This window comes from Strix uralensis, chromosome 4, assembly GCF_047716275.1.
Source record: "Strix uralensis isolate ZFMK-TIS-50842 chromosome 4, bStrUra1, whole genome shotgun sequence".
In the NCBI taxonomy this organism is placed as follows: Eukaryota; Metazoa; Chordata; class Aves; order Strigiformes; family Strigidae; genus Strix; species Strix uralensis.
The window spans coordinates 125,761,662-125,903,733 of record NC_133975.1 but is presented as its reverse complement, the minus strand read 5'-3'; the positions used below and the strand labels follow the sequence as shown (position 1 = coordinate 125,903,733).

Below are 142,072 nucleotides of genomic sequence, written 5' to 3'. Positions count from 1 at the left end.
ACACATTTCTAAATATATATTTTATATTTCTTCTCCTGTGGGAGAGAATATGTGTTTTCCATCCCACAAAATTTCTAAGAGGTTATTTTTAAATATTTTTGCTCTGTACCAGAACAGATGTCTAATGAAAAGCTTGAGGGAGAAACTGCAGGCTAGAACAGCCTCATCCAATAGTAGAAGGACACACCTGACACATGGAAAACAAGACTAGGCCACGATGCTACTTAGGCATTAATATAACATGTGCCAGTCTAAGTGAAGAGCCTAAATAATAGCTGTGAACCTGCAGTTCAAGTGTCTGTCTCGGTAAGGCAGTGTAGGGCCATTCCACATAAGTGATCTAGTCCCTGGTCTATTGGTTAGTCCAGAAGAAGTAAATTTCTCGTCATAATTGTGCTGCAAAATTTCGTCCTTTAAAAAAACTGAACCACACATTGCAAGGGAAAATTGTATTCTTTTTGTCTAGCATAGATATATTTTTCAGAAAAACTTCCAAACCAGCACTAACATGTCAAATTTCTCCTCTTAACAATGATGAAAATATTCCCTCTCTGGTTTTCTTCTGTTATGTTTTCATTGATTCTTATTGACTATGACAAAGTCATTATTTCATCCTAAATTTTCCTCCTGATGCTAATGATTAGCATGTACAGAGAGTCTTACAGGTAAAATGATACTATTTCTTACCATGAGTTCATTTTGTTTCAAGACATTCCAACTGCATATTTTAAGTTTGAAGATCTAAGATCTGCTTTCCCAATCATGTAAAACCAACGATAAAAATAAATATATATATATATCATTAAAAAGATAAAATGAAATTAAGACTTGGTAGATATTTTAAATAAAAGCATTTCTCTTTGCTATACTTATTTCACAATGAGTCATAAATTAGGCTAGCTATATCTGAGAACAAAATGAGAGACGATGGAAAAAAAAAAAGACGTAAACACAATATATTAAAGATTCCAGAGTAACTCCCTTTAAAAGCAAAATTTCAGCAGCTTTTAGACTGTACTAAGTTATGTCTCCTGGTTGCTTTGCTACCCCTTTAGACAAAGAGGGTTGACATTCAAATCAATAATAATATTCACCTGCAGGTGTCAAAGCACTTCCCAAAATAAGTCAGTAAAACAATCTTCTCAGAAATGGTGCAATGAAAGCATCAAGAGGAAGGAAAAATAGTGACAGAACCAGGAATTACAGTCCAAGTCTCCCATCACCCAGCTGGGGCCTTTGTGTGCTAAACTACCCCACCTCTGACAAATGAGTTAGGCTTCTTAAGCTGAAATTTCAAAGTGATTTATCAATTTAGCAACGTGAAACCAGGCCACTCAGCACAGATACCACTTCTGCTAGTTGCTCTGATTACAGTCACCTTCTGCCACTGCTCTTGAGAGTGCAGTGCTCTGACTACTAAGCCTGTTTGGGGGGCTTCTCAGAGGTGGCAAACTGAGGCCATTTGTCAGGCTGGAGAAAACAGTCCTTCTTATTCTTCCTTGTTCTTGTTCTTCCTCTTTCTCCTCCTCCTCCGTCGTTCCATCAGGCATGCTCATAAAAGATTTTAATTCACTACAGTGAGCATCAATGATGTCCACCCTGTTAAAAAACGTCATGTTAATCTGCTTGACACAATGAAGCAAAGGAAATCAGGAGAAATGGGGACAGATTTGTAATGTTTCCGAGGTAAACCAGCAAGGAACCTTGACTCCTTTAGCAGAGAATATCCGCTCTTCCCCAGGGTAAAACAAATAACGTGCTTATACCCTCAGCACCTTGCACACCACATCATGTTTCTGTCTGGAGCGTGCACGCACACAACATGAATTGCATATGTCCAGGTGAAGCTCAGTGCTCCCTGGAAAGTTTGGCCCTATTACATAGGAATTACATGACTCTCTGCATCAGCTATAAAGCCAAGATGCTCAGGATGCACCCAGCTTCCAAGGCATGCACAAAACAATCACATGTGCATTTGTAGCAAATTTCATATTCTCAAGAAATACCGGACTCACTGGTTGTGTGTTGTAGATATGTGATGTAGCATTCATTAGATTGCCAGAACTCTGAAGATCCAGACAAATGAAGGCAATTCTCAAATTCTTATTTCCAGGCAGAAAAAGAAGACTTATGAGGGAAAGTCTTGCAGGAAGCCCTACATACACTTCAGCAGTGTTTTACAGTGGTCCTGTTTACATGAGTTATTACATTAAAAAGTAGTGTAGTGATACTGTTGTTAACCATGGCTTGATGGGAAATGGAATTCCTCTTGTATGGTGTTCCCAGTCTTGAAAGATTTTTGTTTATCATGAATGAGAAGAAAAGGTCCTATTTCTATTACAATTGAAATTATATTTAAAAGCACAATGTAGTAATAAAATTACTTTTTTGGAATAAAGGACGTCACTAATGTCTGATCAGAACTCTATTCAAAACCAAAAGTCAAGAAGAAATAAGAAATTGGAATGAATCATGAGAGGGAAAAAAATAAACATCCTATTTTGATTTTGAGAGGTTTCTATTAATTTCTGTTCAAATTTATGTTAAAGCATATTTCCTTTCCCCAGAAAACTTTTGAGTTTTAACAAAGCACTACAATGGGCTGTAACTGCTTTGCCATCAGTTAACCAAGAGTACTATCTCTGCAAGTTTCAGGCTCTCTCAGGTCTCTCAGAACCTATACTCCTGTTCCTCTTGAACTCCCATGTGAACCAAATCCTCAGTCTGATGGTCCCTCTCCCAGTGAGGAAGAGCTCGGTGCCTGACACCCTTCCTCATAGAACTACCAAATTGATTTATGCAGAGAAACAGCCCCTTACTTGGTAGTGAACCATTCTGAGAAGTCCGTCAGGGCATCACATGTGCGGGGTTGAGGGTCTCTACCCTGACAGTAGTGGTTCTGGGAGAGGTATTGAGCACTGTCCTTTGGTAAGGGCAGCAGCGTGCTGAGCAGTAGCGAGCGCTGGTGAACCATGCTGTTGATGAAAGGATGCTTGGCACGGACTTTTCTTGAAAGAAAACAAGTGCAGGTGTTACCTCAGTGTATTCGGACAGGTGAGGATCACTAAGGACTCACCAGTGTGTCAAATGTGTACCTCAGATATGGCAATCGCACCATATTTGCATCAGCAGTCTGGGCTCCTGGTTTCTGCAAGTCAACATTGTTCCTGTCTCTTAAGGCAGGACTGAACATGTCAGAGTAAAGAAGCCTGCTGATTTCTTTCCGAATCACTTGGAAGTGCTTCTGTCTGAACACAAGCCAAGCCACATAGCTGCAGAAGTTGTAGAAGCCCTAAATTGAAAACACCGATTCCCTTTTCACTGAGAAAAGGCCCAGAGTCCCACTACATCCCAGAGTGCAGGTTGGCATGACTCCACTAAAATGCCAGCAACCATTTGACATCAAACTTTACCACGCATGCATCAGTGAAGATTTGAAAGGACTGTTTTTTTAAAGGTATGCAGACAGATGAGTCTAGAAACAGAGTTAGCTCAGATGGATTTCATCTTGCTCAACTCTGACCAATCTGGCTTAGTGTTGCTGCTAGAAACTAAGGAGATAACCTGAGATCACCACTCAGTTTCCCTCAATAATCAATGGAAAGAAGCTGACGGGATGAGTCATTCTGTGGGGGTTCATATCGCACACATCTCTCTCAAGAGGCAACAATTCACCTTCTGGCTGAGCTTCTCTCTTCTGCAGTGGCTGTCAAGGCAGCCGAAAGGCATGGTCTGACTGGACAGCTGTTGTCTGGGCAGCTGCAGGTAGACAAGATGATCCCCACCCTGCATGACAGCATTACAATCACAGAAAATACTACCACCAAACATGAACCCATTGCATCTCACCTCCGCATGTCTGCTTGATTAAAAAAACCAAAATCTAGCTTTTCACTCCTATTTAACATTTGTGAGCCCTGACATAAGCTGAATCAACTCCCAATAAATCATATCTCTACTACATCTTGAAAAGATGGCATTGCTGGGACTGCTGTGTATCCTTGGAATTAAATCCACAGTTCCCCTCTTTCAAGGAAAGGCTTCCCAGTTTATGAAGTACAAAGTATAATTTGAGCCCAGCTGTTTTGTATTAATTTGCTGAAGCCCTACTACATAGTGAGTCTCATAAATGGCTGATGCAGCTGTATATTGCAGGCCAGAAGAGCTTATTGGCATCTAGAAATGTTGCCAACGGCAATGGAAATAAAAGAAGGCTGTAAAATTTCTTACCTACAGAGATGAACCTATGATGCCAATGATGAGAAGAAATCTATAGACTAGACTTCCCAGAGGGACCTCAGGCTGTGGTGGGAAGTGCCTGGGGTCTGAAAACCACAGAGGGACTGAAACTCCCTGGCTGAAGGCTCCAAGGAGAAAAGGCTTGGGCTGAAGGGCAAAGAGATGGTATTTTACAGGCACATCTAGGCCCTAGAGGTAAAATTTTATTCTAGGTACTCTGTCCTACAAGTAAACTACTGGAGAAACCAAAAAGGAAAGGAGCATTTGGACGTGCAAGGGAGGGACATGCTCTGGGCTGACTCTCAGTCACACTCTCCATTTATCTTTGTGTCTTTCTTACCTCAAAGAAGTCCGATCTTTCTGCAACGATGTTTTTCTCCTGAGGCAGTGAACAAGGGCACAAAATTAATAGCAGCAGTCGTCCTTTCAGTTCTCTGAACAGAGCATTGAATATGACTCATGGGGCTATGCCAAGCTGGCATTTCACCAGGGCAATAAAGTTGTTACTGGTAGATCCTCATTACTAGCATGTGGAGACCCACTGTCCAAAAGAAAGGCAGGACTTCTGCGTTGCCTCAGAAGGAGAAAATGCAAAATATCGTATGGCTCAGTTAATTAAATCTGACAGAGAACAAAGCTGGATGTGATGAGTGGGCGAGACTCCCCTGCTATGCTATCTAGACTGAGCTTTCTGCATGGGCCTCTCAAAAGTGGTCAGCACTGATCTAACCCAGTTCCCACTGAAGTCAATAAAAAACTCTTCCTGACATCACTGGAAGAGCAACAAGCAGAGTTACCAAGGGCACAAAGCCAGGCCAATGCTGAGACAATAAACTTGAAAACCAGGAAGGAGATGCCTGATATATCTCCAAGAAGAAATGTAAAACATGCCCAAGAATGACAAAGGGCCTTTGTTAAAGAAGCAGCAATTTGCCCAGTGGAAGCCTGAGGGATGCTCTCGCCACCCAGTTGAGCCAGGGGATTCTCACACAAAGCCAAATGACTGTCCATCATGTAAAGAGCCATTAAAGCAGAGGGTGATGCACACATCCCAGCAGCCACTCAGTTCTCCTGGAGATGGCACAACTCACCCTCATGGAAATGAAAGCAAACTTTCCCTGCTAGCCTATAGATCCCCACAGATCTGGCTTAGTCCTGCCAGACACACAGGAAAGCCTGTCTCCACATCAACTCACCAACTCCTGACATGTCCCTTATCTTCCTGATAATATCAAGTGTCCCACACATCTAGGGTATCCACAGCTGCCATCACTCCAGAAACATCAATGCAGAGCAGACCATGAAGATAATACCTTTCAGGCCTATAGCTCTATTTATCATCTTCTGACTTTTATTTCCTGATTTTTTGATTGAGAAGACCTGGATCTCACCAGCCATAATCCTGCTGACACTTCACATATTGTGCAAGGGAAGAGAAGCTTGACTCTGCAAGCATGGCATGGCTGTTTGCCAAAGCAGAACTCCCAGAACAACTCTGACGCTTTTGATTCCTTATGAAGTCTGGTAAAGCACAGTATTCTGTCTTCAGAGTACCAGATCAGGGAAACCTAAAGTGACCCCAGCTTCTTAAACCTAAATGTGAAACCCAGCTTCACCTTTTAACATTATACAGCTCGTGCAATGTCTTAGAACTAGTCCCTATTTTAGCAGAGAAACCTATGCAGAGGCCAGCAACAGAAAATAGTGCTAATAATTAGCGTGAAATAAGGACAGGGGTCTCCACCCTTCTTTCTCCCAGTGATTTCTTCCCTGAGGTGAGGTATTAAGTTAAGAGACCTGCTTGAAGTAAAGTTTCCTAAAATAAGTGTTGAACTAGGAGGCACCTCCCCTGTCTAAGGCACCGTTGCTAATTACCTAGGAAAATAAAAAAAGGGTCAGGAAAACTGATCAAACTTGCAACAAGCTTCAGGACAGAACTTGTAAGAAACGTGAAAGAGTGAGCAAAAAGCATCATGCCTTCGCATAATGTAGTAATGCTGATTTCTCAGAGCTCTGAGGGGGACAGGATGAGTTCACACGTAAAAGAGAAGGACAGCACAGCCAAGGGCAGACAGTGCAGTAAGCGTGGGGTTTGGATGCAAGATGATAGTGGCTTCAGACATCTACAAGAACTATTTTTGTGCACAGGGGTACATGGGGAAGAAATGCTTCCTGTGCCACTTAGCAGCAACCTCCACCACAGCTGTGACTCTAATTGCCCACGGATCAAGCCAGCTTCAAGGATCAGTAAGGGCTGGCTTGACTGTGTTTGTGGCATTGATGCATGCACCTTTGGGAACACGCTGTATTTTTCCCATTATGACAAAAGCCCATAAGGAAACTGGCACCACAAAAAGGTTGCACAATCCCCATCAACTTAAAAGGAGAAAGCCAGACACACCTATTCCTTCCTCAGCATTGGAGGCACAAAAGGACTAATGCTAACACACACAAATAACAGGTCTGGAGGAACTCTCTCAAATTCCCGTCTGGGATAGTATCAAGATAGGATTTTAATGCTGCATTTTACAAATCATGCAAATTGTTAAGATGAAGATATTCTCCGCCTAAGCCTCCCTTTTTAAAATTTCAGAGAAAAACTTTACATGAAAATTCAGTCATTTCATACGAACACATAGACATTTGGAAGGGAAGGCTTTCGATCTGGAAGGGAAAGAAGTTTACCAACATAGTATAAGATTTCATTAAAATGTTGCTATGGTGAATTAAGAGTGAAAAGCAAAAGCTTCAACACCATCATGAACCCATACTTGGGTTATAAGAAAATATAGTAAAACCGAGGGTGGTACATTATCAATAGTTTCTCAGCTTTTTAATCTAAACATTTTTCAGGTTAAAAAAAACCTCATCAGAAGTAACCTTCCCCACAGTTTCCATTCTGGTGAAGTACCTTTCCTATCCACAAACATGTGTGCTCAAAAAATTCCCAACCATCTTTTATAATTAAGAGTGTTAATCAGTTCTGTCCCAAGACCTAAAGGTCTTGTATTTGGCAGTTCATATAATGATCTGGGAGGATCCAGATAACATTTAAGGCTAAACTGAGTCAGCCTGGAAAAGATTATATTTATATAATTGCAGTATGGTATGGGAAGTGCCCTATATTATAACAAGCTCAGCATTAGCCTAACTCTGAAGTCAGCTGTAGTCAGCTACCGCCACCCTGCTATGAGTAACTCAGTGAGGTCTCTATTCATACAGCTCCTTACATCATGGAGGCTTTAAGACACAGCTCTTTTCTAGCCTTTCTTCTTTCACAGCCTTGACACTGACATCCCAACACACTGCCAGCCTCTAACCCCCGCTGTGATGGAAATACTAAAGCACATAGTTTCTTGTTTCAGCTCTTTGCTCTCACTCCCATGCTGGTATTTTTTTGCCACTAGACCTCTTGCTTGCCTCAATCCTGCACATTCCCATCCACCAGACAATACGAGCGAGTGAAGAGGCAGCAGAGCTAATTAACTGGGTATATGACAGGCTGTTTTATCCAGCTGCCTCCAGCTCTTGGATTCAAGTTACTTTCTGCAATAAGTTCTCCCAGCTGAGTCTCATAAGTGCAGACATTAGGGCCACCCAAGAGAAATAATGAAATGCTGTCAAGATGCTCCCTGTCCAACCAGCAAAAAGGTTAAGAGGATGCCTTTGCTCAGCAGGAATCTGGGAGCAGGGATTTGGCAGAGAAGGCTGCTCCCCGCAGTGCCCAGTGAAATGCTGATGTGCCAGGATGCAGAGGGAACACATTCTTAATTCTCAGGGTCCAGCACCTTGTGGAATGGAGCACACTAAAATGAAAGCCCTGTTTGGGACAGCAATTTCAGCTCTCCTTTGACTCCATCATTTCACAGTTTACCTTCTCCTCTTGATTAGAAGGAAAGCCAGGTTCCCCCACCCCAGCCAGGAGCAAGGCTGCCTGGAGCTGTGCTGCAGGAAGGCAGGTGAATGTTTGTGACTCCTCTGGGGGACTGGCAGCAGTTTCACATCAACTGATGGAAAAAATTTGCCTGAAACTGCTCTGAGAAGATCCCGTGGGACTGGGGTGCTGGGTGGGGACTGCCAGCTCCTTCCTACTGCCAGGGAAAGGAAACATTGTGCAGGAACATACATGGCTGAGGAAAAGGTCCCTAACACTAGCATGGTGTATGATCTCTGTGTCATTACATTCTCCTTCCACTAACCATTTTTTGTCATGCTTTGTTGCTGGCCACGGTTAAACCACAAGACCTTCATCTCCTGTTAAAACTCCCCTTTTCTTGTCCTCATCATTCCCTTGGTGTCTCTGTCTTTTCAAACACCCTTCCATTCTCTCCTGTCTTCTTCAGTTTCTTTTTCAATTCCCACTACAGGTTTCTCTCCCCTTTCACTTCATCTCTGGGACCATCACCTCTAAAGAGCAGTTGGTCTCCACCACTCTGAAAAAGCCATACAAAGTCTTTGCCACTCAGAACTAGGAGTCCTACACTCCCAGTGCACAAGCACCTCTTCTTGTCTCTACTCCCTTCACTTGCTGCCCTTCGGGAACATGGTCGTCTTCAGTTGCTAGACTAGCTTTATGCTATCTCAGACTTGGCATAGGAAGAAATTCATGCAGGGATCAGTGGCAACCAGCAGGTACATAACCATTTGCTTTCAAGATTTATTTAAGTGGAAGTGGCAGGGATAAGATCCAGGGCTGGCACTGATTTTTGCCCTGTTGACTTTCATGTTGAACCCATTAAAGGTTCCTGCTCTGCATATCTAGCAAGGCTTACATGCACCAGGGCTAGAGCTTTCCCGACGAGTATCCAGAGCTCTGCTGCAACTCATTGTGTCCAGCTGGCAACAGCTCACCAAAAACACTTCTGGGGTTGGTTATGAGATGAGACAGAGCTGCAGGGAGATCAGGACACTTCTCTGTCTCATGGTCCCTTAGCCCTCTGTGACTCCTTGGTTCACAGGACATTTATTACCCTGGGCATTCACTTGTGTCACTCAACAGAGGCCTTGGCCCTGAGCTGCTGTGGCCCTTGACATAGCGAGTGTCCCCAGAAGGGATTGGCTTACTTTCCACTAGGCATGTGGTACTGCTGTGCCATGCCTCGACTGAGGATAAGGTTGCAGTACACCTTGGCAAGGTGAATCCTGGCCACCGCTATCTTCACCAACACATAGTCCATTTCTTTATTCTTTAAAAATATCATAGTCCTGTTTAAAACAAAAAGGGAAAAGTTTTTGGGGAAGGTGCTCTGAACAGAAGGGATGCTAGAAAGAGTGACTGTTCCTGAGAAGTAAGGGTGGTTTTCAGGCACGCAAACCAACACGCTTCGTGACACCACCGTCAGGGGACCCCTCAGTAGCAAGGCTGGGCTCAGACACTTCCAGAACAGCTTGGCAATGCCAGGGGGGCCACAGGGCCTGGGGCTTGGGCCCAGGCAGTCTCTCTTGCCCCACACAACTTACAGGCTGCATGCCCACAGCCCGTCAGGTTGCCGTCTTTGATCCCGCATAGCTTATGAACCCTTTTTGCAGCCTGCATAAAAACCCTGGAGGTGCATTTAGATCTCTCCGGGTGCAGACTCTGTCACTGCCTGGAGCAGTGGGTCTGGCTCATTCAGACAGCACTTATTCCTCTTCAAAAAGGCACACAAAGTGCTTTTGGGACTGCCTCTAAACAGGAACGGCTGATACCGCAAGCCTGTATTTTAAACCAATTCAGATCAAACACTAAGGAAATGCCAAACCAAAGAGCTTTCTATTTCCTCTGCTTCCCCTGTAATCCACCCGACTGTCTGCCAGTGCCTGGGAGCGCTGCTGGCCTAAAAGTTACCAGTGTCCTTTCACACTCAGGAGAGTTGGTTTTATCTGTCCTATCCCTGATAGCCTCCAGCTCTAAAGCTTCCTACACAACCCACCTTTAATAAATTAGGGCAATTACTCTGGGCTTCTCAAGGATAATTGCTAATAAAATTCAGCAGATTTTCCCCAAAAGACATGAAAGGGTTGGAAGCAGAAACAAAGTAAAGGGGAAAGAAAATGCAGGACAAATAATAGCCCTTGTTCCATTCATGTCTCATCCACCGCTGGTGAGTTTTTGTTCTTAGAGTCACATATTTCAGAGGTGAATACTCCCAAGCTGTCTCCAGTGGGGGAATGCCTCATGCCCGCTGCTTTGGAAAACTGGTCACTTGGTTTTGAAGTTAGTTACAAGATCTTCCTGAACCTAGAAAAAGCCAGGAAATCCTCAGGCTTGGATTTACAAAGAATCAGCACGGCATCAACAAAACACGAAGTCACACGAAGTCAAAGATGCCCAGATTCATCCTGACTTTCTCTCATAGGAACCCCTTCCAATACTTTCTTTCCTGAAGAAAGTTTAATGCACAGAAGCAATGACTTCGTAAGCCAGGATGGTCTTAGCTGTTCTCTTGAGGCACTGTGGACACTGATACTTCTACGTGGTCTAGGTTCAAGACAGTTAAGGAGCTATTCAGACCATCAGGCCTGGCTCCCTGTGGACAAAAGTAGACCCAACAGATGAGTTAGGCATCTCTCATAGGCAGCCCAAATGGCAGGAACCCCAAAACACATCAGCTAGGAGCAGGAATATCCAGCATTGTTTTCTGTGTTACTATCTCACAGGGTCTACAAGAAGAGCAGCTTGAGGACTGCAGAGCCATTGGATGTGTCTGTCATATAGGAACACGAGGCTGATAAAGGACTAGGCGAGCCACCAAGCCCTGTCTCCAAGTAAGCTGTCAGTTTAACTGGGAGCAAATTATAGGTATCACTAACAAGAAACATGAAATAGTTCCAGCATGTCTTGCCTCCAGTCTGTCTCTACTTGTGGCACATAGCCAGTACTATATAGGAAAACAAAAAAGCCTCTGAAACTAAATTATATCTTGGAGGAAGGGGGAGGGAGTTTTCTTCCTGAGCAGGCCACTAGCAACATCCCTGAGCATGGGATTTATGTGGGATAGATATAGGAAAACAAATGGCTATGCAATCTTCTTTCATATTCTCTCAAATACATCAGCGTATCACAAACCCAAGGATTCTTATCACAAGTGTTATTTTATGTCATTATGATTCTATTGTGTAGTTATAAAATCCCTTTCACAAGCTCACAGAGCTCCACCTTCAGAAAAAAAGTAGTTTTCTTGCCTGCCCCCACTACTTCCTAGTGGAAGACCATTCCAGAACTTTACTCCACAGGAGAGAAAAGACAGTCCTTGCTACATTTGATTTTAAATATAGCACATACCAAGTTTGGAATTAGACAAGGTGGATAACAGAGGAAATGGGAGGTCCTGGACAGGGAAAGAAGATGCAATATCAGAAAGCTCTTCACCCTGTGATTAATATCCTTCAAGTCAGCTGAGATGCTAAAACAATTAAGGATGAACTTCAACATTAAATAGGACCTAAAATTGCCTTTTGTCATTTTATTTTCCTTCCTTGTATTTATACTTCAGCAGATCAATATTCTGAATTCCGGCTTCTGCATAGTAAGTGTCTCTTCTTTAAGCTTCTCTGATGCTAACACTGCCTGCTGGTAATCCAGACAAGCAAGCCACTTCCCTTCAGGGGAGGTAATGAATCTAAATAAAACAGTGTTGTAGAAGTGGAGACTCAGTATATGTTTCCCTTTAAAAGGCAGGACTCACTTTGGGATCACTGCATGACAGAACACACCAAAAAGTCTCTCCTGGCAAGGTTTATCCAGTACTTATAGCTGATACCTACTAAGCAGAGCCCCCTTGACCCAGTAAACATCACCCTATATTGCATAGGTCCAAACTCCTCTTTGTTTCAGTCTGTTTCTGTATTTGCCACACCAGTAGACAACATGAGCCATATTGAGATGTCATGACCCATGGAGTGGCCTCCTCGTCCTTTACCAGGCAAGAGCGAGGGGACCATTTTCTAAATTGCAGCCCAGAGCACCTCAACTGAATCTATGACCTTTGTGTATGAAACTAGGCTGATAGTTTTCTTTATTTATGAATTATTCCTTGCACAATGAAAGAAACAGTTGTCAATCTATGGCTGTAGAACAAATCAATTCCTTAAGGCCAGCAACCCTCCAACAGTCTTTTCTTCAATCCAGATAAATCGGCCCCTCTTTATATCAAGGATTCATGAATTGTGAAGTAATTAATCATTAAGTGTTTTAAGAAAATAGTCAATCAATTCTCAGAGACTATTATAGACTCCAGAAAATCATTGAAGTTCCTTACAATCATGGTATGTATCTCTGCAATGCTTCCTCCCAAGGCATACAGCCCTCTGACACAGCAGCTCCTAAACTGTTCCCCTGGCACCCCCACTTCCACTCTGCAAGGTAGCAAGTGTGGTCACACACCCTTACCTGGGAACTGCTTTCCTAGCATATAGTCCTCGTGTTGTAACATGTTTCTAGCACCTAGGAGTCATCTGAACCTGCTTTGCAAAGTATTTAGAAATGAAGTCTTATAGTGATGTGACCCACAGCACAAATTAACACCCAGTAGACTCAGCTGCAACTATTTGCTGCTCTGTATTGCAAGCAGAAATGACTGGATGCTAATGTTATTAATGGGAAATGGCATTAAGGGATGGTAATTCGATCCAGGGCACTCAGATTTGGTGGTAGCAGTAATGATTTATTCAAATTGCAGCATTACCTTGAGGAGCCAAATTATTTCGTGACCCCATTGCAGCAGGACTGGATCCAGCCACCATCTTGAAAGGGAGACTATGGTGATGCCATGCCACATGAACAACTGCTCAGGGCAAGGCTGGGGCAAAGCGGAGTTCAAACCCTCCCAGAAAATCATGTTTCTCTACATAGTCAGAAGACCCTATGTCCTGGAGAGCACAGAGGACAAGGGGATGGGAGACAAATGGTGAGACCAAGGGGTTTTTCTCCTTTAGGATTCCATATATAGACTGGGCCAGGACAGCAAGCAGTCCTTGCTCATATGCAGAATCCCACGGATTCTGACATGAAAGACTGCCCTGTGATTCCAGATTTGCTGGGGCAAGCTCTGTGTATCTACACCCCTAAAGTCTTGTACTCACAAAATCAAGGATCTGCATTTCTTTTCCAGGGCAATTTTTTCCAGGTAAAAAGATAGGTAGAAGAGCAGGACCATGAGGAACTCATCTAGTTTCTCATTCCTAAATGGAAGGTAGAAAGGTCACTGTGAAGTCTGCAGATTTGCAGGTATAGACATCACCATTATGAAAACAAGTCTCTCCTCAGGGGCCTGCATTATACCAAATATTAGCTATATGGTTGCGACCTATTGGTAGCAAGCACTCCACCCTACACTAAGACTTTGAAGGCTTTTAGAGAATCACAAACAGTCCAATAAACATGCTGAAGGGTGGATTGAATTGGATATCACCAGACATACTTCCAAGCAGTATGTTTTCTGCACTGAACATGCTGGAAGAGTGGCATTCATATTCAAAGGAAAAGGGACAACTCGGACACCTCTCCCCTTCTGAAAGGACAGTATGGCTAAGGCTCGACAAGGTCTACAGATACATTCCTGAGTCAAAGGCAATGCAGACACTGTACAGCCCTGGTGATCTCAGGGATATGCCTTTGAGATATGCTCCGCCTGCTGCCTCCTCACTTTTAGCCTATAGAGAAGTAATGCTGGAAAGGGAGAGCAGCAAATAATGAGCCCTGTAGCTCTGACGGGAACAGCAGCAGCACAGGAAGGCAGCCCAGATTTCCAGTCGTGTCAGCACTCCTGGTGCACACAGCGTTGTGATGCACTGGTTAACATGGAATTTAAGTTCTTGGCTTGCTTTAGGTAAAAGAAAGGAAAGCTTTCAAACAGGTGGTAGGGTTATTCCTCTGCACATGTCGAGGACAACATGCATTTGGTATTGTTTCCCACTGAACTTCATAGTTGAGACATTTTAAAACTCTGATATTTCATACTCTATTTCTCATATACCCTGGTCCCTCCACTACCAGCATAATTCTTGAAACAAACTTTAAATGACATACCTCATAACTGCTGCAAATGATAACATGTGATGTGACTTACTTTATTCTTTCAAAAGCAAAGCAGCATCTGAAAACATACAGAGGACAAAAACAGTATTTCCTAAAAAAAATTGCTAGTATTAGTAGAAATAGCTTTCTAACTTGTATGGGTGATGACTTGCTGATACGAAATACCAGCAATTACTCACATTTGACATCATCCAGTGTCACATATTCATGTTGTATCCACTTGGACAGCCCATGTAGTTTTCCTTCTTTGTCAGCCAGTCCTTTTTCAGGGAGCGTTGCACTGCAATCATCTCGGAAGATGCTAGTGTTTGACCAACATGTAACATTTAAGGACACAGTGTTAATTCCAGTCTGAGAATATTAAGATTATCTACCTGGTATGTACTCTCTTCATTGCACTCTATTTCAAAGGGACAAGTAGTAAAATGTGTTTGGTAGGTATCCTGAACTAACTTTCAACTATTATAACCACAAAACAGGCTGGGGATGTTGAGAGAAATAGGACATTTCACCTCTAAGGTTGCGTCTGAAGTTGCTCTTTTAGTTGTTAATATAATAAATTGCGACTATATTATTTAGATCAAAGAGGTTTTAAGTAATGGATGAAAGGCAGCTATACCATGTTGTGATTTTATAAAATTAATAATAGTAATAATAATACTACTGCTTTAATCTTTGAAGTGCCTTACACAGATGAATTAATTACCTCACAATACTCTTTAGAGTAGATGAGAATTACCTCGTTCTGAGCGATCTGGAAACAGCAACAAAGATGCTGAACAACTTTACCAAAGTCATACCAGGCTGGTGCCTGAGCTAGCATTCGACACCAGGCATGTCTGGCTCTGTTTTTATGCTCAGGCCACTCATCCGCACTGCTGAAATGACAGCTGGCTTCCTGTTTAACGTACTTTGTTCAGACATGATCCTCCAACAATGGATGAAAATATTCCCGCCCGAATAATCTTGTTTCTTTTAGAGCTAGACTAGTCGAATTGAAATACCTCTTTAATGTCTTGACACGCACTTCTTGCAAGTGAATATTTCTTCCTTCCTTAAGGTTTTCCTCAGCTGCTGGATTGGATCTGAAATATATAGCATGAGCATGCAGTAGTATGAGTTTAAATTACTAGCAGCAGTACAAATAGGTCAACATCCCTTGATACAAAGGCATATCTATTTTGGCCTCTAACTGACACTAAGAAAACATCTGGGTTGTGGTGGGGTCAACGTGAGACATTGCTTTCAAGAGCACAGAAGCAAAGAGTAAAGGGACTTCCCCGGGTCCTCCTGCTCTGTCTCCTGCCACCATATGCACTGCAACCCTCCAAGAAATCAGTGTCTCAGGTAGCTGTAGGAAGATTTTAAATGTAAACTGCTCTATTCCAGAGCTTTTCTTTGGGATCGTTGAGGGTAGAGACAGGCAGAGGTCACCAGGAAGCTCACACCTCTCCCTGGAGAGCTACCTGGCAGAGTCAGCAGCGTTCCCAAGCCCAGCGGAGAAGCTGGCCGGAGCTGCTGAGACACAGACCATGAAAGACGCCTGTAGTAGCTGTGTGACCAGGAGAGAGGTGAGCAGCCTCGCTCCACTGTGACAAAGGCTTGGGAAATGCCCAGCAGGGCAGGAGGCAGCAGCAGGCAGCGTGTGACTGACCCACCGCCGCCACGCTCCACCGCACTCCCTGCCCTGCACTTGAGAAGAGACCAGGGGGGTATACGTTGGGTGTGGAGGTTTTTGCCCCAGTGGTTTAGATGGCCTGATAAAGTCTTAATCCACAACTGCCACAGACGTTCAAAGCACAGTGAAGTGCACTTTGTCCCCTGCAGATCTGTGGCTTCCCTAAAGGTCTGCGGTCCTCTGGTGCTCACCATTGCATAGGGTCATACGTAACACCAGCAAGAGGGAACATCAGTCTGTGGACCTCCACCTATAGACACCTGGGGTGGCATTTGGCCCTCACGTCCAGCACTGCTGCTCCAGTGCGTGGTGCACATTTCTGACATGTGGCAGGACTCACCACACACTTTTAACCCTCTGTAGTGGGTTCACTTTGAGAGCAGTATGGAGTAAATGCATATTTCTGATTTTCTCCATTCACAGGATGCCACAGAGCAGCAGTTAAGGAGCTCCAGTCTCAACTGAAAAAAAAAAAAAAAAAAAGAAGTAAGAATTTGTCCTGTAGTTGATGTTTGGGTAAAACAACATTAGACTCTGATTTTACCTTACTTGGAACTGTTGCATCAAGGCCTAAACCTGCATAATTTGAAACTAAGCACCAATCTTTTACCTTGCAAATTCAAATGTGTTAGTATCATCCTTCCAGTACCACACGCCTGGAGTTAGTTTTATTGTCTGCAAGAAAACAGCATATAGATACGTGTCATAAATCTGTGCTCAATTTCTCAGCCCATCAAAGTATTTATAATGCAAGCACTGTGTATATGAGCCGCTTTCTATTTTTCTTCAATCTGCTTTTAACCCAGATGTTGTTTGTGTTATTTGAACAGAAGTTCTCTGAGATTAAAGTTTGCCAGCATAAGAAAGAAAAATGTGTATCTGTCCTTTTTTATGTCATTCAGGTTATGAATAAACAATTGAAAGTTTGCTAAGGAACATTAGTTCTTTGATGGCCAGTGAATCAATAAAGACAGAAATCAAATGGAACCATGTATTAAGTAACACATTGCTTTTATTTGTTGTTTTTTTTTTTTTTTATAATATTGATGTAATTCTAGAGACTAAGTATCAGGAGAAAGGAAACCTTTGTTTAAAAATTAGGTATGTTATGTACATTCCCGATATTCTGAGAACTTTTAAATAAACACCAAATAGACCCTTCAGGGGACACTGGACAATATGAGTAACAGCATTTTACAGTATCTATATATATTTTTTAAATCTATTTTAAAAAATCCCCTGGAAATAAATAAGATCTATTAAACCTTTCCTAATTAACAGGAGAGACTTGCAACCCTTAGCTATTATTTGGAGGTCACCTTTAAAGCAAAATTACTCTTATTGCTGAAATCCATCTGCCTACAAATTTAAACCGAGTGAAACTTTAAGGCTTTCTGTGACTTTTTGCCAGGTACCATTTAGCCAGCCAGCCACAAGGCTCTCCCAAATTCTTGCTCAATCTAATTTGGCAGTAGAGTTCTGGGTATGGGACACCAGAATAATTTCACGCCAGCAGCCAGCAGCCCATGGAATGGTTAGACCACAGAGATGAATATTAGGAAACCATGGCTCTAATCCTCTGACAAAAAGTGGTTATTTCAACTTGTCTGTTCTAGTCTTTGGTTCCAGCTTTCTAACACTGGTTTACAACTCTCAAATGAAAAGGGCCATGCAAATGCTGAACCTTTATGTTACACACAAGAGATAAAAACAGAAAAGGTGTTAGTACAGCATAGCAAGGCCTATTAGCGCATCACAGGAAGGAGAAAATACTCGCGTGTCTTCAAAATACATCTCTGCTGCTTCTCACTAATATGAATGGATGAATGACTATCCCTGGCCACCATGCTCCCTGAACAGGGCAGTGGGACAGGTCCCTGCCCACCCCATGGGGCCTCCCGTGGCCCCCGGATCTGCTGCAGAGGCAAACGTGAACAGCAGCAACAAGATAGATCTGGGAAAGGTGGGGCGACTCACAGATAGCACGGTGCTTGTCTGGGACACTGCCAGGAGAGAAGCGGGTAAGGCAGGCACTGTTTACGGCAGTATCCTGGTGACAGTCAGCTGTCCCCTAGAAACCACAGATTCCGGCACGTAAATGTCCCTTCAGCCTGCTCTGAGAATTGGGACTCATGGTCTGTGTGCTCAGCTCCTTCCCAGCTCTGCTAAGCAGCTTCCCTGGGTAACATTTTAGTCCACACAGGGAAATTAAGCACTTTCCATGTGATAACATCTCCGCAGTCACTCATTTGGGCTTACTGTGTTTTTGACGGTCAGGAGCTGCAGAGGTTTTCCTGGTTACAGGCCCAGGACTGGCAGCAGTGAAAGCAGCTGCACCTGGCCCCTCTGTTATGGGCATCGATGTCTGTACAGCACTCTGAATGTTAAACATACTTTAGCTTCAGACTTTACAAGATTTAAAAGTACATCTACCAGATCACAAGTCTGTGATACGACCTAGGTCCCTATGCGAGCAGTCAGCTCAAGATTTGCAAGTTGCCCCTGGAAATAATTCCTGTACACTAAGACAGGTCGCTTAAGGGCATGATTTTGAGGGAGGGGTTTTGATCTTTGGGATGTTGTGAAGCATTTGCTTTTGTAAGCAGAGAATCTCTCATACTAGTCATTCACAGTGGATCAGTGTCATGTATAACTGGTACTGCTTAGATCACACCCAAAACAGGTACAAGTTATATTGACAAAAGCACTTTTTGCCAATAGAAGTCAAGTCCCCATGAAGGGTGAGGTTTTATGTTACGGCTAAGCCAGCCTAATAGCTAGTTGTTGATGGAAGAGGCATTCTTGCTCCCATCAGAGTTTTCCCATCACTTATCTTTGTGTTGATTCTTTATCTTCTCTGTCCCCACAGCAAGGCGGCTCCCTAAACTGTCAAAAATATCAATCCAGCAAAAATAAATGAGAAGCTTTCTGTTGAGTTAGTATTTTACATCAGTTCATGGTGGAGACAGAGAAGGGCCAGTGGAGATGCAGATAAAGATAAGGGCACAGGGGAGAGACCGCACTTCTCAGTAGATCAGGTCAGCTATAAGGTGAAAACCAGCCACAGCCTAGGAAAATTTTACTAGTACAGCTGCACTAGGCCAGCATGTACTTTGAAGAGATGAAAATACTTGACCTAAGACTTTTAGACAAGTCAGTCCAGTAAGACAGAAGGAACATTTCCTGTGCTTTCTGCTCTTAAAGATGGCATCATTCATTTTGCAATAGCTCGAACTAGGGAAAAGACTCCTGAAAGCAACACTGAGATGTTCATGATCCCATGGAAGCACAAACGGACAATACAATGCAGGGAAAGAAAATTTCCATACAACGACCTGTCCCTAACCTCCCCCCATTTCCATAGCCTTCCAAACACTGCATCTTTTCTCCTGTAGGGACTCTTTAAAGGTTTATCCATGCAAACACAATCAGTCCACGGATAGCTGAGCAAGAATCTCAAATCAGCCTGAAAATTCAGCTCTGGCTCGGTTCTCTACAGCCACCTCTTTTTTTCTTCTTTTGACAATTGCATTGTGTACGTTGTGTTTCCAGTTGCTATTGCAGGCTGCCAAGTACATATCCATGACTTGGCAGCCAAGTTACATATTTAAAAGGATGAGAGAAGCAGGTTTGGGAACGACCTCAGATTTCATCCATGGCTGCCAGGCAGTACTATAGAAATAGGCTCCCCATCAGGGGAAAGGGGGAGGTATGGAACTTATGGCTCATCGACTATTTTTTATAGAGGGGGGGATGTCATCTGCCTCAGAACACCATCAGCCCATCTTGACTCCAGTAAAAGTCATGCCAGAAGAACTGATAAAAGTAAAGGATGTGTTGCAGATACTCAGGGCTACCTGTGTTAGCCTTTGCAGAGCAGGAGGCAGGGGAGACAAGCCTTCGGCTGTACTAGAGTTATGAGAAAATTGGCACAAAAAGCCCAGACAAAAGATGAGGAGAAACTACGACTGAGAACTACCTACAGGAAGAACAACTGTGAATGTAAAGATTGGGACTGAGACCTAAAGACGGAGTTGGCTAGGCAGGCAGGGAAGGCCTGGGAACCAGTGCAGCAGACAGGTGAACTAGGGGAAAATGAAGACAAATCCAGAAGAGATTTGTGGGGAGTGGGACAGAATTGGCTCTGGCCCAGCACAGCGGCCAGGACAGACAACAGTGTTAGGGGGAGCCCCAAGACTGACTGAGTTAGCAGGGCAGGAGGCTTAGGATACTCAGATGCAGCACTGTACTAGCCTTAGCCAAGTGCTTGCCGGAGGAGATAAGTTCAGCCCAAGTATTTAACGAGCTGAGGCCACAGAGGTGAGCACCAAACATCCCACCGGTGCTGATGACCCAAATAGGTATCAGTCTGGGAAAAAAAAAATTAAAACCTGACATTGTGTAGCAAAGGAGATTAGTGTCTGTTGGATCACTGCTTCAGCTGTTGCAAGAGTTGGAAGCTATAAAATGAGCCAGAAGATTACAAGAAGTGAAATTAAGGCGTAATGGTTGAAGCAGTTGAAGGCTACATGGGAAACTGATTTCCACATGGGCTTCAGTCACAGAGTGCCAGGTAAATCACTCCAACCCACATTCAACCCTAATGACCATTATTTGCATGCTCTTTTCTTTCTGAGCAAACAGCTTGGCTTCATCAAGTATGAAATGCAGGACTCAATATCCACAGCTGTGACCGAAGCCAATGGGAACTCTACTTTGAACAGTCCAAGAAGTGAATAATACTAAGCTGTCTGAAAAAACAGCTCCTTGGCATTTCCAGTGGAAGACTTCATAATAGACAGATGGCGTTTGGCTTTTGCTCATTTGTTTTACCACCTTCTTTCTGTGGGAATTATACACATCTCAGGGGTGAAAACTAAATGGATAATGTTGTGAAACACTCAAGATGTGATGGTGATGAGCTCCACAGGCAACATCCTAAGCAATAATTCTTCTCCAGAGCTGGGGCTGGACAGCACACAGTAAATAAGGTGTATAATGAACTGGGAAATATTACTTTCTTGGAGCATACGCTGCCCACTGTGTGCACTGATTGAGGCAGGTGACCTACAGAAGAAAAAATTTAAAAAAAACCTGTCACTGTGTAATTAAAAACTAGGTTATGAGGCATAAGCACAAAGAAAGCAAGAAATAGGCTTGCTCTGATCATCATACTTCTGAACAACTGACCTTGCAGCCCTAATAGGCTTCTTTTAATGTTGTTTCTTGTGGTGTCTGTGTGTCCATGTTCATCCCAGTAGCTGGGAACACTCAACAATATGTATATGTATCCATTCTTTAGGTATATCTAATGTTTAATTCAGATATCACACCCAGAAAATAAACACATGCATAAACTCAACAAAAATATCACTGACTCACCATCCAGTCATTCACCTCTTTTCTGCCTCTTGTTTCTTCTTGCTGTGTCAAGTCTCTGTCTTCCATACCCACCGTATTAATTTCCTCCTCTTTTCCCAGGGGCAGTTAAATGCCAGCCCTGGTTTCTCTGGGAATATTAGACTCTGTGTGTGCACACTGCTGTTTGTATTAGACGCACAAGTACAGAATTCAATTTCACAGTAGCTAATACTTAGTCCATGACTACGCCATTTACCTGCCAAGTACTTCTGCCTGCTCATTAAAAACAGGATCATGCTACATGAATGGAATAAATAGTGTCCTTAGGCGTAATACTATGAACACTGGTGTGGCTTTTGACTTCAGGTTTGTGTAAAATTGAAGCTCCTAATTCCTTGTTTTCAGCAATTTGCACTGTTTTCACATATCAACACTGCTGCATTTCAGTCCCATTCCTTCAATCCTCCAAAGCAACGGGTAGTTAGATAGCTGCACTGTAACTTCTGGAGAGGTACCGTGTCCACCTCACGTCCTCATCTGCCTGGGACACCAGCACCAGCCTTGCCCCAGATTCATAGCCCTGTGGCCTGGCTACCTGCCACCTTCAGTGGTGGCTACACCCACAGAGGCAAACTGGCTAAAGGTGTTTGATAGGCAAAGGCAGAATTAGCTACTGAGTCCAGACCGAAGGTCTAAGGGACAGGAGGCAATGATTGCCTAGCACCCCTTACAGGAACACAGGCTGCTTTTGGAAAGCCAGAAAAACCAGCTGCACATTCTTTTACTGAAATCCTCATGCAATTACTCCCTCTGCGTGGCTTTATCAGATGAGATTATTGAACATTAGCAGTTGTCAGCTATTTTCATGCAGCTAGGCATTTGCCTTGTGCTCCTAACAATCAACCTTTTGTTACTAACATGCTCTAACAGAAAGGAAGAAGTATTTAAATGTACCCCATACTCAATAGGTATTTTCAAAATTTTGATTTGATTCTGTATTCTGAGGTGCTCAGAAATCTCTAGAGTTTAACAAAAATGTCATAGTCTAGTTTCTAGTTCTTCTGTAGGATACAATAACCATCGCCCTGCTATAGAATTAGGGGGGGAAAAGTGAAAATTTAATATAGATGTACTATATACAAGATCTTCTCTATTCAGTTCTGTGAGTTTTGAAGGTAATTATTGCAGAGAACTTTTAGTTTTTAGTTTATTACAGAGACTTTTTAGCTTACTAGAATTTTTAGTTATCTTCCACATGTAGTGCTGGGGATAAGACTAAGGACTCACTAGCATCAGTTGTCTTTAACTAGGCTTTGTGAGTATGTTTGCAAACACGTGAATGAGGTCTGCAGCAAGAAAATAAGGAGTCTGCCAAATGAGAAATAAATACTGTTTTGAAAGAAATATGTTTATGTTTTTAGGTACAGCCTGGTAAAAGGAAATGTTGCTTTCACTATGACATGTGATTGCCAGACTGTCAGTTCAACGGTGCAACAGCTCTTACAGGGACTGCTAGAAAATATTTCATGATGCTTGCCAGTGAACAGCAAGGCAACCAAGAGGTTTTCTATAGAGTCCTGCTTGTAGTACATAGCATTGGCACTTCTGGAAGTGTTTTTGTCTCCTTAATCCTATTCAAAATAGATTTTTAACTGCTGACCTGCAATCATTTGGAGCAGTGACATTGTGAACTGCTCCAACAGATAGGGTACAGGTGCTGCTAACAGCTACCTAAGCACAAGCAAGAATGACCTCACGGTTCTTGGTCCAGGATGCAACAGTGATCTGTCAACTTCTGCACAGGTCAACACACAAAAAACAGTTCCTGAGTGGTGGGAGAGAGTATCTTCAGCAGTGGAAAAGGAATAAAAATTTCCTATACTGTTCTTGATTTTCCTTAAAAGAAAGACTACAAAAAATATGTTGGGTCTTAGAGGGAAATTTATCCCCTCTCTACAATTCCTGGCTGGTGCTGCTATTGGGATGACAAGAGGAACCAGCTTGTCTGTGTCTCCACCCTACTGATGCAGGAGAGAGTAAAGGCAAATGGGTCATGCAAGGGTGGATCAGGGGTTCTTAATACTGCTGTTTCATACATGGAAGTGAAATATGTTGTTGCATCTGGAAATGCTGGCCTGCCCAACTATATAATCACCACGCTGCTGCAAGCAAAATCTACTCTAGAGACAGGTCTATGCTATAGGCTTCTGCCTGCATAAATATGTGGATGAGAGTGGCGGAGAGATGTGATACCTGACCCACATAGGTGTGCTAAAGAAGCTTCACTAGCATAACTTGTTTCGCTGTGGGGTAGGGAGGGGCGATAACTTTCTTGTGATGAACAGCTACAGAGCGTAATTTTGCTGCTGTAAGAGCATCCACATGCTTTGCTGGTTTAATATCACAGGATTCCCATGTGCCAACATACAGTGTCCCTGATGTAGGCAGAGATTAGACCACCGTGCGCTTTCTAAAAGGAGACAGTAAGGGAAACTCATGCCAGGAAGAGGGCGAGGGAGGAGAAACATGGAACACCTTTTAAATAAGTAGAGCTTGAAATGCTATTACATCGCAATGCACTGACAAGACTGAAGAAAGGAACTTTAAGTATGCATGCTGGGTGTAAGCGCATGCTTTTTAATGCGATGCCTTGCATTTAATGTAAGTGCCAAGACTAGAAATGTGAATCCCCTGAATATTTTCCCCTCTTCTTCCTGCTCCTGTGGGATTGGCTTGCAGTGGGGAAAGCAAAATTTATGGTGGGGTCCTGAGATGCCACATCTCCTTGAGTTGTCACCCCTTGGCTGCGCCCCACAGTGCCCCAAACCTTCAAGGAGAATCTTTCAAATAAATGACAGGCAGCTCCAGAGAGAAAGGCTGCCCAGCCTGCAGGGCTCCACACAGTGTCTCCCGAGAGATAAAAGGAAGGCTGCCGGGATAGATTCATTCCTGCTTTAAGATGGTATCACAAGGGATGAGCAGGGCTGCAGCCTGTCTGCTAAGTCCTCTGTGCAAAACTTCAAACAGAAGCTCTGGAGGCGGCAGGGCACGGGGCTGACTCACCGGCCGGCTGGGTGGACACAGCCTGTCCAAGCACGTCTCAGCTTTCCAGCTCCTGTGTGGGTTGCCCTCAGACAGCTCTCTTGTCCTCAGCTCCCTCCGAGGGCTCTCACATGGTACATTATTTTAGTAATGTTTTTGGCTTTGTCTTTTTTCGGCTCTTCCACTCCCCTGCAAAGCGACAGTGGGGAGTTGCAGGGTGACCTGCCTCACACACAGGAGCCACTGCTTTGCATTGCTACACACCTGGCTGGACCGTGAGTGAGGTGCTAAGGCGCTTAAGGGTTTTAATTTGGGCGATTAAATTCTCCAGTATTAATGCTAGGGGTGTTCCTCTCCATGAAATAATACCATCCATATAAACTTGATCAGCAAATATAAGGAGCCGTCAAAAGTTAACGCTGTAGTTACACAAGTACTACAAAGTTATAATCACTTTATATCCTTCCTATGGGCTTGGTCTTTTGCACAGCCCTGCTTAAGAATAAGCAAAGTTCAGAAACCCAGGCCCATGATTTTGACAGAAGGAGCTGGCTGTCCCTGTGAGTCAGGACAGTACAAATGATGAGAGACGCAGAGCATGGAAGCAATGAAACTGCAGATTTTAGAGATTATTTTCCTGGCTTTCCCAAATTCATTTGAAATGTGCAACTACTCCCCAGAACTACATGCACACAACAAATACACCTATTTGCAAATAAGGAGCAGCATTTTCCCCTCTGACATTTACTTTATTTCTTTAAGAAACTGGGGGGAAAAAATGTAGACCCACTAAAGTCGGTGGGAAGTTTCCACTAACAGGATCAGAGTTCATTCTACAGTAAGTACAATATACTGAAAATCAACTTGAAACTTATTCTTTGTTTTATAAACTAAGTGAATGAATGCAAGGAATCTAGCTCTGAGCCCTTCAAGTTTTCTACCTCTTGCATTTTGGGGGGTTGTTCACATTTTTAAAAGGCTACTTCATGCCTCAAGACTTCAAATCTTTTTCCAGTCACATAAGTGAGCAGAAGTCCTTTACATATTTCACACAGTCTAGGTAAGCCCATACTAAAAAATATCCCTTTCCTAGAAAAAAGAAAAATGTATACAATTACTCCAGTGTTAACCTGTTCATGTCCTCAGCCCCAGGGGTATTTTAACCATCTGGATGGGTACTTCACTTCAGTGGTGTCTGTTACTCCCTGCCTGCCCCACTGCTGAAACGGGCACAGAGCAGCAGTGGCCAAGGTGAGGGAAAGGACAGATGACAGCGCAGGTGTGTGACAAACTATCTGCTGTGCACGTTTAGCTACATTAGCTCTGCAATACACTTAAATAGATGTTTGGGGAAAACAACAAAAAATTGTGTTTAATAACTGGGAAGCAACGCTGAGGAATGCACACCAAGGGCTGAAAAGTAAAGGAAACTATGTGGCAAGGACAATTACCAGTCAGTTAACAGAAAAAATAGTTAACCTGCATTTACAATGAACATGGGTGTTACCTAATCCTTATTGTCATCCCATAGTAGTAGGATTTCGGTTAGGAAGAGTGTACCTGACAACATATTAGAGTTTGCAGCAACAACTTTTCACTTACAGATAATCTACTGCTATTCATAAACATATTTATCTATTAGTTCCTAGGAAAAAGAAAAAAAAAAAAGTCATGGTATCTTCTCATTCTCAGGGGTCCTATACATGTTACAGCCTGGAAGTCAAAAGCTGATTGCCAGGAAAATGCTGCTTACATAAACAGCAAAAGCACCCAGCCTGATTACACCCCTTCCAGATTTCACTGAGGCACTCAGCAGGTTCTGAAGTTGCTGTCATTGACTTCTCAGGACGCTCTGGGATGGCACTGCCATTTACCTACAAACTGTTCCATAAACTTGAAGTGGTTTTGAATCATTTGCAACAACAGCTGATCAAACAAGCTTTTTACAAGCCTCGCATTCCCCTGTGTAACCCTTCTATAGACAGCAAAGAGAAACCTGCAGTCAGAGCCCTGGCAAACCAGCCGAGGGAAATCCAAGTAGTAAACCAGAGTCTTATATCTCTGCTGATTATTAAATACTAAACAAGTTTATTTTTGTCTGCCCTCTCATCACAAAATATTTTTTATAGGTTTTTTTATATACGTCACCTACAAGCCTAAGGAATCGGGAGTCCTACAAGTTCTTTGCAGCACAGCGAGCCAGCCGAGCAGCGCTGGCCTTATTTCCCAGCACGCCAACACTCCCTCTCACTAACGAGCAACCAAACAAAAACACGGCAGATGATTCCCTCCAGCTGCCCACTGCTCTGCGGTTTTTTCCCTTAAAGGACAAGCCAGTCCAAAATGTGCATGTCATCAGGCTCCTCCATTAGAGCTCATTAATTCGCAGCTCCTCAGACTCTAAACCCTGCGCATTTTTTTGCTTTCTGAAACAAATGAAGAGCTGTGGAGACAGTTTGTAGTAACACCAGACAAGTTTAACTACTACCAATTTTGCCTATTCTATCAAGTTCAGCATCCCAGCTCCTTACTCAGCACTCCCAGCTCTCGGGGTGTCCTTGGCAGCTGTACTTCTGATCATCTTAAGAGGGGAAAAAAAACACATTCAGTAAAGTACTGAAAGCTCAGCTTGCATACTAGCAACCCGAGAATAACTCAGCAATTTATATAGCTGGCCACAAACTGGTCTCTATTTTATCGAGCCCCGCCGCCTGCCAAGCAGGACTATTTTTGTCACACTTATTTCCCCACTGTTTTTTTTTCGGTGACGCGCACACAGCAAGCTGCCGGAGCAGCTGAGCCACAAGTTGCAGATGAAAAGCAGGTCCTGCCCAAAAAACACCCCTCACCACCACCAGCTCTGGGAAACTTTTTCCCCCGCAGTGGCAATGCCGGGGGTCATGCTCGCACCGGCCCCGGGGCTCGGGGTCTGGGACACCAGCGCACCCCTCCCCGGGCTGGGCTCTGCTCGGGGCAGCCGCCGCCCCAAACCCCACTGCCCTGATACGCTATCGGGCCCGCAGCGGCCGCCTTGCCCGTTTTTCTGCTCAAACCACCATCCTGGGGGCACCGGCCGCCCCCCCAGAGCCCCGGCCTGGCTCAGCGGGCTGTCGGCCCCCACCCGCAGCGGGGCAGGGCCCCGGGGGCTGCCGACACCACCAGGAGGGTCTTCCTCACCCCCCACCCCCCCACTAGTTCCCCTTCACAGACAGAGGAGGATAGGTTTATGCTTTAAATACATTTTATTTATTACCAAAATTTCCAGAAGCCGAATTTGGCATTATTAATTTTTTTTAATCTTCCATAAAGATTTTCATGCATAACTTGAAACTTGTCAACTGCAACAGTCGAGTGGTTACTTTAGAAGAGACACTTGAACAGAGACAAACATCCAGAGTACAAACAGCTGTATCTGAATTAACAAAACTTGTCTATTACTAACCTTATAAAGCAGGACGTGCCTTCCCTTTTATCAAAACCAAGCTGACAGATCTGCCTTTATACACACCCAACAGAATAAACTCTGTTATCGGCAAGGACGTTTTCCTTAAACGTTAGAAAAAAAAATACAAAGCAAAGAATGGAGTGACTGTCCATAAACCAGTCTATACTTCAGTCCTCTTTAATCTACTTCTTCGATGGTCGGGCCACCAGAGCCACCTGCCCCAGCGCCTCCAGCTCCCTGGTACAATTTTGTGACGATCGGGTTGCAGAGTTTCTCCAGCTCCTTCTGCTTGTGCTCGTACTCTTCTTTCTCAGCCATCTGGTTGCGATCGAGCCAAGAGACCACCTCCCGGCACTTGTCGAGCACTTTCTGCTTGTCCTGGTCACTGATCTTTCCCTTCAGTTTATCATCCTCCACCGTCTGCTTCATGTTGTAAGTGTAGGACTCGAGGGAGTTCTTGGCTGACACCCGATCTCGGTTAGCTTCGTCCTCCGCTTTGTATTTCTCCGCTTCTTGCACCATACGGTCAATGTCATCCTTGCTAAGGCGACCCTTGTCGTTGGTGATGGTGATCTTGTTCTCCTTACCCGTGCTCTTGTCCACGGCACTGACATTCAGGATACCATTGGCATCGATGTCAAAAGTGACCTCGATCTGGGGGACTCCGCGGGGTGCCGGCGGGATGCCCGTTAGGTCAAATTTGCCCAGCAAGTTGTTGTCCTTCGTCATAGCCCTCTCACCCTCGTACACCTGGACCAGGACACTGCTCTGGTTGTCCGAGTAGGTGGTGAAGGTCTGAGTTTGTTTGGTGGGAATGGTGGTGTTGCGCTTGATGAGAGCAGTCATCACTCCACCAGCTGTCTCGATGCCCAGGGACAGAGGGGTGACATCTAACAGGAGCAGATCCTGCACATTCTCAGACTTGTCTCCCATGAGGATAGCTGCTTGCACGGCAGCGCCATAGGCAACAGCCTCATCGGGGTTGATGCTCTTGTTGAGCTCTTTGCCATTGAAGAAGTCCTGTAGCAGCTTTTGGATCTTGGGGATACGAGTGGAGCCACCCACCAGCACGATCTCCTGGATCTGGCCCTTGTCTAGCTTGGCATCGCGCAGAGCCTTCTCCACAGGCTCCAGGGTGCCACGGAAGAGATCAGCATTGAGCTCCTCAAAGCGGGCACGAGTAATAGAGGTGTAGAAGTCAATGCCCTCGTAGAGGGAGTCGATCTCAATGCTAGCTTGCGTGGAAGAGCTGAGGGTGCGCTTTGCCCTCTCACAAGCTGTACGCAGCCGCCTCACCGCTCGCTTGTTGCCAGCAATGTCGCGCTTGTGCTTGCGCTTGAATTCTTCCACAAAATGGTTCACCATGCGGTTGTCAAAGTCCTCCCCACCCAGATGGGTGTCACCAGCTGTGGACTTCACCTCAAAGATGCCATCCTCAATGGTAAGGATAGACACATCAAAAGTGCCCCCTCCCAAGTCAAAGATGAGAACATTCTTCTCTCCAGCCCGGGTACCTTTCTTGTCCAAGCCATAGGCTATAGCAGCTGCTGTGGGCTCGTTGATAATACGCATCACATTCAGGCCAGTGATGGTGCCAGCATCTTTGGTGGCCTGGCGCTGGGAGTCGTTGAAGTAAGCAGGCACTGTGATGACAGCATTCTGCACCTTCCGCCCCAGATAGGCCTCGGCAATCTCCTTCATCTTGGTAAGGACCATGGAGCTGATCTCCTCTGGGAAGAAGGTCTTCATCTCACCCTTGTACTCCACTTGCACCTTGGGCTTGCCGCTCTCATTCACCACACGGAAGGGCCAGTGCTTCATGTCAGACTGCACCGTGGGGTCATCATACTTGCGGCCGATGAGACGCTTGGCATCAAAGATGGTGTTGGTGGGGTTCATAGCCACCTGGTTCTTGGCAGCGTCACCAATGAGGCGCTCTGTATCGGTGAAGGCCACATAGCTGGGCGTCGTACGGTTGCCCTGGTCATTGGCGATGATCTCCACTTTCCCATGCTGAAAGACACCCACGCAGGAGTACGTGGTGCCCAAGTCGATGCCGATTGCCGGCCCTTTAGCAGACATGGTGACAGGTTTCTCCGATCAGCTACTCACTCGCGGTCGCGTCTCCCGCCGCCCGCTCTCGCTGCTCTCCGCGGCGCGATGTGCCGTCACGGCGCCGCTGGCGCCCGCTTTATAGCCGGCTCCGCCGTCTTCTGGAACCTGCCAGAACCCTGCTGGCCAATCTAGAAGCCCGCCCGCCAGTACTGGCCAATCGCCTCCGTGATTCGCCGAAGAGCACCCGCCCCCTCCCTCGTGGCCAATCAGAACCGTGGCACCCACCCGTCAGCCCAGCCCTCCCCGCTGTGCCGCTGCCAGACCGCGCTTCTTCCTGGTTTTTCTCGATCCGTCTAGGTTTACAGGCTGCGCCACCAGCTTCGACCAATCACCGATCGCGCTTCGCATTCGCCCCGCCTCCGCCCCGAAACTCTGCTAGAAAGTTCCAGTGGACGTCAGACGCAAGGTCGGGGATTGACATCAGCGTCATCCAATGGTGATCAGGAATTCGGGTGAGAGGCGGGGGGAGGGCCGCCGCCGGGGGGCGAGCTGGGCTGGGTGGTCGCTAAGCGACTCGACTCGCGCTCCTAAGGGGCATGGCGATGGGCGTGCGCACACCCCTCCTCCTCCTCCTCCTCCTCCTCCTCCTCCTCCTCCTCCTCCGCTTCTCCTCCTCCTCCTTCTCTCTCTCCTCCGCCTCCTCCTCCTCTTCCTCCTCCTGCTCCTCTTTCTCCTCCGTCCCCCGCCGTCCCCCGTCCCTCCCCCTTCCGCGGCCGCACGGAGCCCGCGAGCGGCGGCCTTTAGGAGCGCGGGGGATGAGGCGGGAGCGGGGCCGCGCCCCGCGCTCGCAGCTCGCCTCCCAGCGTTTGTAATTCCTGACAGTTCAGTGTAACGCTGCGTGTCATCTCCCAGCCAGCCGCCCGCTGGTGGGGAATTTACCCTTATTTGGTCGCAAGGCGGCAGAAATTCAACCCCCACCTCTCCACACACACCCTCCCCTCCTTCCAGCCTCCCCCCGTCATGTCAGCGCCAAACGGCCGCCGAGCCGCCCCTCCCGCCGCGGCGACCCCCGCCCTGAGGTAAATTCTCGGCAGCGCGACTGACTTCGCGCCCTCCCGCCGTGGCAGAGGGAGAGTGCCGCGGCGAGCAAAGGCTGAGGCAGTTTTTCGCCTTATTTTGTCTGAACTTGGCAGGCTGACAGTCCTCCTTGCGCACATCCCCCGGTTTGTGCCCTCGCCCGGCCGCCCTGAGCAGCCGCCCTGAACCGGCGGAGCTGTTGTCACCGCTGCTGTTGGTACTGAGGTGGTAGGGAGCCTGCCCCGGGAGCAGAAGGCCGGCTATGGCATCTGGCTTTCCCCTCTGAAAGAAGTAGTTCAGGGGCTTGGGGAGCCCTCTTGCTGCGTCTTTCTGCGTGGTGACCATTCTTGAAACGCCTCCAAATTTCCTTCTGTTGTGCTAATGTAAAATGTCGTCACGCCTACATTTAGCAAAAGCTACGAAGCTATTAACTCGGAGCTAGGAAGGGCCTTTGAAAATATATTAAACATGAAAATCTGCTGTGGTTCCTCCAGATTATTCCTCCTTACTTTGAGACAAACACTTCAAAATATTGCAGTTCTAGTAAGGAGAGCAAAATACCATGCTGAGATCTTTTTTCCTTGGGAGTCTTAGTGAGGAGTAGCTCCTGTTGGATATCTCCTTTAAAAGTGCAGCTAAAAGTCTGCTACCCAGAGACTTTAGGTGGATTAAGGATTAAATACGCTCTATGCTGAAATCATCTTTCATTAATTTTGTCCCCAGCCTTCAGCATTATGCTACAGCAGCCCTCACAGAAAATGTTACAGCTTTTCCCAGAATGATTTGTGCTCATGCAGTTATTAGAGATACTCTTAACTCCCGTTCAAAAACATCCTTGTTTCAGTTAGTGTAGTTTTCAAAGCCTTTTTACAAGACATGAGGATTCCACCTCTGTTGTGTAGTATGTCTGTATGTAGTTTTGAGATGGAAGATCTTCAGTTTCTGATGGTAAATACTATACATGCTTAAATAATTGTTACTCTTCCGCACGTCCTGGTCTTTTTTCACGTGGGTTCTCTGACCTTGGAGAAATCCGAAAGAAGTCGATAGAATCCAAAAGAAGTCAATGGAAAATGGAAACTGTCAGCTCGCTCCAGCTCCAACAAGAGCTGCTCTGTACATACTGTATGCATATTTCTCTGAAGGGAAGGGTGTCGGTGTCTCCTGTAGTTAGTTAGACCAGGGACTGATTCATCACGGAACTATCTCTTCCTGCAATTCACTGCTACTTCATTCGGTTGATTGTATAATACGGAGCAAGGAGAAATGCCAGAGCCGTACAAAGAGAGTTGGCTGCTAAATTCCGTTTCAGCTGAAAAGTTGTTATTTATTATTTGTATCCTTGTGAGGACTGTCCCTTAGGAGCACTAGTAACGCACGAGAACCCTGTTTTTGATAGCAGCAGGACAAACCCTGTTATTTCAGAGTCAAGAGAGGCTTCCTGCCTCAAAAATGTATGTACAGAAACAAGAGATGGAGAGAAAAATGGACTAAGAAATAACACAGTATTGATTAACACAGTAAGCAGTCTTTGCAGCAAAATGAGTTTGGTATCTCATTTAAGTGTAGCTGTAATCAAACAGGTTTTATCAGATTTAGAAGTGACATTTCATTAATTTGGCCCAAAGCTTTTAGCTATATGTTTTATCAGCCCAGGCACAAAATAAGTACAACAGCTCCAGATAAACCTTGTTTGGGGTTTCCTTGGCCCAATAACTAGTGTGGCCTCAATATGGTTGTGCTGATACCCAGATGTGCTGATAACCTGCTAAAGAGGTGTTTGCATTGACTGGATTACTGCTTACCCTGATAATACTCCCTCCGTCCTATTTATTTCATCATTTGAGTTGTTGTTTTGCTGGAGTAAATTTGGGGAAAAGATCTTGGAGGAATGTATGGGCATATCATTTTGATGCTAATGGTGTAAATGACACACTCGGGGCCATTCTCAGGAAAAATCAAAAGGTCTGTAGGCTCAGGTTACCAAATACTTCATTTAGCCTGTTGCAGAAGTGTTTCTTTTCCAGCTGAGCAAGCAGGTGCTGTTTTCTTCTTGTACAACGGTATGTATAGGCCTCAGCTGCTTTTTAAGCTTTTGTTCCTAATCAGAAGTTCACGTGATGTTCTTGCCATCATCTCTCATCTCTTACCGAGGTCCTTAGAGAAGGTCCAGTCGAACTAGAGGGAGCCACCTCTAAAACCTCATTAGACTTATTCTCTTCTCAGCAGAGCTATTACAAGCCTGCTTTTTGTCAGCAGTTCTCTGAGACTTGCAGCACAGTTTGTGAACCAACGCATCTACGCAGTCATCCTCTCATATGGGAAGAGCCACATGATTTTCTTTTATGTTGCTTCATATGCAGTCATATTATAGGTGAGCCAAACAGACTGGTTCTGAAATTAAAGAGTGAGCTTTATGGTGAGGACTTCAGCACAAGTTTGATTTTCCCTTTAACAGAACATTCGCTGTTATTCCCCCATCCTGAATCTGTAAGCCGTATTTACATAGTCACTTCCAGAAGAGCCAGTCGGTGCCTCTGGAAGTAGCAGGCCTCTTTCTGATCCATTTATTTTGTGTTTAGGATCAATAATGCACCACGTCTCCTCTTTGGCAGCGTTATGTAATACGCTCTAGGCTATTCTCCATTACACCACCCAGCCAGAAATGAAGATGATATTTAGATTTCTGCAGTGAAGCAAGAGCTCAGTATCTAGAGCAGAACTGAGCGCTCAGCCCTTTATCTTGAAAAAAGCAAGATTTTTTCCCACATATTTCATAATGCAATGTAATATAAAAATAGGAGTGAACACAAGTTACAGTTTGATCAGAGATCAGCCACTTGGATCATTACAGCTATAAAGTTGAAATGCAGTGGTCTCTTCAGGTTTGGCAATCAGAAGATCCTGGACCTTAAATTCTCGTATCCATTTCCCTCATATCTGTAAGGGACTCTGTCGGCCATTTTGTCTCGGCATTGCTGTTACGCCATTACCCCCTCCCCGAGCCGCAGGGCGGTGTAAGATGGCAGCTCTCTGTTTCAGCCCCACGCCGTTTTTTTCATAGGCCGGGCCTCGACGTCCCGTTGCCGGGAGGACAAAATCCGCCCGGAGCTGGAAAAGCTGCGTGTGCGCGCAGGGCCGGGGGACGAGGGGGACGCGCGGAAGCTGAAGGCGTCAATGGCCAACCCCCCCTCGGTATGAGCACTGTGGACAGCTGGGCATGCGCACATGGGGGACCACGGGGCGGCGAATGTGCAACTGAGCTCTGTGGCAACGAGCGAACTAGTGGTGGGGACTGTGTAAAAGGGGCTGCGTGCGCCGCTTTGGGTAAGCTTCTTGCTTGCGGTACTTTCTCGCTTGCCTTCGCTGTATCGCTCTCCGAAGCTCGCGCTTGCCGAAGCTTCTCGTCTGCCGAAGCTTTTCGCTGGCCGGAGCTTCTCGCTTGCTCTCTCTCCATCGCCTACAGAAGATTCTCCATTGCCTGTGGGATTCCTGCCATCACCTGCACCGGGAGCGAACCACCGGAACGCCACCAGATTAGAGGTGGTGGTAACTAGTATTGCTGCATCTCTTTTGTTTGTTTGCTTAGGTATTTTGACTTTTCCTTTTTTCTTCTTTCTGTCCTATCGCTATTATCTTTATTTCGTAAAATAAAGCTTACAAGGTTTGCGCGGCATCTGACCTCGTTTGCGTCTTAATCTCGCTCTTGGGATCATTGAAGAACCCTCCCCGATATTGGATCGGGACAGTATCCATTTCCCTAGTAAGACTATCCAGAAAACTGCATAAATCAGATTGTGTTGGTGAGGATAAACAAATTATTTTATCCTACAGCAATCAGTTTGGAAAAGTCTAAGCCACAGCTGTTCTAAGAACAAATAATTCTTTGTCATAATACATTTTCATCAGTGAAAATCTTCATCTCATTTATATTTGTGACTGTATGTCTAGAATGAGAACAGATTCTTCTGACAAGGTGCTCTTGTGTTAAAAATCGTAGTGTACGTGGGGGGAACTAGAACTGTTCTGTTATTTTGTTTTCATAGAACTCTACTTTTTGCACACAGATGCTCCTCCTTAATTTGAAAGGCAGCCACAATACATGATGCTTCTTAAATAAGTGTTCCTTTGGTTTTGTGAATAACAAACTGAAGTTCTGCAAATCAGTATAACGTGTTTTTGGCAAATTACGCAAAGGCATGGTCAGTAATATGGAAATATTCAGAACAGCAGGATACAGGGTCCAGTAATTTGGTATTGCCAAACCAGAAGTTCAAAAATCATGAGTCAGATCTCCTAAAATTATCAACCTAGTTTAAAATTATGAGCTTAAAATACACGTGGCTTTATTCACCTTCTGGCTTTTTAATCTTAGCATATGTTCAGATGACACTTTTAGGATTTTCCATGTAATTTGCAGAGCTCATTTTTTTCTAATAAATAAACTAGCTGATTACACCATCTCACAACTAAAACCAGGCTGCCTCAGACTGATTAGAGTCAATAAAATTATGGAAGTTGTCAACACCGATTAAACTAACGCTTGATATTTCAAGGAATAATTATTTTATAATTAAGTGGTTTTAAAGCGCATTTATTTACATAGACTTCTGACAGTTTGCTGAGGGATGATTAAAAGCTGAGGTTAGTGTCACTAGCGCTAGCTAGATAAACCGGTGCGCTGTGCATTTTAGGCAGTCAGTTCTTTCCTTTCCTGTAACTGCAGCCTCCTTTCCTCGCAGGCAGTGCCAGCTCTACTGGCAGTAATAAATAAGGGAGTTGAAAGCAGATAGTTTGCAAGTAATCACAGAATCAGATCTCAGAAAAGGACCTCAACAGGTCATTTGTGTCTAACCAAAATCTCTTTTCTTACAACTTAAGGCAATTATTTCTATTCCTATCGATTGTGGATAGGAAAAAATGTTACTCCATTTTTCTTTGCAACTGGCTTTTATGTACATGAAGATCATCATGTTTGCCCTCTACCATCTCTTCTGTAAGATGACCTAAAATCATTCAGTCTGTGCTCAAAGTTTTCTTGGTTTCCCGACATTCTCACTGCTTTCTCCTGGATTCTCTGCATGCAACTTGTATCTTATGTTTCAAGTCCCATGATCAAAACTGGAGACACTGCTAGCTCATACCTGAGCAGTTCTGAAGGAGCAGGTTATACTCCAGTTTAGACAGCTCAGTTTTTACCTTTATTTGCAACAGCATGATGTTGCAGACTCATTTTCAGAAGCTGATCCAAAGCAACACGTTGAATCCTTTCAATTAAGTAGCTGTTCCTTTACTTCCACAGCTAGTGTTTCCAGTTTACGCTTGTTCCTATTAAATAGCATCTCGTGTTTTCAGATCATGTTTGCACCTTGCCAGGATTATTTTGAATTCTAATCTTACGTTCTAGGATACTTGAAGTCAAACTCTGCTTGGTCTTGTTTGAAGATACTAAAAGGATACTCTATATGGTCCAAGGGGTGAATAAACGAAAGCGGAGGATTTTGTCTAGGACTGCTGTGAATGGGGTTAAACAACATACTGTAATTATGGGCAGTAACTGTAAAGCTGGAAAAGGATGATGAGTCTTAAGGGAAATGGTGTACTGTAGCCACAGGCAAAGGCCAATACTTCATACTCAGAGATCAATATAATTTGATTAATAGCTCAGATTCACTTAAATGCTTAGTGTGAAGCATTTTCATAATAATTGAACTGTAGCAGTGCTATAAATTTCTCTTATTTTCTCATTCCTATGATTATTTGATTTTTACTTATCTCAGTTTTCTCTCTTGGCCTTCTTAGCAGGTGAATGGGCAAAACACAGGAGCAGATGAAGCAGGTGGTAACGGGAACTTCACCCTGTTGCCAGGACTGTTATGAACTGACATATAATATGGAATTAAATGAGAGTAATAAGCAGATTTGTAAGAATATTTTATTAAAGATACCGTATCAACGCACAGAATAAGCTTTAAAGATGATGAAAACTAACCTGGAATGTCTCCACTGATACTCTACATAGACTGCAAATAATTGCGAAGTTACAGAACAGTCACGGCCTGTTCTAGGTGTCCTACACTCAGTATACTGTTGAAGGCCTATCTTTAGGTGATGCTATAAACATATTTACCTCTCCCCTCTGCTTCGTGGTGGTCCTACCGCGAAGGTCCTTCCTGTTCTCTATGGAAAGGACATCCCATTTGCTATTCCATTTCCCAGCTATATTGTGCCTTCTCCCCGCGGAGTCCCCAGCGGTACCTGGCTTTGCCCAGATATTCACTGTCTTCCCCTTTGCTCCAGCACAGCCACTGGGACAGAAGTGTCGGCATTCCAGTACTGCACCGAAGGCGCTTAAAATGCCTATATTAATGTCTGAGGTGTTAGGTGTTAACAGAGCCAATGCCTTCAACATCTATACGCTGAAATGTCTGGGGCTATGCAATTAGGGGAAGCAACCACATTCAAAGATACCTGACCATCTTTTCTTGCATTTGTATAGCAACTTTATAAACTCAGAAAGAGTAAAGCAAGCACAGACACATGCCCTATACAAGCTGCAATACAGACAATATTTTACACACTTCATAACAACAGTAATGAAAATTATGCCAATTGTAAATAAAATTATAGACAGACTCTTCTTGAGGTAACAGTTATACTGAACAGTGAAACATCTTTTTATAGTCATGAGTAGAATTAGTAAGATGCGTAACTACAGCAGAATACAGATCAGCATGTTTAGCCTGCTTACATCTCAATCTGATCCGCTGTTGTCTGGGGGAAGTAAAAGAAATTAGTATTTTTTTTAATCCGTGCTGGCCCTAATTTGAAAGGTTTACTGCCTTGTTGCTTTATTTGGGTTAGGTTTTTTCCCCGGTTAATTGAGCTGGAAACATTAGGATTCCTAACACGCTCAAATCTGAACATGAATGCCTGATTCTGCTCTTCAGGTGAGCTTTCGCAAGGCTTAGATCCGCAACAAGGTGCACCCTGTGCCCCGTGAAGATTATTTCACATTTACTCATCTCCTTGTGGGTAAACATTTTTCACCATTCCTGTAATGAGACCAGAGCACCATTTCTTTACTCTCCACGTACAAGCACTGTGTTCCATGGAAGGTCCTCTTCAGCTTGCAAATGATGATCACGGCAGCGGGGGGAATCAGGTCAGCTGGATCTTTCTCACCATCCTGTCCTTCCTCAGGGACCCTCTGTCCTCAGTTTTTAAGATTTTTTTTCACCTTGTACTCCAGATTAATTTTGTTTTCTCTTTCTTAACAACACTTGATAGTTTAGCATTGTAACTGGCTGAAAGCACATAAATTTCAGTTCACGAGTATACACTTCTAATTTTGAACTAAAAAATCTAAACAGTTTTTGACAGAAACTCTAAGATGCCTCAGTTCAGAAAAGGAGCACTCCAGCACGTGAATAGCAAGTTCTGCAAACTCATTTCAGTGCAGCCCTTAACACCTGGCATCTGCCTCTTTTGGCTCTCTGCTCCGTGAAAGGAGACCAGATTTGGTTTTGACAGGTGTAAATAGTAGTCACAAGGAAGTAAGTTTTCTAATACAGAGACGAGTCCAAAACAACTTTCACTGCATGTTCTAATGTGACAGCTTTGGTGTCTTTTGCAACTGCTGCAGTATGTCAAAAAAGCAAAGGTGGTGCCAGTTCAGATCTGGCACACGCGGTTCTGAGATTTTATGAAATCTTTGGCCGACCAGCTCTTCCTCATGTCTTCTTCAAACCTGGTTCTCTCAGTTGTTCAGAAGCTTAGAAGTCCCTATTTCACTACTGCCATGCAGAAAAGAAATGCAAGAAAAACATTAAAAGTCAGAAGCCCACACGCCAGTACTGTATTTGCTAGCATGATGTGGTCCCTCCCACCTCACGATGGTGTGGTTTTGCTCTAAATACCCATCCTTCACTTATATTCAGAGCACCCACCACAGTCAGGAACTCTGTTTAAAACCCATACGCTTCCTTTCCTTTAACCCCTACCCCACCAGAACACAACCTTAAACAATGTTTTGACCTTGTTTCAGAAACTTTTGGTTGTTTCTTTCTCCTTTGCCTTCCATTTTCAAAACAGCTAAAGATTTGCCAAAGAAAAACATCACTTCCCAAGCCTCCCAGAAGTTATTTTTGATACTGTATGTGTTACTTTCCAGCCGTGGTTTATGCCTTGGCTTAGCGGATGCTCAAAAAATTGCACGAGTCGTATTTCCCCTCAGCCTGGGCTTCTCATAGCTTGGAACACCCCCACCCTGCAATACTTCTTACTGCTTCATATTTGCCTCTCTTTGGGTGGGTTTTTTTTACTCCCGTTGCCTAACTCAGAGGTAACGGGTATATATTTACTTAACCCCCTTCCCCAAGTTCTTATTTTAGGTTAAATGCAGTTAAAAGATGTAAATACTTACAGTTCCTGTAAGTCTCTTAGACCAAACTAATTTATGACAAATATGAGCAGCTTTGTATCTGATACGAACAGTCAAGAAATTGGAAACATGTGGACGTAACTTTTAAAGACAATCCTCAGGGAATTTTTTTCTTAGTACACTGACATCTTCTTCTGGATATGTAAATTGCATGGTACAAAGTACACGATTGTCCCGCTTCTGGCTAATTTACACTTGGTGTTTCTATGCACACTATGGCAGCCCAGGACGGAGCGGTTGTGTCTACACTGCAGAGCAGGAAAGGCTTCAGGCTGCAGGTGAAGCCAGGTTTATCCGCTGTCTGCGTTCCTTACCTGCTAGAGCATCCTCAAGGCCAGCTCAGGGCTGAATTTCCTGGCATGCCTTTGAGAGGAAAGCCTTGAGAGTGGTGCTCCACACTTCAGGGCGCGTTACAGGCTGCCCCGTGTGCCATGTGGCCAGGCCCTCGCAGCATGTGCCAGGCCCAGAACTGTCTGTATATTGTATGTGCCCTCTGTGCCATGTCACACACCTGATGGTGGGCAAAAAAAGCAATCTGGGACAAATGGCTTTTACTTCCTGCCAGGAGGGCGATGTGAACGTGGGGAAACAGCTAACTGCAAAGTACTGCTGGTTCTGGCAGCAAGTCCAGGGGTCTGCCTAATACATTCTTCGAATCTGGGAAGGGAATTCATTGGACTGATGCTGTTATCTCAGAGTAGCTCTTGCTTGACTAGCTCCAAGGTCAGGAAATACCTTTTTTTGTTTGCAAACGAACAAAGGAGGACAAAAGGTATTCTAACTACACTATGCACGTGAATATTATTCTTCCCCAGGCAACATCAGTGCTTAACATTGCTGTTTATTAAGATGCTGGCCTGCATTTTACCATCAAAGATCTCTGTTATTTGCAGATCATACACAGCTCACGCGGCATGACCGAGCTGCTTTACACCACCACCCTCAACTACACCAACTATGCTGTGTGGGACCACCTCTGAGTGGGGGAAGGTGGGTTGCCTGTGAATATTAAATTACATTTTTCCGATGAGACTGCAAAAATACTGTTAATCAGTGCCAACTGTGGTGGTGTGGTGTACGTACAGAACTGTGAACACCAGAGAACTGCTGGCATTAGTAACAGCTTGTAGCCCACAGTACGCTAGATTAGAGGTGAAATGTTGTGCCCTCCTCGCAGACTCTAAAATCCTCTAGCTACCCTAAAAACACAAGTTGTTTTAGGAATGCACAGCTGCAAGAGGATCTGCTTCCCTCTTCCCACAGTAAACTCTGCTCAGCTGGAGAAACCGTGGAGCTTTTAAAAGAGAAATGCGCGTGTTTCCAGTTAGCCACCAGATGGAGCTCATACCCCCCATCACACCAACCCGGGAACATCTGCAAAGTTAACGCACTTCAGAGATGGTACAAAGGATGCAGTTTCTTCCACTTCATAAAAGTCAGAGGAAGTCTGTGATTAGCTGGATGTTTACAAATAAAAGGAGGATCTGGAGATAGATCACAGATAACTCCCCAGATTTGGCATGGTAGCAGGTTCCTCTACTAATAGCATCTGCATGGGCTGGACTGTTAACATGAAGTGGTTGAACTTGGTGTACCTTATCATGTCTTAATAAAGTTTTTTTAATGCTTAGCACATTTATTAGAAGTCTGAAGATTCAGCCACCTAAAGGACCTGAAGAAACAGAAAAACAACACCCCCCAGCTAACAAGATCTTCAGGCTCCATTTAAAAGAGAAGCACCCGCTGGCTGCTTCTTCACCCTACTTTCTGCAGTGTAAAGGGAATCAAGAAGCAAAGATAAGCACTGTTCCAAAATCTGAAGGATGTAGTACTTCAAGCTTAGTAAACAGGAGCAGTAGCACTCAAAGCCTCTTCTCTAATGATCCAAGTAGCTTGGATGGTCCAATCATACCCTACTTTTTACTGAGAAGTCTATAGATCATCCAGGATCTCCGTGACTTTGGCACCACCCCAATGACTGGGGAGAAAAGCAGATCTGAGATAAAAGATTGTGGTGTGTGAAATACACTGAGTTAATGTATATGTGTTTTAAGGGACATCTTTGTTCTGACTCTGTGTAACAAACCAACATAGCTTGTGAGGTCTGGAAGGCCACAGACTATTCCTATGTTCATAGTAGTGCTCTGTTTGAAGCTAGTATTTCTATTTGGGGTCTAAGCCACACTGAACTTCATCAAATAAACATTCTCCAGAGGAAACTGCCTTTGAACTATTTAACTCTTTGCACAGCAAGCTAAAGCTGAAAGAACTGTAACAATTACTGCAAGATTTCTTGTGTCTTAATTGACTTATTTCTCAGTTTTTAAGTTACTCTTCCTTGGGACCTCTGTCTTTTCTGGCAGAACTCTCCATGTTAGGAACAGCCAGTAAAATCTAAGTGAAACCCAACCCCGTCTGAAAGCTGACTAGGTGGGGCTAATCCTCATACTTCCACGCATGCAGACAGTGCCAGTGTCATGTTTTACAGCGTATGTAAGTGTACACAAATTAATCTACCTGATAGCAGTGCAGCTCAGAGATCCGAGCTCTCTCCTGGGCTGTGGGACATACTGAGACAATTTGTCAGTTCCAAGGGAACCTACCCTGTATTTCCTCCTTCTACAATACTACTGTATCTATCCTTTTCCTGAAGGAGGGATATTCTAGATTTCATCTCTTAAAATGTTTCCACTCTGTATAAATAATTAAATAACCAACAGCTAGAAACCAGAATCTCAGTAGCTTGGTAGTCCGGACTCTCTACCAGTAGGTACCAGTAGTAACCCTACAGGCAGGGAAGAAACAGAGGCACCATCTTTAGCATCCTGAATAAATGCTCTAACGATGACTTATGTAAAAGGAAGGAGCATAACCGATACCAGAAGTCTGGTGTATGTATTGCCAAAACCAAAAGTAATCTATGGTATTCAGCAAACTCTATTTTTAGTCAGCATATCTGCATTTCCACAAACTTTCATGGTCTTGGGGCTTTTGCCATGGAGAGAAGGACATTATATTATTTCTCCCATTCATTTTCTGGGGAGTCAGAAGCAGAAGTCCCTCTGGTGACCATCCCCAATGTAGTGGGATGGTTACCTAAAAAAGGAAAGAATAGGTATTACTGAGTTGCGTAGTTTCAACTGAACATGTGAGAACTATTAAAAAAGGCAAGTTCTTAGCCCTAGTCATTGCTTTAAAACAGAAAGAAAGCACATCTTCCCATTTCAAAAAACAGAAGGCAAATAGAAGAGCCAAAAGGATGAATTTTTAAAATAGCAACCTTGTCATCAGGTGAAACGGGGGAGAAGAGATGGGGAAAGAGTGATTTTTGCATCTTTCATGTTGGCAACACTGCTGCTGCAGAGACCTTGGCAATTGCTGACACAGGTGGCACTTTGCCTGACAGACAGGTTGACAAACCAAGAATTTGCAGACAGTCCCGATTTCCAGTGGATTTCCCACAATCCACACAAGCTTCCAGGATTTGGAGGCCTTTAAGGCATGCTCTCTTCTCATTCCTGTCAGGAGTCTTGGGATGTCTACAGAACCACAAGACATGCTTATCTGAGATCATCTCTTATTTGCAACCAAAAAAAAATACACCCCAAAATCTCACTGATGCAAATCACAGCTGACTTTGAGTAAGAACAATAGCAGCATCAGGACTTCATCAGAGAGGGAAGTTCTTGAACAGCTCTGAAACGGAGACTTTTTTTTTTTTCTCCCATAGGAAATGCTAGATGCAGCATTGGTTTTGTGGTTGTAGCTGCAGGAAGATTTACTATAGTTTTAGTTTGCCAGAAGGCACAGGAAAGGATTAAACCTTTTTGTTTTCTTGTAAGAGAATCAGAGATACTGACCCCTTCTGAAATTCTGGGTTCTTGGGGTGAGGTGTGCCACGCTAGCTACACAGAACAAACAGTCAAAATCTGGCCTTGGACTGTCTGCTGATTTCTCATCTCGTAATTTTGTTAGGTTCCCTTGAATACATTAATATGAAACTTCCAAAACATTTTCAACTACTTTTGTATACAGAATGTGCACAAATTACTAAAACCAGTTTCTCTAAAGCATGATGCACAATACGGTTTTCCTATGATTTAAATAAAAAAACAAACCCTACAAGACATACGAGGCCAAAAATGACCCAAAGAAAGATCCAATAGCACTTCTCTTGTAAAGTTGGCACTGGTCATTCAAATACATGAAAAGGAACATGGGCTGTTTGCTTCAGGGCTGAATATTTACAGTCATGATGAACTGACTCCCTAGTCATGAGCTCTGTTGCCCTGTAACAAATTAAGATTTGCCTTCTGCATGAAAAATTAAAATAAAATCACAATGAACTCCAGAATTTTAGAAGGAACTGTAAAAGTGGCAAAGACACTTAATTTATAAAATGTGTCCCGTTTTTTGGCATCTTCCCCCTTCAAAATCTCAGCCTACTAACATGTCTCAAGAATACACTGCACAGCAATATTTTAGAAATTTTTTTTGGAGAAAACACAAAAAAACTGGTTTATAGCCGAGAACTACAGAAATGTCAGCTTTTAAAAACACGTTCCTAATTTTTATCCTTCAACAGACTTTATAAAGTCAAATTAGTCATGCTTCATCTTGCAGGTCTTTAAGTCTGTGACAAGCATCAAACTAAGTGAGAATTAGGGAAGCCAGAATATTTGATTTTTAACCCTTTCAGATTAGGAAGCACCTAAATGTCAGAAGCAGGTACACAGGGATAGTAACAGATACTGCCAGCATCTCCTTAACTTACATAAGGAATTATCCCAAGCTTTCAATATTAGACCAAAAATGAGATGGCCATCTCCCCTTATCGTGACACTCAGAACAGCCCACGTTGTGAGCGATGAGGGACACAGGGCAGCAGGAGAGCGGGGGCCCAGCTGTCGAGTGTGTGGGCAGCACAGCTGCATCTGGGCCCACAGCTGGAGGGCTCGAAGACCAGGGGAAGGTGGGAGCCATTCCTGGTGTTTGGCCAGACAAGGGGCCCAGCTCGTTCCTGGCCTTGGGCCAGGCCAACCACACAAACCCAGTGGTGCGGTGCACTACACAGTCTAAGAAAGTTCCAGAGCATATCTGAGGGTGAGCTGAATGCAGGAAGGTTTCCAGTTCTCATAAAGAGGGCAGATAGATAGCCTAGATGTGTCTCATTTGTATGTAAGAGGCTGGGCTGTCTTTTTTTCCTTATCAGGGAATAGGAGATGAATGTAAGAGTTCAGCTTCCATGAGGATGGTTGGGGGAGACAGAAACAGAGTTAAGCTCCAGATGTGCTTTGAGTTCTGGCACACCTCGTTTAAGCAAATGAGCCCCCTCGCAGCCACTCATTTCTACACCCCCCCCCCACCCCGACACCCCTTCTATTGTGCTAGCACGAGACCTGACACAGAGCCGGAGAGGGAAGCACAGGGGCGAACTGGTCCAGCCAAAAAAATAGCCCCACAGGGAAGAAAAAAAAAGACCATTGTTTGATTCAGTTCATTGGGAAGCTACATAAATGTGTGCTTTTTGACCACGGAGAGGGTGGCACACATGGGATATGAGAGCTGAAACTAGGTGGGGAGGAGGAAGGGGCTGCCAGGGGTCAAGGTGGCACTGCCTTCAGAAGCAAACTCATGTCCCCACCAATAGCCAAGATACTCTCGATGCTTTAGCACTAGCGTGTTCAAATACAATAGTGTAGTCAAAGTATTCACTTTTATAACAACGCGTTTTTAATAAATTCTCCAGGGCAGTACATTTTCTGGTTTCAGCTTTCAATAAGATATATGCTGAATTGTATTTTTTCCATTAACTTAAAATATTAAACAGACAAGTCCCCTAATAAAAACATAAATTCTTAGAATTCTGTGATATTCTAATCTATTCAAATCATGATTCCTCCACAGACCTGTTGGCTACAAATATCATTATACACAAATGTAAATACTCTTTGAATTAACAAGTTGCCAATAAGCATTTACAAGTGTATTTATATATTAACATTTGAAACGTCTCCTCTGAAACTAAAAAAGAAGCTCAACAGCTTTTGTGATATTTTAAAGCTCATTACAGGTCTTCATGAATTCCCTCTTTTTAACTTGTAGTAAATCCTGAAAGCTAAGAGCTAGGCTGGCTACTTGTAAATTATTTTCAGGGTTGCAGCCCACACCACTGCCAAAATGAGGAAAACAACAGAACAGAGAGAGGTCCTTCAAAAATAAGAATAGCAAATAACTTATAAAATATAAGTCAAAGCACCCCACAAGTCTTTTTCTTTCTGGCTATGCCTTGTGCAATGTGATACACTTAGACCTCAAAGGCCCTTAAGTGCTTTTACACTCTAACAGTCCATGTAGTGCAGTAAGGAGATGCAAAGGAACTATGTTATGATGACTGAGAAGTACAAATTTCTTAGAGGAAACAGAACTTTAAGTGAAGCATTATTGCTTCCCCTTCACTATCTTTCAAGTAACAGCAAGACTTCTAGGATATTGTAACTGCAACTGGTTTTTTTCCAGGTCTTTCGTTCTGTCTCCACAGTAATTTTATCACGGTAGGAGTGCTGCAACGCCATCATTTCACTCTCCTGCACATGTTGTCCCATCCTGGGGAGAACACCTCAGAAGTGACCAGCCTCAGCACCCACCCCTTCTTCCCCTTCACAGCAGCCAAATTCCTCCTGTGACGCCAGGCCTTTTCTTCAGTAGTCCCTGCTGCTCCCCTGTATGCTTTTACACATCACCATAAACACTCTCCCCATCCCCTTACAAGCCAGGCTGTCTTGTTTATGCCTTAGTACCTTCGATTTGTTCTCCTATACTCCCCTTAACCACTTTCCAGGCTACTTCAGTCATTCTGGTTTTCTCTGCCTACATACAAGTAGATCTGCTCTTAAGCAGCCCTGCAGTGCAATTCATGCTCTTTCTGAGCCTTAGTCTGGACATTCATACATGTGAGCTCCAAGGCACTCAGTTTTGTTTCACAAGAGCAGGAAAAAACATTAATTCAAGTTCAATTGGAAAGGTTTAACAAAGTTTCCTATGAAAGGCTACTACAACACAGCTTATAATTGAAAAACAAAGGTATTCCAGGGTATTTATAAAGTCGATAGTACACATAAATACCATCATTCCCAGTTCCTCCATTTAACTTCTGTAGTGGGCAGATCTGCTTATACTAGGAAGCAACTTTTTTTCTGACATGTTTTTGGGTCAAGTTCAGACCAATACATTGTAAACAAGGGCTCCTGACCGTGAGCAGAAGTCTCCATAAATCACTTGTAGCCCTTCACTGTATTCAGGAATGATCTCTTAGTTCGCAGAGGTCACCTCCTTCTTTTCAACAACGTCTTTAATCTAGGCTTTGCTGTGCCACTGCAGTCCTTCCAGCATAGGGGCTGGCTGTACTTGGTACGCAATCCGTGCTCCGAGTCTGTGCCGTAGTGAGCTAATCACCCAGGCCGACAGCTCTCCCAGCCAAGCTGAGTCATTCTCACTCCGGTCTCACAGGCGTCTACAGGACATTTTATCCACTCCTCCAGCCGCCCCCTCCATGCCACCTTTGGGATTTGCTTCCCACTACACAGCTCGAATCCTGCCCCCCCAGCCTTCGCCACTCCCTCCCACCCAGGATCTCCTCTCCCACTCAGCCTTCCTGCTCCCCCAGCACCACAAGACTCTTCTGCCAACTCCCCCAGTGCCCTCCAGTTCTCCCTCACTTCCCTTGGCTGCTTTTCCCAGTCCAGCCATAGCCGATACCGTAAGGGATAACCTGCAATGTCAGAGAACTGCTGTGTGCAGTGTATTAACTCCCACAACTCTTCCACTATAGCACCTGACTAACTACTTCATGTCGAAGATGACCATTATAGTTAAATATTTTGTCTTCTGAAAGGTCTTATAATCACCTTAGTACTGATTCCAGTGCTAAAAAGTGTTAAAATACCCATCCCGCTTATTCTTCGAACTTTCACACACTGAGCTTCAGTTGGGGTTGGGATAGGGAATGTAGAATAAATCCTAAAAAGGGGGAAGCTCTGAATTAACTGAAATGCTGGAATGCATTCATGGCCATGGTCTTTTTGGCCCAAGTGTTATTCAGGTCTTGGCTGCCTTCAGTATCATACAAGAAAATACAGGACTGAGCAGTTAACGGCAAAACGCTAAAGGCCCAAACTGCACCCGAAGCAGTCAGTGCCCGCGGAGCCACCTGCCAGCTCAGGACTGAGGTCTGGTGGTGGGGTAAGTCTTCTCCATCACTGCAGAAACACACACCAACCCAGAGAAATTCTAACGCACATTTAGAACTGAGTAAATGCAAGGCAACTCGTACTAATTTAAATTGTTATAGTGGAGATTGTGAACTGTATTCATTTCTGTAAATAGTCTAACTGTAAAGCTCAGTACCCCACGTAATCCCCAAGAAACAAGAAAGGATCAAAACTCAACTTTGACAGTGACAAGCACATGAAAGCCCTGGACTAGGCCCTCAGCTCCTGGCTCCTATTCTCAACTTCACCACCGGCATGCAAGGTGATAGAATAGAATATTTCAGCTGGAAGGGACCTACAACGATCATCTAGTCCAACTGCCTTAATTGCTGATCTAAATCGCTTTCCTCCCTCCATGGCTCAGTGGGAAATAGCATTGCTACCCTCTTTGATAAAGTGAGGTCTGCTGGGAGAAAGTACTGCTAGATTTTATTTTTTAATGTTTTTCTCCACCAGTACATATTAGGATCCTTTTCTCCCCCCATCAAAAATCGTGCACTTAATAAACGTTTAGGCAGCTGGTGCAGAAGAGTCAAAGCCACTCGTTTTCTCAAAGGCCAAACTGCCTCACTGAATTGATGTCAGCTGGTTCTTAGTAGGATTTTAAAATTCAATTAAATTAAGAGACAAACTATGCAGATTAGGGCTATACTAGAATCAAAAAGGAATCTTAAAAGGCATAAAATATCTTTACATTTATTAAGCAAACTCTGCAGTCTTTTCTTGTTATATTCTTGTTGAAAAACAGAACATTCAGAAAGTATCATGAAAGCAAAAAACAAAAAAACTAAGGTTCACATGAGCCACACTCCCCCTTCCCCTCCCCGCCCAAGCAATGGCACTATCTTCACACCCATCCCACTTTTAACTTTCCAACACAAGCAGCAAGGCACCATTTACAGCTAGGCTGAAAAACGAGGTCTTCGATGCACATCGCCATTCTGCATTCCTAGCAACCCACCACAGCCACTCTTCCCTTGTATAGTAGGATAAGCAGGTTATATATACCCACGTAGGTACAGACAGTAAAAGAAAGGCCAACGTCAGTTGTGCAGTTCTGCTAGGACTTCAAGTCTGGAAAATGACCACTCTGCTGGGAACTCCTCGGTTATCCCGACAGCCATTAACTCCCTTGCCCTTTGCGCACATCAGTCCAAGTCTGCAAGGTTTAACTGAGCCTACGTGCTCTCACCCCTGGGATGCATGTTCCAACAAAGCCAAGAAGCAGAGGACCAGGACAGCCAGCTCTGCCCTTACAGCAGAGTCAGACAGCAAAAGATTATTTCTTGGCATTGTTCTTTTTTCATTTTGAAAATTAATTTGGGGGTTATGAACAATTATGCTTTTGCACATTAATCGCTGTGATCTAAAATTTTCACATGAAGAAACAACACATGGAAATATTAAAGCACTCATCTTACGGACATGGATCCGAGAACTGTTTAATAGCAGTCAGTGAAGGGGTAACATTGTGCTTTTAATCTACAGTTTAAAAATAATGATTTGTATATCTACTTAGTAAAACAATAAAATTAAGAACAGAAACTGATATTAGGAAACAGTGAAAATGTAATAATTAAACACATGATGCTTTTCAAAGCTATATACTTAATGAGCCTAAATAGACACCTATGGTTAGGAGGGTCTTAAAAAAAATTAATAAAAAAAGAGACTTTTTTTTTTTTCAATTTTTGTCTACTATTCTGTATGCCTTGCTTTGGTGTTCTCTCTGCTGCCAACTTAATGCTTTAACAGTATGTTTACACTTATGTTCTTTTCAAATGCTTGGCATTATAATGAGATCTCATATCTTTCCTCAAATTAAATTTTGCTCCACATACTCCACATGTATACAGATGAACATCCATGTGCTGCTCCAGTTGCTCATTATTTGGGAATATCTGAAAGCAGACCTGGCATATAGTCTCTCCAGCTGATAAGTGAGATATCATATGCCGTACATGGTCATGTTTTCGGAAGTTTCCTTGATCACAAATGGAACAGACATACCTGGCCATGCCTTTGTGCATATCATTGTGCAGCCTCAACTGGCGCTCTCTTAAGAACTGCTTCCCACATGTCTGACAAACAAACTGTTTTTCCTTGGTATGAACGGTATAGTGTTCCCGCAAGTGGCAACGCTGATAAAATCCTTTCCCACAAAGATTGCAGAAATGCTTACGTCTGTGATCCCTCTCGTTCTCTTCCATCATGGAGTTCTTGAACAGATCTTGCTCCAGGCAGTTTGACATATGTTCAACCACCAGGTTTTCAGTTTCAAAACGCTGACCGCAATTAGGGCATCGGAAAGGACAGGCAGAATGCTTGTATAACTGTTTTTTTTGAAGGCTGTTCATTTGGAAGTGACTGTCCCTGAAGTCCTCTAGCATCTCTGCAAACATCATGTCCCTTATTTCCGACTGCTCCTCGGGGTTTTCTTCTAAGTCCATTTTCTCCTCAGAATTTCTGATACCGTTCATGGTCAGATCCTGGGGTTCTCCACAGGTCTGCGCATGATCCTGTAACTGCTTGCCTTTGACCAGTATTTGACCACACTTGCCACAAGCACATATATTTTCTATGTGTTTGGATAAATAATGAGAGGACAAATCTTCCTCGGTGATTGTTAGCCCACAAAGTTCACAGGGAGCATTCTCCACATCTTCCTGCACTGAAGGAGCCTTCCTGTTAAGGTGCCGTGGACTTTTCAAACACTTTCTTTCATCCTCATCCATGGATAAACGGGGTTTTAAAGTCTTCCGAGCACCTCTCTTCTCTCTGATCTCTTCCTCAACATAGTATCTGTAAAGCGGCTCTTCCTGTTCATCATCTAGGTCGTCATTGTCAGAAGACTCATTGCAGTCTTTATCCGTCACCTTAATAATATTAAAATCCTTCAGCTCATCTGCAGGATTGTCCTCTGGTTCCATCTTGATGATAATCCTCTTCCTCTCAGAGGCTCTACTTCCTTCTTCACCTGATGTCTCGGAGGCAACCGTGCTGCTTTTTCTGCTTGTGATGTTTGACACAGGAGATGAAGAATCGTCCGCAGCTTGGCTCGAGTCCCCCTTATATTTTTCGGTTTGTGTGGAGATTATTTTAGTAGTAGAGTCCTTTTCATTAAAGTCTATTTTTTCAGCACCGTAGTACCTGGCACTTTGGTAGGAATGCCTGTTAGTGCACGTTAACACGTGCTCATCCAGTAGCTTTTCGCAGCTAAAACTAAACCCGCAGCTGTCGCAGGTGAAGCTTCTTCCAAAACGGCGCGAGTGGGACACGCGCTCTTTTGTGTGAGAGAATTTGGATGTGGTGCTTTTTTTGCAGACATCAAACAGTTGTTCGGGGAAGCTGCTTAGCTGCAAAGCTTCTTCATCAGGCTCTTTGTTATGGGATGTATTTACTGTTGAACTTGGCGGCTCCATGCCCCACCTGTTTGCTTCGCTGCCATTTCTAGCAAGTGTGTCTTCATACATTCTCACGCCAAATATCATTTTGCTATTCTGGGTGCTAGAAGCAGAAGATGAACATTTTAAACTAGATGAGTCTGTATCCTGTATATCTTCTAGACATTCAGGTACGTTATATAGCTGTAAATAGTTCATGGCCACTTTAAATTGCTCAAAATTGGCAGGGGCTGTCATAATTTTTCCTAAATACATGAACTGTAAAATAAGATCAAAGCATTCAGCACTAATCTTCATGTTGCTGAGATTCAGCTGGGCTGTAGTGTGTTGATGGTTCATAAAAAACATCCTAAAATAGGAGCTGCATGCAGCAAGGACTGCTTTATGTGCTTGAAAGTAAATATCATCGATAGCGATACAGCAGTCGCACAGGAAGCCCCACTCTCTTTGGTTGTTTAGCTGCTGAAGGACATAGTTGCTGTGGCTGGTTCTTGCCATCTTGTACTTCAATTATAGCCCTGCATAAAGAAGAAGACATCTGTTAAATCACAAGCACAAAAACCTGCTTAAACGCAGGGAGGAACTGCAATCTTTTTCCTCTTTAGATCTTCCTATTCTCACACTGTTTGTGGTACAGCTTCCTGTCTGGAGATCTTTGCTGGTAACTACTTAGAAATACTGATGCCAGTGAAAACATCCATAATTCCATGTTCTCACCACTAGACTTACAAGACTAGTAAACTAATAAACATAACCACCACACATGTCAATCAGAGCAACGCTGCTAGAATGTAAATTAGCAAATATATCTCAAAGTCCTACAGCCAAGATTTTCAGATATAAATTCTGGATGCAGAACTTCAAAAACTTCACAGGGTAGACTTCTGTAAGATGGCCCCAGGACAACACCTATAGAAGGTAAGCTGACTGTAAGAAACCACTCTTCAGTCTCAACTTGCCTTTCTCACCTGTCAGTCCAACAGACATATGATGCAACACATACTGGAAACCAGGCCAGGCTCAAACTGGTCTCTCCCTCCTCGTTAAAGGAAACTCATAACATACATCAGTGGAGCATCCACACAGGCTGCATCTACACACTTTTTGCTCTTCAGGGCAGCTCAGGGACAGTCTCAACCTTATCTGCAAGGCGTCTTGCAAACCAGGAACCGCGAACTCAAACGCATTCTCAGAAGCCCAGGGCAGCCCGGCTGCGATGGCGCGTCCCACATACGAGCCTGCTGCAGCTGGTGACCAGGCTGCTGCGCCACAGCCGCGCGGACTGCAGCGAGGCAGGAAGTGGTGCACGCCGTGCCTCCAACTGCTCGCAAAACCACTCGTTCACAGCACTGTAATATAATCAAAACATGTAGACGGGAGACTGGACAAAGAAAAACTCAGCAATGGAGAACTGTGAAGGGACAGCAAGCCAGAGGTGGAGCCACAGTGAACTGAGGCCGTGACGAAGACAGGTCTGTGAGTGCTGAGGATTGCTGTAAGTGAAAGGACTAATTTGTCCTCAAGAGAAAAAGAGGAAGAAAACATACTAGTTTATGTTAGCAAAAACATCCAGAAGAAATGTATTGTACACGGGAGGTGTGCATTTGATTTACAGAAGATAAACTCAACCAAGCATGGCCAGATCCAACAGCTAGTCACTACCCACTTTGGAGAATCTTTACTGATATACGTGGTCTGTACTAACTGCACAGGGAGGGGAGTGAGAAACCAAAAGAAGGTACAAAGAACGCCCTAATTGAAATGAAAAACCTCAAGCAATAATGAGCATTCTTAACATTTTTCAAGGTTACTGCAAACAATGCAAATAAGAGATCTGTATAAAGTACAGGCTAGCAAACAACATATATTATATGGCATCACTCAATTAAATACATGGATTGGTTTACAACCATTCTTTCAACTGTCCAAAATTTAAACAAAATACACACAAAAATGCTCCCTGTTTCTTCTTATTCTTCTGACAGCTTACATCTCCTAGAGGCTGGAAACAGGTGGAGAAATTAAATTCCACAATTAGTGTTGAACTTACAAGTTGTAGGTGTTGCCTGGCTTGTTAAGTAGCAAACCTAATGTTAAGTCACCGTTCTTCATTCCACGAAGGACTGCCATGGAAGAAACATGTTCAAGCTCTTAAGAGAAAAACATGCTCACTGAGCCTGTTGCCAATTCATACAGCACTACATATGGATCACCACCAGCACAAGACCTTATCCAGCAACAGGAACCTTGGGATTTGGGTTGAACTACACTGACTATGAGCATCTGAATGGCAGCTGTTCCCCTCCCTCTCAACCCAATCCTCCAAACCCAAAACTCAAGGCGAGCACCCTGCCATAATAATTCTCTGACCACTCTGGCCCAGTGATGTCCACTGCAGAAATACAACTCATTGCACGGAATTAATTTAATGGATTTCTTAGTAACTCACAAAAGGGTGGCTCTGAAAGTAGGAGAGTCTCTGAAACAACTTCATGTCTTTTCTACAGAAGATTGATTATTGTCTGTCACTGGGTGAATTCAGATGTTTCTGTGAAAAACAGCAGAGCTCTCAACATAATAATAAAGGCACTTCATATTCTTCCAAGTGCTAACGTGTTTTGGATTTGAGGTAATTTATTAGATACTTGAATATAATTCAGTACACTGTGTCAAGTATTAAGAACAGCAGCTGCATAATGACAAAGACTTGACTTCAACTTCCACATTATAAGAGTGAAAACGAACAAGAAAGTGAGAAGATGCAGTCTCGGGCACCGCTGGCCTCTTGGTGTGAACTGCCGACAAGACAAGAAAAGGCTGAAGACAGCTGGTCTTAATCTCATCCTCATAAAGTGGCAAGTTTTTATTTTTTCATTTAAAAATTTTTGTATGCTAGAAGTACTCCATCACATCTTCCAATAGCAGAAGAGCAGTACAAGCAGCAAGCCTGTACTGAAAAACAAAGTCACAAACTATCTGAATGCACCTGCAGACGGGGGCATTTCCACACAGTGAGAATGATCCGGCAGCCACTGGAGTGACAGCATACAAACCCATCGTTTCTAGGTTTCCTTCTTCTTTGAAAGAAGGAAATATATTTCCCCTTTTGCAGGACAACTCTTGCAGAGCTTTCAGCACTGTCCCGATACACAACAATGATCCACTGGCAATGCCCACCTCCTCCTACCACCACTCTGGAAAAAAACAGCCCAAGCACAAGGTCACTTGACCTGGATGGCAAGATGCTCAGATACGTACCTGGCCTCTGTTGTGGTAGTACTACACATAGGTATTAAAATAGAGAGTGTTTGAAGTTATTTATGTTAATGAAAGTACTGGCATCCTCCTCTGGATGCTGTATTAACCTGCTGTATGTAACTATACATTTACAGCTGCCAACACTTCCCACTATGTGTTGGGCTATTTAAAACTGACACATTTCAACCAGCAAAGGCAAAACGTTCCTTCTCAATTGTCTGCTTTGGACTGATCTAATTTTTTTCCCCTCCACAGAAAATTTCAGCCAAGACGCTTCCAAAAATGAGGCTAAGAAAAAGCTTTCATATATGTAGATTACTACTTTTTCTTTTAAAAATAAAAGTTTCTTTTCCAAAATCTTTGAAGAGAGACTTCATATGGGAGAAGTGCTACGTCTTGGATATGTTGTCATGATATACAAATCCGCCTGAATTTGGCCAAGCTATAAGCTTGAGGGGGAGAAGAAGATAAAAATTATCAGTTTGTTCACACTTAAGACTTTTGTTAGTTACTAAAATCTCAGATTACAGCCTTGCTGAGAACATTTCATCCTCCTGCAGCTCCTTTGTATGTAAGGGCCTGCCTGCACCATCCCACCTGGGGTGTAACCCCCCTTCCGTGCAGAGCTCTGCCACAGTTTTAAACTACAAGATATAAGGCAGAAATTTTTTACGATGAGGATGGTGAAACACTGGCACAAGTTGCTGAGAGAGGCAGTAGATGCCCCACCCCTGGAAACATTCAAGGTCAGGCTGGACAGGGCTCTGAGCAACCTGATCTAGTTGAAGATGTCCCTTCTCGTTGAATGGGGTTGGACTAGATGACCTTGAAAGGTCCCTTCCAACCCAAACCATTCTGTGATTCGATGTGCCACCTCCATAGAGTCACAAACTGCCAGCAGGGCTCGCCGGAGACTGCTCCACACCGCAACTTGCTGCTAGGTTTTAGCATCCCTCCCGGTAGCTGGATGGAAAAGACGCCTGGTTCTGGCTGATGAGAGCCAGACCCAGGAGTGGACTTAGTGAAAATGCAGGGAGACTGGGAACTGTAAGGGAGGGAAAACCTCTGGAAATCAGCAGGGAGAGGCAGGCTGAGAGTGGAGTGATGAGCCAAGAGGAGGGGACTGGGATTAGGAAACAGCAGCGGGAATTAAAAATGGGTGCAATGCAGGTCTGAATGGTGGAGGGAAGATGCTTGGGCAAGGGGCTAAGATGAGCCCTAGGAAGGGGCTAGGGCAGAAGGGGTAAAAACCAGACATGCTTTTGCTGGGGAATGGGTGGAAAACAATTAGAGCATTCACCCCATCAGAGCTGGAATTGAACCCTGAATTCCCAATTCTGCCATCCCTTTTCCATCAGCAAATATCACAGGCTTGCTGACAAACTCCTTCCCAACCCAAAATAATCATTTACCATTATTTTGTTACTTTAATTGCTAAAATGGCAAAGATCTGCATTCATCACCCATGTGGGTGGTTCAATGCTGCAAACTATTTTTGAAGTTTGCTTTGGAAAAAAAGCAGGCATTAGAATAAAAACAGGTCCTTTTTACAGAAAACCCAGCATTTCAAAGTTAAGTGTATACACAAGAAATGCCATAATTAATGCAGGATTAATTCAGCTGCCATTTATGTATATATTGTAGTAGTCCTCCAGCCCTCCTCTTACCAAAGGCTCCCTTCCTTACTCAGCGCATCCTCCAGATCTGTCCAGGGATGGATCTGAGCAGCAACAACACAAGATACCTGGCTTATTCGGCACAGCAGTTGGAAGATGTGAATGAAACCGGGGGTACAAGAAGGAGAATCTCACAGCAACAAACACTGCCGTGGAGAACAGCATCCCAACGCCATCAGTACCAGAATAGGTCATTTCAACCTGCTTTTTTTTTTTTGGTATGTCCAATTTCTTCACAGAGGGAAACACAACCAACAGCAGCTGAAGCCAATGGGAGCTATCCTCTGCCTGCATTAATCATCTTGGGAAATTAAAACTCTATGCATACAAGTTTGACAATCCAAAATTTTTAAGCATTTCTGATCCTCTCTGACTCTTTATGCTGTTTCATAAAGAGGAGAAGTAACAGCCACTTGCCCAAATGACTAGCACACCACCTTTGCAAAGCACCCAAATACTGTAGTCACAAATGTCACAGGGAAGTTGATGAGGAACCCAAGTAACTCCGTCTTCAGCAATGATCAATTTGTACAGTAAACACAGCAACAGGCCACGCCATAAGCAATACTGAACGATGCAGAGGCATTCTGAAAAAATATGCTAGAATGGTATCTGATATGAAAAGTGAAGATACTTGAGTAGTAATTTCACTCTGATTTTCAAACTCAAAGTCTCCATATGCATTTTATGTTCCTAGTAAATGGTTATTTTTACACTGCCATGCTTTGATTCAAGCTGTTTGTCTGCCATCAGATTTTTTCTTTTGAGTCACCGCTCACGTACTATTACTATTCAGTCATTACCACGAAAGGTAAGTTGCACTATTACATGAACCAAACACGTTGTTTATAACTCTGCTAACAAGATTTACTATAGCTCCACGCTTTTTGTCATTTCCTCACATTTAACATTTTCTGAGATGTTTTAAAACTAAAGAAGTAAAAACAGTCCTCAAGCAAAGAACTGGTAAAGTTCTTTTGCTAAGTTCTCTGTCTTTAAAAAAGACGTACCACAAGGTTCAGAATTTAGGAGCCTTTTGGCTCCTAAAATTAGTAGGTGGTTTTCAAAACCCAGCATTTCCACTGCTGAGCAGGCAAAAACGGAGCGCTTACACGCTTAGTTACTGGCTGCTTTTCTTTGGAAACCAAGAGCAGGCTGGACAAAAGTACAATAAATGAGTGGAGAATTTGGTGCTAATAGAAAACGAGACTGGAAAACCTCAGGAAAACAACGCCCAGTTATCCAATGAAACAAGCAGTAGAAAGCAAATTCCCGATCACAGTCTGACACTGTGTCCCACCCTGGCACAAGGTCCCAAGGACTCTCTTCCCTAAAGGGTTATTTTGCCTCTGTGGGTCAGTTGCACCAAAGAATCTGGGTTCCTTAATGACAGCACCTAGATGCCCAGGAGAAAATCCTACATGACGTGTCTAAGTTCCATGCATGATGCCTGAGAAGCTTCAGCTTTCAGCTAGTGCATTAACCATACAGCTTTTATCTAGACATACTCAAGAAGCAGCCACCGAGATTGCTCTGGTACTGTAGAGTCCAAGAAGGTGCCTCAGTTTATACAATCGCTGCAAAAACAGCAAAGAACTTGGGGCCAGGTGACCACCATCCACCTCAACAGCAGATAGGGATATACAATGCAGTTTGCATGGCAAGCACAGTCTTGATCACAAATTAAAACAATTATGGGAATTCCATGTACTGCCAGGGAAAATCTAATTAAGCTCCATTATTCAGGCTACGAAAGACTGAAGATATAATTTATCGTCCTCCCATAGCCCTTCCAGTCAGCTACCTTCAGGAGTGCTAGTTGTGAAGCCATTTCCAATGGTGTAGATACTCATCTTCAGACACATCCTGATGGCTGAATCAACTCATTTTAAACAGACTTGTGGCCAACGTATAGAAACAAGTTTCAGCTGACACCTGGGCTAGATCTGAACCGGGGAAAGGTAAGATGCTCCAAAGCCCCCAGCCACGAGCTGTCGGAGCCACTCGATCCCCCCCTCAGCAGGCAGTTCTCCGCTGATTCAGCACCCATGTCCGCAAATGAGAAACAGCCATCACATCACAATTTAGCACATTATAATTCTCAGCTGCTAACTGAGAATTAGGTAAGATGTATTACATGTTCTTAGGTAAGAACACTCCTTGAAAGACAAGGAATAAGGTGTCAGAAAAGCAGGAGTGAATAAATTAAGAAAACGGAGTTTGCACTAATGCCCCATCTGAACTTCAAACAACTTTAGATCAGTTCTATGGAGTAAAAGTACTAGAGAGAGCTTTTAAAGTAACTTGCTAGCCACAAAGGATTACTCTAGAAAATCACAGTTGTCTTTTATCTTACACCTTTAAAGTTGTAAAAAGTTGTTGGGCGACATGGTAGTGATATGTTTAAAAGAAACAATTAGTGGGGAAAAAAATTATGACACTCCATTTACGCCTTGTAGCAGAAAGATGAGCCTTTTTTATCTAGGCTGTCCGACTTATCCTAACTTTCAACTTCAAGAGGCATCTTGGTAGTTTAGCCATCTCTTGAGACCCTCAAATGAAGATACATGTGCCTTCCAGGAAAGCATCCCTGGCTAAATACAAGTCGTACTTTGGTGTAAGAACTTGCTGGATGCACATGAATGAAGCACAGCAACTTGTGACACGCAGGTCAGACTACAGATTTTGTTGACTGACTCTGGTTTTAAATGCTTCACATTTTACTTGCAGCACATTAAAAAAAAAAAAAAAAAAAGCCACTAAGGTCTCCATCCAATGAAACAGGTTTAATATGGGGGAAAAAAGCAACAGCCAGCTAATTCTAGAGAGTTTTGCAATGGCACAACATGCACAAAGAGAAAATTACCAGACTAATTGGAGGATATAAATGGTCTTCATGCAAATTATGTCAGCTGTTGTGCCCACACGCTGTGTCCGCAGCAGAACTCTTTGGGTGACGGTGTTTACCGTGCCCCAGCAGATGCAGGGCAGGATAACCCAACCGCTGGGGAACCACTGGTCAGACTGAAAAATGCACATGGGGCTTCTCACGCTACATGCATGTGAGGTCCGGAAGGACTCTAGTGAGAGGTCCAGCTGTAACAACTAAGAGAAAGGACACCAGGATTTTTATCAGGAAACCTTCATTCTCTCAATTCTGAGCAGCGATTTTGTTTCCATACAGCAGACAAGTAACTACTAAGGCTTTGTCTATTCCAGACTTTCAGGGCTCTCCACTGTCAGCAACAATGGAAATCTGTGAAAGAAACAATTACCCTTACACATTCAAGTAAGAAAGCATCTAAAAAACCCAAATCACTGGTTGATATGAGCACTCCCAACGTAATTGCTGCAAATTCCTGTGCCAGTGACAACACCACGTGAAGAAAAGACTTGTGCAAGCAGAGCTGAAGCATCTGTTAAGTCTGTGATCTTATTCCACACAAAACTTTCCGGCTACCAGGAAGAAGGGGCTTCTATTACTTCTCCAAGCTTCCCACGCAGCACCAACCCACGTCTTCATTACCTACATCCTCCTAAAGCCACCCCCCTCCATGCAACTCCCCCCCCCCCTCCCGGCCGGGTGCCTGCCGGTTCCCTGCTACCTCAAAGAGCAGCAGAGTGCAACTAACGCCACTTGTTAGTCCTCAGGTTTTCTGGCCAGTCACCCAAAAATCGCTCCACAAGCTTGTCAACTCGCTCTGCTGCTGCCTAGGAAAATCTCTGCCAGAGCTCCAACCGTTCACGTTTGGCCGGTTTTCCCCACGGCCATATGGTCTCAATGCCTCTCCCCCGCTCGCCATGAAAGCTTAAGTTGTAATTCGGTAAAAATGAGAAGCCCGCATCCCCCCTGCTCAGGGCTGCTGTGTGGGTTTTTCCAAGAGCTGTAATGAGGAATGTTAAACAAACACCTTTAATTAAAGGAATGTTTGTTTAATGTAATTAAATGCCTAAGGAACACCACACTGTTGCAGCCCCAGATAGTTTTGCAGTATGTGCTCTACCTTGCGATACTCTAGTGCAAGGGAACTAATGCAAGCAAATGACATAATCTGGCAGTAAATACCCAAATATTAAACAGCATCCAACCCATGCCTACGTGTCAAGAGGAACCGGCACTGCTCCATCAGCCGACAGATAGGCCAAACTTGAGAACGAGAGTTACAAAAAATCCTGAAAACCAGAAAGGAATAAAACCCCCGCCCCAAACCCCCAGCGTTTTCAGTCCCCTTTCCTCTACTCTTTTTACTACCTTTCTATCCGAGAAGAAAAGAGTCCTTTGAGGAACGAGACTTTCGACACCGCTCCCAGAGCAACACAGGGCTTGTTTTTATGTGACAAAACTATTCCCTTTCCTTTCCAGCCGCCTCCGAGGCGATCCTGTGCGCTGCCAGCCCCGAGTGAAACCCAAGTCTCCTGCCTGGCAGGGTGGAGCATTCCCTCCAGGCTGCAGCTCGGTTCTTCGCTGAACTACTGCAACTCGCTCGAAGTTTTGGGGTTTGTTGTTTGGAAAGAAAAGCAAAAAGAAAGAGAAGGCAGCGCTGGGATCCGCCGGCCCGCTGGCGGGGGGACGGGGCTAGGCGGCGGTAACGGCACTCGAGATATTCAACGTGACTCCGAGCCCCGGAGTAAGGAGGGCAGCGCCGTGCCCTTCCCCGGCTCCCGCCTCTGCTCCCGCCTAGGCCGCTTCTCCGTCCCCAGGCCGGCGCCCCGCCGCAGCATCCCCCGCTCCCGCAGGGCCCCGCCGCCGGCCGCCGCGCCCGCCTCCCTCCCCCGCCCGCCCCGCAGGTGGACCGCGGCCCCCGCGCAGCGCCGCGGGAGAACCGCGCCGGACCGGCGCCGCCGCTCAGCCCCCGCGCAGCCCGGGCGGCGCCGCGCCGGGCCGGGCCAGGCCGCCGGGCCGCAAGGTCACGGCGGCGGGGCCGCTCGCCAGGGACCAGCGGCGGCTGGAAAGCCCCTACCTGGCAGCGCCGCTCCCCCGCCCCCCCCCCCCCGCGCCACTATGGCGGGCCACGCCGGGCCATGCCGCGGCCGCCGCCGCTCGGCACTTCCCACCTCCCGCCGCCGGCGGAGCTGCGGCCGCCTCCCGCCTCCCCCCGCCCCTCTCCCCAGCGCCCGGAGGGGCGCACGGCCCCGCTTACCCGCGGCGCGGGGAGAGGCGGCGGCCCGCCGAGGGGGAGCTGCCCGCGCCGCTGCCGCTCCCGCTGCTGCTGCTGCTGCCGCCGCGGCTGCAACAAAGGACTTCCGCCCCGCCGCGCCTGCTGCTGCCGCAGCGCCGGCTCCGCCGCGACCGCACGGAGCCGGACCCCTCCCCTCGGCGGCCGGCGGCTCCCGGCCCCGCCGCTGCCAGCGCTGCTGCGCCGCCGCCAATGCCGGGGCCCGGCGGGCGGCTCCCTGCCGCGCTCCCCTCTCCTCCCATGCCGCCGGGGAGGCGGCGGGGCCCGCCGCGGCGCGGCCCGGGCTGGCGCTGCCGGCGCCCCCCGCCCCATGTGCCGCAAGCCCGGCCCCTCCGCTGCGCACCCCCCCCACCCCGGCAGCGGGACCCTCGCCGCGGGGCCGGCGGGGAATCGCCCCTTCCCCGCGGGGCAGCGCTCGCCCCGCACCACGGAGTCTTGTCTCCGCTCCTTTTCCCCCTCAGACCAGCCGTGACCGGCGGGGACGGGGACGTCGCGGTTACCCACGCGGATGTCCAGCGTTTGAGTTCCGTGCCCGCGGCCTGACGGCCTCCTGCGTGTGACCGTTCAGTTGCGAGTTGCAAGGAAAACAACGGCAAATCGCATGAGAAAGTCTTTCCTTCTTTCCCTGCGATTTCACACGTTAATATCACCGCCTTCCCTCTCGGAGTTTTCCGAGGATGCAGGGGAGCACAGGGGCTGGCAGCCGCTGCCACGCTGCATCACAGATCCCAAGGACAGCACTTTTTTTTCATCTTTCTAGGAGTTTTCCCAGGCCCTCTTCCCATCACTCTCTGGACCTCTCCTATCTAGCAACACCCAGCTCCTCTTGAACTGGCCCCTGTGAGCAAACGGGATTTCCTGAAGCTGCGGGTGGCCCCCCTGCTACCTGCCACGGGGCTGCGAGAAAACATAAGCCAGGTCAGGCTTTCCTCCCGGTCTTGCCAATTGACTTTTCCACCCCCAAAGTGACATTTGTCATTCAGCGCAAGCATCGGAAGTGTTTAATCTGCACCGCTCCTTCATTCGGACAGTTTCTAGAGATAACATCATTTTTATGTTTGCCACAGCTATCCGAGATCCCTTTCAGCTCCCCACATGCCAAAGCAGAAAATTTAATTGTAGCAAAGTTAAAAGATTTGGTTACAAATTTGAAAATGACAAAAGTAACCCCAAAAAGCAACAAAATAAAATGCAACCATGTTAAAAAAAGCCCCAGCATGGATCCCTGCTTCAATGACCCCCAAGGTTTTCCTGAAGCATCCCTCAGCTCTGAAAGCAGAGGACAAACCCAATTAATAGAATGCTAGTTTCAGATGGGACATCACTCCTTCCTCCTGGGTCTCTCTGGGGATTTTCTAACCACTACGGAATAAAGTGGAGATTTCAAAATGTGTCTCAAAAAAATCCCCGTGTTTCTCCCCTCACTATGCTGCAGCCTTGGCTCAGGGCCGTGATGCCTGTAGCAGCGCCAAGGGAAAAAAAACTCCGTGGCTGTAAGGCACCAGCGCCCGCGAAATGTGGAGGGACCCCCACAGCACAACTTCTTCATAGGTTTTCCTGTTTTATAGGAAGTTAAATAAATGGCCTGCATAAGCTGACACGGTCGTGGCTGTCAAATCACACTGAAAAGTTGTTTTTCTCAACGGTTTAAGGGTCTTTTTCTCTCCAGCTCCTTACACGTCTCAGGACAGAGTAAGCAAAGAGCACCCATGCAGGGCTTGTGCAGCCTCTCACCCCGTCCCAGCCCTCCCACGTGCGTCACACCAGGAGCTTCTGCCACCTCCGGTAAGATGGGGGACGAGGCGGTCCCCCTTTTTCACAGTCCCTGTTCTCTCGGTGCCCTCCCACCACACTTGCCTTTCTTTTATTATTGTTTTCTGGCCACAGAGGGGAAGCAAGCATAAGCACTCGTGAAGATAGCTGTGATTATGTCCTGCTCTCTTTTCTGACCCATCAGTGTAAGCTGTATCACTTTATATCTGCTGAGCTGTACGATATCATTGCCTGTGTTTTACAGTGGAACAGTGGAACAAATTTCATTTCTCATCATTGCTTCCATCATTTTGGCTCCAGTTTCTCTGAAGCTCTTCAAAGCCCTCTTTGGACCAGAGTCAACCTAAATAACATGTAAATAATTAATCATTTAAATAAATAACATGCCATCTGCAAATAGCAACTCACTCTGTACGCAGGTTAATAAATATGTTAAATAACCCGGGCCAGAGTACAAAACCTTGAGCCACTTGCTGCCAACCTTTTTGGGGAAGAAAAGCAGCTACCGATATTTATAGGAGCAGCAGGATTATAGCTCCATTGACTCTCAACCCTGCTGCTGCGCAAACACAGGAAGGAACGATGGTCCCCGAGCCCTGTGAGCTTTTTATTTAAAGTAGAAGAAATAAAACATAGAGCAACGGAAAAGAGAAAGCTGTACTGGTCAGTGGGATAAGCAGCAAACACTGATTGAAGCAAAATGCTTTGGAGCCTACGCTTTGTCTTCTCTCGGCCCATCTCCATCCTCCACCCAGGCTCAGGCCACCTCGAGGCACCGCTGGAAACAGCCCCATAAACTGCTGGATTCTGGGGGGCCAGGGGCATTATTTGCCCTAAAGATTCAGGAACAGCCCAATTAAAAAATCACAATTACGGGAATGCAATAGGAAAATGAACTGCAAAGTATCAAACGCTGCGAGAAAACCAAGAGGGATGATCCAAGGCACCAAACGTCTTCTGTAGAGGCCCCGAGCCAGGAGAGATGCCACCGAGGAGGTGGGCGTGATAGATTTCTGAAACTGCACTAAAGACATGATGGAAGCAGGCGAACGGCGACTTTCACTGCCTTTTCCAGCCAAAAAACAACCTGTGCACATCAAATTAACCTGGTGACAGCAGGAGGCTGTGGGGACTGGAAGTTTAAGCAGGTTCAGAAAGCAATTCGATAAATTTCGTGGGAAAGAGGCCTCAGAGCTTCTATTGAACAGCAAAGCGCAGGCTGCGGCTCAGGACAACACTCCGGGAGGAGCTGGCACTGCCTGCCTGTGCCCCCTCCCCTGCCGGGCCCTGCTGCACCCAGCTGGGCCTGACCCAAGATAACCCCTGGTTTAAAAATTAATAAGAGATTGGAGGAGGCCTGAGAGAGAAATGGTGTGTCCACAGGATTCACTGGTGGTTAAAGAAAGCACTTAGGCCACAGACAGTGGTGAAAAAGCCAGATTGTATCTTCATGTCCATTTCCATGAGCAGGCAGAGCGGGGAGGTGCCTGTTACAGAGGATTTTTCTGTTTAAAAAAAATAAAAATCAAACAACAACAACAAAACCCCCTTACACCAAGAACTGAGGAGCTCAGCAGATGACGCTGCCACGGGGCAACTGAAGAAGCAAAGCCCGCCAGCCCGGGGTGAGCTCTCCGGCAGCCCAGAGGAAAACAACCCCCCGCAAAAATCCCACCCGGGGCTGAACGCGGTCCCTCCCTCGGGGGCTGCGGGCGCGCAGCGCAGCGCCCACCTCAACGCCGGGCCGCGCAGCAGCCGCGCAGCAACCGCGCAGGGGCCGCGCTCCCTTCTTTCAGGCCAAGGGGGGGAGGCAGCGCGCTCAGCCCAGCCCAGCCCGGCTCAGCTCAGCCCAGCTCAGTTTAGTTTAGCTCCGTCCGCCTCGGCCCCCACCGGCGGCGGCAGGAAGCGCGGGGGGGGCAGCGCCCACCCCATCCGCCGGGCTGGCAGCGGGGGCGGGCGGTGCCGAGCCGCGCTCAGCGCTGCGCTTCCGCGGGGGTAAGCGGCTGCGCGGGCGCGGGGGAGCCGCGGGGGGCCGGGCTGAGCCGGGAGGGGAGGGGAGGGGAGGGGAGGGGAGGGGAGGGCGCTGGTTATGCTTCCAGGGGAGGCTGCGCTCACCGCCTCCCACTGCTGCTCCCCCCCCCCCCCCATTCCCCGCGCAATAATTTTCAGCTGAAACAATAGCAAATATCAGCATTTATTTGCAAAGGGGCCGCTGGCGGGGCGGGGCGGGCCGGCACAACGGGGGCTTTGTTGGGTGGCACAGGGCTCCCTCTGTGCGCGGAGCGGTGGCGAGCGCGGGGCGGGAGAAAACACGAGCCGAGGGCTGAGCCAAAACGCGAGCGAGGTTTAAAGTTAGTGCTTTACCCCACGGGGAGTAGTTGATTTGTAGCAGAAACGGCTCTGCGTGTAGCTGGCACAGCGAAAAGTCCCGGATAGATTTTGAGCTCATTGAACGTGGGTTTGGGTGGTCTCGGTAGGAGAAATTATTAACTCGGGGTGCAGGGACCGTCTGGAGGAGGGAAGAGGCCCTGCGAGGCCCTGCTCCGTGCCGGGCTTGTGTCCGTGGTGAGAAACCCACCTCTGAGCCTTCGGGAGCTGGGGGATTTCCTCCTGAACATGCTGAACATCTCGTTCCCTTGCTCTCAGGCACACGCCATGGATACGACCGGCCACAGCGTCCTCCTCCTCCAGCAGCTGAACATGCAGCGGGAGTTTGGTTTTCTGTGTGACTGCACAGTTGCCATTGGAGATGTTTACTTCAAAGCCCACAGAGCGGTGCTCGCTGCTTTTTCAAACTATTTTAAGATGATATTTATTCATCAGACGAGGTAAGGACACACAGCTCTCCTACCTTTTAACCGCTCGGCTCAACTTTCTGCTTCTTCCCCTTTCTAAAGGTATTAAAGTCTAAAAGAGCGTAAGTGGGGATGTCAGATGGCCTGGGATTATTTTCCTAACCCAGCACATGCCTTGGCTCTTAAACATTCCTAGTCCAGAATGTGCTGTCCTTTAAAACCACCCTCTTAGTCAGCGTACGCCAACATCAGGCCCCGCATTTTGGAGATGAGACATTTGTGTAACCAGAGAAAATAAACCTGTAAGTACCACAGTCCTCCTGCAGTGAGACCCTCCCAGATTTGCAGTCTAGGGATACCCAGGTACCTCCTGCCCACACACAGCGTGTCCATTGCTTTGCACTAACTTGTAGGCAAGCTTGCTGGGTGGGACTGTCCCTTCTGGCAGGATCCATGGGCTTGAAGCAATCGAGAAGCCGTAGCCTTATCACAGCTCTGCGCTTCAGCCCCTTGCAGATAAGGGCCGAGACTGAGATAATGGGTTCATTTCAAGCTGCTGTTCAGATGCTTCACCCGGCTGGGCCAGAAGCGGTTCTGCAGGTATAACGACGGCGGTGCCAAGGTCTAATCTCGCCTCTGACCTGGAGCTTGCTGCTTGTAATCGATTAAACCCTTCTCCATTCCCTTTCCTCTTTGAGGGTCGTGGCCCCCAGAACCTCTGCAAGATAATCGCTGGCCATCGGCCACGTAGCCCTTCGGCTGGAAGTGAGAAGATCAGTTAACTTCCTTTCCAATAGGTGTTGTTGACTGACACTTAAGTGCAAAGCTCATAAAGATTACGCAGTAGCGACAGCTGAATTTATATTACTTAAACACACAAATATTCTTTGCCTCGTATTATCGGAGTGGCACACACCGGTGATGTGCAGCTTGTGTGGCATCGCTGTGGTGCCGTGCGTGCGAGTGACGGGGTGACCGGGAGCTGCCACTCTTGCCGTCCCTGGCTGCGGCTGTGCGCACGGTCCTTATAATCACAGGGATAAATACACGCTCAGGCACTTTGCTGTGTAAACTTCTGCAGGTCTTGGCGGGGAGCACTGCTCCTGAGCTGGGAGGCAGGCAGCAGCGCACACGCTCCAACAGCAAACGGCAGCACAAATGAATGGTCAGGTAATGGATCAGAACTGTAATTTGGGAGCCCTGTATGTTCTTAATCATCTGTCTTGTTGCAGCGAATGCATAAAGATTCAGCCTACAGACATCCAGCCTGACATATTTAGTTACTTGTTGCATATCATGTACACTGGGAAGGGACCAAAGCAGACCGTCAGCCAGAGCCGACTGGAGGAGGGCATCCGCTTTCTCCACGCGGACCACCTCTCCCACATCGCGATCGAGATGAACCAAGTGTTCTCCCCAGAGCCGGTCCAGTCATCAAACTTGTACGGGATCCAGATCTCGACTGCGCACAAACCGGTGAAGGAACGCCTGGGAGTGAAGGAGAGTCTGCCCAAGGCGGGCAGCAGGTCTGCTGCCCAGGGTGACCACCCGCAGCTGCAGCTCTCTCTGGCCATTGGCCTGGACGACAGCTCCCTGGACCAGCAGGTCGCTCGCCCCTCTGCTCAGCCCCCTGCTCTCACCAAGCCGGCAGAAGAGCGTCCGAAGCTCTCTGTCTCCATAAAGCAGGAGAGGTGCGACTCAGAGCCCCTGGTGTCCCAGAGCTGCACCCCTCCTTCTCCAGAGGTAGCCAGCTCCATCTTTGCTAAGGCCAGCCTCAAGGTGCACTTGTGTCACTACTGCGGGGAGCGGTTTGACTCCCGGGGGGGCCTGCGACAGCACTTGCACACCCACGTCTCGGGCTCGCTGCCGTTCGGCGTGCCGGCCTCCATCCTGGAGAGCAGTGACCTGGGGGAGGTGCAGCCTCTGGCTGAGGACAGGGAGGCTGGGGATGGCCACCGGCTCGGAGCCTTCCTCCTCAAGGAGGATGAGCATCCGCTGGAGCATCCGGGCTGCAGCGACCTGGAGCCTCTACAGATCGGCCAGCTCTCCCTCATCTCCAAGGACCGTGAGCCGGTGGAGTTGAACTGTAACTTTTCTTTCTCAAGAAAGAGAAAAATCAGTTGCACCATCTGTGGCCGCACGTTTTTCCGGAAGAGCCAGCTGCTCGAACACATGTACACACATAGGGGGAAACAGCACAAATATGGCCGCTGCCAGCGGCTGGAGAGCCCCGTGACCCCCAGGTTTCATCCTTACTGTGACAGCGAGAGCGTGGGGAAGAGCTCCAGCTTATCCCAAGACCACTTAGATGAATGTATACTGGAGTCGGATCTCATCCAAGAAAGCGTTGATACAATCCTGGTAGAGTAGTTCTCCCCCTGTGTACTCTTTAGATGCTGAAACTCTGGATATTTTGGCATTTTCCGCTTAGTAAGCGGCTGCTCTCTGCAGCTGATTTTCTTCAAGCTCCATTCCCGTCGCCTCTGAGATAACTGTGAAGAACTGCATACTTCAATTTGTGTACTTGCTTTTTTACTTCTCTTAACTTTTAAACTCAAGCTAATTCCCATCTAAGTCCTTCTTGGAAGCCTCCATGTAACTCAGTTACATTTTTCGTAAATGTGAACTTACTCCTGCTCTGCTTTACTAGAGTTAAGACTGTATTGCTGGGTGTGAGGTTTAAGCATCGTCTAGTACACTGTGCAGTGCCTAGGACTGTTTGTATCCTGTAGAATTGCTCTTCTGAACCTAGATGGAGGGAAATGTAGAGGGAAATATGTATTGTGTTTCCCAAACAGTTTGTTTTTAATTAAAATAAATATCTCAAGGAGATGAATCCTGAAGTTCGTGTTGTATAACTGCAGTTAATAAATCTCTGCATAAATACATGCGGGAGCCACCAGGCTGGTCTTTTCGAGGGAGCTGGCGGCGTTGATGTAGGGGTGGTAACCTTCACTTTGACAAGCCCTGGAGTCCTTGTCAGTACAATCTTTTAAATTTACTTTTAGACTCAAGGGGTTTGCATGTGTTTTTCCTCATTCCTACTCCTCCCTCGCAAACCGCTACTGCATGAGCCGAGACAAGTTTTGATGCCCCTCTAAGACCACGTCCCACTATTGGACCATTTTCTCTGCAAGGACGAATGACCTAAGTCTACAGGATTAAGTACAACACACGGATTTTCTCAGTGAAAATTATTTCTGATTCTATAAACAGCTTAGAGCAAATACATTCTTAAATATTGCAATCTATATATTTGCTAAGAGCAAACATATAACGTGTTATTTCTTCTCTGCTTGTGGAGCCACCATAAAGTGGTAAAATGCCAACTTTTTGCCTTTCATTTGTCATTACTTGATACCTGAAGAGTAGTAACTTACCCAAGAGGGGTTTAAAACTGTACGTGTTCTTCTTGGATTTGTATTTTGTCCCTCTAGTTTTTCACCTGAGATACTCCAGGCTTCCTACCATATGGTCTCCAACCCACCGCTCAAGAGACGCTCTTAATGAGAAGTCCCCAAAGAGGCGCACAAAGTTTTTACAGCACAGAGGTTTCTTTTGCAGTGAAGAGCAAAAGCCTTGTGAGCTGCTCCCGTAATCTCATTACCCAGTTTTTGAGAAGCTGGAGGCTCCCTGCCAGTCCTGGTGGAGTTGAGTCATTGCCTTCGGAAAGGGGGAGCCTGAACAATGGTGAGAACAGTTTATTGTCAAAATGCCTGCTCCAAAGCTCTTTGTAGTCAGGACCCTTGAGCTCTCTTTGAAACTGTCCTGGAGCAAGAGCTGCAATTAAATCGCTGCCGAATTAAAAGACCATCTGAGGTCTTTGTAAGGGCGGCTGCTGCTTCTCCTGGGCAGGGAGCTGCACACTCCAGGGGATGGATTGGCCACTGAGGGCTGCCAAACTGTGTTTTAAGACAAAGGGGAAAAACAAACAGCCTCTGAGCCTGCCCAGATGATGTTACAAAATGCACGCTGCGGTTTGGTGTGTGCATGTCTGCTAGACTGAGTGCTCCTCGCTGTGTGTACCCATTAAAGCTGCTCTGGCGTGAATGCATTTAACTCTGCTTAAAAAGCCTTTCTTTAAAACAAGCAAACAAACAAAACCCTGCTGACATCCAGGCCTGCAAATGCTGCATCTGAGCACGGAGCAATTCAGAGGGAGCATTTCCTAGAAGAGAGCCTTCTGCGTCCCTGCCGGCCTAATAGCATCAGCTAAATCACATCCGGCACAGACTGCTTATAACTGGGGCAAACGCCCTCCGGCTTCCACTGACCTCTATATCTACATGATGGTTAAAAAAAAAAAAGTAGTATTTTATAGTCATTCCCTATTTGTGTGTGACACTTCACCGAGTGGGCTGGCTTCTCCGGGTGCTGCTTGCTTCACCCGGGTTCCTACATTTGATTTAAGAACAGAGAGGAGTGTCTGCTGGGTTGGGTATAGCTGTAGAGAAGAACTAAAAGTGGGTTTTCAGACTATTTGGTCAGTAGGTGAGCAGCTTGGAACTTCTGCTAGATGTCTGAACTAATTGATATTGAAAGTCAAATGGCCCTTGATGTCTCTGCAAAGACAACTGGGCGGTGGTGACAGAGCTCACTGTTGGGGCAGCAGGGGGGGACAGCAAGCAACAGTGCCGAAGGCATCTCTGGGACATGCTGCTCATCTTCAGTTTGTTTTGTTCACTTCTTGACCATTAAAAGGGAGCTTGAATAAAAACTATGAACTCAGGGAAAAGATCTAAATGTCCTAATCAGCTATATGTGCGTATGTGTTGTAGGAGTGACTCCGTTGAACTGACTACAAATACATCAGTAAAGCTGAAATCATACGGAAATCAGCGCTGTGTTCATGCACATCTTCAGTATGTCTTTGAAAAGTTACAACTAAGCATTTTTTTTTATCGTCACACCCCGTTTTAGGGTAAGCTTTGCGGTACTGAACATCTGTGACATCAAACATCTGCAAAAGGCATTTTTTGCATCATTTGCAATACAAGAAATGCATTTTCAGCAGTTTTCTGCTGCAAACAAAGTGCTGTTATAATTAAAGCAGTAGAAAAAGCTCGAGACAGAAGTCGTCAGCTCCGAGTTACGTTAACTTGAAAACATCATTCTCTCTAAGTCTTATGAATAGAAAATAATTTTAGAAGGCCATTACGTTTGCTAAGCCAGGGCAGCAGCTGCTCCTGGATACCTCATAAGAATTTTTTTTCCTGCATGTAGAAGACACTTGCATTACTGAGTGCTTAACCTTTATGCTGGTGCATGCTTGAAAATCTGCCTGACTTGCACAGCTGGGCTTGGCAAATACTCATTTCTTGTGTTGTTTTTTTTTTTTTGTGAAAACATAACAGGATTTGTCACAGTGTGCAGAATAATGATACTGGTGATTCCTTCCAGATATCAGCGATTGGTTGATAGATGCACGTGGGCTTAGACAAAGACAGCCCCAGGGTGGTGATACTTGAAGGCTGGAAGTCAAAAAGCTCCAGGGGATCCCCAGAGCTTTGCCCTGTGCTGCGAAGGGATCCCAGTGTCAAGGGTGCAGAGCCGACAAACCACAGGCATTGAGGTGCCTTGTCTGGGGGCTCTGCAGCTCATGCTTTATGAAAAAATGGGAAGATTGGGGCTCAGACCCTTGCCAAAGTTCAGTAGCGTGAGCAGACTCCTCAGCCAGCTCATGTTAACCTCTGAAATGCCAGTAAGTGCTGCAGTGGCTGCCATCACTTCCACATGTATCTGGGTGCTGGCCTGAATATGCTGCCTGTAGGTTATCTGGCTCAACGACCACAGCATGCTAAACAATTTAGAGATAGGTATTTTGAAATATTTTTAGTGCTCTGACGCTGAACAGGCCGGGTCCAGCAGGGGCCATGTTTCTTGGGCTGCTTAGGGTGCAGTAAAGGGTGTGGAATAAAGGGTATTTATCCCTCCCTTGCAGCATGGGGTCTAGTTATTTTACTGAGACACTTGCTTTTCACCACCTGCAGTGCTGGCTGGAGATGCTGTTTGGTAGCACTTGTGCAATGAAAGCGTTAGGCTGAACTTCTCCTGCATTACTGATGCCAGAGGAGCAAGACGTCAATGCCTGTTACTTGCACAAGTCGTCCTTAAAAGGTAAGCCATCCCCTCAAAACATTCACCTGCAGATGCTTGGGTTTTAACTCTTCCACCTTGAATTTTTGGGTGGCTGGGGGAGAGCGATGCCAGCACTTGCCTCATGGCTGCCCAGGAGGTGATGCTGATGTCTGGGTCATGCTTGCCCCATCTCCACGCAGGATAAAAAAATCTTTCAGCTCATTTTACCTTCTGCACGGACTGGTTACAACACGTGTCTCCAGCCATCTGGCTACACCAGCCATTCGGGCAGGCTCTTCGCTCGCATGTCATCTGTCAAATCACTGCAAAATCAAGTGGCAGCAGCATACAGGGGGTGCAGAAGGGCTGACAGACTGTCCGTGGGTGCAACACCCCTCACCAGAGGGGTTTGGGACATTTGTGCATGCTGCGAAGGTTAAAAAGGGAAAAGAAATTTGCTGTCAGGAGGTAAACCTGAAGCAGTGAGCACTGCAGTTAAAACCCTGAAATGCAGCTATCACGAGCTTTCCAGAAAGAGTGTAATGCTGATACTGAGTAGTTTTCTACTATTTTGGAGGCAGAAGGTATAAATCCCATGTAAGCGAAGCCTTCAGAAGTGCAGTGAAAAGTGATCTCAGCAGATGCAATTCAGCATCATTAAATGGGACCATGAGCTATCAGTGGCCAAGGCGAGAGGTTTGTTCTTGGCTTGTCAAAGCCCTCCCATGACACTCTGCCAACAGCAGTTCTTGCCATACCACTGCAATCATCTTCAGCTTCACTGTTCAATAAACTCCAGCCTTTTCTTTCCCCCTCTTGCCATGGTATACCAAAAAGGACCGAGTGGGCTTTCCAGCAGTCCAGCACTAGGAAAACATATTCTGAGCAATAAGAAATCAAGAGGAAATAGGTAATGAGGATGAATCTGCCCTAAATTACATTCCAGTTAGATATTTACAACAGGAGCTGTGTCAGGACTGAATTCCCCGAGACGCAATCGCAGCATTTACTGGATTTGCATGTTTCATTAAGAAAAAGTAATGACACAACTTCAAAAGCAGCCTAAGAGAGGAAGTCTTTCCACTAACTATGCTAAACCAGACGCTGTGCCCTCAGAACAAAGGCGCAGCAAAGCTCAAAACCTGGTCTGCTGAATTAGGTTGGTTTTCACCTGAGCTGAGATGCCCCTGGGAAGCTCTGCAGGGCCTTGGGCAGTATGGGCAGCCCACGTGTGGCTTTACCCTCCTGAGATGCATAGGGTGATGCTGCTAAAGGCTTCCAGTGGCAGTCGGGCAAATTTTAGTTCATGTTCACCCTCCTGTTACTGGGAGAAACGGCGTAAGAAAACATTGTGTAAAGCCCTCTCTCCCTCCTGGTGCTGGATTTGCAACCCACTGGTTGTAGGATGTAAAGCCAGCTATAGGCAGCAGGACAGGGAACCCAGGGCCGCGAGCCATCGGGGGTGATGCAGGGGAAGAAACCTCACAGTAGGCAGAAGCGTGGTGCCACCCGTCGAGCCAGGCCTCCGTGGGGCCAGTGCCAGCGCTGGGCTTGTAGCCCTGCCAAGCTCCGGCCGAAAGCGCTGCCATGGCGGGGGTGGATGCTGATGCTCAGCGTCCCCGCAGCCATCCCGGGAGGGACCCGCTGGGGCAGCGGTCGCCTCTGCCACCCCGCAGCAACGCCAGACCCAGCAGAGCAGGCTCCAAAGCCTGTCATTAGGAGCCGAGCATCCCCTACCAGCCTCTGTTTATCCCGGCGGTGTGGCTATGAGCCGCTTACTCATTGCTTTAATGAGCAGGGTGCAGGTGTGCATTCCTGTTGTGCCTGTTGCACACGCCTGCCGGCCCTGCACTGGCGAGCCAGCCGGTCCCCCAGCCCGCTGCGTCGTGCCCGCAGGCTTGCAGCTGCTCAACAAGCTTCAGGGAGATCCAGGCCGAGAGGCTTTCCACGCTTCGGCCTTCCCTGCCTTGCTCCAGCTAGCTAACTAAATGCAAATTCAGTTGCAGGCTGTCTGGGCTGCGACGAAGCGCCGTGCAGCGTCCGCCCGCGCTGCAACGACAACGCCCGACGCCTTTGTGCAGCGGCAGTCTGGGGGAGCTTTTGGCAGGCAGAAAGCAAGTGGCTGAGGCTGCTGTCAGGAGCAAGGGGATGCATCGCTCCTCCTCCCCGGTGGGGATGCTCCGAAGCGCCGTAGGAGGTCGGAGTACTTGCGCTTCCCACCCAGCTGCCATCTCACCAGTCTCACATCACACGGAGCTGTCACGGCACTGAGCCTTGACGCATCGGCACCTCAGCCTCGTGTCTTCATTAAAATGGCAAACAGGGAGAGCAAGCGTGACACGAATGACTTGTTAGAGTGCAGAGACGACATCCGTCTCAAGATTACAATTTGTTCTCTGGGACAACAGCAAAGTGATGCTCAGTGTGTCCTTGCACCGGTAAGGACGTGGCGCTGGAAGGGTGGCACCTGCAAGGACACTGGTATCTGCAGAAGGGACCCTGCTGGGGCACCCACCTTGACAGGGAGGTGTCTCCTCTTCCAGATTAAAGAGGTTTGAAAGGATGATCTCTGCTAGGTCTAACTCAAGGACCGATGGTGTGACTGCCAGTCAGCTCTAGCTGCAGATGATGCTTTCATCTTAGCAATCTGAATTGCAAAACGTGTTTTCCTAACGTCTCCCTTCCTTTTGTATCCAGCATGTTTGTCAGTTTTTATGTAACAAACCTATTTTAAAATGCTGGGTTTGAGTATTTTAGCTGAAATCCACTTTCTAGCTAAATGGACTTTTACCCCACTGCAGAAAAATCCCGTTATTTAGCACAGAAGCACTGTGCTCTTCACAATTCTCTGCAAAAAAGAAAGAAATGTGAAAGTTGTGCCTCCTAAAAAACTGTTAACTTATATTGTTGCTTAAATAACTGTATAAGAAATAACATCCTCCGATTATTTTTTTTTTAAAAAATCACATTTAATGTAAAGATTTTATCCGGTTGCAAATGAAAGTATCTCATTATATTAATACCACTGAACAAGAGCTAACAACAACTACTTCTCTGTGAAATAAAACTGCGGCTGTAAAATAATATTAAAGCAAATTATTTAAATCAATCTGTTCTCTTGGAGCATTTAATTGTTTTGAGTTACTCGTGTTGAAACCCTGTGTCTGTAGGATAGACAGTATTAGGGCTTCACTGCACCTAACGTGTGGGTCCATCAGCAAGCAGGGTATGGATTCCATCCATCCATCCATCCATCCATCCATCCATCCATCCATCCGCCAATTCCAAGCACAGAATAGGATTCCTGTATATTTCACGAGTTTACTTAATTTCTTATATGCATTTGTGAAAAAGCTTGTGGATTTTAATTTTTATACGTAGGCACACATATGAAAATGTCCATCATTTATGCAGGGACAGCACCTTAAATTCAAACACTAGATTCCTGGCTGTTGTAGATTTGGTCCTTTGAAGTGTATGGAGCTGCAGTGACCTTCAACAGCTGGAGATCTGGCCCTAAGCAGCCTGCGCATTTCTAATACACTTCTGGTCTCCCACAGCAGAAAAGAAAATGCAATATTTGTTTGTGCCATCATTGTCTACCAGCAACTTCCAGAAGGAACTTTTTAGCGCATACACTTGTTTTCTGCTGGGCTCAGTGCTGACATAACAGAAAAGCTTTTTATCCCCCTGGAAGCATTCCTGGGCATGAGTTATATTATTTAAATGCTCTATTCTTTGCTGCTAATATGAAGAAGCTGTGTGAAATGACAATATTCAAAATGACATGGCAAAGCAGAGATAGGGGACTTGTTGAGTATAAAGCTGAACTGTCCCTGCTGAGAGAAGCGCTGGAAACATCTGGGAGAAAAGCAGCAGTACAGGCCATGGGGTGAGCAGAAGAACCAAATAATTCGTTAAGATGCTGCTGCAAAGCAACCACTTCCATAATTCAGAGGGGCAGCAAGCAACAAACTCCTGGATAAGGAGCCAGGTGGCCCAAAAGCAATCTGAACAGGGCTATAAGAAACCACGATAATGTATTATTCCGGTTCATTTCAGGTGTTGGTGAGGAATGCGGTGCTAAAGACAGGTCACCCTTGAGTGCTCTGGCACAGCCAGGCAGTCACGTCCTCACGGGTTTCCTGGCTGGTACTCCTTCACAATAACAAATTTATCAATCCTTCTCCAAAAGAATAAATACTGTATTAATGTTCAACTCTCTAATCATAATGAAGGAGTAGAGGGTCTTAATTAAGTCATTAGCGGCTGCTATGAGTCTGTATTTTCTTCTGTAAACCTGAAAGAATAAATAGTATTAATACTATTAAAAACGTATAACTTTTTTTTTCCATATTTCCTGTGTGTTAGAAAGTGCCTTGAGAAATTACATGAAAGATGTTATGCCAAAAAAAAAATATTAGGATGTGGGGCCCATTTGAGCATTTACAGAAAGTGCCGAAGCACCAAACTTGCTGCTCCTCTTCCCGAGGTGCCAGCCTCACCTCGGACCCTGTCACCAGGACCGTGTGCCTGGAAATAGCAACCCCGAGCCTTGGGAGCAGAAAGCATGCACCAGCGGCTCGCAGAGAAAACCAAACCTCCTGCGTGGGCTCGGCAAGAGCCGTGCCACTCCACGCACAGCGAGGTTTGACCCTTGTCCATCTGCAGAGCCTCAAATATTTTCCTCTGGCTGCCTCGGGCATCCGATATGGAATTTAACTGTCGGGCAGCAGGATGGCTTTTCACACCCACTGGAGACTTGTGATCCTTCACAAATATCTTATAGCAGTCCCTGGGCAGTCAGGACTCTGCGGTGGAAATGACTGGCCAGCAACTGAAAGGAAACCTTATAAAAAGAGCACAGAAGGAGCAAACCGCCAAAGAATTCAGGTCTGCTACCAACTTTACGATTTCATTCTGCTCACCATACAGCTCCCTGAAAAAGCCAGACACACAGAGCAGCACCGTGAGTTTATCCTTTCATGTATAAAATCTCTCCATAGCTGCCTACTCAATCACAAGGCCAGAAAACAACAGGTACGTTCAACTTTAATGAAATAATTGTCAGTTATATGTACAGCTATAACAGAAGGAAAAGCAGCTACAGAAAGGATGCAAACACAACCCTGGACGTGGAGCAACAGTCGCAGGGGCCGGGCTGGACCAAAACATTTCTGCCATTCTCCTCCTCTTTTGAAGATGTGTTTCACCTAAAGGCAAATACTGAAATAGATGAAATCCCCCCAAAACTGCTTAGCAAGCTAACAGAAGATGACAGCCTGGCCCTGCAGGGTCATTCTGTGTTTCTTTACTAGAGCCTGGACATCCTCCTCCGCAGCTGACACCAGTGGGGCCCTACAGAGATGCTCCAGCCCTTTGCTTGGCTCCGGCCTGCCACGGTGCCTGGTGTAATCCCATAAGCAACCTCCAGCATCAGCATGGCCCTTCTCAGGGTGCTACAGCAGCTCCAAAGGTACCTATAAAAGTCCTTAAAAAGTCCCTTTCAAAGCTATGGCAAAATACCTGGAAGGACCAGTATGAAGTACAAAGCCATTAAAATTGTACACACTGTATTATCGATATCTGATAACTTATTAAATAAATTCACAGAAAAAGAAGACACTTCTTTTTAACATTCTGATTTTTCTTAAGTTTTACTTGCACAGAAATAAGCTGTGACACTCAGTGCTCACAGTCCTCTCGTAACGATGGAGATGCTTTATCAAAGTTTAAAATGTGGTTGCGCACCAGGTACTAGGAGAGTTTACAGCCCTTGTATCTCAACAGGAATCCAAATCCTACACTGGGAAGGGAAATCTCAGTGTACCGCCTATGGTCAGTGAGCAACTGCCAAGCGAGGCTGCTATTTCTGTATCGGCTGAGAAATACGCAGGAGAATTTTCTCAGAAGAACAGGCTGACTTGCCTGCAGCTGTACGTAAATCCCAGCCACGCAGATGCCATCCCAAATTATTAAAAGGCCCCTTTCTCTGGAGGGCTGGCAGTTAGAGGCGATGCTTTACACACACGCCACGCTGGTGCAAACTCCCTCGGAGCAGGGCAGCTCGGGGGTTTTGATGGCGATTGGCCTGTCTGGGCATTTTACAGCCACATCCCCCGGCCCTCATGTCTAAATTTTTTCCCTGAGGACTTTGGTAAGATTGCTCCAGCATTTCCCTGCATGTTTCCGAGCAAGCTACGTGGCGTGCCGGAGCCAGCCAGAGCCTGGCAGTGAGCGAGCTGGGCGTAATGCACAATCTCCCACGGGATGCCCGGGCTCGCTGAAGCCAGGCAGGCGTTGCAGCGAGGGGGGAGCTGAGCGGGACAGGCTGCCGCCAGCGCCCAGGGACGCCAGCAGCTCTCACACCAAATCAAAGCAATTCCAGCGCCCGCAGCACATCGCAGCTACCCAAACTATGGCAACACCGAGGCAATAGTTGACTGCTAACACGCATGCAGCTCACTGCTATTTATATCGCATGCCATATATAAAAAATATGCTGCATCCGAGGACAGCTTCACCACGATATCGTGACTGGGATGGAGGAAGGTGAAAGAAGGAGAAGGGCTGCCTGCAGCAGGCACGTTCCTGCCCAGCCTGTGCCTTGACGCCGCTGGGAATTTTGCCCGTTGGCATTTGCACAGCCCCGGGTCAGCAAGGAGAGCGGCTGATGCTGTGCTTTAACTTGTCTGGAAATGCACAGGCTGCTTGTGACAGCGGGAGAGGCCCAATGGAAAACATCGCTCACTGCAACCATCCGGCTTCCTGTGACGCGACAGCAGGGGTGACCACGGTTTCTGGCATCTGTACGTAGCAAGTACCTGTTTGCAATACTAAACAACGGCCTGAGCCTGTCTGGCATTGATGTCGTCGTGTTAACATTGCAGTCACTGCACCCTCCCTCATTTCCACTGAACCCCAGGGCAAACCTCCAGCCGCCTCCGACGTGCCCCGAATCCAGCCCAGCAGCGGGTCGGATGCTCGCCGCCTCTCGGGACCTTTTGCTAAATGCACGATACATACAGATCTACAGCATGAACAGCAGGGAAACCCGGCATGGATGACGGCAGAAACGTGACCTTGACATAAAGATGTCGATAAATGAAAATACAGTCGCTGCAACACCTTCATTTTTCCGCAGCTGCGGGTGATGTCACTCTCTGAAGCCCCAGCCCCAGGGGACACGTTGTACGTAGCAGGGTCTGCCCCACGTCCCAGGATCCGTTTCACAAAGACACACAACTGAATGGGCATGCAGAATTAACTACACCTCGGCCCCGGGAGCCCTTCGAGCTCTCCACACGCCCCCCAGGCCAAATGGAGCTTTACATCACTCCCTGTACTCTTTGTTTTGGGGGCATCACTGCCATCACAGAAAACTGTTGTGTTTGTTCTGTTCCAGGGCCATTTCGTTGACCAGCTGCTCTATGGACGACTGAATGGCCGCCTTCACGAGGGAAGACGCCGTTTCTATGAGGAGCAATTCGTACTGCTCCCCAGTTCTGTGCCCCTGGTCACCCGGACCTTTCTCCTCTACCTGGGGACCAGCACAAGCCTCAGGGCCCTCTTTTTTACCAAAATCAAAGCTCCCGCTTGATTTTTTATTCCCTTTTTGCTTATTTCGGTGCAAAACTGGGGACGGCTCATAGGCCTGGTCAGAGTCGGTGTTGTCAGAGTCCTCAGCTTCGGTGACGGTGATGACGATGCTGACGCCGGCGCCTGCGTTTGCTTCTAATGTCACCTGATGGTTGGAGCAGCCCTGCACGCTCGCCGCATCCTCTTTAAATGCCGACTGACTGAAATCCATTACAGTCTCTTCAGCTTTGCACTCCTCAGGAAGATTTATGCTCTCTTCTGGTTGATCCCCTTCAGGCAGCTCTTTGCAGATATTGGGGATTTCCTGCAGCTCGGTGGTTTCAGGGGTGCTGTCAGGTTGATCCTTGGAAACGGGCACTTCAGGAGCAACTTCCCCGCCTTCTGCATGGACTGTGGTTTGGGGTAGGCTCCCCTCCTGCACTTTTTCCTGGGTTGTTTCATGAACTGTCTCTGAATCAGTTATCTCTGACTGAGTGGTGCACTCCGTATGTTCCTCTGCGTCAGGTGTGGGCTCTGCCAAGGGCTCACTCTTCCCAACAGAGTCGGCACTTTCTTTTGCTGTATCCTGGTCCTCCTCTGCGGAAATCGGGCTGAAGGATTCAGACTTGTCTGTTGGGGCCAAATCCTCCAGCTCTTCACTAGCTTTATTTAAAATGCCCATCACTTCGTTTGCTTGAACACTGCCCTCCGACTCCTCCACTGCTTCAGAGGGGCTGGGTTTTTTCTTGCCTCTGGAGAACCGCACACAGGGCATCTTCACCCCAGAGCTTGCCCGTTTCTTCGGGAAGCCTTGAGCACAGCCCTCCTCAGCATCCACCTCCAGCTGCACTTGGGAATCGGAGGGCACCTTCTTCCGCGAGGAAGATTTCTGCCTTCTCCGAGGTCTTGCAAGGTTTTTGATGGCTGCCCAGGCTCCTTTGGAGGATTGTGGCTGATTAGAAACTTTCGTCTCCCCTTGGTCAGTGCTGACGCATTGGCTTTTCTCCTCCGAGGCTCCTTCGCACACATCCTTCACGGTCAGCCCCTTCTTGCAGGGCTTCTTCCGCTTCTTAAAACAGAGCATGGAGGGCTTTTCGGCCTGTTCCTCTGACGGGGAGCACGTTGCCCCTGTGCTGTGAGTCTCTACCTCTTTTGGGTTCTCCATTTGAATTTCCTTAGCTGCCTTCACCACATTCACTCCTCTCCTTTGTTTGTGTTATATTACCAATTTTCTTGATCAGACACAAAAACTGCAGAGATGCTCAAAGCACATTTTTTTCCTCAAATTGTTTTCAAAATAACATTAGTTGCTCTTTAATGAGCGGATGTGGCAGTGAAGAGAAGTTCTGCTGAAGCTATCGCATCTGCTTTATAACTCCCACTTTGTCTGATTACTCACTTTATCACCTCTCCAAGGAATCCCGGGTAGACATGAAGTTAAACAGGCTTCTCCTTGGCTTTGCTGGCCAGAGTCACTCTCACCTCCGGGACAACCCACTTCAAGTTGCGCTCGGTCTAACAGCACGACTATTTAATTGCCAGTCTGACATTACCTTTTTTTTTCCCCGAAAGGATGACAAATCAAGCCAAGAGTTAATAATTTTTATTCACCCCATGGACCTGGAAAGAACTTGCACTTTCTGAGCTATCTGCAATTCCACATTGCACAGGGAGCTTGATTGAAGCACCAGTAAAACCAGCAGCAGCCAGTGGCTGTTCTCTGCCCCCCAGTGAGAAGGTCAGATGCTGCTTTGTCTCAGCTTTGCTTTCTGCTTCAGTTATTCCCCGCAGGTTATGTGAGGTCTGCTGCGAAGCGTGGACGATGCTTCCATCTTTTATCTGTAACACAACAAACAAATGATAAGACCTGTAGAGAAATAGTTTTTTTTTTTTTTAAGTATTAAAAAGTTTTTTTAAAAATATATTTCATTTTGGGAGGCAGACCAGGGCTGGAAAAGCAGTTCTACCTCTGGATGCACCATAGCAGTTTTTTCCACTAATTAGAATCAATATCCAAAAGCAAAATAAGGCCACCAAGATGTCGCTCCAGTGATGTTCTGCCACAGAAAATACTGGTTTTGCTATTTTGTGTATTAAAAGGGGACTTTTTTTTTAAACTGCCCATATTATGGCATATATATATTACGCATGCACACGCATATATTTTCTTCTCCTACGGTCTTTTCCCCACTGCTCCATATGCACTCATAGTTCCAGCTAGGGAAATTACACCCTGAGACAGCAGATATTTTTATCTTTAATGCACCATATGACAGTATGCAAAAACACAGAATACAAAAAGGAGGCTTGTGGAATACAAAAGCGAAATCACATGGCAAGAAGGGAGCTTATTTATACTACGTGCATGCCTTCCATGGCAACCCCAATTAACATCGCATGTGTTCATCAAATATATGATATTGTAAGATATATGTCACCCTTTGGAAAAAAAAAAAAAAAAAGCGCTACCTCAAAACATCATCAGAACAGTTTTGGATATAAAGACGCAAAAACGTGTCACCGCAAACAGCCCAACTTCTCTGGGACTGCCTCAGCGACTCCAGGCAATTCTTTACACAGTATTTTGTACTCTGCTTTTACGTAGTCAGATGGTTAAAACGGGGGCTCTGGCGGGGCGCGCTCCCCCGCGGATCAGATTTGTTGGGGTTTTTTTAATTCTTTTTTTTTCATTTTAATTTTTTAAGGGGAAGATGAGCTAAGCTGAGGCGCGTGTGAGAGCGCGGAGCCGGCAGCGGCCGGTGCCCTGAGCGCATCCCGCACCCCGCACCCCGCCGCACAAGTTTCGGGGCGCCCGTGGGTGCCGCCAGCGGGAGCAGGAGCCGCCCGGCACCGCCGCTCCCCCACGAGTCCCGCGTGTGCGTGTGTGTGTGTGTGTCCCTCCCCCGACCCGGTCAGGGGGACCCCCCGCCAGCCGAACCCCTCGGAGGGGATGGAGGGGCTCCTCGGGCAGCGACCGCGGCCGCAGAGGCCGCCCCAGGACCCCCCCGCGTGTCGCCTCCCCCGCGGGCCGCCCCCGCCGCGCTGCCCCGCGCCCTCACCTGCGGCCCGGCCCCTGCTCCTCCGCGCCGCTCCGCGCCGCTCCGCGCGGCTGCGCTGCCACCGCCTCCCGCCGCAGCCGCGCCCCCCCGGGCCGGCGGGGCGGGCGCTGCCGGCAGCCCCCCGCCCCCCGCCGCCACCACCCCCCGGCCCGCCCCCCGGCCCCGGGGCGGCAGCCGGTGGAGGGGGAGAAGGGTCCGGGACCCCGGGCCGGGTGCGCACGGGGGGCAGCATCCCTCCTCCGCCGGGAGAGCCAGCGCCCCTTTCTTTGGCAAGGTAGCCCCTCCCTCTTATGGGATAGCACCCCCTCTTCTTGCGGGGTAGCACCCTGCTTTGCACGGCGGCATCTCTCCCTGCTGCTGGGCAGCATCCCTCCCCTCCTGCCTCGGAGGTGGGCAGGACCCCTGTCCCTCTTGCAGGGTGACCTTTCTGCCCCTCCCGGGTGGTGCAGGGTGGCAGCAGACACCCAAACCCCACGGCAAACACTCAAGGCCAAGCTCTTCCTAAGGACCGAGCTGTGGTTTTCAGTTTGGATCGCGAGGGCAGCAAGATGCGCTCTGAGAGAGCGGACACACCCCCCGGAGGAGGGGGCCGCTGGCATTTGCGGACCCAGCCTTTGCCTGGCTGTGGGGGAAGGAAGGGGGTCTCACTCTTGTTTTCGCTCGGCAGCTGTTTTTCTTGTCCCACCTGAAACCTTGGCAGCTTTAAGCACACACTTTGGGTTGCTGGAGGAGCTACACCTTCAGAGGTGGGGGTAAGGACAGCCAGTTCTTGGGTTTCAACTAATGCATGCCCAAAATGCCAGAAAGCGCCTCTCTCATAGGAGCCTTTTTTCTCCAAAGCAGCTGAGATCTGACTTAAAAAAAATCAAATCTCCAGCTGTTATGATTGATGGGAGGGCCTCCGGAAAAAGGACTACCAAGTGCAGCTGATGAACTACACGGAACTACAGTTCGAGATGCCTGAATGTCCCCATTCATCTCCACGGGGAGCTGACTGACGCCCACAAACATTTTAAGGACTTTAACTACTTCACAGCACGTGTGCACATAAGAAACCAGGGGAAGCAGCACACTTTGAACCTGCGAGTGGCTTCCAGCTAGGCCAGCCTTAGAAAAATACACATGGCGTCCCCCTCCTTAGCTTCTTCATGGAAAAAAAGGTACAAAATAGGTTTGTTGGGCTGAAATGTCAGCCAGGGGGGCAGAAACGGAATCAAGCAACAAGGAATTGCCTTTTCAAAAGCTCCCCTGAGATGTGTTTGCTCGCATTCACTCAGGGTAACAACCGTTTGGAAACAGCTTCTCTCCCCAGGCTGCGCGGTGGGTTCTAATTACCATCCACTTCTGCACCGGAGCCAAGCAAGGCCCCTCAGCGCCAGGGGATTTTCCCTGGCTGCAGTCGGAGCAGGAGGGAGGGAAGGGGCCAGTGGGAACGGGGATGGCTGATGTGAGGAGGGCAAACGTGCACGCTGCCTCGGGGGTGGCGTGATGGAGGCAGGTGCTCAGCAATCCCAGCACATGGAATTCAGTTATTCCCGTGCTCCAGGGGAAGAGGGTTGCACCCAAGGCTGTGGTGCAAGGGAAATAAGTAACGGGGTCTGTGGCAAGCAGAGGATCCGGTCAGGAGATGGATAAGCTTGAAAGAAGATCCCAGCCCAGCTGTAGGCTCTGGTTTTCTTTCTGGGCCCACATGGAAGTGCTGGTGAGGTGCAGCAAGGCAGCCAAGCCCCTCTTTCCCCTTTCTCTTTTGTCCGTAGCACCAGGCAAAGCCCCAATCTGCGTTATTTCGTCCATGACGTGATGCAGGACTCTCACTACAGCACAGCTGGGGGAACGAATGGCCGTAACACCAGCTAAGGGCTCTGGGCCCACCAATAGCCCATGGAGAACAAATTTGTACATAATTAGTTTTTTCTCTAGGCAACAGGAAGAGAAGATAACCTTCCACTATTTAGTTAGAAGAAATTAAGTGTCCTTTGTGTCCTATTTGATAGGGCAAGAACTAGCTGGCGTACGTAGTTGCAAAGGAGAGAGTTGAGAAAAACCAACCTATTTATGTACCAGCCCTGCAAGACTTAGAGCTGGGACACTGGAGAGCTCACAACCCAACAGGTTGAAAGCGCAAGTAGAAAAGCATTCCCCACTACCCTCTAGAGATGCCAGGGGCTAGTTTTTGGCCCTTGTGCTTTGTTGCCAGCAGTCCTGCCGTGCGCAGCAAACCCTTAACAGTTGCCTGAGCCGCTGCTTTGCCTCACTGCGGGAGGTGGACTAGCAACCTCTTGAACCGTCTCTCTCAAGCACATGTCTATGATCTCATGCTAAACTAAAAGGAGGCTAATCTTAGCATAAATTTGCACTTATCCCATCTTTCATAAGCAGAAAATGAAGGTGGAACACAGAGCACTCGCAGGAAAGCAGTGTAGCAGGGAAGATTAAATGTAGGAACTGACAGCAGAGTTGGCAGCATCAGCTCTGGCAACCTGCTTCAAGGGAAGGCTTGGCCGAGGTGCTGCGGGTGAAGAGACGCTTCCAGGCAGTCACGGGCTCTGGGGCAGCCACCGGGGAACAGCCCTGCCGAACCCCCCCAAGCGGCCTCCCTGTGCACCGGCAAACCCAGCTGCCAGGAACTCCTCGGCTGAACACCATCAAAAAGAAAATTTTAGGAGGCTGTGAATGCATCTCAAATGCTCTTATGACAATTTAAGCAGTTCTGTCTGCTTCTGTGACAACCAGGTAATTTTTATATAATTATTCTCCCCTCCTGCATAACTTGAGAGATATAGATCTCTCTCCCCATACATATATATATAAACAGTATCTGTGTACTACAGATGCACCCTTACATTGCTGCACACCTACATCCTGATTCTCCCAGTTCTCACCAAAATCGGAATGTTTTTAGATTCAGTACTGATGCAAGCAGATGGGCCTTGCAAGTCTTAATTCAGATCTTTTGCTGTCAACTGCAAGTATCTCAAATTCACAGAATAATTCAGGTAGTTTATTTCCTATCGATGACACACATCATCTAGGAAAGGAAACAAGATTAAACACACACACAGTGGTGTGGTGCATTGCAGGCAACTTATTACTGCAATAATCACTCCTACTTGTCAATACAAGGATTGCTGTGTACAGTTAATCACAGAAATAAGTTCTACTTCAATAATCTCAGTGCATACATTAAAACCCCAAAAGCACTTGAAGTATCTACCAGTTTATTTGTAGTAGTTAAAAAATCAGCAGCAACAATATTTTTATGTTACAAAATGATTTCTGGCCTGCTGACAGAACCTGCTACAAGTGACCTGATCACTACTCATGTTGTCTCTGTTCACCAAAAAGGTACTTTAGGAAACAAGGCTCGTCAACAGTGTTACTGTACTTATTGTTAAGCATAAAATGGTTCAAAATACATACTCAGTAGAAGCCACAGCTATGGGCCAGAGATCCAGTCCTTACAGATCTGATATCCAGAGGTTTGATTTCCATTAACAGTAGAATACTGCAGTCACAGCTGGCCTTTCTAAAAGGGCAACTTGATGTGGCTTCGGTGCCTGCAGGAATAATTCACAGCAGAAGCCAGGGTAAGCACTTCTGGAGAGAGATGAGAAGCAAAGGGGATTCCTCCTTGCTCCCTCTTTTAAATGACATTGATGCAGCTTCGGAGCACAGCGGTTTCTCTCATAGTGTGAGAAGTGGAATACAGAATTCAGTATGGCAAATAGGAATATGCAGTGTACAAGACTTTTGAAGATAATATATGCTACAAAAACACTATGGTTAAGACAATTAAGTCCCAAGACTGTTTCAAACAGCTCCAGCTTTAGGATTTTTAATTATTAAAATTATGTCACTGAATCAAAAAGGGGTCACTAAACCCAAGCTTCTGTATTCTGCTTCAGCTACAGTCATGAAGCAGGAGGTTTGTAGAGGCAGTATGCTTTATATGCTCAGTGTCAACTAGCTTGGAACACAGCAGTTTAAGAATTATTACAGATTAAGAGTGGTTGATTCTTTAGCACTCCTCCTTCCAGTCACTTCTTGCACTATATTCTCAGTCATATCTTCTTTTGACTTTAAAAAAAAAGTCAGGGCATAGTTCCGTTTACATGACTCATCAGGTGTTCTTCTGGGAGCTGAAAAGAAAAATAAATTTAATTACTATTATACAGTACTGCAGGCAACTTTCAGGCTGAATTATAATCAAATGTCATTTGGAAGCATATGGCATAATAGGAGATTGGCTTAACTCCATTATCTCAAGATGATAAATAAAGAGCAAATATTGAAAGCCTTCAAGAAGGCACCTACCTCTAGTTAATAATTCCTTTCAAAAGAGCCCATTTACTTCTCCTGACACTGGGTCCAAGTCTATATCATAGAAACAGGGTCTTGTTGGAAGTCCTGGCATAGTGCTCATCTGGACAACAAAAGATAAAGCGTTAAAATGGGAGCAGCATAGTTCTGTGCAGAAGATATAATACTGTATCACTGCTGAAGACTACGATGGCAACAGCCAATGAAGCTCCTTGCTTACATACTAGTTGGATCATGGTCATGTACCATTTCAAAGCACACTGTGAGAATGAGGAACTCCTGGCTCAATAGATAGATCTGGGGTTTTTGTTTTTTATGATAAGGATTTAGTTTGGCTTCTGACTCTGCCACTGACTGAGCCCAAGATTTGGCAAAGTACTTGGATATCCACTGACCAGTTAACTGTTAGGGGAGCGTTCATGGACTTTGCTGTGGTGAGACAATAAATACTTGTGGCAGTTTCCTGGTTATTAAAATGAGGATACATGCTTTAATACAACTTTGCTGACTGTAAAGTCTCAATTGATTACAATTCTTTAAGAGTCTAGAACTAGAAGTGTTAAATAATTAGGAGTAATTATTGTTGAGAATAGAGTTTAAATACTTTGTTGTTTATGGGTTTTTTTCAGGTTTTTTTGTTTTGGATTTTTTTTTTTTTTAAAGTGGGATACAGATTAAATAGAGATGGAGAGGTCAGTTCTCCTGACTGGAACGTTTCTGAGGCATTCAAGTAAGAAGGTCTGGGCAGTGGCAGAATTGAAGCCAGCAAAACAGCTGCCAGCACTACGCCTGCCTCAGGCCAGTCCTCTCCAGTTGTCCCACTGCCGAGTACCCAGTTTCAGAGCTCGGAACACAAGGCCAGCAGGGACCACACTTGGCCTGATTCACTAATGCAGGTGACAGGATTTCCCTCTCCCTGACTCAGCATTTAGCCCAGCAGCACATGTAGGCTAAACACGGATGCTCTACAAAGGTGGGCAACTTGTGACCATGCTTGGCAGTTTGTGCCAGTGATCATTAACCCCTTTAATAAAAACTTCAAAGTCTCATTTTCTATCTGCATCATCCGGCCTCAGCTCTCACAATCAGTATTGTTATGCCTGTTTCCATTAGACTAAAGATCTCTTTGGCAACCTGGTATGTTCTCCCTGAGCAAGTATTTTGCACACTAATCAAATTACCTCCCAGTCTTCCTTTTGATAATCAGCTATGCAGCAAGGAGACAAAGCTCTATTGGTTAGATGCTTTCTGCAGTTCTCAAAACTGTTCAGGGAGCTTTTGGAGTCCCATCCCATTTTCCTAAGCCACTTATAAGCACTAACACCAGTCCTATATGTACCACATCACTGCAGGTCTTGCACAGCTTAGACAGGTAAAAATCACTTCAAGTCTACTCTGTGTAATGAATTCTAGGACTGCATGATCTTTCTGTCAGAGCCTCTGCTTTCTCAGACAGAGAACAGGGGTCTACAGAGAAGACACCCGTTCCTTGTCTTTGTGTTTAGTTATATGAATATTTTCCTCTCAAGAGCCAAGGTATTAAGACATTCAAAGTGCCTGGAGGGGTTTTCCTGTTCTCACCATAGTCACTGCCAGTCTCCAGCCATGCAGATCAAGAAACTTCCTATTTATTTACGTATCACTCAAGAACCATAGAGCTTTGAAGATCTCCACCTACAGATTCAGAGTGCCACAGCAGGAGCTGAGACTGTGAAATTCAATAGAGCAGAAGGTGCCATATTGCTGAAGATGGGTCTGACTTTATTATTTCTTGCACTGTCTGTTTTGAAAGGAACGGTCAATTTTCCTCCTTTGCTATCCATAGAGCAGCCCACAGTGGCTACTCTCCTGTCTGTTACTTAAAGGCAGTCTGCTTAAACCCTGAATTTCTATGCAGTACAGGGTAATTTCCATCCAGGCTACTAATTTTCTGTGCAAGTGTCTACAATGCTTAATGCACTCAGTTATTGTCAGAGCTGAAGCAATGAACCTTTCTTCCATTCTCCTCCTCCCCTTCAATACCACATGTGCTGAAAAAGAACACAGGGCAATTCACACTATTTACTTACATGAAAAATATAGACCACATGGATATCATCAATTCCCTTGTAAGATTTCAGATAAAACCAATACCAACTAAGCATGTATTATTTATTGCACTTGTGGAACTTCCAAAGAAAATGCCATTCAGGAACTAAAAAAAACTGAGCTGAATAAATAATTTGTTTTCAATTCATCAGCAGCACCAGAAAAGAAACCCAACCAATTTGAGTCCAATGGTTTATTTCACTTCCATTATCTTCCATGCTTGAAGTTAAATCTAGATAATATTTGAAATTATATTTCTTTTAAAACCTCAAAGTATTTCATTAAAGTACAACAGCCTCAACTTTGAGCCAGAAAGGGAAAAACCCAAAACTCAGAAGCTGAGAAAAAAGTAAAATGTGACATACCTTTGTGATTAACTTCAGATAACAAGAATACACATGCATCAGTGATTAATTTCACCTCCAATTTCTCATAAAAGTTTCTGCATAGAGCTACATATTTGCTGCATTTTCAGCTTACAGTTCAATGGCTGCTGCCAAAAATTTATTCTGAGGCTAACACACCTCCCGCTGAATGGGTTTAAAAATAGTGATCTGATTCAAAATGGCCTGGATTGCTTCTCAAAAGGACATCCCTTCCCTGGCTTTGTAGACACCAGAGAAGAGTGATCTTCATGTCCCTAACCAGAAGACTTACTGTTAATTCTGGCAGAATTAACACCATGATTTCCTACATGTCCAAGAAAACATTAGGAATCTGAGAAGGGAGCAGAAAGGAAAGAATCCAACTTCGTAGAAACTGAAGACATCAGAAAAAGAGCCAAAACGTTATTTTTAATGTCTGAAAATATCTGTCTCTTGTGTAGCTCATTAATGCTGTGTACCCTTTCCTTCTCCAGCGCTTGTTAAAAAAATAAAAATAAAATATCATTGTTTGGATTAAATCTTGGCTTGAACAAAAATGCCATTAATAACAGGAACAAGCATGTTATCTTTCATTTTATCCCAAAACACACACTACTCTTTAAGAAAACGGATGAGCCCGACTTTAATCAGGATGTGGTTATTTTATTTATGTTGGGTAATCTGGATACCTTTACCTACCTTTTTTTTAAAGAATTAAAAGAAAAAGATACCCAATATTTGGCTCTAGCTAGCATTTGAAGGAAGAAGGGATCCAACTCTTAAATCAGCAAATTTCATCATCTGAGCCACGCATCCCAATGCTTTTGAAAGCTTAAAACAAACATGTTGCCATGAAGACTTCCGAAAAAGGTTCAGGCCCAAAATATAAGAAAAAGACAGAGCTGCTTGCTCCAACTGCTTCATCCCCTAAAATAATCTAACAAGTTACTTAACATTTGCCCAGAAGAGATTCCCCAGATAAGACTTCCAGCAGATCCTTTCATCCTAACATTCTTTCTTTGGATGCAAACTTGAACGTTAGTTCATTTTGCAGGTAGCTCCTCTTTCTGCCAGGCAATTCATATCAAAGCTATTCCAGGATCCTGTTTCCATTGTAGCTACTCTCTCTCCTCTCAGCTGACATTATGTCAAGCACGTCAAAGAACAGAAACTAAAAACTCAAGGGCATAGTAATGAATTGTTGGAACTGATGCAGGCTGAACAGCAAACAGATGGTCAGCAAAACCACAAGAACCAAATGGGAGAGGAGACTGATAAATGATTAATAGTACAGATCAGCTTCACTTTGGAGGCGTTTCATCAAAAGTTGTTTGCTTTGTAAGCTCTGGAGGAGTTGTCTTGTTCTACCCTGATCTGCAGGTGTACACAGACTTCACCTGCAATACTGCAAAGAGCTTTCATCAGGAATGCAAAGTCACAACGGCAATTAGGTGGGCCAAGGATTTCTCCCATCCCCTCTGCCAGACTGCAGTTCCCAGAATTCATTAGCTAGAGAGCTCACTCCTTCCTCAAAATCCAGGAAAACAGAGATGTGGGAGCTGAGGAGTACACTGGGGGCTTTCTAAGTATTCAAATGGTCAGATGGTCTATTTTTGCTTCCCTCTTCCCCCTGAAAAAAAAAAAACCTGTTGAGGGCATCTAATACACTGAACTGTTATAACACCAACTGTAAAGGACGAGGACTCTCCTAATTTAAGATACCTTTTGTAACTCTTACTGGAATGCACACGAATTGCTTTTTCCTCGCCCCACAGTTGAGGGTTTCACTCAATCACATACCGTTCCTACTAGTGGATACAGAAATCCAGCACCAACACTGGCCCGAATGTCTCGGATTGGCAGAATAAAACCTGTAGGTGCCCCTTTTTGTTCAGGGTCATGAGACAACGATAAGTGAGTTTTAGCCATGCAGATTGGCAGGTTTCCAAATCCCTGGGAAAGGCAATGAAAGCAGAGAGAGAAAGGGGAGAGAAGTAAGTGAAAAAATAGTAAATTTTCTTGTACATGAATGTAATTGCTCTATTTGCCATTCTCTGCAGACATCAGGCATTTTACAGGAAATTTTACTTCTCACCAACTGTTTCATCCACATCCTGTCAGATGTGTTGACCATTCTGCATCCCCATTCCTCCTCTCTCATAATCTCCCTCTGCCCCCTGCTAAGTATTAAAGAACCATGGCCCCCAGCACATCCAACTGAGGAAAAAAATTAATGGTATGGAAGTGTTAGATATAAAACCTTGATAGCTAACTTACTTTCTACTTTCTTCTCAAAACATTAATTTAAACAGGTCAGAACTGAAGTTCTTGTTTGGCTGAGGTCAGTTAATTAGAACTGTTTGATCAATATAATTGCAGGTCACGAGGAAGTGGCAATTACATGCCTACGGTATTTTGATAGACTTGTAAGGGAATATACAAGAAACATGAAAGCAAGAAACTATATGTGCCAGTAGTAAATGAATTGCAAAAGCAAAATTATTCAAGCACAATGTAAAAAGAATGGCTAGTTCTCACATTGCTCTTCTCTTCAAAGCCCTTTACAGACCTTCATTAATGCAGAAGCAGGTAAATTCACAAGAATGTCATGCTAGAGAAGAGTAAAAGCAACACAACAACCAGAAAGCATCTAATTCAACAACCAGATGCCAGGTTCAAAACTTATAAAACAATACTTCTTGTGGAAAGAAGTCTGCTATCACCTGTGGAACTTTTTCCCCAACGTAATTGCAATTGCCAAAAATCCATATGGGTTCAAAAAACTGATTAGACAATGCAGTGGAACAAGATAAAAAGGAAATCATCAGAGACTATTTAGCACCAGTGTGACCACTTGTAGTTTCCCAATTCCCAAATTGCTGAAAGATTTGAGAGTATCACTGAATCCTTCTGCCCTTCTCTCCCCATACACTATCACAGATGTGCTACTGAGCCAGATGAGTTCTGTCCTCTCCACTAGAAGCCAGGGTCAGTTTCTCCCTCCCCATACCACCTCCTCTTCCTCCTCTGCCATAGCAGCATCTAACAAGTCCTAGACAAGGACATGATTTGAGTGATGATTCTCTTCACACACAGTTTGAACATCACTGTTCAATATGAACTTTTTAAATGAAAAGCACTACTGGTATCAGGTGACATGGAAAACTCACTTGCTTAGTGTACAAGGTGACTTTCTCCTGCGCTTCTGGAAGTAGCTCAATGTCACTTGCCCCGTAGATCTGCTGTGCAATAAGCCTGATCTTATCTATAACAGGGAGCTAGAAAAAAACCAGACAGACAAGTCAGTGTGGCCAAACTACAAAGACTCGTAACATCACGGCAGCTTCAGAACCCTCCATATGTGCTGTGCAATGCCCTTCTGCTGATACAAGAGCTATTCCCATTCGCTGTAGAACAAAGCTATACAGGAATTTGAGGGTTTTCAAAACACGTTTCATTTATCTTGTTGCAGTTGTTTCTCTTGGTAAGAAGGCAAACAAGTTTACTACAGTCAGAAACAAAAAGATTAGCCAACGGTGTTTCTTATAAGCTGTGCTTACATGTTAATTGCCCCCACTGCAAATGCAGCATCTTTATTCTCTCTCAAGTCTAAGTCAAAGAGCAGACAAAAATAATTTGAGGGAATACAAGTTAATGGTTAAATAAAAGCACAAATAAAACAAGTTAAAGAAGAAAAATTGAAAGCATCTGTTAGGGAGCTAAAATAAGATATAATGACACAGCTCTGTACCTCATTAGGTTCCTGAATAGGTGCTTGCTATTAAAGGAGGATTCAGGCCATATCCTGGGAACTAACAGTGACTTCATTACCTCCAAGTCATCTGTCAAATTTGCTTAATGTACAAAGTCATTAGAAATACACACACACCCCTCAAGTCTCTTCCACCCTGACCTGTAGTGTGACTCCATAAGCCTTACTTGCAGAGAAAAAAAAAAGTTTAAAATGGCCAAACTCTGTTCCATAGCCTGTTATATGGATTCCCACCCTGAGCAACAAGTGCACCCAGAAGCTCTGCAGTAAGGTAACAGGTTTGGTCACGCTTGTTCCAGCTCACGTTCTGACAGGAATGCATGTCTCAAGTTCAAGAACTAAACTTCCCCCTACTCTGGAATGCAGCTGCCACATTTTAGATGTCTATCCAAGTCACAACAGCATCTTGCAGTGTCAAAAGTAACCAATATTTCACTGGGTAGTCAAAACAAGAACTGACTAACTAGGTCTTTGAAACTGGTGGAATAAATGTTATGTTCTAAAACCAAATTTCTTCTTAGCTTTTCAGAGCAGCCTTTCAGACAGCCTTCAGCAACCTAAGCTAGTGAAAGCAACTGAACTCCACCTTATAAACAAAGTACCTCTGTAATACTGCAAGTTCTTACCTCCACATTATAGAGGAACCTGAAGTTGCTTGGTGCCTGCGATGCTCTCTGAACAGCTTGGGCCAGTGCAACTGCTCCTTTACCTCCCTCTGCCCAGTGAGTGCACTCCACAGCATCGAAGGCTCCTGCTTCCTTTGCCAGTTGTACTACAAGGGCCAGTTCAGCCTTTGTATCTGTTCTGTAAGGAGAAGAGTTTGCACGTTTGTACCAGAATGCACACACAGTAAATTAACTATTTCTTCGAACCATTTTCACTCTTGACAAGGTCCAAAAGCTGTCCAAAGAAATCACAGAGTCCAGCCACCAGGAAGCTGCTGAGGGACTGTCCACCACAGCCCTCCCCACCTTGGTGAAGGAAGCTACTCCACAGAAAAACAGACAGCAACAGGTAGCTCTAGAACTACATGCAGAAACCCATGACAACTAACAGAGCAGTGTTCCAGACTGTCATATCTGTCCTGTATCAGCAACGCAACTCTTGTTTTCAGAAGCAAACTCAAAAAGTATTAGTATTACTGATTTAGAAGTGCTGTATCGTGTGCACACAACAAGCTAAACCCCATAATTTCTCTAAATCAGCCAATATGCATTTACTTCAGATGAAGAATCCTTAGCTGGTTACTCTGCTTCAAGTGGCATCAGCTTTAACACACCAGTTCAAAGCCCTTCTGCTTGCATAAAGAGACCACATACAGATTCCATTTCCTGTGCAGCACACAACGTGCAGAGCCCAAAATGCTCTTAGCAGGGCAGAATTATTCCATACAGCAGACCACTGAACACAGCGTGTTTGACAGCACCTCACCATCTATTATGAACTTAGATTCCACATTGTGGACCGCTCAGTGGATAAGGAATTGGCTGGATGGTCGCATCAAAGAGTTGTGGTCAATGGCTCAATGTCCAAGTGGAGAGCAGAGACGTGTGATGTTCCTCAGGGGTCGTGCTGGGACTGGCGCTGTTTAACTTTGTTGGTGACATGGACAGTGGGATTGAGGCACCCTCAGCAAGTTCACTGATGACCCCAAGCTGTGTGGTGCGGTTGACACACTGGAGGGAAGGGATGTGCCATCCAGAGGGACCTGAACAGGCTGGAGAGGTGCGCCCGTGTGAACCTCATGAAGGTCAACAAGGCCAAGTGCAAGGTCCTGCCCATGGGTCGGGGCAATCCCAAGCACAAATACCGGCTGGGTGGTGAGTGGATTGAGAGCAGCCATGAGGAGAAGGACTTGGGGGTGTTGGTTGACAAGAGGCTCAACATGACCCGGCAATGTGCACTCGCAGCCCAGAAAGCCAGCTGCATCCTCGGCTGCATCAAGAGTGTGGCCAGCAGGTCGAGGGAGGGGATTCTCCCCTCTGTTCCACTCTTGTGAGACCCCACTTGCAGCACTGCATTCAGCTCTGGGGCCACCAACATAAGGAGGACATGGACCTGTTGGAGCAGGTCCAGAGGCAGCCACGAAGATGATCAGGGGCTGGAGCACCTCCCCTGTGAGGACAGGCTGAGAGAGTTGGGGTTGTTCAGCCTGGAGAAGAGAAGGCTCTGGGGAGACCTTATAGCGGCCTTCCAGTACTTAAAGGGGGCTACAGGAAAGATGGGGAGGGACTCTTTATCAGGGAGTGTAGTGATAGGATGAGGGGTAATGGCTTTAAACTGACAGAGGGTAGATTTAGATTAGATGTAAGGAAGAAATTATTTACTGTGAGGGTGGCGAGACACTGGCACAGGTTGCCCAGAGAAGTTGTGGCTGCCCCCTCCCTCGAAGGGTTCAAGGCCAGGTTGGGGCTTTGAGCAACCTGGTCTAGTGGAAGGTGTCCCTGCCCATGACAGGGGGGTTGGAAGTAGATGATCTTTAAGGTCGCTTCCAATCCAAATCATTCTATGACTGTACGATCATCACAGGCACCTTTTGTCCACAGTAATTTGGCCAGTCAGGGTATAAGTAATCCAGATAGTAGTCACTGATCATAAAATCCTAAGCTAATTTAAACTAAGGAATGCATTTGAAACGATAATCAGAGCTCCCTTATTTATTTAGCATCTTCCAACAATGCAAAATGCTGCAAAAAAAAATATCAACAGTACTGAAAACAAGAGTTTGTGTTAAACATAGCATATAAAGTGCCACAATTTTACTCCCATCCATCACTTTCATGTCCCAGCTCACTTACTTGAAAGCATTGACAGCCACTACTACTGGGACACCAAACATCCGTGCATTTTGGATTTGCTTGTTTAGGTTACTACAGCCTCTTGCCAACAGCTGAAGATTCTGTAAAGAAGACAGCAAGCAGGAAGCATGTTTTATCAGGGGCAGTGAAACTTTTGTTCCAAGTCCACAGCTAATGTTAATGCATTACGTCCACAGCTAATGATAAAAATGTCAAAATGGGAATGAAACCACAAAGGCAAATCCCCAGTGCTGCTTTCTGAACAGCCCAGACCACTGCATGCTCTTGAGTGGAAGACAGGAAAAGGAATGACCACTTCTAATGATCAATGATCACTGGTTTCAGCTGCCAAGTCAAGGTAAGAGAAATCCCTGTTTATCGTTTTTGTTATTCTTAATAGTTAATACCCATGCTCATTAACTCCCCACAGTAAAGCCTAATTTTCATCTCTGACACATTCCTCTATGTATTAAATATCATTAGCAGTGAATTTCATGACACTTGTTTGAAGTCTGTGGCAACAGCTTTTGGTTTACACATATTTACATTTTGCAGCATCAGAAACTATTCACGGAAATCCAGACATTTCATCCCTTCCTATGCAAAGAATAATCCATAGAGAAGCTCCACAAGTGAAAAAGCTGCAGCAATGTAAAGACAACCAGACCCGTTATCCAAGTGTATGCAACCATTCAGTCACAAGGATAGAAGCTGAGACTTTAGTTCACTTTCCTCTCTGCTTGCAAAGGAGGCAGGGGGGAAATAAAACCAGAAACTGCTGCTGCTAAGAAGAGAGTAATTAGACAGGCACTCTGAATATTTTCAGAGACAATATTTCAGCCAAGCAATTAGTCCATACTGAGAGGGTCAGGGGACACAGAGTAGATATTAGTATGAAAAACTGAGCGCGCAGGTAATTGCATGAGCTCAGGAGAAACGAGATGGCTCTGAATACTGGCTAGGTCAAGTACAATAAACGCTTGAAAGAGCAGAGCCAAAGTAACAACATAAAAAAAAAAAAAAACCCAAAACAACCCCACGAATATTACAGCTTGTATGAGGAAGCAGTTCCCTGGCAGCTAAAGAAATGACACACTAGCTATCCAGGCATGCACTGCATGACAATATTGTGTCATGACTGCAGTTAGCTGGTCAACTGTCACAACAGCTAAAGAAGGTTACCTCTTCCATGTACTCCTTTGGTAAAGGTACCCCAGCAGTGACCTGGGGAAAAAAAAAAAGGAAAAAAAAAGACAAAAGATGGAACCCCATAAAATTTTTATCCATGACAGAAATTTGTGCTTAATTCTTATTAAACAGTATCGAGATACAACATTCTACTGCAAGCTGATCCTTTTTTCTACGACAAAAAATAAAAGGAAGAATAAAAGTCTGCAAGATGCACTCACAGTACAACAAATGACTGGCTGTGGTAGTATCACAAGTGCCCCAGCATACAAGCACTTCATTAGGACAATAAAACAAGCAGGTATGTACCTGTAAGCATACTTTGTTGCTTACAAACAACAGGGACATATGGATTCCTTTTACAACTGCAAATCTCAAAATAATTACAAGCAGATCAAACCCTACAGGGCTTTAAGTGACTGGATCAGAACAACAGTAACAGCCCCTCAGGCCTAAAGGAAACCTTGCCCAGTACTTACTGCAGGCCCTCCTCCATGCATTTTCAGAGCTCGGACAGTAGCAACCAACACCACCACATGAGGCCGGAGACCGGAATAACGGCACTTAATATTAAAGAATTTCTCCATGCCTATGTCCGCACCAAATCCTGCTTCTGTAACTAGAGTAGGAATTAAAAGAAAAGAAGCTTGTGAGAGGTTGCTGGGTAGAGAAATCATGCTCTCATTATATAAATCCGAAGCTTCTTCCAAGACAAAAAAACCAAAAGACAGTCACGATTAAAAAAAGGCAGATCCCTCCCTGCAAAACAAACAAACAAACATACATATCCCACACACTTACCAACAAAACCCTCTTTACCCACAAGCTTCAGTGCTATTTTGTCTGCCAACACTGAAGAATTCCCATGTGCAATATTGGCAAAAGGTCCAGCATGTACAAACACTGGTGTTCCCTAGAAAAAGGGGGGTGTGGGAGGGAGAGAGAAAATCAGAGGGTACAATTTAACAAATCTGCAGCATTTCAAGAGCTAAGTACTATGGTACCTGAAGGTAAAGAAAAACGCTTTTAGAAGACAAATCTTACAGCCTTCTGATCAAACATTTGTTATCAGTAATAAGGACTACAGGGCAAACAGGATTATAATAATCTGCACAAGTGGAGATATTAATCCTCTTAGGAAAAGGATGACTAAATCCCAGAAACTCTTTGCCATTCTCCTGCATCCACACCATTCAGATTCCCAAAACACTTCCTGGCATTAAAGACAATAGAAAAGAGACACAGCAAAGTTTAGTGCATTTCCTTGGGGTCATTCCACACGCCAGTGGCAGACCTGGAAAGAAGCTAGCCTTCTCCCCTAGCCCTGAACCTTGGGTAGGAAACCGCAGTAAACCTCCAACTCTAAGCCGAGTAAGCCCATGCTGATTGTGATGAATGAACTGAAGTGGGTGCTTCTTAGCTCTGAGAATGCACATAGAGAAAATCATCTGTGCTCACCTCTAGTGTCTGCATGAGGTTTGGTTTAACAGCATCTCTCATCAAGACAGCCAGAGCACCAGTCACTCCCTAAAAGAAAAAAAGAGCAATCAGTTTCCAGATGTACTGAGACCTTGAGACAGTTCCTATGCAGTGTCAAGGCTCTGCTTTTGTCCTGGTGAGCTTTCAGGAGCAGAACCAGCAGTTGCTCTAGATATCACAGAATGGTTTGTGTTGGAAGGGAACTCAAAGATCACCTAGTTCCAGCCCCCCTGCCATAGGCAGGGACACCTTCCGCTAGACCAGGTCACTCAAAGCCCCGTCCAACCTGGCCTCGAAACTAACTCTAAAACTAACTCTAGACAGGGCAAGGCAGAATAACGACCTTTACATTCTTATAAGAGGATCTGTGATTTCTCCTGGGGGCAGCCTCTTGGCTGTGACCTTGCTTGGCCATCACTTCATACTGAAGGTGTAAAGAACAATTGCTATTTCAACGCCAGAGCAAGGTTAGTAAACAATAGCAGCGAGAGAGTTACCCTTAGCTACATATGGTTTACTGTAGCCCATTCAGTGGCACAAAGCAATGTTCTTGGTCTTGCAGGTAGATGTCTTGGACTTTCTTCCTTCCTCATTTCAGCAACTAGGCTGTACATACTGGCCTTAAAATGTCATAACAAGCTGCTACATCCTGCCCAAGTCTCTTGTGCTGAAATAACTTTTAAAGTGAATCTCTGTGCTCATGAGAAAGACCAGGCTGACATCATGAAAGGCAAACACTGGAGACCATGTTTCCTCTGAGATATACTGCAATTCTGCTTCCTGTGAAGGGAAAGCTTATGATTTCATCTACATCTGCTCTGGGAAGAGAAAATGAGGGTTTGGTCATCCTTGTGATTGACACAGTCCAGTGGAAACCAAACTGGCTGTTACCCAGCACTTGCAAAAGTAACTAGAATTGCTATCATGGGTACTGAGCCAAATGTTAACAGCAGTTATGAAAACCTTGAACCATTATTTCTTTTTCTTCCCTTTTAATTTCAATTGGATTGCAGCACTTAATTATATGAAAGATTTTTAAAAAGAAGACATTCACTGCTTTGTTTCATTAGTTTTACTCTTGCCACATGAAAGCTTATTTAACATTTAATGGATAAGCTTTAAACTTCAGTCATCTCCAGAATAATGAAAACTACAGAGCAAGATTTCCATGGTGACATTTCAGGCCTGTGTCGCTCAGAGGCACATCAATACATCCCATCTCCAAAAACCTGTAGTCAGTTTTCGATTCCATATTCCTTCCCAGTTTCTTTGTGCCTCCTGGTACCACACTCATGACACTGGTTATATCAGAGCAGAAGGACCCAGACATCTTACTGTGCTAGTCTGGTCTTTGCAATCACCACGTTTCTGCCTGCATGAGGAGTATGTAACACAGTCCTAACAATGCAAACCAATGGCTGCCATCAGTGCAAACATACAACATGCAAGAGAACCTGTTGGACAGGTCTGATAGCATCCAGCATTCTGCAGTTGCAATGGACAAAAGGAAATAGAATTAGAATTAAAAAAAAAAAGTAAAAAAAATTCTTGATATGAAAGACTTCTATCTCCTGGATTCTACATAAAACTCTAAGCAACTCCCTACCCAAGCACCATCTGTCTCCACTATGGATGGACAGCAGGAGAGACTCCTGTTTTCCAGAACAGGGTTTAACTCAGGTACTTAAGGTTAAACTGGCAGCATGCTAGCAGTAGGAATTAAAATCTCAAAGCTGCCTACAGAGCTTTGGCATATGCCCTCCCTCATTCCCAAGAAATGTCTCACTTAAGGACATTTACAGATACATGGTTCCCAGCCTAGCCCTTTTTCTGCAAGGCCAGAGTCAGGTCACACCGCTAATCTATTGTTTCTTAGGTTTATCCTGGGAGGAAGTAAAACAAACAAAAAAACCCCCCAAACACACAAGAAAACAAAAAAACCCACAGTAAGATAGCAAGAGCTGGGTAAGCCTTAGTGCTGTGTCCCACCTTGCTGAAAGGACAGGTCAGGATACTCATCCTGTGGGTATTATTCTATTCCACTGGAAACATTCATTCAGAAAATGCAAGACAAACCTCATTAACACCACATCATGCAAATTTGTAATGCTCTTGTCTTTAGCAAAGCAGGCTGTGAAATATCTACTACACAGGACAGCAGTAAGCACCGATATCATATCTCTACTGACTAGTGCAACAGTCCTGAGCCTGTTCTCTGTCTTGAGGCCAAGTGGCAGGGCACAGTTCACATACAGGGCTCAATTCCCCTTCCCTTCTCCAAACAGGGTTGCCACCTTCAAAACATGTATTGAAAGAAGTGTCTGGGGCACGGGCTGCTCCCCCAAAACCACGCCGAAGCACTGTCTGGGAGAGTGCTAGCTGACACACTCCACAAACATGCCAAGAACTGTACTAATAATTGTGGTATGGACAGCTGCAAGACAGTGCTGCAGCTTGCAACTGCTGCTTAGGACTGCTTTACATACTGGTAACAGACATCACCAGTGCTACTACAGTCAGCATTTCATGCAGTGCAAATAAAGGATTTGTCCCCCTCAAAGGCTGCCTTATGGAGACCTTGCACTTTTTGCAAAGGGTTTGGCTTTTAGAGAATTCACAGCCTCCCAGAATAAGATATTTCATCATGTGTAATCAAATTTGCACAAGGCTTTGTTCCTGCTCCGCGTTTTCCTCACTCCAGGGAGCCTGAGAAACAGGATGGCCAGCAGGATGCATTTTGAGTTCTTCCAATTGGTAAATATGCTTTTCATCTAAAAGCCACTGTGTATTTCCCCATTAATTCTTATGCTGCTAGCTTCAACGTGACACACAGCATGTCACACAGCACCCTCTGTCCCTGCCCAGGTCACATGCGCACACATACTCTCTGGGTAAGGTGCTAGTCACACTGACGTAAAACCTTCATCGACTCCAGGGGCTGAGTTCATCTTTGATCTTCTGTATGCTAAGGTCTTTTCTGTACAGAACTGTCTCTATGCTTTTCAGTCTAAGGACTTTCAGAAGTAATAGGAAAAAGCATTTAAGAACTGAATGACTCTCTTACAAGGTCGTCTGTTGTAACTGGTTCTCCTCTCTTGCTGGAGGCTACTACCATTCTGCCCAGTCGCTTTTTCATATCATCCAACCCATCAGAGAGTGCTAGAACTGCCATGATTTCACTGCTCACTGTGATGTCAAACTGAGCCTGCAAGAGATGAATAAAGAATGTGAACACATCCAGATTCCCTAGCAGCAATCCTTACCTCCGTTAAATTCTTGAAACAAGGCCAATCATCACCATCATAACAAAAAAAACCAAAACAAAAAACCCCCCAGACATACAAGTATAAAAGAAATGAAACCAAAGCATTACTCTCAGAACATACTTCATTTAATTTGGCCGCTTTAAACTGGGGGCTTTTTCTGCAAAATTAAGTAAAAACTACTTATTCCATCGCTATTACATGACTCTCTCCTGGCACATACATTAATGATTCATGTAAGAATGCTTAACACTAACAAATTATATTTTTGAAGACTGAGCTTACTAACTCATCTGACTATCACTAAACAGTACAGTAAATGACAAAAAAAAAATCAGATTCTATAGGAAATGAAGGGTAGAATTCATCTGACATAACACAGACACCTCCATCGAAGCTAAGCGCCCTAGGGACATTTCAAGTCAATAGAAAACAGCTTTTCCAAGCACTATTAATTTGAACTATTAATTTGACAGTTACTTAAGGGATGAGAGGAGTCACAGCCCAGATTGCCTATTTTACTCTATTGATTATATAATGAATCTAGACAACAAGCTGAGATACTGTGTCTAGTTTTGGCCAGATACACCCCACCCAAAGCATCTGCAGTGGTGAAAATGAGCCACTGCGAGGGCACTTGTGTACCACTGTTATGCCACAGTCATCCCAGTTTGGGAAGCCAACATTCAGGAGAGAACAGGGAAGGAGGGAACAAACAATAAAACTAAACACTGCACTGGTAGCAAATTTAACTGCTTGTTTGAAGGGACTTCCTGCTTTCTCTTTAACAAGGTACTGGTAAAAGATGGAAATATCTGGAATTACAGAAAGTTGCTTTAAGACCATGTTTTTCAAAGTACTTTTTAAAACGTGCAAGAAAAGGGAACAATTACCATTCGTGAGAAGCCTTTTTCTGTTGGAGACTGTCCAATAGTGATTTTCCTAAGGAACCTGTCATTTGTATCCAGTACTGCGAGGAATGCAGAGAGAAAGATGAGAAGTCATGTTGCAAGTCGTAAGTCACATCTATGCCCTATTACAAACACTCAGCTGCATCACCTATGAAGAGAGGATGGCAGTTTGACCCACCATCCTCTCCTAAAGAATAGCAAGTGCTACTCAACGTGATTCTTCCCCAAAACTGAACTACCACAAAGTTAAGATACCCACAGCCTCATGCAGACCCTGCACTGCATCCAGAGGGAGTCTACCTCCCTTTGCATGCATTAACCACAAGTCCAAAGCCTCTCTGAAAAGCAGAGCTGCTAGTATTATTCCAATTTCTTTTTCACCATCACTAGTCAATGTGAGATCAGGAAATTATTATAGGCAAAAAGAAATTAAATTATCATTTTATAAGTTAAGTGATAAAATGGTCAGATTCTACCATTTAGTGAGAATAGTTTCACGCAGCTCCATTAACTCAAATTACCTTGGAAACACAAACTATCAAATACTGGCTTAAATTTGCTGTTTCTTACTATCTGCTTGGAAAATTCAAAGTATTTCATAAAATATTTCCCATGAGGCAGACTACTTTAGCCTCATTACAGGTTATGAAGCAAATTTTGGAGAATATATTTGATGTACTTTAATAAGGAGAAGAAAAAGCAATACTCTTGGGGCCTAAATCAGAAAAAAATGTCCATATTTGAAATTTCTTTTGCTAGTGAAATATTAAATCTGCCAGACCAGAGATTGATCTTACCTCCAGGTGTCTTTAAAGACCTTTAAAAAATCTGGCCTTCATTTGCTGTCAGTTCCCAACAGAGCAAGTGGGCAGATTAAAAACTGAGTTTAATCCCAGAGCAGAACCCTCTCCTTGCTCACAGAGCTTTCTCAGACAGGTAAAAAGGCTTGTTGGCTACAGTTGCTAAACTCAATTCTCTCAGCGACTGACAAACCCAGAAACACAAACCTGCACCAATTAGTGAAGTCCTAATCTTTGTGAATTCAGAGCAGATTCAAGCTCCTATGTCAGACCCTTTAGAAATGGGATCCCAGGTGCAGGCATCTACCCCACCAAACACTCATAAGGACAGGGCAGCCCTGCCCTCTTTTCCATTTTCTCAGAAAACAGTTCCTGCTGCACTTGCAAATCTCTCTTTTTACACATGTTTTTTCTTAATAATTCTTTCATTTAATGGCTCTTGTACCTCTTTGCCATGTTATGGTGCCTGGGTCAATGTCCAATCTCACAAATAAGTTAACTTCTTCCTTTGTCAAAGCCGTAGGATCAGTTTTGTTAATGCCCAATTTCTATGGGAAGAAAGGACAAGAAAAAAAAGAAAAGGTGTAATGAAAAGATTCACAGAAATGAACCTTTCACTAGAGCAATGAGCTTTCCGCAGCAGCAGCAGCGTAGTCAGAAATAAGGAGGGGCTGCCTTTTTGGTGCCCCTTCTCCTAGACCCCACACCAACGTAAGGTGATCCGTATCAGTGTGTATTTGGAAGCAGATCTGCTGCTGGCCAGCTAGTAAAGGGCACAGCAGACAACAGCTCATTAGGGCAGGTGGTCACCGAGCTTTGTGCAAGGCATCTACAGAAAGAGTAAGAGAGCTCTGCAGCTCCTTGCACGCCTTATTCTAATCATTAGTCTCACATGCTTACATCCATTTCTCATTAGTTTGCCTAGGGTCACTGCACACAGCCATACGTATTTAAGACGCTGCTTTCAGCGCGCTGGTTAAGCAGCACAAAGGAGGAATTAAACAATTCAGTCACAAGGCTGTCAGCATCCCAGAAAGCTGATCTTGAACATACTGAGAGGATGGGAAGTTTGCCAAGTTGCTTAATTGAGAGAAGAATTATCTCAAGAAGCCTGATACAAGTGCAAGCCTAGGAATGAGGAAAACGATTGAGTTGATTTATGAACGAGCAAGCTTTTTTTAATTAACTACACAGCTAAGTCGTATTTTTCTCCTGAAGAACAGCAGGGAAGAAGAAAGCCTGTTCTCTTCCTCTTCAAGCACATCATTTAGAAAAAGAAATAAACAACAACAAAAAAGATACCATCTTTCTGAAGTATTAGCATGCTGTTCACATCTCGACATTTAATAACCAGAAGAGTGGTTAGGGTAGATTTTCCTCAGCAGTCTGCCAGGAACACCAAGCAACATGACATAGTTTCTTTGCTCAGCACTGGAAGCAAACCACACATTCTCTAATGGTTGAGACATTATAGCCAATTAATAAATCAGAGTTCAGAATTTTAGCTTCCTAAGTAGTCTGACTATTGCTCCTGACTTCCAAATGGGCAACTGATCCAGACTGAATACTGTACAAACAGGTTTGTACTTTGAATGAGCTTAGTAGGCCCCAGGCTGTCCTCCTAGCCAGAAGGTCCAAGCCCCGTGTAAAACTATTCCTGTTAACCCTCATTTTTGCAGAATTCAGAGACACATGCTAGTTCACATTAATTTCTGAGGATCAGGGGAGCTGTGGTCTGACTGTCACTCAATGACAGGACTACTCATTTAACTGGGAAGTTTTTTGGGGGGAGAGGAGGAGTGGGCAGTGTAGGGGACAGGTATTTCTTCCATTTTTCCCTGTTTTCTCAATCTGGATAAGACAAAAAATTCTCTATGTTTTCTTTTTGTCAAATTTTACAAATTGCCCTTATTTGTGCTGGATTATCTATATAGCTGTCATGTAGGAACTATTCATCTTTAGCTGTAACTGGGTGTAAGGTACAGAAAATGATTCTGGTACTTTCTTATACTGCATTAAGAATACCGAATTGACACTATTAATAAAGGGCACTAATTCCTTTGCCTCTTCCCAGTGTGTTACTCATACAGCATGTGATAAAGTGAGTTACATCAATGATTCTTCCCCTTTGGGCTGCATCTCACTGTTTTCTGTGCTGTAAGAAGGGCTACCACACTTTCTGCACACCTTACATAAAAAATAAATGACAAAAGAATGACCTAGAGGACAACACGAGGGTTTCTGTAACCAAGCTCTGCCTATGTAAGGATGAGTAAATGGAACAGAATCAGAAACCAATGCAAAACCAGTGAACTTACCTGTAGTCTTCGGATCTGAATGTCTGAGAACTTCCTAACACCACTGACAGAAGGCACCAAACGGTTGTAGAGAGCCTTGCAGAACGAAAGAGGTAGTTAATTAGCACTGCTGGCACACCCAAAACATCTTGGCCAAAGTGGGCTGTGCTCAAATACATCACAAGAAAGGATCGTACCTGGTCAGTCTGAGTTAGCTCATGGAATATACGTGCGTCGACAGCAGCAGCGACCAGGTTGTTGGCTGCAGTGATAGCATGGATGTCACCAGTAAGGTGAAGGTTAAACTAGAGGAGATAAAACATATCAGTTACCTCATCCTGCTGCAATTTTCATTTATTTCAATTCATCGTAGACAGATGGAAAGAGAAGTATTAATAGCAATGTTAAAGTGGGTGAGGGTGGAGGGGGAGAGATTGCTCAGTGCAGTATGTGGAAGAGAGGAAAGAATTTCTCTAAAACAGAAAAATGCCTCCCCCACATTTATGTCATTTTACAAACTTCCAGAACGAAGCTTCCAAATGAAAAGGTTTTTTTTCCCCATGAGAACAGTTCTCACAGGCTCACCTGAGAAGACCATGGTATGGCACATCTGCATTGCTCCTCCTTCACCTTCCTTCTGACCCACTCTCATTATTTGCACAACAGGTTTCACACATACATTAGCTGAAGCTGCTGAAGCTCCCACAAAGGTATCTGAGCTAAATTGAAACTAACAACCTTGTGCAGTGCTAGCAGTAGAGCTGTGGTTGCACAGAGCTCTGCATAAGCTAACCACTCAAACACACAGTATCGTAGGCAGAACTTGTAGACCACGTACTACACAGTGACACTGCTAGTAGTTTTCTTGGTTCTATCTCATTAAAAGATAGTTTGAGTGGGTTTGTCTACATGAGTTATCTGGCTGCATGTAGCTATACTGACAAATGGCTTAGAATATACAGCTTATGTGACAAACTGGCATTAGGGCAGGGGAGCAAAAGGTGTGGATAAAACAATCCTTATCCTCTGTAGCAGAGCAGCAAAGGAGGAAGATGAAAAGGGGACATTAGAAAAGGTGATATGACAGAAGACCTTACAATACCATTTTGTTGAAGTCTTGCTACTATGGTCTTGAAAACCAGATAGCTAAAAGCAGAATGCAGCTAGTCACACACTGATTATAAATCCTAAATAGTAAATGCTAATTGTTGTCTCATTCTACATACATGCAACAAGAAGCAATTATTGCTACCTTGTTTCTGCAGTACAAGTTAAAATTTTTTCACATGCTCATCTTTTCCTAGGATGAAAGCTGCATGCAGAAATATCATGTGATGTATCAAGGTCATTACTGTAACTAATGACTCCAGATACTTCAATTTTACGAGTCATGCATTGATTAAAACACCCCCACAAAACTATGTGTATTTATATTACGTGGGTCATACTTAAAGAAAGTCCTTTCAGCCAGTTTGGTTCCCAGAGTGGGGCTGTTTCCCACTGCTGCTCAGTGAAGTATTTTGGCTTGCCTTATTAACACTCTCAAAGAGGAGGAGATTATTTTTCCTGTCACATCTATCATTCACACGTGTTCTTGGCACCTGACTAAATCAGTATTCTGCTTCCTTAACATTTTTATCTTTTATGGACTTGCTGTATCAATTGGAACAAACAGCCCTTTTGATCATTTCTGCTTTTCTTCCTAAAATTGCCCTGTGTCAATCTATAGTGCACGAGACAAAGGTAGAATTCTACAGGCAATTACTTTGAGAGTTGACAGAAGCATGAGAGCACGTGCTACACGTGCCTTTCAATTCCCTGCCCCCAGACACGGGATTTTACTTGTTGCCAAGTCACGTCAGAAATATGCTGCAGTGCCAGTGCCCCACAAGCTGAGGTCTCTGTATTACTGACTCCCAACTTCCCTTTTCCCATTTCAAGTTAGTAATCTAAAACACAAGTATACCAAAATAGCTCACAGAGAGTCGGTGACCACCGCTGCTGACAGAACTACTTAATATGCTTCCAAAACGTATTAAGTCATTATCATCTTCATTTCAGTGCTGGGAAAAAAAGAGGCATGGGATGTACTTTGCTCAAGGGCATACAGCAATTCAAGGCAGAGAAGGGATGGGAACAGAGGAACTGGGAATTCCCAGTTCCATGAAGTTCGCTGACCATACAGGCACCCTTCTGAAACAGCCAAAGACTTTTTTTTTTTTCCTTTTTTTTTAAGAGAAAAAGCTTTGCTGAAATCAAGCATCCAGTTCTCAGGAGTGCTACAGTGAGCCATAAACAAAAAAGATTTTGTAAGTTATCTGACTGCACTATCTATTCAAGGTCTGAGAGCTATATATGCAATGAGGCTTTGTATAAAGAATTACCTCTTCCATGGGGGTAATTTGACAATAGCCACCACCTGCAGCTCCACCTACAGAGAGACAATAGTCAAATCATGCAAATAAAGGTGTCCCTAGACCAGAGTGGTATTACATGTGTTTGCTTAATGGTTTTAAGAAGGCAGCTACTGTTGAGCAGCTTAGTTAAATCCTAGCACAACGCCTGAAGACAACACTGAAGAATTTACCCAAGGTTTTTCTTTCTTAAAAAAGAAATGCAATTGTAACTGGGAATTATGTAAAACTACAATGCAGCAGAATAAAATCTCTGAATGCCATTTTTCACCATTTAGTCCAACTGCAAGCAACTGAACAGCTCATACCTTTTATACCAAAGGTTGGTCCCTGAGAAGGCTGCCGAACACAGGCAAAGACATTCTGGTGAAGGTGTGCTCCTAAGGCTTGAACAAGACCGACAGTGGTGGTGCTTTTCCCCTCTCCCAGGGGAGTAGGAGTTATCCTACAGTGAAAAAGCAGAACAGACACAATTAAACCCTTGTAGTGGATGAGACCCAAAACACTTACAGGGATAAAACAGTCACCCAGTGATTGCAGTTAATGCCAATTCAAATTCTGGATTGGCTCAGAATTCAGCTAATCTTCATCAGTTCAAAACCGGAATGAGATTGGCAAATTACCACATAACTGCCAAAGACTTTCCTCTGAAACAACCTGCTAGTTCCTGTTGAAGGCAGGCTGCTAGATTAGGAGAACTTTGACTCCAATCCACTCTGCCCTTCATAACCCTAACCTTGCAGACCAAAACAATTAATCTCCAGAAGAGAAACGTTAAACTACATTTTTGCCACAAGAGATAAATTTATTTCCCAAACCACTAGATTTTCACAGTCTGATTTACTAAAACCCAGAGCACTCCACAGAGTCACCTTACCAAAAGACAATACAATGACAAACCATGCTAATAAAATTTATTTTCACCTTGACGCTATGTAAGTGATGCCTCAGTTAAGGAAGTACCTACCCAGTAACAACAATGTATTTGCCGTCTGGTTGGTTCTTCAGCCGTTTCAGAGCTGACAGATGAACCTTGGCTTTAGTTTGGCCGTAGAGCTCCACCTCATCAGGGAGCAGGCCAACTTCTCTTGCAACTTGATCAATGGGCTTGGGTATGCAAGACTGCGATATTTCGATATCACTTAAAGAAAGAGAGCAAAGTCAATTTGTAAGTCAAAGACTTCTCACAAATACCCTGCTTCTGCATGGCATAAAGTACAAACACCTAATCTATATTTTCAAATGGAAGCTTTAACTCCTTCTAGTTAAATGAATCAATCCCACTGACACTGGCTACATTAGAATAGACACATTCTCAGAGTTGCCTTTCTTCTTTAAAAAAAACCCACGAACCAAACAACAAAAAACCCATCACCGACCCGACCCTCACTCCTCCCACCCCAAGAATGTCTTTTTGTAGGCAATGTGTTATGCTCCCTTATGGTATTTTGTACAGTTTCAACTGCTCCCTGGGGACTTGACACGAACAACTCCTACTCCAAGATGCTAGGTTTTTGCCATTTCAGTCAGACTGAAAATTTTCCAAAACACAAGTGTCTTGCTATTTGCTGAATCAACAACTACCAAGCTGGCCTAAAGAGTGTGGAAATCCATGTTTATGCCTTAATATTATCAGGATTACCCAAGCCTACACATCAGCATGTGTCACAGCACCACTGCAGGTTAGCTCTGCTCCCTTAGGATGGCCTCACAGCACTTTCTTCCTACTTCCCTCCAAGCTTCAACACCAGCTACAGTCTACATACATGTATGACCCATATTACACAAAGTTTGGCAACAGAAGTTCTACAAACTACTACACTGCATGAATACTGCCAGTGGCTTTATTTGAAAGCATTACCTTGGAACAGGCATCTTTAGGGTAAGCTGGTTATATTGGATATTCCATTTTCCAGGCTGGAACTTCTCCAGAAAACGCTGTGCACTCTCCACTGTGCTCTAAAATGAGCATGAGAATGCATTACAGCAACCACCACTGTATGAACCATGCTGGTTAACAAAGAGACTCAGAAAGGTTTTCCCCTCCCATCTGTCTCAGTTTGGGATTAACACAAAGAGCTTTGATTAAAGCATTTGCTAACAATTCAAAATGAGATTCTGCTCGTAGTTTTCTTAAAAAGAAAAAAAAACCCCACCATATCTATCTATCCATTTACCTATCTGTTTTCCAGTTTGCTGGATTTTTTGGGGTGTTCTGTGCCAGCAGGGTTTCTTAAGCAAAGCAGGAAACAGAGGGAGCTGGCTTATACTGTTACTCTCCTCCTTTTTATCCAATTACCCTATGGATAGTTTTAGAATTGCAGCCCATTGTAAGACAAGCCCATTTCTCACTGTTTTGAGAGACCACACTCAAAAAACCCAACCAACCAACCCACTTAAAAAAAACCAAACCAAAACCCTCTGTCCTAACATTCCTTAAGGTTCATCTTCTTTCTCAGTTAACTGAATCCAAAGTGTTTGGACTAGAAGTTGGAAATGCTAACTACAGCTCTGTAAGAGCAAGAGGAAAGCATCAGTTGCTTTGGTAGCGTGCTGATGGTCAGCAGCAACATACCCCAAAGGCAAACATAAAGATGACCAGCAGTCTCACAGTCTGCCCACATACCTGCATTAACATGGCCACAGTCATAGGCCCAACGCCACCAGGAACTGGGGTAATGTAGGAAGCTTTTTCCTTTGCTGTACTGTATGCCACATCTCCTACAACTCTTTTTCCACTGGCCTTTGTGCTGTCTGGGGATTTAAGGAAAAAGTAAGTTACACATCACATTTTACCAAAACAACAGAGGAAGCAGCACTGACTGAAGGAGAAGTCTTTTCCTCTGTTGGAGTAAACAAACCAGAAGCTGAGTACCCAGGAAGCTGCAAAGAAAGAAAAAGTTAAAACAGTATCACAAGATGAGGCTGTTACCATCATACTTCACTCAGAGAGTGTCAATGGCTTGTGCAACACGTCTTCCCATTAAGCATCATTTGTCCTCAGCCAGTCAGATCTCCCTGTCCTTGAGAATGCTGGTATTTTCTCAGTGACACATGACCCACAGGGCAGTCTGAAAATGACTCCCAAACAAATGCAGGGGGACCAAAGCACAGACCAAGTCTTAGATCTGTGCAATAATAAAACACAAATGGGACATACAATAGAGATGTCGCCTGAACCATCCTCTCGCAGCTCCTGCTGTATTGTTCTGAAGGATTAGTAAAGCTTCCAATTTGAAGGATATATAAACCAATGGTCTAGAAGAAGTGAGAGAAGAAACATGGCTGACTTGTTCCAAAATCCCAGGTTTACATTTGCTCTGTTCCATTTTGGAGGACATCTAGGCCTTAGTATCGAATGTAATCACCCGCCTTTACCGAAACTGAAGACAGAAAATACTGAGCTTACTCATTGCCATTCTAATGATGGACCAGTAAATGCTGCAGTTCAGAGATCAGTCTTGTCAAAACAAACCTCATGGGTGGTTTAAGAGAGCTCCAGTAGAATAATCTCCTTTCTCTCTGCCAAAAAAAATTGCTGTATCCTGCTGCACTACAAGACCTGACAATTCAGAAGCAGATATAGCACTTTTTTCCAGTGGTGACCTTTAATCTCACCCATACAGAGAGAAAAAGACAAAATGCATTAGTAAACTAGCACAGTCATCTAAGGAACTCACTGATTATAGACAGAGCATATCAAAAAAACAAACTTTAAGTTTCTCCTGGAGTGGCAGATCTTCATTTCAGATATGAGGAGTCTAGGGAACTTTTAAGCAGTGTGAAAAACCTGAAGATAGATTTTAATGTTGTTACATTGAAATATTATATTGCATACAGTAATTGTATGTTTGAACAGAACACAATCAGTAACTTTAACATATATTTGGTGAGGGGGAGGAGCGGAAGAGAAACCAAGCTCCTAAACAGCTGATTATGTTAAAACCAAAGAGGGAACAAAAGCAGCGCCTGCCAACACTAATTTTTAGCTGCATTGTTACTGACAATTAGCAGCTTGGATGTTTTGCTGTGTTTGTGTTTTAAGCAACACTTCTCCTCCCTAAAGTTCAAAGCTTGAACAACATCACAGCTGTTAAACAGTGTTGCTACAGCCACTGTCAGCTTTGCTGCCTGAACTGCAGACCAATCTGGCCTTCCAGTCTACTGACCAGTTTAATTAAGGCTGCAAAAGGCAAATAACAATCATATTTTCTTCCAAGGATGTCAAGCACGCTTACCAGCCACCCTGGCCAGGAAGACTCCAGGCCTAAGAATGAAGAAAATAAGCGATGAATTAGGCACTCCAAACCCAAACAGCCTAATCTGTTACATAGACACAGTGATGAGCAGAAATCAAACAAACCCCTAGTCCCTGCCTCTGCATCTGCACCTCATGCCAAGCACTGCTGAGCACAGCTTAGGAGCTATTCAATTACCTTTAAAATACTCTTTTGAAGGAAAGCTCACATACAACACTTTCCGTCTCTCCCCATAATTTCACCTTCACAATATTCATCATCCCACTCTTAAAAAACCCTGAACTAGTTACAGAGAGTATCAGTGACACTATAACCATTCCCAGTGCCTGTGTCTTCTTTGGTCCAGTAGGTTCTCTAGCCAGCTGGAACACATGACAGAGAGCATCCAAGGACTCTGAGATCAAAGAAGTGAAGGACATGCCTAGATGTATGGAATGAACAGGTATGATGATCTCCATCTATCTCCAGAGACAGCCGCATGAGAGACAGCTTGAGTGCACCTTCTGGACTGGAGCTCATTCACAGGCCTACTTTCTCCAGACAAGGGCTGGGAATATTCACTAATTCCAAGCAAACTTGTGCCAATGTATACGCAACTGTAACAAGTTTCTGGTGGATATATGACTGCAAACACACAAGGCCATACATAGCCGTCATCTATAAAACATGAGACCACCTGCTTGCAGTCTGCTTCTTTTTCTGGACACCACTGGGAAAGGTGTTTCATGAGGGATCCAGTACAATCTGATCTTATAGGCCTGTGATGCCAGCTTGATTCCCAGTACATGCAGATACAGAGCATCAAGTCAGGGCTTTCTGTATCTTTCTGGTGTTTGAAGAGCACAGCACCAAGATCCACAGACACTAATCCTCCTTTGCTGCTCTCTTACCCCACTTGAAGACTCCCTGTTGGCTAGGCCTGCAAAATCCCATAGCAGAGGAGGACTTTGAACGGGGTTGCTTCCTCCATCAGGACTCAGGGAGGGACACTCCAGAGACTATGTCATCTCTGAGAATATCCTCTGGCTACATTGCTCTCCCTTCCTGCAGCAGAGCAATTTCTACAAGCATGGAATAAGGCATTCAGAATACTTGCTGGACTACCCTTTCAACTGCAACAGTGGGGAGAGAAAGATAATAACAATCCAGTTTGGAAAGGGAATAAGACACACTTTTCTGCCCTAATAGAGGTTTCAGAAGATCCTCTATCTCTATCTGGAGACCCGGAAGAAATTCTGTTCAGCTGGAACACACATGAACACAAAGCCAGATGTGCCTGAACTGCCTATTCTAGCCTCCAAACTGAGAGCCTCGGGAGTATACAGGCCACCCTCCATTCCAAAGCACAACAGCTGCATTTGCATGGTGCTACATGGCTGTAACTCTTTGAACTCCAACTTGGCAAGCCCACATGAAGTTAATGTCCTGTTATGTCAAATTATATTGGGATTTGCCTGTACAGGCCACCAAAACTTGCAAAGTTTAGGCATATCCAGAGATTGCCATGTCCTCCAGCTGCAACTCACCTCTAGGAAACACCTAGCTGGGTGCACTTACAGCTATGCTAAGATGTGTGGTAACTGTGATGTTTCTCCCCCCGCCACATTCAAAGCACCATCACAGCTAGCAGCAATATTCTATCTGTGCAGTGATGTAGCTGCAGAAGCTGGCAAACTAGCTGCCATTCTTTCTGTAGCATCACAATTCCTACAATTCTGGCACTGATTTCCCAAAAGATTCATCTGAAAACTTTTTCGCAACCTATCAGAAGGGAGGAGGAGGCAGGAAAACTCATCAACTTCAGAAAACCACAGGAAAAATAAGCCTGTGGCATCCATCATTTTGAAATCTGACAATTTCCATGATACTCTATCAAGCCCTGATTACCGAGTCTTGCAACACCATTAAGCATATTGCCACGCAACACTGACTAGGCTGCCTGTACCAGAAGCTCAGATCTCAGTGCGCTGCCCAAGGCAGACTAATTGTAAAAGAAACAGGGAAAAGGTCATGCCATCATATGTCAGAAACACAACGGTAGTTTTATTTGCAACATGTTAGCAAAGCAGCAGTGACCCTGTGGGTTCTGGCAATTTGCCTAAGTTTGGGTAGCTTGGCACATATACATCGAGCAACAAACAGCAACATCAGATGACTTTTTAATTTTAATTAGACAGAGGACTAATGTTTTTAAATGCAACTCAATGTCATCTTTGAGGAACAAGACTGCTGAACAGAAGTTTCTTTACATTCCATTAAATAATGGCAACAAAATGACTGATTAATTATGAAAACTACCTTTTAAAAGCCTTGTGGGCGTAGCAGAGATAGTTGGATGGTGACTAATTTTCCATATCATTCAATATCTGTAATTTGGATTTAAAATGAGATGAAAACAGAAATTGCCAGACTGTCTGTTCCTCCTTTATAAGCAAGGAGTAGCTAAGTGAAATCCTACCCTAAAATCCATTATGTTAAAGCACTTTGTTCTATGCCAGAGCCACTGTCACCAATACTCTTGCAGAAGCTGCTTTGTTTCAAGACAACAGCCATTCAAGCCTAAGAAGTTAATGTTGAATTCAGCAAATCCACAGCTACTTTAAGAGACTATTTGCCATTTAATGCATTTCAAACAGAACAGCTTAATCAGATCTAACTGCAAAGTAATGACAGCAAAGCTGCACGCTCACAAGTGACAACAGCAGCAAGACTTCACTGTGTAGTTGGGGCAAATTACATGGATATTCTGTTGTAATATTTCCTAAGTCTTCTCTTTCCTCTACTAATCGTCAGCCTCATTGAAGGCAGAAACAAAATGGCCACTGATCTGCTTTAGGATAGTACTTCGGATGAACTTTTTTTATTTTGGCATCTTCAGAGGCTGGCACCATTACCTAAGACAGACTTAAAAGAGAAAGAAGTCCGCATTGACTAGAAACACCAAGGAAACAGTATCCATGTACTTACTTAGCAACTGTATTTATATACAAATAAACACATCCCCACTCTTTATACATTACCCACGCACCTGGCACATGGTTAATTCCACAGTCTATTACGATTGCACCAGGTTTGATCCATTCACCTTTTACCATTTCAGCTTTACCAGCTGCAACCACCAGGATATCAGCTTTACCAACCTATGAAAAAAAGCCAAACAAACAACTCTGTATCACACTGGCAGTGGAAAAACACAGAGGTGCTTCAACAGCAACTTAGATCAGCTTGAAATGCAGAGAAACTGTGTGCTCACCCACTGCCATCAGAGGGACGGAAGGGCATCGTCAGCAGTTAAAGGTCACTAGCAGTTCCTTGGCACAGACAAATTCCTGCAGCCGGAAATTATGGCCTATTTTCACTCTCCTACCCTAAACTATTGCTAGTCGACACTTCACAACCTCCTTTGAACTCCTCCATGATTCCCAAGTGGATCATACTGACTACTTTTAGATAAAAATAAAGCCTTCTGCATATTCTTATCTTCCTCCCTTCGAATATCCCTGCATATTCAGCTGCTCTTTTCAATGCTAGAAATATACCCAGCACTCATCAGACACCAGCCAAGAACAACCCCTGCACAGAACTCTAAGCGGCACTTCGCTTGTGGCAGCACTGTCTCGTGGTTTTTATGTCCAGGACTGTGTAACATGCAACTCCAGGGAAAGCTGACTGTAATTCAGCACTGATATTCTTTCAGACAGTACTCGGTGAATTTGACAGGTCTGGTCACAAAGCTGGTGCTAGAGACTCTGACTAAAGCTTGTCATCAGCTCTTGCACTGCTTCATTCAGGTTTGCTTAGGAAGCTGCTATCCCTTGGAATTTTTTCTTCTAATCTTCAAGGGAGATGAACTTAATTTTTAAGTTTTCATTAAGAATTAGCACTTCAATTGTTAATTAACCTAATGACAGTCTTATAGAACAGCAACTTAATGGCATGAAGCATTGCAGCGTTTCTGATCTTCTTTGCCAGTTATATTCAAATACACCTACCCCCTTTTCAGCTTTAATGCTTGCCTACAGAGCCTGGAAGTGTTGATTGCTCAACGAAATCCTAGTAGGTGGCAGCACAGAAACACACTATTTCTGTCACTCTCCCGGCCTAAGAGGAAAATGGTACCAACTCCCAGTCATAGAAAATAGACTGGGAAAAAAAAACAACCCTAGAGAAAACACTTGGTCTAGCATTTCCCAGCCATTAAAGCAAAAGACCACCTGGCCTTTTTGGAAAAAAATTAAAACATATGCTGTCTTGCAGGCCACTACATGGAGATTAGGAAGGGATGATTAAATTCTCAGCACTTGCCCAAAGAAAATAAGAATAATAATTTTACTGTTATAATTACAACCCTCTAATTAAGGCCAAACATAATCAGCATCCTATTCTAGTGGAAGTATTTACACAACCATGCAACGAACAGGACTGGGAAAATGTTTCAGATGAAAGACAACCCAGACCCAATGACAGAGTAGCAATACACCGAGTAGCAATGTGCAGCAGACAGCACTGGCTTGCAGCAGGTAACTACAGCCTCATGCATCTACTCTGTCCTTACCTCCTCAGCCAGCGTTGAGGTCTTTGAATGACAAGTGGTTACCGTTGCATGATTCCAGAGCAGCAGGTCGTGCATGGGAGCACCAACGATCTTACTGCGACCAACCACTACAGCTCTTTTCCCTGCAACCTGGATGCCTGCACCACAGAAAGTCAGAAGAAAGTAAAAATAGGTCATTGCGCATTCTAGTACGAATTAACTCAAACGGCTCTGGAGTCTTTTGGTCAGTTTAAGTCTGGCACTGGTACTTCAGGATACTGTTCTTCTTTCTGGGTTGTGTGTGATAGGGAATTGGAGTTGAGAGGGAGGAAGGAAGGACCACTTTAAAACTAGTTATTTTCCTCTCTGGAAAGGCAGAGATGAAGTGTGGCACCTCAGCAAAAGTTTCAATGCAAAGCATAGCCTTGCAAGGCGTGTAATTTCTCCTCTTATTGAAGACTATTGCACTCATGAAAAAATGGATGAAAACCTCCTTACCTGTCTGCCTGATAAGTTCCATGCATCCTTTTGGTGTACAGGGAATAAAGCAGTCTCCAAGGTCCCCTCTAGAGAGTTTCCCAGCGTTGATGCTACTTAAGCTGCATTTTGAAAGAACAAAGGCCAAGTAAGACTCCCAGCCTCATGGTCACCATTCAAAAGAAAAAAAAAAAAGTTTCTTTCTGGAGTAGCTGTCATGCTCTCCAGGGGTGAAGTAAGTTTACCCATCTACATCCTTCTCAGGTGCAACAGCATTGGTTATTTTTTCTGTATTGATGGGTTTATCAGTGTCAAGTGGCAGCTGCACTATAAAGCCATGAACAGCAGGGTCTCCATTCAAAGAGGCAATGCACTTGAGGACCTACAACAAGTAAAGACCAAAAACCTAATGGCCGATAAACTGAAATATGACTGATGCAAAGGAAAAAGTACAGTCCTATCTGGAGTAACAGACACACACAGTACGTTTAGTTTTTCCACCCAAGAATATAAATGACTCACATTTTTTATTTTTAGAAAAATACCTGTCAAAGTCTCTAAATTTTACATTGCAATGTTTTAGTTTTCTTTTGAAAATAAAAAAATCTCAGCAGGTTCCATGTCTTTTATCATCAGTTAATATCTATGGGCAAGCAGTCTTTTTTTATAAAATGAGAGGAAAACATAAGCTTATCTCGAGCTCAAAACCAAAATTATGTATTTTTCATTATTGGCTGTGTTACTTACGTCAGCTTCTGTTGCTGTGTTTGGCAGTTTTATGTGATTGGCACTGATCCCAATCTGCAAATGAGAATACCAACAAATTATCTGATTTCTGAACAGACATCAGAGATTGATCTGGCTATTCTCTCAGACCAGCCCAGCCACAGCTGCATTCTGTCACATTTCCCAGGTCTATCTACTGCTCCTGTGGCTACAGTCCTATTATCTGGAAATACCATCAATGAAAGAGAAGATTAGTGCTTTGCCTACTTAGATTGGTCCGTATTTCAACTGTCCTATTCACCTTTTGACGTGAACATCATCATCTGGGTTTGACAGCATGCTGCCTTGAAATGCTAGCAGAGAAGATGCCAGGTACCACCCAGGGAAACAGGGACCCATCTAGGTTCCCAGCTCTGCTGTAGCATGTCATGTACCACTTGGTGACAGATGCAAGGCAACTGCAGGTACAAGACATTCAGGGAGGGTAAGTGCATGGCCACAGTTCAGGAAAGACAGAGCATCAGCACTTCAGACGGCGTGATCTAGGAGATGATCACACAAAAAGTGGCACCAACCCACGCTGTTGTTACCAGAGTACCCCACTTGGCTAAGTGTCAGGTTAATACTTCCTGATAACAAGGAATTCAGACCAACATCGGTTTCTCCAATACAAGCAAAGCTTAGACAAAACTTGCACCTGTTTTTTCATATTCAGATTTGACCTAATGTAGGAAGATAAAAAGAAATACTAAGAGTTTGGGCATTACCTCAGCAGCAGCCTTCAGCTTCATATTAATGTAGAGGTTCGAGTCATCCCGATTTCCAACCTAAGGTTGAAAAAACAGTTGAGTCACACTGCAGAGTAGAGACCCAGTCAGAGGCTGAGATGGGCTTAACCCTTAGCTTTCTTGGCTTCCTTTGAGCTACACCAAGGAGACAGAGGTACTCTTGAATAACTGTTAAACACACTGATAGAGGCTATAAGTAGCTGGAGCTAAAGGCAAGTTGCCTGATCTCCTGCATAAACACTATTTACACCTGTTGAAAAACCTTAGAAACACAGTGCTCTCCAAAGCAGAAGATACTGCCTGCCATCTGATCTGAGAAAGTTAAATCTCTAGCTAATTAACATGATCAGCAGGTGCTGATAACATCCAATTATCTGATTAAGGCTTTCGGGAAAGTTGAGCCTCTTTGATACCCAGGATTCTTAATTTTATGCACATACATGCACCTTGATGGAGAGATTTCTTCCACTGCTGTTTCATACCTTGAGAATTTTCCTGCCAAAGAAAAACCAACAAAACAAGAACAAAGGGATGCACAGAGAAAGCAGCAAGTGGAACAAATGCCTGTAGTTTCTGGCAGTATTAGGTGATCACAGTACAACTGCATTTCAGAAGATTGCTTGCAACATTCAGTATGTTTTGGTAAAGGTAATACTCCTTGTAACCATAAGAAAATAAGGGACAAATAATGAAAAGCTGACAAGCAAACTCTTGAAACCTTGTTCCTAGGGAGCTATCCCTGGTTCTCACACAGATTACAAACTGCAGGGGTGAGTGCATTACCTGGTCAACCAGCATGTATTAGTTCTTCTTCTCTAGGGTTAGACACAGGGGCTGTGTCCCCTTTAAAGTCTGCTAGGTTTAAGAAAAGGTATGCCTCATACACAGCAGAAAAGAAGAAAGAGAGCAGGCATCAGATGTCAGCAGACAGACCACATATATTGTGCAAAAGAGGACGTTCCGGACTACAGGACAAAAAATAAAGATTAACTTATTCTTTGAGCTCAGAGGACATCAGATACCTCCCAAGAAAAAAGCACATATTGTGTGGAGTTATTGTAGCTAATTGTCCTGATTTAACTGAAAAACAGACAGCTGAGAATATCAGTACTAAGAGATGAACTCTAAGCCCAGACTGTTTGCTGCCTTACAAAAGTGTCAGAGCACCAAAGAGCAAACAGCTTGTAAAGGACTCAGACAACCAAGGATTGAAGAGAACACAGGCCAGCGAAGAAAAAACTCCACTAACACTACAAGACAGCAGTTTTTGAAGACTGTTTACAAGGTCAACAGTTCTGCAACTTCCATCAAAGCATCCCTTACAAAATTTTAAATAAAAGACCTTCCTCCTTCCTTCTAAACACCTGAAGACAAGTCTTCTGTAAAGATGATCTTTTTAAACCTAATGGAAAAGAAAACCAGAAAAAAAAAAAAAAAAAGAACCCACAAACAAATTTACTCCTAGCATTGAAGAGGAGCGTGGTCTTTGCATACTATAGTGGTCTTACCACTGGAATCAAGAGACAGGCACCAAGAGCTCTTCAGGAGCCCAAAACACAGAATAAGAACAGAAGCCACTTCCCTAAGCAGCCATGTTCTGTCCATTGATCCCTTGTGGCCACCCAGTTCCTTCCTGTCATGACACGCTACTGTTAGTCACCTTCTGACCTAAGCACAAAGTTTCCATTTTTTTATAGCTACAAGGAAAAAAAAAAAAAAAAAAAAAAAATCACCTGAATTCTGCCAAACACATGCCAAACCCCTATGCTTATGAGTGTTTTTTTCCTTCGCAAAAGTTTCTGTGTAGACTGTAGCACTTACACTTCTGACAGACATCAAATTCAGTAATGGGATTTTGTTCCATCCCCTGCACTCAAAGTCATCTTGGCCAAAGGTGGTTTTGGTTGTTTTTCCCCTGCCCCTTGTCTCTCCATGTTCTGACATGACAGCAGACTAAATCCCTTAATAAACACCCATTTCAAAGATTTCTGGTACAAGCACACCTCTAAAAGTTGCCAGTCTTTGGGGGTCACACAAATACAAAGATTTGGAGTAGAGTCTACAAGCACTGCTTCCTCGTAATAGGCAAGAACCCTATTTTCACCATTTCACAAACATAAGGCTCAAACGGAGAACTGCAAGGGTCTGATGAAAGAAAAAAACCCCAACCCCAAAACCCCAAAACATTTCTGGGCCCCAGTACTTGGGGAAAAGACATCACAGAATTGTTACCATCTCACAGGGAACTGTGCTCTTTCTGTTTCTTACAAAATGTTACCATTTGCAAGTCAGCTTTGAAGCTCATCAGCTGTGCACTTACCGTTGCAAAGCAACACAGATTTTTCTGTAGTTGTCATTAAAGAAAACAATACCTGCAAAATTGCGAGTCCTGGTCTGAAGCCTGGAAATTTCTCTTTCATCTCAACAACTTGCTTCTTTAGTCTCTCTCTCACTTGTCTGAAGAGGAAAAAAAAAACCAACCAAGGTAGAAGTTAACCAAGGGGCTGAATTCTCATACAGTGCTAAGTCAGGAGTTGAAAAGATGACAGATGGGCAGACTGGCAAACACGTACTTATCATGAGTACACAGGTCGCAGCAATCTCCAAAGAAGATTAATGTCCATAAATCACTAAGTCATTTTGGAAGTTTCATTCAAACTTTTTTTTTTTTTTTAAAAAGTCCACATTGTGCTTCTTCACCTTCCTCCTCATGGTCTCATAGGATACAAAGGTTAAAAAAGCACAAAATTTGGCATGGAAATTTCTGGGATTTCAAACTCCCTACTCAAAAGCAAATCCTCTTTCCACATATGCTGTGCCAAAACTACCTGCTTTCACAGGCACCAGTCAACACTGTCACACATGTTGTCCTGGTAAAGGATGATGAATCTACAATGGCAAAATTCTGGAAAATAGGTAAACAAACAGGAGGTACCCAAAGATACACCTCTTCTACAGCCGGTCAATACTGAGTGTTTCTATTTTCTGCCTGCTTGGCCTAACCCATGGCTGGGGAGGCTGCAGTCCTACACTCACCTTCCTGCCTCCAGTCTGCTTTCTGTGCTTGCCAACACGCATGCAAGAAAACGCCCCGTCTGAGAGCTTCCAAACAAGGCAAAGACTTTTCCATGGGAGCAGGAAGGAGAATGGGAGGTGGACAGACGTGAAGCAGTGAGGAAAATTAGCCTGGTACACAGCTCAGGTCAACTCTTCAGTGAAGACAAGTTTAAGGATACAATTGCTAAAACAAAACTTTGAAATGGAAACACGAGAGGATTCACTGATTAGTTAATCTAGCTCAGATGTCAACTCACACCAAATTTACTATGCAGTGTTTTAGAGATAACAAGTACCCATCACTGATAAATTAGCCGCAGACAGCTCAAAAGCCACTGTCACCACTCTCCCCAGCCTTGTAGTTTTCTAATTTTTCAACTGCTGCCCGGCCCCATGTGCATGATCCTTCATCAGGGAAGGTGGTGGTGAAGAGGTCCTGGTGCCAGGCTCAGCCTGCTCTTTCTAATTTGAAATTCTGCCAAAAGCCTGGGTGCAGCCCCAGCACCACTGCTCTGTCTCCTCACCAAAGGTAGCCAGGATTCAGAGAGAACTGACCAGCTGTGCCCATCTGATGGTCTCACAGTGCTGGAAGGAGGCTGTGGCACTTCACTGCAAATGCAGGAGATACTCAGAGGCAAAGGCCAGGTAAGCAAACCTCACAGGACACCAGAGGCTTCACAGGTCTGTTGTCCTCCACGTGATCTCCAGCCCGTGTCCCACCCACTGTTCTCAAAGAGATGAGAAGATGCTACCATCACGCTTTAGCAAGTCTGCCCTGCTCCAAACACCCTACCATTTCAAACACAGATGGTCTCCTTGTGCTCATCTACCCTCAAATCAGTATCACAAGGTCTGCTACTTCCGAAGCAGAACCAGACTTCCCAGACTGGAGAAGGTGCTGTTGGTGCCAGTTCATTAAAAATGCGAACAGCAAGGGTATGGGGACAGAGTAAGTAGGTGATGCCAGCTGGGAGGCTGCAATTTCTGCCATATAGGGAAATTCCAGGATGACAGATAGTCAGCGAAGCCAACTCTACCCTGCAACGATGAGCTCCAAATCAGAAATGTCAGTGGCAAGGAGAAAGGGAAATGGGAGCAGCACAGGGCTCTGCTGCAACCCAGCAGCACTGATCCCAGAGGACGGTTGCAGTTGGCCCAGCCAGAAGCAGCCCTCAGGCTGTTCCAAGTCTCATCCTGAGGGAATCACACAGCCTCCTGCTCTGCCCCAAATCATGCATCTCTCCTGCTCCATCCCAAATCACATGGTCAGAGATCCACTGCACCTGAGGAGTGGGTTCAGAGTATTTATAGGTGTTTGCATCTGGCTAAGCTGTTCAAAGTCTCTTAACAATCTTCAGTAAAAGAGGTTGGTTTCAATTTTAGTTGAGAAATAGTTCCTGGGCTTCCATTAGCTATCACCTCTGCAAAAGACTTGACACAAAGACTTGTTTGCTATGACACTGTTTTCTGAACTCATCAGCCTTGTCCTAGCAATTCTTCATGCTGAAGTAACAGAAGTTCATCTGCTGGGTGGCAAAATCACCAACTGCCTCTCCTTACGCTCCAGCTGTAAGCCCCAGAGAAGGCACCAAATCTACAGCTGCAGACACAACAGGGCCTGAGCTCACAAGCCAACTGTAGCAATGACACAACGATCTCAAGAAGCATCAGAAAGCCACTGTGTGTGGCATCTGAGAAGGTGCTGCAGGCCAGCTCTTTGAGGGAGCTGTTTCTAAGAACAGCCTCCATTGGTCCAGTAAGGAAAGCACAGCACTGGTTAGTAGCGTGCAAGCAAAAAGAAATGCAAACAAACATATCATAACTTATGATGCAGTAAAGCCCTCATAAGGGACAGTCGACTGGGAAGGATCTCAGGTCTGGGTTTTACTTTTAATCCAGTCTTCTCAGTGGAGAAGAAACAAGCCCATCCAAGGGTCTAGTTTTTCTCTGTCCTCTGTGAGGCAGGTCTGTGATGTGCTTTCACCTCCAGCAGCCATGTCTGTTCACATATTATATTGCTGTCATTTTCTGTAATTAGGCACTAGCTCACTTCCCCTTCAGCTACAGAAGGTGACACGCACAAACCCACGAAGTGGTGCTGCCAGCGCTAATTTGCTTTAGAAGCCTTGAATCAAGAAATCACTTGTTAGACAGCCACCTAGTGTTAAGTACCACCGCTTCCTACTTACCACAAAGGTCACAGGTGCAAAGGTTTGTGAGAAAATTAAGGAAAAAAAATCCTTGTTTTAACTCTGCAGACATACAGATACAAAATAAACTTTGAAGCTAGTAGCTACTTAGTGATACAGTTTACAAAATTCTATTAGGGACCTCAGGTCTTCACAAAGATAAAAGTTCATATTGATAAATTAACAATATTTTTATTAGCTGTATGAAAACATTTTTAAGTCTTCAAACATAAATTTTCAATTGTACATGGCTGTTCCTCCAAAAACCTTCCCTCTGACGCTGAGACCCCTCCTGTGCCTACACACTCGTCCACAAACAAACTCCCACTGCAAACAAGGGTCCAGGGTCCACACAGGTTAAGGACAGCACACAGCTCTAAGCACACAGTGCAAAAGCCAGCTCCAAAGATTAAAAAAACTTGTTAGCCTTTCTTTCTCTAGACTGCAACAGTGAGCAGAATTTAAATTTATTAACTGAATTTCCCAGAACAGTAAAGGACAAATCACACTCCTCCAGCTCTGCTGTAAATGGAGAGAGATGCACAGCTAGTGCCTCCTCAGACAGACCCCACCATAATCCCACCCACAGGATTATGTACATGCAATGGCTCAGGTGGCTGTGGTGCGAGCATACACATCACCACACTGGAGATGACCCCAGGCTGTGTTTCTGTCTCTTCTCTGGGTAATAGGGCCCTGGGTCTACATGAATACTGCCAAACATATCACCTGGCAAATACCTCCTTTAGAGACAATGATGCTCAAGAAGAGGCCTGCCCCCGAAGAGGAAGGTTTGGCCTCACTACCTGGATCACAGACTTTCCAGAAGTTTCAGAAACATGCATCAGAAGTGCTCTTGCTGCAGCCCTCCAGAAACAGCTGTATAAGGCTCATGGTCCTCCCCAGGTCCTGCACTGTCTTGGTCAGGGCTGTTGTCCCTGTAGCCATTCCCCCTTGGAACCTGCAGCACTGCCACTGCTCACTTTCTGTTGCTTCCACAAGAAGAAAAGAAACAAAACTGGACACTGCAAACCTCCATGGCACCACATCCTAGTTAGCAGGACAACAGCTTTATCTTCAAATACTGTGAAGAGGCTGCAAGCAAGCACTCCACAGAACACCCTACCGGCACCCCAAAGAGGAGACAGAAAGGAATCTCTCCTGGGGGGAAGTCACAGGTTGGCTGTCCCAGTGGAGTGGCACTGGAATGGGAACTGCCTTAGGAAAGTCTATCTGAACACTGCTGGTAATTCAACTGATGGCTCCTGTTGAGGGAAGATGCTGTTTTAGAGAACAAAGCTGGAATCTGTTCACAAGTCTCCTGTCGTACCACTGCATGATCCTGGCACACTGTCATTATCTCACCGGGGAACTACCTGCTTCTTTCTACCACTTCACACTCCTATGGTTTTTAACCACTCTTTTGGTTGTGTCAGATCAAGTACTTGTCCGAGCACTCTTCAGGCCAGATAAATACATGAAGATGTTTTTGGATTTTTACAAGCTTTTTCATTATGTCCAATGAGGGCCAGAAAACAGCTGAGCTGAAGAAGCAATCATCCATAGGGGATGGGATAGGCAGCATTTGAGGAACTCCTCAAATGTGGCTGGCTGCAACAGAGCAATATAGTTTGTTTCACATAAAGCTGAATCTTTAAAACTTAGAAGAGTCTGCCCCAAACGTGAGTCACAACCATGAACCAGCTTCCCATGCTGCAATGTCAATCACAGCAATCAGGTGTGCATCCCAAACTGGCTACCACATACAACACCCAAACATCAGGTGATTTAATCACAGGATAACATAATAGAAATACATAAAGATTCAAATCACGTTTGTGGGGCTGCAAGCACTTCAGACAATAGTCTAGGCCATATCTACAATCTACACTCTTCACAAAGAGGGATACCAAGATTTTCGTCGTTCCATGAAGGGGACATGGCAGTCCCCTACACGTTCTTTCCCTTAGGACTCCCCCTTTCCATGTCACCTGGTAGTGATGTGCACAGATGACAGCACTGTGGCCCTGCTGTCCATCGGACAATGTTTTCTCCTAGCTTGTAACCTCTTTGGAGCAGGCTCCCATTTTTTTAATTCTGTGTCTGTAGAGCACCTAACACAAGGGGTTCTTGTTCGTATTTAGGGCTGCTCAGTGGCACTGAGTCGTACTGGACCACAGGGTTCACTTACTAGGTGTGAATTAGCTTTATCTTCTCATGAGACAAGGAAGCTCTCTCTCAAAGTATTTATTCTCTTTGCATCTTTCACAAAAATAAGAATGCCATGATCTACCTGATTTTTGTTTAAATAACTGACATGACAGAATCAAGTATTTTTTTCACCTCCCTTTGGGGAAGGGGTGCTTAGTGGCAGGAGAAGAAAGTTTACAACACTTACAAGTTTTGATTTAAAACACACAAAACCTCAAGATTATGTAGCTGTAACACTACTTGATTGATTCACCTCATCTGTTAATATTTGACTGACTTCCAAACAAACACTTTTCTTGGTTAAAGGATAAAGTGACAAAAAACACCCCCTAAAAGACAGTAACTGAAAAGACTCTGCAGTTGAGTCAAGTCAGAAACACTCCTTTTCTACAACAGGCAATTCAGTTGAAAATTCCTAGAAAAGCCACAATGCCTATCACTGCTTCTGCTGCGAGACTCTTGGCCTGGGGGTGGACTTGGGACAAGGAGAATCCTCTGGACCAGCACTTCTCTAGAGGATCTGGAAGAAAGGGACAGGTATCTGCAGGGCGGATAGTCCATTTCTTCATGCCTCCTTCAAGTACTCCACTAGGAAAAAGCAGAACTACGCAAGGCCCATTCCTGTAGAGCACATGCTGGTTTTGCTATACTGGACATAAACACAGCAGAAATAAACGAACTGAAGTAGGACAGCTATACAGCTGCAATTATTTTTCCATTTTGTGTTGTCTTTATGTCAAGATTTGATGCCTTTGGAAGATAGGCTTCAGCCAAACACCTTAGAGATGTGGTGGATGCTAAGCAATCCTTTCTCCCGTCTGTGTCTATTAAAAGCTTATGCCTCTTCCCAGGTATTTGCACAACATCACAGAGTTCCTCATCTCTGAAAACAGCTGCTGATGTAATACAGAAAACAAACAGAAATAAAAAAGTGACACCACCTTATCTATAAATTAAAAGAAAGTAACAGAATATGCACTGCAAAGGAAGCTAGAAGTTTTAAGCTGAATGCTCAGAATTCCTCCAAAGCATATCCAACACATTCAAGCTAGCCTCTTTCCAGATTTCTAGTCACTCTAAAATTGCAATAAACGTATAGTTTGAAAGGATGTACTACACCTTAGGCGCACTTTTTATGCCAGAAAAAGGAAAGCTGCAGTAGGCAGATGACTAAGTACCACCAGCACCACACACAGAGCACGCAGAGTGCGCTGGCTTCAAGACTGCCAAAAGCATAAGGTCTAAGGAAGCCCACAGGACTGAGAGGCTGCAATACCCAAGTGGTACTGGCCCAAAAATTACAGACTAAAAAATATGCAAGCAGCCTTCTATCGAGATTCAAGACACATTAGGCCTACTTTTCAGAAATGCTCCACTGTCAGTTGGATGTAGATGTGTTGTATGCAGTAATACCTAACATTGGGTCTAACAACTTTTCAGAGATGACTTTAGACCATTTCAAACTTACACTTTCTGTCCAAATTCTCTGGACAGCCAGAGAAGAGGTACTGAACTAACCTACCTAACCAAACCCCATTTGCACAGAGTATCACAACAAAGTGTTACTCTTTGCTAACCACTGCATTTTCCTAGGGTTAGTGAAATTTATTCAGCTTTCATATGGGATGTGTATGTATAGTAGCAGTAGGAAAAAATAGGTAAACTAAAAGACATGACGCAGGGTCACCTATACTCAGGGCTTGGCAGCTGAGTAAAAGCTAAAAAGCAGAAGGAAGACTTTTCCTTTCAGGTCAGACAATCTTTCAAATAGCTGGACACCTGTGAACATTCATCTTGACATTATCCAATACATGGATTGATTGATATTTCTATAGAAAGCAGTGACCAGTGCCTGTACTGTATGAACACCAAGACCATATCTAAAGCACTGGTTCCCAACTCCTGCTCGTAAAGCATCCCAAAAGCACTGCATAAATACACAAAACCTCGTGCCATTTCACACCCGCCTGGGCACTGATCTCAGCGCAAAGATGCTGAGTGATCCCAAGCCACTCCGCAGGGCTGATGCTGGTCGCGGACACCGAGAACCAGACAGACTGGGGGCAATGCAGCTGTGACAGCACTTTAGGCTCTTCTGAAGGTCTTTAATACGGTTTTCATTTAATAACTCCCACCGTTTCCAGCCAGGAAGAAGCGAGCTAGTGAAAAAGCTTTAGGGTGCCTTCAAACCTGCTTCGCCCCGGCAGAGTCAAAGCAAAGAGCACCCCAGCCCCACTCCCCTGGCCAGCAAGGCTGGGTCCCCCGAGGCACCCCCCAGCCCGCCACCCGACCGCGGTCACCCCGAAGGGGCGCAGATCCCTGCGGCGCCCCACAGCCTGTCCCCGCCCGAGGGAACCGCGGCGCTGCGCAGCGCCGGGCGCATGGCGGGAAGGGCGGGCGGCGCGGGGGTACGTACGCGGAGACTATCTTGCCGCTGAGGACCTCGGCGGGGGCCATGGTGAGGGCGGGAAGGCAGCAGCCGAGCTCCACGGGGCTCCCGGAGCGTCTGCGGGATGGGCTGCCCCGGCCGCTGCCCTACTCCGTCACCCACGTGTCCCCAAACTTTCGGCGGCCGCTGGCCCCACCGCGCAAGCGCTGCCCCCGCCCCGGAGGAGGGAGGAGAGGGACAGCGAGGGGCGGCCATGGGCTCCCCCCACGGTGGCGGCGGGGCCGTATCTCCTCCCCCGCCCCTCCCGCCTCCCTGAGGTGCCCGGAGCCCGCCCGGCGCTGAGGGGAGCGGGACTAAGCGGCGCGGCGAAATGGCCGCCGAAACGCCTCTGAGGCGGCGCTGCCGGGCACGGCCTTCCCTGCCGCCCTGTTCTGCCGTATCTTTAAGAAAATCACAAACCGGTATGAGAATAATCCATGTGTTTCATGTCCTGGGGTAGTACTGTGGTATTCCTCAGAGGTTACACTAGGAGTTATTCTTACTCTTCAGGATTTGTCCAACATAACGTCATCAAACCACTGGCTAGCCAGTATAGTAGAGGGCAATGAAGAAAAGGGCGGGATTGTGGCCTGAAGTTCATAGGAGTTGCCAAGAGTGAGAAACAGGTTCCTAACGGTCGCCTACAAGGGATGTACGTGAAGTAGGTAATGCAGTTAGGACTGCTGAAGGTGCAGCGTACTGTCAGGCAGCTGCTCAGATCCGTGCAGTCCTCCATGTGTACTGTTCTTTACATAACCAAGGCTTTGCCTTACTCTGCAGGCCAGCACAGACATTTTAGGACCTTGCAGAGAGAGCCAGCTTTCAGCAGTTTTCTCACACATATGGCAAATAAGTGATTAGGGTCCAGCCAGTGTTGGAGATGGAAAAAGCAGTTAAATGTCGCTGAGGCAGACTTGCTCAGGCAAGATAATGCCGTGACCCAGAGAAGTTAAGGGACTCGTCAGTTTTTCCTGCTAATATCTAGCACGTGGTTAGAGAGCAGGCCCACAATTCAATAAACCCATGATGAAAAGGTCAGGGACAGGGAATTGGCAAATTGGAATTGATGATGGGGTGAACCCACAGCGTTAGGTTGCTGTTGGGGAGTAGTAGCACGTTCCTGTGCCTGCGGTAAAGCAGTATTCTTACTGGTTTGGGACCTAGCCATATCTGCCACGTGTGGTGGCAGTACAGCAAAGAAATGGGGTAACACCACTGCACATTATCCAGCTGTGGAGAATAGGGGCTGGATGCTACAACAGCAGTGTTCCTGCTGAGAATTTGAGACTTAAAAGGCCTGTGTGAAGTGCTTTCACATAGATTTTTGCTTTACATAGAATGCAGAGGTTTGGGAAAAAAAAGTGCCTGTTCCAAAGAGTTTGCTAAGAAAGCATTCAATCCTGCTACTCCATAATGTACTACATAATGTAATCACTTCATAAAGGGATTTTGGGAACTGTCAAATTTTGAGAAGGGAGACATATAGGCCTCACAGCTTCTGCCTAGGACGCAAAACTGTGAGGACAGAAATATATGGGCCCTTTTGTTTCAGAAGCTCAGAAGCCTTAGGGTTGATTTGAAATTCTCCGGTGCTCTAGGAGGGCAGTCTAAATGATACATAGTTCAGAAGTTCTCTGAGAATAACGCTTTTCTTTGTGTTTCCTTTCATAGCCTAACAAGTGATGTCTTTTCTGCTTCCTTTTTTATTCAGAGGAGAGCTTCTTACCTTGAGTGGTAAACCACTTTAAGTTAACAACATGTTGTAATTGTAGGATTAAAGGTCCAAAATTTCTCTTTGAAAGTGACTTGGAAAAGAGGGAAAAATTTGCATTTTGGGGCTTTTATATGCTAAATTTAAAAAGGTAGAAAGAACTGATTTTCTTCTTCTTTCATTGTGTATTCCTTGTATTTCCTAGAATGTTCCAACAGGCTGTTGCAGTATTATACAATCAAAACTGAGATTATTCAATTAACAGAGAGAAGGGATTTTTCTAGCTGCTTAAAATTCTGTGCCTTGTTTGTTTCTTCTGTTGCCTTTATCTGAGGCCTGAATGAACTATTGGGGAAAAAAAACAAACTGTGTTTAAAAAAAAGTATGCAAAAGACAGACTCCTTCAGTTAAGGACAGGATAAACTCTCAGAAACAGCTTTTACCAAAAAAGATTTGACACTTGGGATGATAGTGTAAATATATCAGGCAGGAAAAGAAAAAGAAGAAAGCCACCTACTTTAAAAATATTCCAATGACCTTATTTGCCGAGTGAGCAGAAGAAGCTAGTGCCATCAGGAGCTGTGGTTTCCTACCCAGAGTTGCTAACTTGCATGATTTGCATGTGTGAGCATTAACATCACTTGCTGCTTTTCATAATGCCCCAGCTCCTGAAAAAAAAAAGTCTCATCATGACAGATAAAACTTTGAAAATGATCTGAATTTATTGTAGAGTCTAAAAAATACGGAAGGAAATAAAAATAATTCCAAACAACTTCTATTACTTTCATTATTTTTGAGCCAGATTCTTCCCATTTTTGGGAAGGGAGAGACTCATAAATTTTAAATGCTTATGCCAGACAATCAGACTAGCTAACCTTTTATCGTAGCAGGAAGTTTTTTTGTATTTCTAACTTGCCTCATGTGGCGGTCAGGTACTAAACCTGAGATTGTTACCTAGAAGTTGTGTGTGTCGTGCCTTTATGTGAGAACATGTTCTTTAACATTTATTTTTAATTGTCATCCTGAGGTCAAAATAGTGGAAATGGGGTGGGAAAGGAACAGAAAAGGGATTATGTGATGAGAAATGGCTGAACAGACCCTTCTGCTGAGTTCATATCAGAGTCAAATCCAGCCCCAAAATGCAGTAAAAAAAGTTAAAGCTTCTATTCACCTATAGGAAATCTCAGAGAAACACAGTGGCAAAGGAGACAAACATTGTGAAAATGTTTACAAAGTTGACAGCAGTAATCAATGTTTTACATTTTCAGTACAATTCTTTTGACTATATTAATGAAAAAGAATGAGAGAAAAACTAATGCCATGATAATGGATGGCTCTGAGCATAGCCTATTTTGTACCAAAGCAGACTTTTTTCCTAATGGCTCTTAGGATGAAGGATAAACACAGTTACTTCAGGATAGGCTGAAGCCTCAGAGTAAGAGACCTCTCTGCTCTGAGTGTTGCCCCAGAACAGTTGTTCTGCCTCACTCACCTCCCTGCCCAGCATCCCTGGGTTTGATTTGGCAAGGCCCACAGTTTGATTGTTTACCTTTGCATCCACCCCCTCTTACCCAACATGTCAAAAGTCATGGAGGTTGCTCTTTAAAAAAACCCATGAAGGCTGCAAAATGCATGCCAGAAAGACTTGCAGTGTTACTGATGAGCTAACAGCTGTGCCTCTGATGGCACAGGGCCCCAGAAGCTGCGATTTCTTATGAGAAACTGACCCCGAATCATCAAATGAAGGAAGAACGTTAGGTCTTGCCTCACCTATTAAGTGGGACAGTTAGGATAGGACATTGTCTTCAGTAAAGGAGAAGGAATGGAAAAGTTAGGTTAGCTTCATAAACCTCAGTCAGAAAAGAGATTTTGAGAAAGCCTGTTTGCAGAAGCACACCAGAAAAACAGTATTAGACTTTGGTTCTTCAAACACTTACAGGGAACCTTTCCTGCTTAGAGATGGCCCACTGAACAAAGCAGGATTGGTTAAATGGATGACGTTACTCTAGAATGTACCTTAACTGCCATGATGGAGATATGGAGAATTTGGATAACAGCAACACATTTAAATACATGCTATTGGCCAACTCTCCCTTTGATCAGAAGATGACTGAACTTTGACGTAAGGCTTGAGATTGACTTCAGCGTACAATGCTTTGAAATAGCCCTTATAGCTAAGCTGTGTTGATGTAACAGTAGATAGCATGAGCTAACATTTGTTCCATCATAAAGTGTTTCCTGAGTGTAGTTACCCCCTAATCTGTTCAGCTGTCTCATGTGCCCCATCCATTTTAGACATGTCACAGAAATAACAAGTTGGTGATGCAGCCAGCTGTTGGACAGTCACGGCAAAAGTAGCTCTCCTGGGTTATTTGCTCTCTGGCCTTGTCCTCAGGGTTCCTGGTCTGATGCCTGAACTAGCAGAACAGGGACCTGGAGTGCTCATCCACTTCAGTGCAAAGGCAGACAGATTAATCAAATCACTTCCAAGAGCAGTTTTAACTACAATTAACTGATTTTCTATAAAGCAAGTGAAGGGTACTTTCATTGTAGGTTTTTCTGTCGGGGAGGTAAAGCTGTGTGTGTCCAAGAGAGTGCCAGTAACAAACAGGCCTCTGAAGTGCTTTTCTGACCCCTGTCTCAAGCTTGCCATTCACTTCTACCATGCAGGGGTTTTGTATCGACTGTAGTTTATCTGTCACTCTAAAGACAGCAACTACCAGCTCAGACTATCTCTGAACTTCCAGTTGTGTTACTATGCCAGTGACACAAATTTGTACATACTTGAGTACATTTTCCATTGGCTGCTTTTCTCGTTGCTCTTTTAGCTAACTTCCTTTAGATACGCCACCGTACCTTCACACAGAAATCTTCCAACACTTCTCATTGACCTCTTAGGCATCCTGCGGAAGAAAGATGTCTTGTTAACAGCTTGAAGATTTTTGTGTCACACTTGATTCCAGTGACAACAGTGCCAGAGTGCTTGATAAATGTCATAGAATCACAGAATGATTTGGGTTGGAAAGGACCTTAAAGATCATCTAGTCCCAACCACCTTCCTCTAGACCAGGTTGCTCAAAGCCCCGTCCAACCTGGCCTTGAACCCTTCGAGGGAGGGGGCAGCCACAACTTCTCTGGGCAACCTGTTCCAGTTCCACCACCCTCACAGGAAAGTATTTCTTCCTTACATCTAATCTAAATCTACTCTCAGTTTAAAGCCACTGTCCCTTGTCCTATCACTACATGCCCTTGTAAAAAGTCCCTCCCCATCTTTCCTGTAGCCCCCTTTAAGTACTGGAACGCCCCTATAAGGTCTCTCCTGAGCCTTCTCTTCTCCAGGCTGAACAACCCCAGCTCTCTCAGCCTGTCCTCACAGGGGAGGTGCTCCAACCCTCTGATCATCCTCATGGCTTCCTCTGGACCTGCTTGGGTCCATGCCCTTATGTTGGTGTCCCCAGAGGTGAACACAGGACTCCAGGTGGGGTCTCACAAGAGTAGGGTAGAGGGGGAGAATCACCTCTCTTGACCTTCTGGCCACATTTCTCTTGATGCAGCCCAGGATACAGCTGGCTTTCTGGGCTGCAAGCGCACATTGCTGACTCATAGTCAGTTTTTCATCCACTAATACCTCCACCTCTCCAGCCTGCCCAGGTCCCTCTGGATGGCACATCCCTTTCCTCCAGTGTGTCGACCACACTACACAGCTTGGTGTTGTCAGCAAACTTGCTGAGGGTGCCTCAATCCCACTGTCCATGTTGCCAACAAAGGTGTTAAACAGCACCAGTCCCAGCACTGACCCCTGAGGAATGTCACTCGTCTCTGCTCTCCACTTGGACATGGAGCCGTTGACCACAACTCTTTGAGTGTGACCATCCAGCCACCTTATCCACTGAGTGGTCCATCTGTCAAATCCATGTCTCTCCAATTTAGAGACAACGATGTCATGTGGACAGTATCAGATGCTTTGTACAAGTCCAGGTAGATGACGTCAGTTGGTCTTCCCTTATCCAGCAACACTGTAACCCTGTTGTAGAAGGCCACCAAATTTGTCAGGCACAATTTACCCTTGTTGGCTGTCACCAATCACCTCCCTCAGTGAAGCTACGTTGGCTGCCACCAGTGACCTCCTTATTGTCCATGTACCATAGCATAGTTTCCAGGAGGATCCGCTCCATGATCTTGCCAGGCACAGAGAGCAACTGGCCTGTAGTTCAGTCAGTTTGAACTAAATATGGGCCCTAGGCTGTCCTGACTCTTTGATGTCAAGAGATAATTCAGAGCAAAGAAACCATTTTCTAAGTAGTCCTCTCTGTCACATAATAACCATTTCTAATACTTCTATAGGATGTTGTGGGACTCCCTTCAATCAACAACAGCCTAATTCACTATCTCAGCCTGCTTGTGAGTAGTGTATTACCACATTGTCCAGATAAGGTAACTGACAAAGAGGATTAATTGATTGCCTAAAGCAAAATACAAACATAAGCAATGGAGCTGTGATTAACTACCTTGTCATTTCCACCTCCTCCTAATTTTCTCTGGCTAATAATTTTTAGTTAATGGTTTGTGGCTAAATATGACTTTCCCCCTTTTATTCCAACTGCTAAATTTCACTAGAAGACTATGGAAAATACATTTCCAATATTTTCTATAGAAATACTCCTTGTACCAGTTCCACCTTTCTAACTGCACAGGGAGTTTCACACACTGACACAGGCAGAGGTAGGCAGGGAGAAAGGTGAGTTTTCAGGACTGCAGGTAGGAGGATGTCCAGAAGACAATCTTTCCATTGCAGTTCAATCTACACAGCCTCTTAGATAATTCTCCCAGCCCAAGCAAGGACATCCCTGGCAGAGCAGGATTGCATGGCTGGTTCAATGTCATCTCTGCAAGAACCTTCACAGAGTGCTCTCTCAACGAAGCAAATCCTGCTCTTGCAGTGTCCTGCAGAGACAGGAGGAAGGTGAAGTCTGTGATAGGGAAGTCCAAGGCTGACACGAAACCAGCTTTTCCACAGACCATAATTCCAGCAAGTGGGGTATTTGGAGAGAAAAACAAGCAAATGGAGTTTTGCACTTCAGACTTGGGTGATACAATCTTTATCGATGTCTTAATATCCAGTTTGAAGCACTGAGCAGCATTTGATAATGTATGCACACAGTTTGTAATATGAAGCAGGCTTAAGAAGTTGTACCTTCAATGATTCCTGATCCCACTATGTGTCCTTTTTTCTATGTAATTGCCTTTAGATTGTAGACTGTCTGTACCAGATCAGACAAAAGGTTGTCCCAGCTCAGGGTGGCCGGCTGCAGATGTGTAAGGAACAAGGCAAACAGATGATATTCCTGGTCTCCAACCATTTACAGCTGAAAGAATTTCTAAGACAAACAGAATCATGGAAGTGGGGGAGAAATAGGGTAATGTTAGGGACAAACAGAATGGTTTGAAGCCCCATGCCTCCTGTTCTCAGAGGTTCATGAGAGACACAGATCATTTCCTTATGATATATAATGTATAGAATGTCTTAATTTTTCTCAACACACACAATCTTTGTGTGCTTCCCCTTTTGCATAGCACCTCCTGGCCATGTGAGTCTGTTGGTTAGTTTTAATGGAAACAGTATTGATAAGGTACCTTCACATGCTGTATGAATGATTTTTTCCCTTATTTGATATGTGCATATTTTTTTCTGTCTCTGAAATACAGATATATGTGCCCACTGTGCTTCATTATCTCCCTGTTGGGGTTGTTCATAATTAGACTTTAATTTCTTAGCATCAAAAATAAAAATCCATACTTATCCCCCATTGCACATGTTTAATGACTGCTGTTTGTAATTTGAATGGAACAATAAATAGGAGGAAGATGCCTAACAACTGCTCTAAAAAGCAGACATTTGTGCAATGTGCTGTTCATACGAGCACATGCCCACATATATATGAAACAAAAAGATTTTCCTTTCCTTGAAGGTCTCCTAATCTAACTCTTTGGAGCCGAGTTTCATCTTCTTGTGAGCACAGCTTGAAAGGGGTTAAAAAGTGGTGACCCACAGACTATTCAAGGATCTCATTCTTTTTCACTCTGAACAGTATGAATGTAAGCAAGCTCACTGTAGGCTTGTTCTACACTCATTTAGATCTGTACCTATATACATGTGCGTGTATTTCCCAGTTTATATGCCTTATATTACAAACCTTTGTATCCCAAAAGTTTGTCACTTCTAGTCAAAGCAATCACATTTCTGCCCTTTCCTTTTGCTTAAGAGCTGTGTGATTTGTCTGGTATTGAAAATAAGAACTGCTCCATTTATAAATGAGGCAGAGCCTGGTGGAGGCATCAGATTCAGAGGCACGTTGCTAATGTTTGCCCTGAAGCTGTGGAGTGTATCTGTTCCTGCATGCTCAGCTGCAACAGAGAAGAAAAGCAGTAAATTAACCTTGCAAGTCTGCAGAGCTGTAGTGTCAGTCCTGCACATCTCTGGGAGAAAGATTTCTCAGAAGAACGGCAAGGCTTGCTCATGTCTACTACTGTGAACTCTTTCTGAGCTTTCTGATTCATAAACCAGTTGAGATCTGATTAGAAAGTCTGTGCCATAAAATGGTCCGTCCTTTGCTGCTATCTCCGAGAGCTTTAAATAATCCAGCAGGGCAGTGTAATGTTTTGTCCTGTGGCCTGTGTCAGCTGTAGCTGGCAAAAAGCACATTAAGAGCCCTTCTGGTCCCCTCCAGCCATCCTTTTGAAGCAAAGCATTTTGACATCTCTAGCTTGTGCACCCTGGTGCAGTTGCTGAGGTTGCACATGGAGTAGTTTTGCTTTGGAGCTCTGCTGCTTTGCAGAGCAAACCATGAGCTTATAAACTGGGTCTAGGGAAGAGATGCTTGCCCAGGCCGTGGGAAGATTAAGTGCCTGTAGACTTGGTGTGGAACAGGAATATGGTGAGCTCAGTAACAGGGAGTCTGCTAGGCCTGTAATTGCTCTTTATGGCCTAGAAGCCTGAAGAAGAAAATGAATAATCCTTCCAAGAGAGGCTGTGCCAAGCTCTGATGCTATTGGTGTCTCTTGTGCCCGCCATAGCAGCGTAGGACTGACAGGCAGATTCTGAAGGAGGCTGAGTCCCCGTACTAGTCATACAGGATCAGCAAAGAAGATACTGCAGCAACAGATCAACAAGACAGACAACAGATTTGGCCCTAAAGCCTTTCCTGCAGTATGACATTGACCCTAGTGTAGGCATTGACCCTGTGGACATATGTGGTGAGATGTCAGTATAGGACAAGATAAGCAGTATGGTCTGAGCTCCTGCCACGGGAACACACTTGGAGCCTGAGTCTTCCTTCCCGTTTTCTTTGAAGATTCAGTAGCACTCCTGGAGCCTTGTGAAAGGATCTGGTGAATGGGTCAAATAATTTTTCCCCTTCGTGGACAGTTTTTTATTCCCAGTCCCTCTTACTTTCTATCATTTTTACCAGTTACAAGATGATGGAAGTTTTGTGCTACAGGCAGCCCATGTGGCTTTCATCTTTCATGGGAATGCTGAGAAGCTGCTTTCCTGGCTGTCCTAGGATCTGAAGAAGGGTGCCTTGACATTTTAAGCGGGAACATTTTCACACATGCACCATGGCAATTTGGATTTTTTCTTTGAAAAAGTCTGATTTTGAGACAGCACACATGGTGTCCTTCACTCAGGAAGGTGCCCTTCACTCAGGCACCGCAAGCATGAGTGCTTTTGACAGAGAAGCATTACGGCTTCACATGAGGGGTGATTTCTAAAGCCTGAAGAGTTGTCTTGTGTTCACTGATTGGGAAATAGAGTGACACATAGGCAAATAAATAAGCAAATTTCTTTTTCAAAGAGAAGAGTGTGACTGTTCTGCAGCATTTATATTGATCAGTATTCAACTGTCTTCACCTATTCTAGGGAGAAGAGAGGTTCAGATATCACCAGTTTACACACAGGCAGAGAGGAGGAACAATTGTTTGCTTGGGTTCCTCACCTCGCTTTATGCTTTTGATCTGTTACCTGCTGTTGGTGATCAAAAGAGTCTGAACTCCATGACCCACTCATATATGTATCAATGACAGTATGTATACACACAGACTTGCTCCTGGAACTAGGAGAACCCTGAGTATGAGTATGAAGGAAATAGTTTATGGAAAATCAGTGCTAATTCTTGGTATATTTCAGGGAACACTGTGCCTGTAAAATGAAGTGCTTGATGACATATAAATATGAGCTTGTTCCTAAATTTGCTTATTAACACTTGTGAGAGGACATTTCCTGGTTGAAATACTCAGATTAATGGCAAATTTATGGCAGTTTAATTTGAAATATGATTACTAGGTAGTGTTTCTGTACAGCGGGAATGCACAAAGCATGCTGAGACTTAGGACTCTGAAGAAAATTTCTTTTTCTTTAGCTCAGCCTTGGAAAAAGTTAACATACCAGATAGCTGCATACAGCCTGCATCCACAGTGATGCTGAGTGCCCAGAAATGGCTTTGAATTCAAAGAATCAGGCCTTGAGGATGGAGAGAAAGAAAGAAGCCTTTGCTGCTCCACCCATTTGTTGCCCCACCCATTTGTTGCCTGTGGCCCTGCCGTGGGGTGGTTTGGGCCTCCATTTCCCCCTCTGTGTTGTGTGACTGCAGTACTGTTCCATCTCCTGCTTTCCGGGGAGGTACACAGCTCTGCAGGAGGAAGAGGAGTATGCCAGAATGTGTCAGGTGGGATGGGGGTAGTTGTGTTTTTGTTGTTTGTGTAGGAATCCTTTTCTGGTTTGGGACAGCACTTTTTAATATGTTTTTTGACCAAAATCCCTCTCAAGCAATTCTTGCTTAGCTGAATCCAAGTGCTGTTGAAATCAGTGAGGTTTTTTCTATGCCTTTTGGTTCAGGAAATTTGTGTGTCAGGCATGTCTGCATCCCTTTACCAGTGGATTTCTCTTCAGGTGGACATCATTGTTCACCATCACTGACATTAGCAATATTAATGGCATTTTAAGAGTTATCCTATGAAGAGAACCACCATCCTCATCCGGGCTGAGGCCTTAGGTTTTGCTGAAAAAGTATGATGTCAATGGCATTATGAACATAAATATTTCAACTGGTTTTATATAGAGAACCTTTTATTTGCACCAATAACAAAGTTAAGCCTTTTAAACTCAGTGTATGCAACTGCTACTGCTGTACGTCAGGGCTGGCTTACTGGGAGTAAGGGAAAGCTGTCTCTGCGCACCTGGGAGCAGCCTCTCCTGTAGCATTGGTGTCTCCCACAGCCGCAACTAAAGAAACATAATGCAAACCAAAAGTGACTCTACGCTAGAATTAAATTGACCAATCTGTCAATAATCTAAGGAGCTAGTAACAGGGGAAAGGATATATCTTGGGTGCTTTAAAATTCTATACTTCCTGTGTCCTTTTCACTTGATCTAAGCTAGATGCCAAGGGACACCTTGCTGAAGCTTTCCCCTTCACATCCAGGCACCATTTTGTAAGCGAGCTTGTCTTTGCCTGGAGGAGAATAACCTGACACAGGTGCTCATGATCCAGTTGTACAAACCAGATCTTTCTTTAGTTTAACACCAACATCTCTCCACAGATAGACCTTCCAGGAAAACTGAAATGAACTAAGATACACGGTTTCTGAAGGTGAAACAGCGGGGTCTGACAAGGTGGACAGGCAGGTGTCATGGCTGCCACTGAGAGAAAGGGAGGTGTGGTGGGCTCTGAGGACAGCCTCTCAGGAGAATGGCTCTTGATGTGGCTGCTGAAATGAAAACCGCCATGTGATAGATAATACAGATTCTTTATCTGCACATGGGGAAGCTGTAGGGTGGAACAGCGGTGTGAATCCTGAGAGGTCACAGGTCTGTGTGGTTGCAGGCCTGAGTCTGGGCATGGGGAACTGCACGTACATCTGCATTGCCCTCGGCTTCTATCATCTCAGCAGCTTCAACTCCTTCCCCACCTTACTGCACCCTGTGTCAGACATTTCACAATTACCTTTTAAATGTAACAGCTGATGATGGTAGCTCTTAGTGTAATGTTTATTACATCTTATTTAAGTGGGATTGTTACAAGGGGAAAAACATCCATGTTATTAGCTAAAATTGCTTACAAACACAAACATACACTCACACTTTCCCTTAGTCTCTGTGATTTACCATTTTCAATTGCCCTAGCGCTGCTCAGTGAGCCGGGAAAGCAGTTGGGATATGGAGCTTGGCTTTTGTCCTGGCTGTTTCCCACCAGTACCCTTCTTACAGATTATGCAGGCTTAGACTCAGAAGATTTGTATCATGTTATAACAGAGGGCTTCTATGAAGGAGCCTGGCCAATTTGTCTGCTTGCCATTGGCCATACGACATCCCTTGAAGGCCCTGGGAAGTAGTGGATGGAAGATTCTGGTGGGCGGCTGGTGTCCTGCCAAACCGCACTGCGGGGTAGATGTGGCAGAGCCTGTGCTGAGCATCTGGACGAGCTCAGGCTTTCCTTCTAACTGTCCCAAATTGCTTCTGAGCTTGGACTCATAACCAGGCAGCTTGGCTGCAAGATGAATTTGGGCTTAAAACTGAACAGACCGACTTACTTAGAGTGAGTCAACAGCACTACACAGGTCCACCAAACCTCCCAGCTCATGGTCTTTTGTGTTAATCACTGCAGAGATAGTACACCCAGTCAGGGAAAAGGTGCCTTTTGTGACTCTGTCCATTATTGTACTCTTGGCAGCAAGATTTCCTGCAGAGACACCAACTTTCTACGTTTGTGTAATGGATGCAGTCAAATATATGTATGCAATCTCTAACTGCTGACATCCTCATGGGTGGATCAGTGTTCCCATGGGCAGAGCCAGTGTTAGGCCCATGGGTTCAAAGCATTAGGATGGGGGTCCCTCCTTCCTATCCATGTACATAATCGCACTTCTGTTTAGCTTATTTCACCCCTCCAGAGCTTGAGCTCCAGGTAAATGTGTAAAACTAGCATAACAAATACATTTAAATTTCTTTATAGTCATTTTCAGGTTGGAAGAACAAAAAAGCTGGGGGCAAATGGCCAGTCTTATGTTCAAGCTTTGTTGCATCTTTGGAGCCAAGGAAGTTGTGGTGAGGGAAGAAAGAAGAAAATTCATACAAGGTAGGAGACATTTAGGGAAAGTACTTGCTTCAGTGGCACTTTAAAATGTAACCAAGGGGAAAAAAAGCCATTTTTCCTCAGCTTTTGGGTTGCATTATGCTAGTTCTTGCAAAAGGTGACACTAATGAGGAGGACATGCTCTTCCGTGACTCAGTGATGAGTGTACTCTGGGTTAATGGAGGATGTGAGGACAATTTGCTCTAATAACTGCCACCTTTGGCATTGGGCTTTCTTTAATCTAAAATTTAAAGTGTTCAAAGCCTTGTTAGCTGGAGCATTTTCCAGGTTTTCATGGGAACAGATCTCCCAGCTACCTACTGCTTGCCCCTTCATTAATCAGACAGAATACTCCAGGGTGGAAGGACAAACGTATGAACATGAACCGGTATCCTGTTTCTACAGTGCTCCCTTTACTTGGTACTTTCTAAGAAAGACAGGG

General features: G+C 44.9%; 6 protein-coding genes and 1 long non-coding RNA gene across 14 annotated transcripts; 1 reads left to right on the top strand and 6 right to left on the bottom strand.

The window, feature by feature from the left end:
* Nucleotides 1-373: 373 nt before the first annotated feature.
* Nucleotides 374-24,476, bottom strand: PPP1R36 (protein phosphatase 1 regulatory subunit 36; the record flags this gene model as incomplete). The annotated part of the gene is given in 12 exon segments (XM_074864976.1): nt 374-1,599; nt 2,820-3,008; nt 3,096-3,292; nt 4,580-4,590; nt 4,593-4,618; nt 9,304-9,444; nt 13,303-13,401; nt 14,249-14,315; nt 14,437-14,558; nt 15,262-15,342; nt 16,546-16,610; nt 24,360-24,476. Coding segments are annotated over 12 exon segments (1,359 nt in total), but the record flags the coding sequence as incomplete, so codon positions are not given.
* Nucleotides 24,477-27,561: 3,085 nt separating this feature from the next.
* On the bottom strand, nt 27,562-29,994 carry HSPA2 (heat shock protein family A (Hsp70) member 2). Its single transcript, XM_074869046.1, has one exon. It carries the CDS (start codon nt 29,863-29,865, stop codon nt 27,961-27,963), a length of 1,905 nt encoding a protein of 634 aa, XP_074725147.1. The 5' UTR covers nt 29,866-29,994; the 3' UTR covers nt 27,562-27,960.
* Nucleotides 29,995-36,831: 6,837 nt separating this feature from the next.
* ZBTB1 (zinc finger and BTB domain containing 1) lies at nt 36,832-61,666 on the bottom strand. 6 transcript variants are annotated; one of them, XM_074869045.1, is made up of 3 exons: nt 61,108-61,250; nt 49,639-51,550; nt 36,832-38,711 (listed from the first exon to the last, which is right to left on the bottom strand). In XM_074869045.1, exons 2-3 carry the CDS (start codon nt 51,528-51,530, stop codon nt 38,675-38,677), a joined length of 1,929 nt encoding a protein of 642 aa, XP_074725146.1. In that variant the 5' UTR covers nt 51,531-51,550; nt 61,108-61,250; the 3' UTR covers nt 36,832-38,674. The 6 variants fall into 6 exon arrangements, with proteins under 6 accessions (XP_074725146.1, XP_074725143.1, XP_074725144.1 ...); XM_074869042.1 differs by lacking the exons at nt 36,832-38,711; nt 61,108-61,250 and adding exons at nt 58,833-59,222; nt 60,219-60,713 and having other exon boundaries at nt 49,055-51,550; XM_074869043.1 differs by lacking the exons at nt 36,832-38,711; nt 61,108-61,250 and adding exons at nt 52,001-53,580; nt 60,219-60,713 and having other exon boundaries at nt 49,055-51,550.
* Nucleotides 61,667-64,791: 3,125 nt separating this feature from the next.
* Nucleotides 64,792-68,599, top strand: ZBTB25 (zinc finger and BTB domain containing 25). 3 transcript variants are annotated; one of them, XM_074869039.1, is made up of 3 exons: nt 64,792-64,911; nt 65,563-65,744; nt 66,944-68,599. In XM_074869039.1, the coding sequence occupies exons 2-3, from the start codon at nt 65,572-65,574 to the stop codon at nt 68,079-68,081; spliced, it is 1,311 nt and encodes a 436-aa protein (XP_074725140.1). In that variant the 5' UTR covers nt 64,792-64,911; nt 65,563-65,571; the 3' UTR covers nt 68,082-68,599. The 3 variants fall into 3 exon arrangements, with proteins under 3 accessions (XP_074725140.1, XP_074725138.1, XP_074725137.1); XM_074869037.1 differs by lacking the exon at nt 64,792-64,911 and adding an exon at nt 65,152-65,481; XM_074869036.1 differs by lacking the exon at nt 64,792-64,911 and having other exon boundaries at nt 65,152-65,744.
* A 10,120-nt stretch (nt 68,600-78,719) lies between these two features.
* AKAP5 (A-kinase anchoring protein 5) lies at nt 78,720-80,800 on the bottom strand. Its single transcript, XM_074864975.1, has 2 exons — nt 80,775-80,800; nt 78,720-80,572 (listed from the first exon to the last, which is right to left on the bottom strand). Exons 1-2 carry the CDS (start codon nt 80,798-80,800, stop codon nt 79,162-79,164), a joined length of 1,437 nt encoding a protein of 478 aa, XP_074721076.1. The 3' UTR covers nt 78,720-79,161.
* A 154-nt stretch (nt 80,801-80,954) lies between these two features.
* On the bottom strand, nt 80,955-82,477 carry LOC141943533 (uncharacterized). The gene is made up of 2 exons (XR_012628989.1): nt 82,427-82,477; nt 80,955-81,206 (listed from the first exon to the last, which is right to left on the bottom strand). It is a non-coding gene; the product is annotated as an uncharacterized LOC141943533 (long non-coding RNA).
* A 3,150-nt stretch (nt 82,478-85,627) lies between these two features.
* On the bottom strand, nt 85,628-128,919 carry MTHFD1 (methylenetetrahydrofolate dehydrogenase, cyclohydrolase and formyltetrahydrofolate synthetase 1). Its single transcript, XM_074869035.1, has 28 exons — nt 128,779-128,919; nt 121,278-121,362; nt 118,885-118,944; nt 118,139-118,192; nt 117,637-117,773; nt 117,413-117,513; nt 116,936-117,072; nt 115,409-115,520; nt 110,748-110,875; nt 109,983-110,080; nt 109,089-109,262; nt 108,430-108,566; nt 108,092-108,138; nt 105,905-106,012; nt 105,729-105,803; nt 103,856-103,958; nt 102,593-102,669; nt 101,501-101,641; nt 98,416-98,484; nt 97,759-97,870; nt 97,437-97,576; nt 96,952-96,993; nt 95,770-95,870; nt 93,598-93,775; nt 92,370-92,477; nt 91,000-91,152; nt 86,741-86,849; nt 85,628-86,565 (listed from the first exon to the last, which is right to left on the bottom strand). The coding sequence occupies exons 1-27, from the start codon at nt 128,817-128,819 to the stop codon at nt 86,760-86,762; spliced, it is 2,808 nt and encodes a 935-aa protein (XP_074725136.1). The 5' UTR covers nt 128,820-128,919; the 3' UTR covers nt 85,628-86,565; nt 86,741-86,759.
* Nucleotides 128,920-142,072: the final 13,153 nt, after the last annotated feature.

What these genes read in the sequence shown, in the direction of transcription:
- MTHFD1 (XM_074869035.1), bottom strand. Translation starts at nt 128,819, where the DNA reads ATGGCCCCCGCCGAGGTCCTCAGCGGCAAGATAGTCTCCGC. An exon ending in AAATTACCCCCATGGAAGAG is followed by an intron (nt 106,013 to 108,091) that starts GTAATTCTTTAT and finishes TATCTCCTCTAG; the next exon opens with TTTAACCTTCACCTTACTGG. An exon ending in CACCATAACATGGCAAAGAG is followed by an intron (nt 102,670 to 103,855) that starts GTACAAGAGCCA and finishes CATTCCTCGCAG; the next exon opens with TACTGGATACAAATGACAGG.
- ZBTB1 (XM_074869044.1), bottom strand. Translation starts at nt 51,530, where the DNA reads ATGGCAAGAACCAGCCACAGCAACTATGTCCTTCAGCAGCTAAACAAC.
- AKAP5 (XM_074864975.1), bottom strand. Translation starts at nt 80,800, where the DNA reads ATGTCTACCCGGGATTCCTTGGAGAG. An exon ending in ACCCGGGATTCCTTGGAGAG is followed by an intron (nt 80,573 to 80,774) that starts GTGATAAAGTGA and finishes ACACAAACAAAG; the next exon opens with GAGAGGAGTGAATGTGGTGA.
- ZBTB25 (XM_074869036.1), top strand. Translation starts at nt 65,533, where the DNA reads ATGCTGAACATCTCGTTCCCTTGCTCTCAGGCACACGCCATGGATACG. An exon ending in ATATTTATTCATCAGACGAG is followed by an intron (nt 65,745 to 66,943) that starts GTAAGGACACAC and finishes GTCTTGTTGCAG; the next exon opens with CGAATGCATAAAGATTCAGC.
- HSPA2 (XM_074869046.1), bottom strand. Translation starts at nt 29,865, where the DNA reads ATGTCTGCTAAAGGGCCGGCAATCGGCATCGACTTGGGCACCACGTAC.